Source organism: Rattus norvegicus, chromosome 19, assembly GCF_036323735.1.
Source record: "Rattus norvegicus strain BN/NHsdMcwi chromosome 19, GRCr8, whole genome shotgun sequence".
NCBI lineage: Eukaryota > Metazoa > Chordata > Mammalia > Rodentia > Muridae > Rattus > Rattus norvegicus.
The window spans coordinates 40,113,838-40,250,123 of NC_086037.1; the positions used below are offsets into that span (position 1 = coordinate 40,113,838).

Consider the following 136,286-nt stretch of genomic DNA (forward strand, 5'->3'; position numbering starts at 1 on the left):
TAAAGGGGAAGGCTGGAACAAATCCAGTCAGTCCTTAGGAGTTCCCACCCCAAAGTAGGTAGGGATTTTGAGGCTGAGATGGTCCTCTGAGATTTGGGGCTTGCCTTTCTGAGTTCATAAACTAGTCTCATAGGTGAGATGATCAACGCGTCTCTCCTAGGGGTACCCAGAGGCTGATCCTTCTGAGCCTCCTCGGAGGTTAGCTCCTGCGTCTACTCCAGAATTTAGATTAAATTAAATATGAGCCCAGTCTTTTGTCCAACTCTAGGCTCCCTTAATGCACCATTTCTAAGATCAAGAGCACAGAGAGATGACCGATCAGTAGAGCTGGGGGGAAAAGATGAGACTCAGACGGTAGGAAGGACATCCCAGGAGGCTGGCGGCTGCTGAAGCAGCCTGGTTAGAAAGCTAACTTGCTCTCAAACACAGTCTCGGAGCCTAGGCTTCTCGACGTCTTCCTCGCGGTGCCTCCTGCTCCCGGGGCAGGAAAGGAGTATGAGTCTTGAGTACGGGAGGGAGCTGCGGCAAAGCTAAAGTACTACAGCGGCTAAGCGGGTCCATCCGCTGTCCGTGAAAACGCTGGTACTGGGCGGGGCCTGCACGGGGTGTGTCCTGGTCCTTGGAACCGGCGCCGAATCCCATTGGCTCAACGCCACGCGGGACTTTGTCTCTGACGCAAGACTCCGCCCCCAACCCCTCAGATTACCGCTCACCCACTTAGCTCAGGAGGTGCTACAGAGATAGGGAATCCCTGCTCTCCCGAATATGACTGCCTGTGCCTTCTGAGCTAACTAACCGCTTTGACAATGCCTGGGTCCACTCACGGGTATCGGTTCCACCACTAAGCAAAAGTCCTACTGTCCCTCAGCGCCAGAGAATCTCTCATGTGCAGTTAGGATCTCAAATAAGAAGAGCTGCTTGTTCGAATGTCCTGCCACAGCACCCTATGGGGAGAAGCAGAGTTGTTCTGCAGCTGGGGGAAGAGGTGGCGTTTGTCTGACTTGACTCCAAGGATCTGAATTTCTCCTTTCTTTTTAGCTTTTAATGTTTTTGAGATAGCGTCTCACTGGGTAGCCCTGGCTGGCCTGGAACTAGCTATGTAGACCAGGCTGGCCTCGAATTCACAAATATTTTCCTGACTCTCACTCCGGAATACAGGAAGGATCTAAATTTGTCCCTTTTCTCCACTTTGGAGTGCTTATGGGGAGATTGCAGATGAGGCCCATTCCCAGGACTTCTTCCCACGGTATTTAAATATTGCGTATGGCTGTCTCCCATGTTCAGAGACAAAAGTCTGGAGCCCTTGGCTTCATGGCTGAAAACTCCAGGTCTTGGCTTTGCTACGTCTATAAAGGTTGCTTAACTTGGTAAGCAGAGACCAACTCACTCTAAACCTGCCATTACAAGAGAGAAAATCTGGTCTGGATTTCTGGTCACCTTGACTCCCTAGGGCAAGGCTCCAAACCTGGCCTGTCTGTGCACTACATGTGGCCAGAGTCCATGGAGACCAGAAGAGGGCACCAGACCCCTACAACTGGAAATGCTGTGAGCGGACATGTGGGGATTGAGAATTGAATCTGGGTCCTCTGCAATAACCACTGAGCCATCTTCCCAATCCCCCCCGGGGGGGGGCAGACAGGAGTCTGTCTGTCTGTCTGTCTGTCTGTCTGTCTGTCTGTCTGTCTGCCTGCCTGCCTGCCTGCCTGCATGTGCCTTTGCCCATGAGTGGAGGTTGGAGGACAATTTTTTTTTCTATTCTTTTTTTCGGAGCTGGGGACCGAACCCAGGGCCTTGCGCTTGCTAGGCAAGCGCTCTACCACTGAGCCAAATCCCCAACCCCTAGAGGACAACTTTTAAGAGTAGATTCTTTGCTTTTACTCTTTGGGTCCTGGACCTCGAACTCCAGTGATCAGGCTTGTTGGAAAATATCATTAGCACCGAGCTACTTCTTCTGCCCTGGACTTCACTACTTGTTGAGGACAAACCAGGCACCAACCTAAAATGTTAAAAATTTGCATCACCTCAGAGTCTTCCAGGAGGCAGGAGCACTTGGGAAGGTCATTTGTCAAGATCAAAAAAAGGCAAAATTGGAATTTTAAAGCTGGACTTTCTTCTCTGAGAGGCCACAGAAAGGATTAGGATATACATCTTTTTGTTGTTTTTGTACATATATGTATGTGGTGAGCATGAATGTGTATTTGTATCTTCATGTGTGTGTGGAGGCCAGAGAATGATACCAGCTCTCTTCCTCCATCTCGCTCTTCTGTACTGATTCAGGATCGCCAGCGAGCCCAGATCTTGCTAACTTGGGCTAGTCTAGTTAGTCAGCCTGCCCTGGAAATTCCTTTTCTCCACCCAAACCCAGCACTAGGATTTCCCGTGTTCATCTAGCATTTGGGTGGGTGCTGTGGGTTCTTTTTTTTTTTTTTTTCCTTTTTCTTTTTTTTTCGGAGCTGGGGACCGAACCCAGGGCCTTGCGTTTGCTAGGCAAGCGCTCTACCACTGAGCTAAATCCCCAACCCCGGTGCTGTGGGTTCTTAAAGGTGCCCATTAAGTTCTTTATCCACTGGCATGTCTTAGCAGCATCAAACACGATCCCCTCCTCCTTCAGAAGTCCTGTTGAAGTGAGGCAGGTTAGTGCCGATCCATAATCTCAGCACCTGGGAAGAGGAAACAAGAGTTCAAGGACCTCATTTCCAAACAAAACCAACTTTTTGAAACCTTCATTGTTACTGAACTTACTTTGCTTCAGCCCGAGAAACATTGTTGGCAAGACTACTGTTACTACCCCTTGCTCTCTTCTGAAGAGGGTTTGAGACAAAGTAACAACTTCTTCATCCTCTCCACCCCTCCCCCCTTTTTTTAGATTTTTTTTTTCAGGCAGTACTGGACCACTCAAATTTTAATCCCAGCACTCAGGAGACAGAGTCAGGCAGATCTCTCTGAGTTCCAGAACAGTGAAGGCTACACAGAAACCATGTCTCAACAAAACATAACAAGTATATTATATATATTTTTGTTATGTTATATATATGTTATATATAATATAATGACATATATGCATATATGTATTTGCACCACATTTGTGCCTGGTACCCATGGAGATTAGAAGACAGCATCAGATTCTTTGGAACTGGAATTACACGTGGTTATGAATCACCATGTGGGTGTGGATGCCAGGAACCAAACTGATGACCTCTACAAAAGCAGTAAGAGCTTTGGCAGACCCGTTTTTGTTTTTGTTTTTGTTTTTAAATTTGTTTAGCTTTCAGACAGTGTCTCACTATGTAGTCTTAACTGACTAGAGATAGCTATGTAGACCAGGCTAGCTTCAAATTCGTGGAGCTCCTGAGCTCCAGGACTAAAGACCATGCCTAGACTTCTTTTCTTTTTAAAACAAATTAACATTAGAAAATACTTACAACTTGTCACCGGAGAGACTTCATCCAGTAACTGATGGGATCCGATGCAGAGGCCTACAGCCAAACATTAGGTGGAATTCCAGAAGCCTTTGAAAGGGTGGGAGGGATTGTAGAAGTGAAAGGGGTTGAGGATACCACAAGAACATGGCCCAAAGTGTCAACTAGCCAGGCCTGGTAGGGGCTCATAGAGAATGAACCAACCATCAGGGGAGCCTGCATGGTCTGCTATAGGTCCTCTGCATGTTATGGTTGTGTAGCTTGGTGTTCTTGTAGGACTCCTAACAGTGGGACTGGGGCTGTCTCTCTCTCTCTCTCTTTTAAAGATTTATTCATTTATTATATATAAGTACACTATAGTTGTCTTCAGATACACCAGAAGAGGGCATTGGATCTCTTTACAGATGGTTGTGAGCCACCATGTGGTTGTTGGGAATTGAACTCAGGACCTCTGGAAGAGTAGTCGGGTGCTCTTAACTGCTGAGCCATCTCTCCAGCCCGGGCTGTCTCTTTTAACTGCTTCGTGGAACCCTTTTCCAGAACCAGATTGCCCAATCTTTTTTTTTTAAGATTTGTTTATTTATTTATTTATTATATATAAGTACACCGTAACCGTCTTTAGACACACCAGAAGATGGCATCAGATCTCATTACAGATGGTTGTGAGCCACCATGTAGTTGCTGAGAGTTAAGCTCAGGTCCTCTGGAAGAGCAGTCAGTGCTCTTAACCACTGAGCCATCTCTCCAGCCCGGTTGTGCCCAGTCTTACTGTAGCTTGTTATGTCTTGTTTGGTTTCCATCCCTGGGAGATCTGCTTTTTTTTTCTGAAAGGAAAAGGAGGAGCAGTTTATCTGGGAGAGAGGGGAGGTGGGAGAAAGGAGGGAAACTTGTGGTTGGGATGTAATATATGAGAGAAGAATAAATATAAAAAAGAAAAAGAAAGTGTCTACAACTATCTTGTTTTGTTTTGTTTTATTTTTTCTTTTGCTATATATATATATATTCCAGGCTGGCCCTGAAAACAACTTTTCAGTCCCGCTTCAAAGTCAAAGGGATCTTCTTGGTTCAGGCTGCCTCCTGCTGAGGTTACAAGTATATACTATGTCTGACTTTTCCCCCCTTTGAGACAGAATTACATCATATTGCTAGCCCAGGAGATCCTCCTGCCTCAGCTCCCTGAGCACTAGGATTACAGACTTTCAACACCCTTTCCAACAAACAAGATCTTCCTCAGGTGTGGATGCATAAAGTCAGTAGGGATTATTACCATTGTTGCTATTAAGAAGGACTACTTCCGGGTTAAGTGGGTAAGGGTATTTGCAACCAGTCCTGACCACTTGAATCTAATGCCGGAGATGGACAGAACAGGAGAGAACCATTCCCACATTCCCACAAGCTGCATTTTGATCTCCACACGCACATTATGGTGCACACACATTAATAAATAAATAAATGCAGTATTTTTGGGGTTTTTGGTGGTTGTTGTTTTTGTTTTTGTTTGTTTGTTTTTTCTTTTCTTTTCTTTTTTTTTTTTTTTTCTCGGAGCTGGGGACCGAACCCAGGGCCTTGCGCTTGCTAGGCAAGCACTCTACACTGAGCTAAATCCCCAACCCCTTTGTTTTTTGTTTTGTTTTGTTTTTTGTTTGTTTGTTTTTAAAGTAAGACAGGGTTTCTCTATATAGCTCTGGCTATCCTGGCACTCTCTTTGTAGTCCAGGTTGGCCTATCCTAGAACCTAGAGATCCACTTGCTTCTGCTTCCAGAGTGCTGAGATCAAAGGCATATGCCATCACGTTCAGCCACAATTTTTTTTTTTTTTTTTGGTTCTTTTTTTCGGAGCTGGGGACCAAACCCAGGGCCTTGCACTTCCTAGGCAAGCACTCTACCACTGAGCTAAATCCCCAACCCCCACAATTTTTTTTTTAATTAAAAAAAAAACTTTTGGTGAGGCTGGAGAGATAGCTTAGTGGTTAAGGGCACTGCCTGCTCTTTGAGAAGACCTGCGTTCAATTCCCAGCAACCACATGGTGGTTCACGGCTGTCTGTGACTATGGTTCCAGGGGATCTGACACCCTCCATGTAGACATGAATACAGAAAAAACACCAATGCACACAAAATAAATTTTAAAAAAATTTTAAAACTTTTGGGTGCTCTCCAAGTCCCATTTCCTATGCTACCCCAACTCTATGAGCAGACCTTGAGCAGCACAAGGCTGATGGGACGTAAGAAGTCATTTCTTCATCCAGATGATGAGATGATAAGTTCCATCTACACTCATCTATCCTTGTAGCCCACACGTTCTCTCCACAGATCCTCCGGTGGCTGCCCCTTCCTGTTGTTTAAAGATTTATTTATTCTGTATAAGTACACTGTAGCTGTCTTCAGACACACCAGAAGAGGGCATCAGATCCCATCACAGATGGTCTTGAGCCACCATGTGGTTGCTGGGAATTGAACTCAGGACCTCTGGAAGAGCAGTCAGTGCTCTTAACCACTGAGCCATCTTCCCACCCTCTGTTTTTTTTTTTTAAAGATTGTTTATTCATGTCTTTTATGTATATGAGCACTGTCTTCATGCACACCAGGGGTCAGATGGTTGTGCGCTGTGATGAACTGGGAATTGAACACAGGACCCATGTAAGAGCAGTTAGTGGGGGCTGGGGATTTAGCTCAGTGGTAGAGCGCTTACCTAGGAAGCGCAAGGCCCTGGGTTCGGTTCCCAGCTCCGGAAAAAAAAGAACCAAAAAAAAAAAAAAAAAGAGCAGTTAGTGATCTTAACTGCTGAGCTATGTCTCCAACCCTGCTTCTTCCTTTCTTTTAAAATCTCTCCCCCAGCCCCGTGTGTGTGTGTGTGTGTGTGTGTGTGTGTGTGTACCCGCGCGCGCATGTGTGTGTATAGCATGTACGTGTGTGCCAGTGTGAGTGTGGAAGTAAGTAGCTTTCTTATGGAGTGGGTTCTTGCCTTACACAATGTGGGTCCTAGGAATGACCTCAAGTCATCAAGCTTCTTGGTCACTGGATCCTCAAGAAACATTTTTTTATGGCTGAGGATATAGCTCAGTTGGAAGAGTGCACAAAAGCTTGGGTTTGACACTCAGCACCATAGAAACAGGGTGTGGCGGAGCATGTCAGTGCAGAGGACCTGTAGTGGCAGAAGCAGAAGAGCAAGGGTATCCCTCAGCCACACAGTAAGTTCAAAGCCAGCTTGGAGTACGAGAGACCCTGTCCAGAACAAAGAACAATGTTTTTTTTTTTTGGTTTTTGTTTTGTTTTGTTTTTCTTTTTTTCGGAGCTGGGGACCGAACTCAGGGCCTTGCGCATGCTAGGCAAGTGCTCTACCACTGAGCTAAATCCCCAACCCCGGAACAATGTTTTACAAACATTGTCCTGGTGGCTCACAATCCGAACACTTGGAAGGTGAGGCGGCAGCATCTCAGTTGGAGAGCAGCCCGTGTGATGTAATGAGCTCCAAGCCATCCTGAGAGAGATGAGATTCTGTCTTGTCAAAAAAGCAAATAAAACGTTATTTCATGGACATGCTTTTAGACGCCCAGTTGGGTCTATTTCTTGTGTACTTGACCCTGTTTTGATTACTGGGAATCAGGAAGGTGACATGGCGATGCGGATGACTCTTGCTCCATAGGTGAACAGAGCTGCATTGTGGGCAGTGGCCACTGTTCACGCTGACCTTCATCCTTTTCACCCCTTTTTCTTCCAGAAGGATTTACCCCTGCCCCGGAAAAGCAGCAGGTGAGCCTTGGGGGAGAGGTGCACTGGGATGAGGCCCCCAGGTAGGGGCACCAGGCATGCACACGGGCGGGGCCTCGCGCGGCGACACCCCGCAGCGCCCCCTCGCGACTGGCCGCAGTAGCAGGGCCCTCCCCTCCCCCGCCCTCCCCTGGCCGCTGCTGCGGCTCCAGCCTCCGCCCAGCACACTCGCTCCCCGCGCTGCCGCTGCCGCTGCTGCTTCTGCTGCCGCTGGCGCACCTGCCACCATGTCGCCGCCGCCGGGTCATGTCTGACTCTCTCTGGACCGCGCTTTCCAATTTCTCGATGCCCTCCTTCCCCGGCGGCAGCATGTTTCGCCGCACCAAGAGGTAGACCCCCAACCCCTGGACCCTGTCGGGGACCTCCGGGTGAAGACACCCTGCCGGCTGCTGCGGCAGGGCGGGGCCGGGATGCTGCTAGCTGTCCAGCTGCGCCAGAGGTGTCCGCGCTGTGCCCTCCCGCAGGGGATGGGTTTGACCGCGGACAGTGCGGGTCGTCCTACCGGGGGGATGGGTGGGGGGCACTGAAAAGGCCTGAGCTGGGGAAAGGGGTCGTGCTTGCGGGGGTTTGCGGCGCCTTTGTTTGCGGACGCTGTGGGCTCAGGCGGCCCGGTGAGGGTAGGGGAACGCGGGGAGGGGGGTCTTGGCACCTTCAGAACAATAGCCGCAGCCTGGTCTCCCCCCGCCCCCATCTACGTGCTCTTGGACAAGCTAATATGCTCAGTCACTGCGGCGGAGAGCAAGGGGGCTAGAGCGACTAGGGGCTTCTCTTATCCAGCTGCTAGGCAGAGGAAAAGGGCGGGGGTCTTTATCCCTGCAGGAAGCCTCCCAACTCAAGCACGTCCTCACACGGCGTCACACAGAACATGACCACACACATACAACCCTAGTGGCTCCACATATATTCAGCCACAGGTCAAAGCCATGCACAAATAGGGTCACCTCCTGTGTCACACACACACACACACACACACACACACACACACACACACACAGCGTTCTCCTAGTAAAATGCCACATGCATGACTACCCACCAAAAGAACGTTCCCATCCAAGATACACAGATCCATTTTCAGAATGACACAACCTTACACCTAATAACATCACAACATTTGTGTCACATTGACACCGGGATAAACAGACATGGGGACTCCTGCAATGGCAGGGATAAATAGTCACATAGCAGATTCCCTTGTGGTACATAGTCGCATGCTTGGATGCACCCAGTGTCACAGGGTGTTAAATCCACATACAGTAGACGGGAAGACAGTGTTGAACACACACACACACACACACACACACACACACACACACACACACACACACAGAGCCAGCGTCTCTCATGCTAATAACCCCAACTGACAAGAGCACACCTGCAGTGTTCTGCCTTCATGCACCATGCAGGATTTGCATGCTCAGTCATGAACACGCTGTGTTTCCTACGGCATCACCCACACAGAAGGACGTGCCATCACACAGATAGCATACGTGACACACCAGTGTTATTCAGTGTGGCTCTCGTTCGGTGGATGCCGCATGTGAATGTTATGGGCAGACTCAAGGACATTCAGGATTACCAATGGTATCACCGTGACTATCAGGCTGTAGCTGACACAGACCTCCCAGAGCTGCACACGAGTCACACTCTACCCTGGATGTGTGTTTGGAAGAGAAGTGAGAGCCTAAAATGGAAAGTGGCCCCATAGGCTCACACTCAAAGGTCTGGGTCTCTGTTGATACCCGCTCTTCTTCCCTGGCAGCTGCCGTACCAGTAACCGGAAAAGCCTCATCCTGACAAGCACTTCTCCGACGCTACCGCGACCCCACTCCCCGCTGCCGGGTCACTTAGGTGAGATAAGGATGCAGCCTGGGTCCGTGTGGATGTAGACCATGGGAGGCGGGGCCACAGCTGGGGCGTGGCCATTTCTGTATGGGCATGGCCACCCTGGATTGATTGTGGGTGTGCAACCAGTTTCTAGAGGATGCTGGATTGGACAAGGGTAGAGGCAGAAAGGAGAAACCATAGCTGAAAGGCGGAGCCGTCTTTTTTTTTTTTTTGGTTCTTTTTTTCGGAGCTGGGGACCGAACCCAGGGCCTTGTGCTTCCTAGGTAAGCGCTCTACCACTGAGCTAAATCCCCAGCCCCGGGCGGAGCCGTCTTAAAGGAGGCTAAATAGGCACCAAGGTGAGTTCAGTGACTCGAGACCCTCCTCAAAAAATAAACGTTTAGAGAGGCAGGGCCACTGCAAAAGGGGCGTAGCTTACTATACGTGCACGACGGGCCTACATTAGAATGGTGAGCTGTCCCTAGTAACCTATTTTGGTGATCAGAAGACCCTAAAACCCTCATTTCTCCTACAGGTAGCAGTCCCCTGGACAGCCCCCGCAACTTCTCTCCCAACACCCCTGCCCATTTCTCGTTTGCTTCTTCCCGAAGGTGAGTCCCTCCCCTGAGGGCCCCAGAACTCGGTGCGATCCTCCCCATCCACCGTCTGGGCCACCATCTGTTCTTGTCCTAATTGCACCCGAGTAGCCTCTGGGGACCAGTGGAAAGGCCTCAATGTCCTAGCTCGAAAAGCTACTAGAATTCAAGGTGGAGCCTATAAAAAGGTGGAGCCAATCACTGGTGTAGAATGGAGAAGAGCTTTAAGTGGAGGGAAACTGCTGGGCTCTGGGGCCCCAGGGTCGGCCTCCTCCTAGCCTCCTGCGCTTGGCCGAGCGTTTCCATAGCAACAAAACAGGGCCGTCAAGATGAGGTGAGGAAGGCACACTGCACGGAGCCCATCAAGGGCTTCAGTCCCTCCATCGGGGAAGGGTGGCTAGGACATTTTCTCAACCTTTCCAAAGGCAAGGTGGTGTTGCATTTGCCTCCAAAGTTCTTGGTGGATTTAAATGAATCTTCTTGGGGAACATAATGAAAAGTGGAGAGGGCTGTTTTTTGTGGAGAAACTTTTAAAGAGTCACTGAGATCTTTGGACCAGGAGTGGGAGTTGGCGACACTTTTTCTCCAACTGTATTCATGGCTAAGGACCCTCTAGGAACTAGACATATGGGATAAAGGACACCTCATTTCTGTCCTTAGAATGGTGAGGGCAAGGTGAGGCAGTAAAAAAAACGAGGCCAGGGGTCATTGCAAAGATTGATGAAGGCTGTAGGAGGAGATGGGAAGGAAATAGCTTCCTGGAGGGGAAGGGGAACCCCTTTCAGCAGTAGTAGAACTTTGCTGAAGGAAGTGTGCAGCCAAGAGCCACTCTGTGTCTGTCCTGTGTAGAAAGAGGCCAGAGCCCACCCTATCAGATGGTGTGTCTATGAGGCTGGTCATCTGAATGCCAGTGTGGGTGTGCTCAAGTGTAGTGACATGCATGTGCATTGGATTGTGAATCTGTGTGTATTGTGGGTTTGTAAGTTAGAGGACACCCCCACCTCTGTATCTCTGAGGCACGTGCAGCCTGTGTGGGAGTGGGAACGTGTGTGTGTGTGTGTGTGTGTGTGTGTGTGTGAGGGAGTTTGTGCCTGTGCACATTAATGAATGGGTGTCAGTGTTACTGGATGAGTTTGTGGCCCTGTGTGAGTAGGAATGTATGTAAGTGTGTGTCTGTGACATAATATATGTGAAGGAGTTCTGGCCTGTGTGCATCAATGGGTGTGGGCATCAGGATGAGTGTGTAGCTGTGTGGGAGTTTGACTGTCAGACAGTGAATGAGAGTCTCGGATGTGTAGCTGCATGAAGACAAAACCAGAGTCATGAGTCAGTGCGCCACTGTGTGTGTGTGTGTGTGTGTGTGTCTGTGTGTGTGTGTGTGTCTGTGTGAGTCTTAGCTCTTGCGTGTCTTTATGTCAGTGTGTGTCTGCTTTGCCATGTGATTATGCATTGGTGTGTGAGAGAATATTGTTCCAGTTCATGTACGGGACTACAGATACCCACAACTGCTTTTAGTGAAGAGTCGTGAGTGTGGGACTGGGAAGTGGAATTTTCTTTCTTTCATTCTTTTCTTTGTTCTTTCTGTCTTTCTTCTTCTTTCTTTTCTAAGACAGGGTTTCTCTATGTAGCCCTGGCTGTCCTGGAATTCACTCAGTAGTCCAGACTGGCCTTAAGAGAGTTGGAAATTTTAAAAGACTTTTACAGTTAATTTTATTTTATGTGTATATGTCCTGAGTGGTTTGCTTATATGTGTGCACACCACTTGAGTGCCTGGTGCCCTCTGAGGTCAGAAGAGGGCATAGGCTCTCCCGGAACTGGTGTTATAGGTGGTCGTGAGCCATCTATGTGGGTGCTGGGAACTGAACCTGGGTCTTCTGCAAGAGCAACAAGTACTCCTAACCACTGGCCTACCTACCCATCTCCAACAGACGAATTTCTGAGTTGTTTTGTGTCATTTGGGACAGGGTCACATGTAGCTCAGGGTAGCCTACAGCTTGCTGTGTAACCAAGAAGGAGTTTGAACTCTTCTTCTACTACTAAGATGTTCCCTCTGCTTCTCAAGGAGCTGTTCTTGCAGCTGTTCACCCCATCACAAATGGCTGTGCAGAGCAGGCTAGCCTGGAACTCGCAGAGAACCCCTTACCTCTGCCACCCAAGTACTGAGATTAAAAGTGAACACCAGACACGACCAGCCATGACCAGAGAACTGGATCCCATTATAGATGGCTGTGAGTCACCATGTGGTTTCTGGGAATTGAACTCAGGACCTCTGGAAGAGCAGTCAGTGCTCTATTTTTTTCTTCTTTTTTTTGGAGCTGGGGACCGGACCCAGGGCCTTGCGCTTGCTAGGCAAGCGCTCTACCACTGAGCTAAATCCCCAGCCCCGCAGTCAGTGATCTTAACCACTGAGCTGTCTCTTCAACCCCCGTACTTCTTTGTTTCCATGTGTCACACGCTCACGTGTGTGTGACCATGTGGTGATACTCATGCCGAGGACAGAGAACAACTGTCAGGAGTCAGTTCACCCCACCTACCTACTGTAGGTTTCAGGAATCGAATTCAAGCCATCAGGCTTTCCAGACAAGCTCCTTTCCCTGCTGAACCATCTCATTGGCCCTTGTTTTGTTTTTATTTTTTCTAGATTTATATATTGTTTATATGACCATTTTGCCTGTACCTATGTGCACCATGTGCGTGCCTGGTGCCTGCAGAATTCAGAAGAGGGGTTCAGTTCCAGATCTTGGAGTTAGAGCTGCAAATGGTTATGAGCCACCATGTGTGCGCTGGGCACTGAACCAGGGTCCTCTGCAAGATTAACCAGTGCTTTTGTTTTGCACCAGGGTTTCCTCTGTATAGCCCTGGCTATCCTGGAACTCTGTAGACTAGGTTGGCCTTGAATTTAGAGATCTACCTGCCTCTATCTTCTGTGTGAAGGGATTAAAGGTGTGCATCATCATGCTTGGCGTGTGTGTGTGTGTGTGTGTGTGTGTGTGTGTGTGTGTGTGTGTGTGTGTTTATTTATTTTGAGAAAAGATCTTTCTGTGTACCCTGTCTTGGTACTTGCTCTGTAAACCAGGGAAATCCCCAACTCCCAGAAATCTTCCAGCCTCTGCCTTTTTTATGGTGAGATTAAAGGTGTGTGCTACCAGGCCTAGATGCCCTGACACACTTGCTCTTAACTGTTGAGGGCTGGAGAGGTGGCTCAGTGGTTAAGAGCACTGGCTGCTCCTCCAGAGGTCCTGAGTTCAATTCCCAGCAACCACATGGTGGCTCCCAACCATCTGTAATGAGATCTGATGCCCTCTTCTGGTGTGTCACATAAATAAAATAAATATTAAAAAAAAAAAAACTGTTGAGCATCTCTCCTGTCCCCTCTGACTGTTTTTCAGTCAAGACAGCACTCTGTAGCCCAGACTGACCTTGAGCCTTAGATCCTCCTGCCTCCACCTCTGAGTATCAGGATTAGAGCCCTCTGCCAGTCCACCAGACTCGGTCTGAACTCAGCCAAGCTAGGTACATGAACATCAATGGTTGCAGCTATCCTGTGAGAGCTACTGTGCCCAAGAGTGTGAAGACCCAACTCAGGGTGGCACTGGGTCCGTCAGAGGATGTGTTCTCTTTTAAATTTAGTATTTATCTTTATGTTACACACATTAGTGTATTCCCTGCGTGTATGTGTGTGTGTGTGAGGGTGTCAGATCCCCTGGAACAGGAGTTATAGGCAGTTGCGAGCTGCCATGTGGTTGCTGGGAATTGAACTTGGGTCCTCTGGAAGAGCAGCCAGTGCTCTTAACCGGCTGAACCACATCTCTAGCTCAAGGATAGGCTATTTTTGTGTAGTAGATGCCTAGGGGTCTTCTCTGGGAGATTTCTCGTGGAGGCTCTCTGGAGTTGGGTTCTGTGGTCCCCAGGGATGATTTATTTGTGCTAGCTTCTTTTTTTATTGTATTACTATGACTCGTGATACTGGAGATTGGACCCAAGGCTTTGCACATGCTCTGAAAGCTCACGACTGCTGAGCCACACTCCTGGCTTCCTTTGGCTGGGCTTCTCCAATCCTCCTGTGTCTACCCTGTGTGTGTGTGTGTGTGTGTGTGTGCATGTGTGCGCGCGCGTGTGTGTGTGTTTGTGTGTGTTTATGTGTGTATGTGTGTGTGTTTATGTGTGTGTGTTTGTGTGTGTTTATGTGTGTATGTGTGTATGTGTGTGTGTTTATGTGTGTGTATGTGTGTGTGTTTATGTGTGTGTATGTTTGTGTGTGAGTGTTTGTGTGTGTATGTGTGTGTATGTGTGTGTGTTTGTGTGTGTTTATGTGTGTGTATGTGTGTATATTTGTGTGTGTGTGTGTGTGTGTGTGTGTGTGTGTGTGGCTTTTTTGGTATGGTGATAATACCAAAGAAGTCCCAAAGAAATGGGATTCTCCCTTCAAGATCCTGGCATCTGACTAGAAGATGCCATCTTTCTTTTTTTACTCTGAAAGTCTCAGATATCTGAGCATCCCCATCCCCCACACCCATGCTGGCCATGGCAAGTGGTTTCTCTCACTCGAAGAGTGAGGGTCCCTTGGCAGACTCTGAGCAGCTTCACTGGGTTGCAGGGCGGATGGACGCCGGTGGTCCCTTGCTTCCCTTCCTTCCTCTGGATATGGCACCAACACCCCAAGCTCAACCGTCTCAGTGAGTATGTGGAGGCAGATTGATGGGTGGGCAGGGACCCAAGTGACTTGTCCATCCATTAGAGGTGACAGGTCTTCTGCAGAGACCCATCTCTGCCTTCGCAGCATTCCCTGAGAACTCATTTTTCATTGTCTGTGATGACTCAGTCTTGGAGACTAGGGCACGAGCCCAAGGATCGTTAGCAAGCCAAATCCTGCATAGCTCGTACCTAGAGCCCAACTGTCTACACACTGCACACTTCAAACATCCCTGTCCTTCAATGCCCCTTTCAGGCATACTTCTAGCTTTCTTAGCCATTCATCACCACGATGATTACAAGATCATGTGACCTGGCTGGGGGTGGGGGGAGAAAGCAAGGCTTCCTAGAGGAAATGCTTGAAGCAAGAGAGAGGATCATTTGGGAGTTGGGGGTGGCATGTTCAGAAGGTCAGCAGAGTGGTCAATGCAATGCCTAAGGCGTCAGAAAACGGGATACACAAGTAACTGTGTTATACAGCTGGTTCCTGCGGCAGACCCTGTAATCTCCCCACCCCACCCCAGACTCTAAAATTGGAACATTTGGGGTCTAAGTCCAGCCTAAGCAACATGAGACCTTATGTCCATCCCTCACCACCACTTGCAAGGCAGCAGGGTAAGAAAGGAAGAAGAAGGGGAAAGGTAAAGGAAAGTCTGGGCAGTGTTGGCACACACCTTTGACCCCAGCTCTTGAGAAGCAGAGGCAGAGAGATCTCTGAGTTCAAGGCCAGCCTAGTCTACAGAGTGAGTTGCAGGACAGCCAGGGCTACACTGAGAAAGCCTGTGTCAGAAAAACCAAATCAACCAACCAACCAAATAGCCAAAAACAGAACAAAAAAGGAAAGAAAGGAAGAGCTGGGGAAATTGCTATATTGGCAGAGTGCTTGCCTTTCATTCCTGATGCCCTGGGTTTGATCTTCAGTACCACAAAAGAAAGAAGGAGGGAAGGAGGGAAAGAAAGAAAAAGAACGAAAACTAGCTATCCAGCCAAGAGTTGGAACAGAGCAAGTGACCCACAGGGGGACTGATCCAAGCATAAAAAATAGCTAATGCCAAGGCTCTAGGGCAGAACCGGATCTGGCATGTTCGAAGATCTGCTGAGCAGTAAGGGTGGAATAGAGCGGGCAAAGGATGGTACGAGTAGGAGGAATACGCGTACGGCAAGGAGGTAAGGCCAGGAGGTCTAGTGGATGGCCTTGAGAGTACACTGTAAGGTAGGAGCTAATAGCATAGCAATATTCCCTAACCCTTTAGTGGTTTGAGATAGGATCTCAGTGTAACTGGGGCTGGGCTCAAACCCTCCGTCCTCTTTTTTTTTTTTTTTTTTTTTTTTTTTTCGGAGCTGGGGACCGAACCCAGGGCCTTGCGCTTCCTAGGCAAGCGCTCTACTACTGAGCTAAATCCCCAACCCCACCCTCCGTCGTCTTAAGTGCTGGGATCACATGAGGGAACCCCAGGCCAGGGTCTAGTGCTGTGCTGCCCCTGCGGTGGCTCTGACACACCGCCCTCCCCGTAGTCCTCCTGCTCCTCCCAGGAGCGCCTGCATCAACTACCCTACCAGCCCACCGTGGACGAGTTGCACTTTCTGTCCAAACACTTCGGCAGCACCGAGAGCATCACCGACGAAGATGGTGGCCGCCGCTCCCCCGCCGTGCGTCCTCGCTCTCGGAGCCTCAGGTGCGCTGGCACCGAATGTCCCTTCTGGACAGATGGGGTTTGGTGCATGATCAACGAACCTTCGGCCCTGGGAAAAATGCAGTGGAGTGCGAGCGGGGGCGGGGGTCGGAGGAAAGCGGGATGGGGATGTGGTGGGGGGAAGAGGCGGGGGCAGCATTAAGTCAGGGGGCTGGACAGGATGGACTTCTTCTCCTGCAGCCCCGGACGCTCCCCCTCCTCCTACGACAACGAAATCGTGATGATGAACCATGTGTACAAGGAGCGGTTCCCGAAGGTGAGACAAGCCCCCCACCCCCACCCCTCATCACACCACAACTTCTCTTCGCTCGCTCGGGCACCTGGGCTCTGCGCGCCCCCTAGCGGTCAGCTCGCGTGGCGCAGACTCCGGTGACCACAACTTCCCAGAGCTTTGCATCCCTGTACCGCTGTCCAGGCCACCGCGCAGATGGAAGAGAAGCTGCGGGACTTCGCCCGCGCCTACGAACCTGACAGCGTGCTGCCGCTGGCCGACGGCGTGCTCAGCTTCATCCACCACCAGATCATTGAACTGGCCCGAGACTGCCTTACCAAGTCCCGCGATGGGCTCATCACCACGGTCTATTTCTATGAACTGCAGGAAAACCTAGAAAAGCTGCTGCAGGACGTGAGTGCCAATTACCTCAGGCCCCGCCCATGAGTCGGGCAGACCCCGTCGGGTTCCTACACCGGCCAAGAGCGGTATTCCGGGCTGGCAGGTGGAAAACGAGGATACTGTGGCTCCCACTCTAGGTCCAATGAAGGAGCTACAATTTATCTCCACACAGGCCCTTCAGTTATTTAAGCAACGGTCGCCCTTTCTGGTAGCTCCTAGACCCTCCCCCTTACCCCTCATTGGGAATTGATCCCTGTGAACCAGTGGCCTAGGACATTTGAGGCAAGTGCTCTACCACTGAACTACATTTCCAGCTCCCCTTCTTTCCGTTCTTCCTTCTTTCCTTGTTTCCTTCTTTGTGTTCAAAACATGGTATACAGTAGTACAGCCTGGTCCCCAATTTGTTCTGTAGTTGAGAACCTTCAGTTTCCACCTATTGAATGCTGGGATTAGAGTCTTGTGCCACAACCTTGGATTTATGAGAAGCTGGGATTGGAACCTAGGACCTCTGCATGCCAGGAGAGTAGCACTCTACTAACTAAACTACATTCCTACTTCACACTAAGTTGTCCACTCACTGGCCTTCCGATCACTGCATAACCCATGCAGGCCTTGGGTTTGACATCTCCCTGTGTCTCAGCGTCCTGAGTAGCTGGGGCCACGGGCCTGCAGCGCCACACACAGGCTGTGTGTGATTTCAAACCCCGAGGCCATACACCATTCTACATATTTTTATTTATCTTCTTTCTTAGTTTCTGTACTCCAGAGTCAGCTCTATGACTGGGCACGGGAGTTGTTCTGCTCAGTACAGAGCCCCTGGTGTCTGGCTTGGTGCCCAGCTCAACAAATATTGCTAACATGTCTCTGGGGGCATGGCTCATTGGCAGAGGGTTTGCCCTCTGTGTAGCCCCAGGTTCCATCCCTAGCAACACACACACACACACACACATACACAGCACACATGCACACGCGTGTGCACACACACATACACATACGCATGCACGCACGCACGCACACACACCAGTACTTAAACAATGGGTGAGCCTGCTGTGGCAGCATACACCTGTCATCCAGCACTAGGGAAACTTAAGCAAGAGCATCCCAAGTTCTAGGGCAGCCTGGGCTACACAGCAGACCTTGCTTATTAATTAATTAATTAAGAGGGTATACAACTAACTGCAAACAGGATAATACCCCATCCATGTCAAGGATGGTGGAGAGCGCTTACTGAGCACTGGCCCTGGCAGCACAGAAGACGAGTGTCTCTGCCCCTGGGGAGCAAATGCTAGTTCAGGAGTCACCGGGAAACAGATCAGGGATTATGATGCCAGCTGACTTTAGGGCTAGGAAGCAAACAATACAGTAAGTGGGTACCTTATCAAGAGTCCCCAGAAGGGCTCTCTGGGGATGTGACAGAAACTGGGGCAAGAGTGAGTAGATGGCATCTGTGGGGGGAGGCAGGAGGATTCCCTGAGCAGAGGAAACGGTGGGTTTGGTGGTAGCTCTGTTTCTCTTCTTTCTTTTTAAAGGTTTATTTGCTTATTTCATGTATGTGAATACACTGCAGCTGTCTCCAGACACCCCAGAAGAGGGCATCTGATCCCATTTCAGATACTTGTGAGCCACCATGTGGTTGATAGGAATTGAACTCAGGGCTGCATGTCAGTGCTCTAACCACTGGGCCATCTTTCCAGCCCCATTAGTTCTGCAGCCTTATCAATGCCTAGAAAAAGTATAAAAGGGTGATTTACTCACTCTTTCCTTTTTTCATTTTCTTTAACATTATTTATTTTGTTTTTAAAGAGTCATCTTTTATTTCGTATGCGGGTGTTTTGCTGTATGTCTGTTTGTGCGTTGATTGCCCTTGGAAGTCAGAAAACCCTGGAACTGGAATTATAGAAAGTTGAATTCCAATCCTCTGCAGGAGTACCACTGCTCTTAATCGCTGAACTGTCTCCAGCCTTTCATTTCTTTTTTTTTTTTCTTTTTTTTTTTTTTTTTTTCCGGAGCTGGGGACCGAACCCAGGGCCTTGCGCTTGCTAGGCAAGTGCTCTACCACCGAGCTAAATCCCCAACCCCCATTTCTTTTTTTAAGATTTATTTATCACTTTATTTAGACACACCAGAAGAGGGGATCAGATCCTGTTACAGATGGTCGTGAACCACCATGTGGTTGCTGGGAATTGAACTCAGGACCTCTGGAAGAGCAGTCAGTGCTCTTAACCACTGAGCCATCTCTCTACCATAAGGGTAGCTTTTGAAAGTCACATCTCTCTTTCCACCGGGGGTTCTGGGATCAAACTCAGGTTATCAAATTCCACAGCAAGTGTTCTTACCTGCTGAGCCGTCTCTCTGCCCACCCCAACCCGCCCCCTCTGGGAGGGAGTGTGTGTGTGTGTGTGTGTGTGTGTGTGTGTGTGTGTGTGTGTAGGATAAAGCCCAGGTTAGCAGGCCCTCATCACCCACTGAGCCACATCTATGGCTCCAAGTCGTGTGCCTCATTTACTTTAATAAATGTCACCTTGGGGGTTGGGGATTTAGCTCAGTGGTAGAGCGCTTGCCTAGCAAGCGCAAGGCCCTGGGTTCGGTCCCCAGCTCCGGAAAAAAAAAAAAAAAGAAGAAAAAAAATATATAAATGTCACCTTGGAAGAACGATAATGATGGCAACCCCCTTACAGTAGGAAACAACGTACTCTCAAAAGTCGTCCTCTGGCTTCCGCATGTGCACCCTGACACACACATTCCTGCACTCATGCACATCATACACACACAGAAATAACAATAATAACCATGGTTTTGGACAGGGACTTACTTGCTCACTCTCTGTCACCCACAGTCCTCTTCTGTAAATGAAGCGGCAGGAGCTCTGTGTGTCCCCAGGGATCGAGAATCCGGTCTGGGAAAGAGACCTGGGTGAGCAGTTGACCTGTGAGCCCCATTTTCTCACTTACCCCCCTCTAGGCCTACGAACGCTCGGAGAGCCTGGAGGTGGCCTTCGTCACTCAGCTGGTGAAGAAACTGCTCATCATCATCTCTCGCCCTGCAAGGCTTCTGGAGTGCCTGGTGAGGGGTGGTTTGAGCAGTGTGGGGCATGGGGTGGCCCTCACTGGGCACACCAACCAAGCCGAGCCCATCCCTGCCCTAGGAATTCAACCCAGAAGAATTCTACCACCTGCTGGAGGCAGCGGAAGGCCACGCCAAGGAGGGCCACCTGGTCAAAACTGACATCCCCCGATACATCATCCGGCAGCTGGGCCTCACTCGGGACCCCTTTCCAGGTGTGCGAGGGGCCTGAGGGGGTGGGCTGAGCAGCAGGACAGTCACTCACACCCACCTCATTGTAGATGTGGTGCGCCTGGAGGAGCAGGACAGCGGGGGCTCCAACACGCCTGAACAAGATGACACGTCTGAGGTAATGTGTGGCCAAGGGCTGGTGCTCAGGCCAGCCAGGGGCTGTCTGCCTCGGTCTCACACGCTGATTCTCAGTTTCACATCTGTACACTAGTTCTTTCTCCCTGAGCTGCACGCGTGCGTGCGTGCGTGCGTGTGCGTGCAGGTGGAAATCAGAGATGGTATCTTCTGTCTTCCTCAGTTGCTCTCTGTCCTGTTTTATGAAATAAGGTGTCTCGCTGGGCCTGAAGCTCACCAATCATCTAGGCTGGCTCTCCAGGGAGTCCCACCCATCTGTTTGTCTCCAGCCTACCCAGTGCTGGGGTTAGACAGGGCCATCATTTCCAACTTTTTTTTTTTTTTTTTGGTTCTTTTTTTTTTGGAGCTGGGGACCGAACCCAGGGCCTTGCGCTTCCTAGGCAAGTGCTCTACCACTGAGCCAAATCCCCAACCCCTCATTTCCAACTTTTATGCACTTGCCAGGCATATGAACTCAAGGCCGCATACCTGCATGGCAGGCACTTGACAGACTTGAGCTATCTCCCCGGACCCAAGACCTCAAATTTTAAAAAGAAGATCTTAGGATGTAGCCCAGGCTGGCCTAGAACTTGTGACCACCCTCCCAGGCTCTGGAATGTGCCACCTTTTTTCCCTGTGTGTTGTTGTTGTTGTTTTGTGTGTTTTTACTTTTTTTGTTTTCCTTGGGGGGGGAGGTCAAGACAAATTTTTACTGTGTAGCCCTTGTCGTCCTGGAACTCATTCTGTAGACCAGGCTGGCCTCATAGAGATCTGTCTGCCTCTGCCTCCTAAGTGCTAGGATCAAAGGCACGTGCCATCAATGCCCGGCTCAGGTAACCCTTTAACCAAATTGAATCTAGGCAAAGACACTTATTCCAGTGCTTGGGAACTAGAGGGAGGGGGATTCTGGAAATTAGAGGCTGCCCTGGTCCATATAGTGGACAGTTAGGGCTATGTAGAGATGGATACCTTATTTCAAACAAGCAGACAAATTAAAAAACTCCCCATATTAATAGTAAACAAATAAATAAAATGATTTTTATGTAGAGAGTAGAGAGAAATCAAGGGTGAGACAGACTACTGCTCTCGCAGAGAACTGAGTTCAATTCCCAACACACACATGGGATGCCTCAAAACCACCTGGACTCACATCTAAAAAGAAATCTTTACAATATTGAAATAGAGCTGTGTGGTGGCTCCACCCTTAATCCCAGCACTCTCGAGACAAAGGCAGTGTGATCTCTGTGAGTTCGAGGTCAGCCTGGTCTACAGAGTGAGTTTTCAGAACAGCCAGGGACTACACAGAGGAAACCTGTCTCAAAAAAAAAAAAAAAAAAAAAAAAAAACCAAAACAGACATTGAGATGAACACTTGCTATGTTACCTAGGCTGACCTCAAACTTCTGGGCTCAAGTGAGGCTTCTGCCTTGGTTTCCCAGCATCTGGGACTACTGGTGTCTGCAAAGTAGCAGAAGCCATCATCCAAAGCACCTGATTTATTTTTGTTGTTGATTTTAGTTGTGCTAGAGATCAGTCTACCCCCCAGCCCTGCTGTAAAACATCGTAGAGTCAATAATCTGGCACACTTAGCACTTACACTGCTGCCTGGTGGTGACTCTAACTAGTTTATGTCCCCTGCATGGCCAAAGAGTACCTTGCCCCGGCTGAGTGATAAGCAGTTCACTCCTCTGATCCGGGCGGCGGCACGGATTTAGATCCATCTCTGGGTTAGTTCATCCCCCTCCCCTCCTCTATTGTTTGAGACAAAGTCCCCCGTGTAGCTCAGGGTGACTTGAAAATCATTGTGTGCCCTCATTGTCTCTTCTTCCTGTCTCAGCAGGGATCACAGGCGTGTGCCACCATGTCTAGCAGCCCCTCTGTCCCTTTTAAACATTTCTTCGTATTTCTTTATTTATGGGGAGGGGTATAACACAGCATGCATGTGGCAGTCAGAGAACAACTTCTGGGAGTTGGTTTTCTTTTTCTCTCATGGACCCCCCTGAGGCCTGAGCTCAGGTTGTCAGGCTTGGTAGCAAGCACCCAGCCTCTTCTCTGACAATTCTACTTCACTTTGCCCATTTTTCCTTTTCTCTCTTTTTTGTTTTTGTTTGTTTTGTTTTGCTTTGCTTCAAAACAGGGTTTCTCTGTGTAGCCCTGGCTTTCCTGGAATTAGCTCTGTAGACCAGGCTGGCCTCAAGCTCACAGAGATCAGCCTGCTTCTGCCTCCTGAGTGCTCTAATTAATGGCTTGTGCCACCACCACCCAGCCATGTCTTTCCTTTTCAATCTATAGGCTTTGTTATTGACTTCTGGGAATTTCTGATTTAACATTTATTATCACCTTTGTTAAATTTGCTTGTGTACATGTATGTGTTGTGTGTGTCTTACACTTATATGTGTGTGTTGCGTGCATGTGTGTGGAGATCAGAAGACAACTTGCAGAAGTCAGCTTTCTCCATCTACTGCGTCTACCCTGGAGACTGAACTCAGGTTGTCAGACTCGGTGGCAAGCAACCCACTCAGCCATCCTGCCAGTTCCCAACCTCTAGGAACATTTCATACACGTTGTGTGATGACCCATTTTGTGGGTTTTCTATCTTCCCTAGAGTAGAAGTTGGAAATATGACAGCAGAGAATACTTGGGTTCAAGTGGCCTCTTTGGTGCCTTCTCACCGTGCAGACTCGATAAAGAAAATTTTCGGGGCTGGGGATTTAGCTCAGTGGTAGAGCGCTTACCTAGGAAGCGCAAGGCCCTGGGTTCGGTCCCCAGCTCCGGAAAAAAAAAAAAAAAGAACCAAAGAAAATTTTCGTCCCTTTGTTCCTCAGTTTCCCCAAATGTAATGCTGGTGGTGATGGTGGTGGTCTTGCACTTTCCCCTGCAGGGTCGCAGCAGCACCTCCAAGGCCAAGAAACCTCCGGGTGAAAGTGACTTTGACACTATCAAGCTCATAAGCAATGGTGCCTACGGGTGAGCCACCCGGGGCTCTGGCGGGGGAGGGCGGCGGAGGCCGGGTGTCTCGGAGGTGATGGCCGGTCCTCGCTCTCTTCCCCCGCAGGGCTGTCTACCTGGTGCGGCACCGGGACACACGGCAGCGCTTTGCCATGAAGAAGATCAACAAACAGAACTTGATCCTTCGCAACCAGATCCAGCAGGCGTTCGTGGAGCGTGACATCCTCACGTTTGCCGAGAACCCGTTTGTGGTCGGCATGTTCTGCTCCTTTGAGACCCGGCGCCATCTTTGCATGGTCATGGAGTATGTGGAAGGTGGGGCCACCTGTGGGGCACCTCTGTGCGGGTCAATGCTGCTGGGCCACGCACTTGACCTGGGGTCACCCTATGCGATCACATGTTTCCCCAACTGTTTGCACGCCTGTCCTTGATATGTCTGTTCACTCTGACCATCGTTTATTTGGAATAATTTTTGTTTTGAGACAGGGTCTTAGTACGTAGCTCAGGTTGGCCTCAAACCCTGGTCCTCCTTCTTCGTCCTCCTGCGTGCTGGGGTTCGTGAGAATTATTTGTTTGGCTATGGGTTTTTCTGGTGGGACGGGCTTACTTTGTATAATTAATATTTAATTAAGTTATAATTCCTGGGGCTGGGGATTTAGCTCAGTGGTAGAGCGCTTACCTAGGAAGCACAAGGCCCTGGGTTTGGTCCCCAGCTCCGAAAAAAAGAACCAAAAAAAAAAAAAAGTTATAATTCCTACTAATATGTAAGCACCCCACTGTGCATTCTATATGCACCTCTCCATCAATCCGTTTATTTATCTCTTTATTGTTGTGCTTTTCCTTCTCTGCTCGTCTACTTACTGTCCATCAAATTCTCCTCCTTCCCCCGCCCCTCTCTCTGAAATAGTCCGTCTCCGTCCTCAATCTCCAGGTAGTTGGGACTGCAGGTGTGTGACTTCACCCAATTCTTCCTTCCACTTTCTATCTGTTTGTTCCTCCATATTTACTTTTTGTGGGCTGCTGGGGATAGAACCCATACCCTTAGTGCCTCACTGGGGGATTCTAGGCAGTGGCTCTCCTTCTGAATCACAGGCAGAGCTAGTCCCAGGCCAGCTTCCGTTATAATTTAGTGAACAGTAAATAGTATCATAAATAAAATACTATAGATAAAATTAATTAAGTGATTGCAATATCAACTGAAGCTCATAACTTACATTATCGCTCACACTTTACACTTTACATCTCTCTTTTTTTAAGTTTTATTATTATATATAAGTACACTGTCCCTGTCTTCAGACACACCAGAGGAGGGCATCGGATCCCATTACAGATGGTTGTGAGCTACCATGTGGTTGCTGGGATTTGAACTCAGGACCTCTGGAAGAGCAGCCAGTGCTCTTAACCGCTGAGCCATCTCTCCAGCCCCCTTATTTCCATCTTAATATATTTCTGAGCAGTGTTGGAGTTCAAACCCAGGGCCTTGTGTGTGCTTGGCTTCAGCTCCAGCCATTTCATTGATCTTTTTTTTATGTCTTGTAGCAAGGAAACATGAGCTTATATGCTAGAACAGTCTATGCCGCCTTTAGGAATGGCGGTATCTAGGTGCTCTTACCAAGCCACTGGCAGTCACATAGCACTGCTTCCTCACATGCACGTTCCCTCCTGAGGCACCATAGTGTAGCAAGGCTGCTATCCAGCAGAGCGTATGCTATGCCGGATGCTCATGTAAAAGAACATAAACCTGTTGCATATTGACCTAGGGGCCTTGCTTTGAGTGACATCTGTAAGGAAATGGAAGCGTGGTATCAGGCAAACTAAAATACGAAGGTGGGAGCAGTGCCATGGTTCATCAGCAAAGCACCTGTCTAGAATCCATCGGGTGGGGGGCTGGGCATGACTCCACAGTGGGGTTATTACTGAGCATGCCCAAACCCCTGGCTTCCCATCTGCAGCGTTGCTAAGTAACATGTGGACCACGCTCCTCCTGGCTGGAAGGAGCCCACATTTAAAAGCCCTTGACCCTCAAGGTTCAGTTGTCAAGAGGCCAAGAGTCATGCTTCCTTCCACTCTAAACAAAATTCACAATCACCAACTTCCTGTGTGACCAGACCTCTCTCTGAGGCTGAGTCCTTGTGAAGAAAGTCCGCTGGGTGTGCCAATTTCAAAGGGTAATTAAAAACATGAGGTAAGTCTAGGAGAGTGCAGCTCTTTCTGAGACTTGGGAAGAGCTCCCATTCTAGGTCTTAGTTTTCCCCTTCTGCAAAATGGGTACAATAGAAGTAGAGGAACAGTGAAAGTCATGTGCTTGGCTTTGGGTGCAAGGTAACTCCCTCCTCATCTGAATCTCTTCCCTGCCTCTCAGGTGGTGACTGTGCCACTCTCCTGAAGAACATTGGGGCACTGCCTGTGGAGATGGCTCGAATGTATTTTGCAGAAACGGTTCTAGCTCTTGAATACTTACACAATTATGGCATTGTGCACCGTGACCTCAAGCCAGACAAGTGAGCTTTGACCTTCTTTATTCTTCCCCATCCCCATGGTTCCCTTGGAAAACCCAGGGGTAAAGGGGAAGGACCTCACCTTTGAAACCTGCATATGTCCTTGTCCCTGAAGCCTCCTCATCACTTCCATGGGCCACATCAAACTCACGGATTTTGGCCTCTCCAAGATGGGACTCATGAGCCTCACCACCAACTTATATGAAGGTCACATTGAGAAAGACGCCCGGGAGTTCCTGGACAAACAGGTGTGTGGTGGGCATGGGGGTCACCAAGGGTGGAGTGACCTGGAAGGACCTCAGGGGCCCAGGGCCTGGTGGGGGACACAGCTCTCCCTTGAGGCCCCTTCTGTGGCCAGGGCACAGGCTGACCACCTGCCCCCAGGTGTGTGGGACCCCGGAGTACATCGCACCCGAGGTCATCCTGCGCCAGGGCTACGGCAAGCCGGTGGACTGGTGGGCTATGGGCATCATTCTCTACGAGTTCCTGGTGGGCTGTGTGCCTTTCTTCGGGGATACCCCAGAAGAGCTCTTTGGACAGGTCATCAGTGGTACGTGACTCCTGTGTGGGAGGTGGGACTGTGGAAAGATGGGCAGCCTGGGGCGACCTCTCAGCTTCACTTTGCTTTGCAGACGACATATTGTGGCCTGAAGGGGATGAGGCCCTGCCCACAGACGCACAGCTTCTAATATCTAGCCTCTTGCAGACCAACCCCCTGGTCCGGCTTGGGGCAGGTAAGAGGCCTTCTGCACAGACAGCCGAGGGAGGGGAGCAGGGTGCTACCCCAGCCTGAGCGGAGGCCTGGGGTGGAAAATGGGCTGAAGGGCTGGTCTGCGGGGTAGGCTGTCAGGAATCTCTCTCATCTTCTGCCCACAGGCGGTGCTTTTGAAGTAAAGCAGCATAGCTTCTTCCGAGACCTAGACTGGACGGGGCTACTGAGGCAGAAGGCAGAGTTCATCCCCCACCTAGAGTCAGAAGATGACACCAGCTACTTTGACAGTGAGTTGGGGGTAGGGAGAGACACAGTGCCAGGTCTGAGTGGAGAATGGGATCCAGAGTGAGGTCTGGGATGGAGCCTGGCTGAGGGATTAAAAAGGCTGATGCTGGTCAGGCCGGGTGGCACAGGCCCGATGCCTCTGCTACTAGGAAGGCAAGGCTTTCTGTGCTACACAGAGAATTCAAGGCCAGCCTGAACAACTTAGTGAGACCCCGTTTTAAAATAAAAACTGAGTCTGGATATTGTGGCAGATGTCTATTATCCCAGCACTTGGGAAGAGCAAAGGTCAGTCTCAAGTACCCGACAAGTTCACGACTACCTTGACTATAGGCAGGTGTTTTAAAGTTGGGCATGGTGGTTCATGTCTTTAATCCCAGCACTTGGGAAGCAGATGCAGGCAGATCTATGTGAGCTCCAGGGTAGCCAGCCATGGCTACATACTGAGACTCTGTCAAAATGGGTGTTGGTACTGGAGATATGGCTGCTCTTTCTGGAAGACCTGGGTTCCTAGCATTCACATTCTCAGTCACAAACACGTGTAAGTCCAGTTCTAGGGGACCCAGCACCCACTTCTGACCATCACACACTTCAGGATAAGAGTGGTACCGAGACACACAGGCAGGCAGAGCATACACACGCTTTAAAAGAAAGCAAAAATAGCAAAGGCTGTAAAGAAGGTTCCATTCCAGAGCCCTTGCTGCTCCTGTGGAGAACAAAGATTCTATTCATACCCAGCACCATGCCAGCGGGTGGAGGTTAGAGGTGGGCAGGGGGCATTAAAGACATTGACTGCAGATCCAGAGGATACAATGCCTCTAGGCTCCCTAGGCAAACACACACACACACACACACACACACACACACACACACACACAGAGAGAGAGAGAGATACACACATTTATACAAAGAAAAGAAAAGAAAAGAAAGGAAAAGAAAAAGTGGGAAGATGGCTAGGGATATAGTCCAGGCTTGCTGTTTGCTTAGTATGGGAGAGAACCTGGGTTCAAGTTCCAGAAAGGTTTAAAAAGAGAGAGAAGACCCAAACTGCCTTTAGGGTGTGGCCTCATGGGATTTGGCGCTATCCACTTTGGGAACAATGATGTTTGTGTTAAGAACCAGATAAGGATGAAGTTGGCCTGTTGGTACAGCCCTCTAATCCCAGCACTCTGGAGGCAGAAGCAGCCAGCATGGTCTACATAGTAAGTTCCAGGACAGCCAGGGCTACATAGAGAAACCCTGTCTCAAAAAATCAACCAAACCACAACAGCAAACAAAAACACTAGGCAAGGGCTTCCGTAGGGGACAGGGTGGAGGCTCAGCGTGGGAGAGCTGTGGTAGAGTTGTCCTGTTGGACTTGTGTTAGATGATACGGCAAGGACCAAGACGCGGGTAGGGGTGGGGGTTAGGTGGAGCCAAGGTACAGAGCGCTGTAAACTCATCTGGTAATGTAGCCAATCTCAAGCTCCGTGGGGAGGGGTGGAGGTGAGGGGGAGGGTTAGGGAAGAAACTCAGAGGAAATTGGAGGGGGCGTGGTGAGGACATAGTTTGGCTGGGCTCTGAGGAGGCTGCGGTTCTCCAGCCCGCTCCGACAGGTATCACCATGTGAACTCTTATGATGAGGACGACACCACTGAGGAGGAGCCCGTGGAGATCCGCCAATTCTCCTCCTGCTCGCCGCGCTTCAGCAAGGTGCGCCGAGCGGGGATTGGACCTGGAAGGTCTTTGGGCAGCCATGTTCCAGGCACACAAGGTCTCAGTTTGGAAAGTTAAAGTAGAGTTAGGAACTAGGGAGTTGAGAGGTCTAGTTTGGGGGGCGGGCTGGGGTTAGCATTGGGTTAGTCAAAGCTGTGCAGTCTTAGCAGTACCGAGCAACTGGAAGGATGCTTGCCCTACCTGGACATATAGGTAGAAATTAGGGAAGGCCTACAAGGCCGGGTTAAGTAAAGAGCTGGACCAAATGAGCCTAGAGCAAGGCAGGTTTAGCTTTGCATGAGGTCTCTTGAAGGTACTGGGAATTGTAGGCTTGAGCAGGCGGTGCCTGGGGAGAGCAGAGCTCGGTTGCAGAAAACTGATTGGCTCGGGCTCGAAGGCGTACTCAGCACCTCCCACTCTGCCCTTAGGTGTACAGCAGTATGGAGCAGCTGTCTCAGCACGAGCCCAAGACTCCCGTCTCAGCATCTGGGGCTAGCAAGCGGGACCCAAATGCTAAGGGCCCGGAGGAGAAGGTGGCCGGAAAGAGGGAGGGACTGGGTGGCCTGACTCTGCGTGAGAAGACCTGGAGAGGGGGCTCTCCAGAGATGTAAGCGGAATTATAGAGGGGCTCGAGGGCGGGGCCAAATGGGAGTGTTTCTTCTGATCTGGTCTTCTCGGTGCAGTAAACGCTTCTCAGCATCTGAAGCCAGTTTTCTGGAGGGAGAGGCCAGTCCCCCGCTGGGAGCGCGCAGACGGTTCTCAGCGCTACTGGAGCCCAGCCGCTTCACTGCCCCTCAGGAGGATGAAGATGAGGCCCGACTCCGCAGACCTCCTCGGCCCAGCTCTGATCCCCCTAGCTCACTGGACACACGCGTCCCCAAAGAAGCAGCACAAGGAGAGGGCACATCCACCCCGGGAGAACCCGAGGCCAGTGAGTGCCTTCTCTAGCCTTCCCCAGTTTCCCATGGGCGATGTATTGAGCATCCATTTAATGTACATGACACAGTTTATGCGAGACCTCACGCACTATTCATGTACCTGTCTGTGGGTATTACCACCGAGAACTCCTGCCAGGTGAAGTTCAGCGGCAGAGCCCCCGCCTAGAATCTTCCAGCGGAAGACTTGGGAGCCGTGGCTTAACCCCCTCCCCACCTCCCACTCCCACTCCCACTCCCATCCCGTGTCTCTCTCTCTCTCTCTCTCTCTCTCTCTCTCTCTCTCTCTCTCTCTCTCTCACACACACACACACACACACACACACACACACACACACACACACACACACACCCAGGGTTTGGAGAGATAGCTCAGTGGTTAAAAGCACTTGCTGCTCTTTCAGAGAACCCAGCTCGGTTCCCAGAACCTACAGGGTAGCTTCCACCATTCATAGCTCCAGTCCCAGGGAATCTGAGACCCTCTTCTGACTTGGCAGGCACTGAACACACGGTGAGCATACATACACGCAGGCAAAACACTCACTCATAAAGTAAAAATAAATATAAAAGAGCACTAAACCAGGAATGGTGGCACCCGCTGTAGCCCCAGCACTTGGAAGGCAGAGGCAGGTGATCTCTATGAGTTCGAGGCCAGCCTGGCCTACACAGTGAGTTCCAGAATAGTCAGGACTACATCCTAAGACCCTGTCTCAAAACAAACAAACAAACAAACAAACAAACAAAAGAACATTCCTATTCTAGGTTGGCATTCAGCCAAACTGACGGGCAGTGGTGCTTTCCCTGTGCCAGAGGTTGTGCCACGGGTATTTGTGACCTGCTCTATGAAGTCCGAGGAATAAGGACAGCAAGTGGAAAGTCCCTGACCTGATAGCTTTTGTCCCTTGCAGCTGAGCGCTCACATCCAGGTGACTTCTGCCCACCCTCCAAGGATGGAGACCCGTCAGGTCCTAGGGCCACCAATGATCTGGTTTTGCGAAGGGCGAGGCACCAGCAGCTGTCTGGGGATCTCTCGGTGGAGAAGCGACCGTCTCGAACCGGGGGCAAAGTTATCAAGTCGGCGTCAGCTACAGCCTTGTCGGTCATGATTCCTGCAGGTGAAGCCGGGCCCACACACCAGGGAAGGGGCTCCCTGTAACTGTAGCAAGAAGGTTGCTTGGCCTCAGGTGGAGTAATGAGGAAGCTACTCTGGGACTTGAGTTGTGAGGAACAGATCCTGGGATAGCAATGTGAGGGAGGTTTGCCCTGGTCTCTGACCATCAAGGTATTGTGTCTGCAGTGGACCCACACGGAGGCTCACCCCTGGCTAGTCCCATGTCCCCTCGATCTCTCTCCTCCAATCCATCCTCTCGGGACTCTTCGCCTAGCCGAGACTACTCACCAGCTGTCAGTGGACTCCGCTCCCCCATCACCATCCAACGCTCCGGCAAGAAATATGGCTTCACACTACGAGCCATCCGTGTCTACATGGGCGACTCAGATGTCTACAGTGTCCACCACATTGTTTGGGTGAGTCTCATGGGCTGGGGAATGAGTGGGAAAAGGAGTCTTGCGGTGAACAGCGCAGATTTCTCTTTTCACTTCGTTCTCCAACCCCGGCCTATTCATCTATGTAATAGGGAGAATGACTATTTCGTAAAAAGTCAACGCAAAAAATGTGGAGCTGTCTTTCTTTTCAATCCCTCAATTATGCCTGTTGGTTTACAGCACGTGGAGGAAGGAGGTCCAGCCCAAGAGGCAGGGCTCTGTGCTGGAGACCTCATCACTCACGTGAACGGTGAGCCTGTGCACGGTATGGTGCACCCTGAGGTGGTGGAGCTGATTCTAAAGGTGAGTATAGGGGGCCCTTGAATGGAGTGAGGACCAGGACCCAGCATCCTCTAACAAACGAGTTACCCTCCCTTCTCCCAGAGTGGCAACAAAGTAGCTGTGACCACCACACCCTTTGAAAACACTTCCATCCGGATTGGGCCGGCCAGGCGCAGCAGCTACAAAGCCAAAATGGCCCGCAGGAACAAGAGGCCTTCAGCTAAAGATGGCCAAGAGAGGTGGGTGGGGCCATAAGTAGTTTATCCTTCTACCAGTGGGCGGTGTTAAGGTGGGAGGTGCCAGACAAGTACCTTAGGGGAAAGGGCAGTAGGGGAGGGGGGAGAGTGGGGAGCGGAAGGCTGGGAAAGTGGGAGGAGCCAGGAAAGGAAACTATTAAAAGCATTTTGGCTGAGCCCTTGAGCAGGTTAGACTTGTTACAAGAAGACTGAGAAGATTAGGGGTTGGGGATTTAGCTCAGCGGTAGAGCGCTTGCCTAGCGAGCACAAGGCCCTAGAAGATTACTACCAGACTGGGCAAGATGGTACATGCCTTTAGTTCCAGCAGACCCCACTCCTCAAGGTTTGACCATATCCTGGTCTACACAGCTAGACACTCTAAAAACAAACAAACAGGGGTTGGGGATTTAGCTCAGTGGTAGAGCGCTTGCCTAGCAATCGCAAGGCCCTGGGTTCGATCCCAGCTCCGAAAAATAGAAAAAGGAAAAAAAAAAGAAAAACAAAAAAACAAAAAAACAAATAATGGTGAGGTGGCAGAGTCAGGCAGATCTCAGAGTTTCAAGGCTAGCCTAGTCTATAAAGTGAGTTTGAAGCCAGGCTAATGTAGGGATAAGCTGTCTCAAAGAACCAAGTAAGATTGAGCTACACGAGATAGGGTTAAGCGGACGAACTGGGGTACTCCTGTAATTCCAGGGAGGTTGAGGCAAGAGGATTTTGTTAAAAGTCAGTGTGGGGGGTTGGGGATTTAGCTCAGTGGTAGGGCGCTTGCCTAGCAAACCCAAGGCCCTGGGTTCGGTCCCCAGCTCTGAAAAAGAAAAAAAAAAAAAAAAAAAAAAAAGAAAGAAAAAAGCCGGGGTGGGGGGGAGGCTGGAGAGATGGCTCCGCGGTTAAGAGCACTGACTACTCTTCCAGAGGTCATGAATTCAAATCCCAGCAACCACATGGTGGCTCACAACCATCTGTAACAAGATCCAATACACTCTTCTGGTGTGTCTGAAGACAGTGACAGTGTACTCATCATATATAAAATGAATAAATAAAATCTTAAAAAAAAAAGACAGTGTGGACCTACGTAGTAAGGGGAAAAAAGAAAAGAAACACACCCAGGCTTATTTAATGATGTAAGTGTGTTACTATAAATGCATCCTTACTTCCTGGATTTTTCTATTCGTGAGTTTACACAACTCACCTGTGAGGTCTCTAGGCCTTATAACCGTATGAGAGTTGCATGGTGTGGGTACTTGGAAACGGTTATCCATGGGGTATGACTTTCTTCTCTCATAGATTGGAAGAGTTAAGGGAGAGTGTGGGGATAAGAGTGGTGTGTGTGTGTGTGTGTGTGTGTGTGTGTGTGTGTGTGTGTGTGTGTACCCAGGCCTTCATACCACCGAACCACCTCTCCAGATGCAAGAGAAAAGGTTTATTTATTTTACTTTTTAAAATATTTATTTTAATTATGCATAGGTTTGTGTCTGTTTGTGGCTGAGTGCAGTTGCCTCTGAAGGCCAGAAGAGGGTATTGGTTGGATTGTCCAGATGCTACTAGAGTTACAGGCATTGTGAGTTAGCTGTGTAACAGAGGTGCTCAAGACCAATATACCCCCTTAACCAACCACCCATGGCTCTAGCCCCCGGAGAACAACTTTGTTTTAGTTTTGTTGTTTTAAATTTATATTCGTGTTTTGATCGTTTCTGTTTCTGTGTACCCCATGTGTATTGCAGAGGCCAGAAGAGGGCGTCAGATTCTTTGTCAGATTCTAGACAGAGTTACAGGTGGTTGTCAGATGCCTACTAGGTGCTGGAAATCCAATTCTGGTCCTCTGGAAGAGCAGCCACTGTCCTTAACTGCTGAGTCAAAGAGAACAGTTTTGACAATTGGCCATAGGGGCGCATGCCTTTAATCCCCTGCAGAAGTAGGTAGATCTCTGAGTTCAGAGCCAGTCCGGTCTACATAAGAGTTCTAGAATAGCCAGAAGTACATAGTGACCCTGTCTGTGAGAGAGACAGAGAACAGTGATAGTGACAGAGAAGATAGAGAACACACACACACACACACACACACACAGAGAGAGAGAGAGAGAGAGAGAGAGAGAGAGAGAGAGAGAGAGAAAGAGAGAGAGAGAGAGAGGAGAGAGAGAGAGAGGAGAGAGAGAGTGTGTTAGTGTTTTGATGAATGAGTTCGGCCAGGACTTGAGTGCAGATTCGATTAAAGAAGCGAACTGACTAACCTGTAAACTGAGCCTGCACGGGAAAGGAGGGTGACTAGATGTATGGGAGGGGCCACAAGAGGCCAAGTCTGTTTGGATGGGCTTTCTTGCCTTGTACCCTGGCGCCAAGCAGAACTGAGCTTAGACTTCTGCTTTGATAGACGGGTTGTAGGGAAAGGGGAAATGGTAGAAGGGGTAGACTGGGCTGTCTAGAAGCGGGGAAAACCCAGAGCTCCGGAGTTAAGGAGAGATGTGACCTCTTGGTATTTGTCCCCCAGCAAGAAGCGGAGCTCCCTCTTCCGGAAGATCACAAAACAGTCAAACCTGTTGCACACTAGCCGATCGCTGTCCTCTCTGAACCGGTCTTTGTCGTCCAGCGACAGTCTTCCTGGTTCGCCCACGCACGGACTACCCGCACGCTCGCCCACGCATAGCTATCGCTCCACACCTGACTCCGCCTACCTAGGTAGGTTCTGTGCCTGGGCGGGGTAGGGGACTGGGGCACCGAGGTGCTCAGAATGTTTGCACCTTCTCTGGTCTGCAGGTGCCTCGTCACAGAGTAGCTCTCCAGCTTCCAGCACACCTAATTCCCCCGCCTCATCCGCCTCGCACCACATCAGGCCCAGCACTCTGCACGGGCTGTCACCGAAACTACACCGCCAGTATCGTTCAGCGCGCTGTAAATCGGCTGGCAACATCCCGCTGTCACCTCTGGCGCACACTCCGTCCCCGACGCAGGCGTCGCCGCCGCCGCTGCCAGGCCACACGGTGGGCAGCTCCCATACCACGCAGAGCTTCCCTGCCAAACTGCACTCATCGCCGCCTATCGTGCGTCCGCGCCCCAAAAGTGCAGAGCCACCACGCTCGCCGTTGCTCAAGCGCGTGCAGTCAGCGGAAAAGCTAGGGGCTTCGCTGGGAGCAGACAAGAAGGGAGCATTGCGCAAACACAGTCTGGAAGTGGGTCACCCTGATTTCCGAAAGGACTTCCACGGTGAGCTGGCGCTGCATAGCCTCGCTGAGTCCGATGGTGAGACGCCTCCTATTGAGGGTCCTGGGGCGACCCGGCAGGTCGCCATGAGACGCCTGGGCCGCCAGGAATCTCCCCTAAGCTTGGGCGCGGACCCGTTGCTACCCGATGGTGTCCAGAGACCTATGGCGTCAGGCAAGGAGGATTCCGCGGGAGGTACAGAGGCTTGTACTCCACCTCGCGCGACTACCCCTGGGAGCCGGACCCTGGAGCGTGACTTGGGCTGCACAAGGCACCAGAGCGTGCAGACTGAGGATGGCCCAGGTGGGGTGGCCAGAGCCCTGGCCAAGGCAGCGCTAAGCCCGGTGCAGGAACATGAGACAGGCCGGCGCAGTAGCTCCGGTGAGGCAGGAACACCCCCGGTGCCCATTGTTGTAGAGCCTGCCCGGCCAGGGGTCAAGACCCAGACACCCCAGCCTCTGGGCACAGACTCCAAGGGATTGAAGGAACCTGTAGCCCAGATCCCTCTGGTGCCTGATGCCCCAAGGGTCCGGGAGCGCTGGGTGCTAGAGGAGGTGGAAGAGCGGACCACGTTAAGCGGACCTCGCTCTAAGCCCGCCTCCCCCAAACTCTCTCCTGACCCCCAGACTCCAACCGTAGCCCCAACAAAGAATGTACCCCGCAGTGCAGCTCCTCCAGTCCCACCTGCTTCCCTAATGGTCCCAGGTACGAAGCCCGAAGCAGGGTCGAACTCCCGGTGTCCTGCTGAAGGTGTGGCTTCAGCAGGCCTAACCAAAACGGGGGCACCCAGTCCTGCATCTTTAGGTCCATAGCGGAGCAGGCTTCCGGTCCTGTGCTGTACAGATGCCTCTGTACATATGTACACATATAAATAAAGTGCCCGTGCTGCCTGAGATTCCTGGGGCGAGCATTTCCTCTCGACAGGGACGGTGGCCCTTGGCTTCTCAGAAAGTAAGAAGGTGGCTTTCAGTTGGGCCTTCCCATGTTCCATCCACTGCCGATTCCACACATCGTAACAGCTTTGAGCAGACCTTGTGAGGAAGAGGTGTCCCCCCACTGGTCTGTGTGTCAGAAGAAAAAGGTTAACAGTGTCACATACAGAGTCTGTTGACTAACAACCTCTAGAGACACATCCTGATGCCCATTTTGCGGTAGACAGCCAGAGAGGTGAAGGCACTGTTAAGGTCTCCAGTTAGGAAGGGGCTGAGCTGGTATTCAGATTCATAGCCAGGGCAGGGGGTGTGGTTCAGCAGCAGGGTGCTTGTGTCCCACGTGGCAGGCCCTGGGTTTAACCCACCAACAAGCAGACACACAAAGTCAAAACTCGTCTCTGAGTTTTTCTTTCTTTTTATTTTATTTTTATTTCTATTATCCTTTTTCCCCTTGAGACAGTGTTTCTGTGTTGCCCTGGCTCTTCTGAAACTCTCTGTAGACCAGGCTGGCCCGGAACTCAGAGATCTGCCTGCCTCTGCCTCCCAAGTGCTGGGATAAAGGCTAGTCCTGTCCCCACCAAGCCAGTCCCTGAGTTCTTTGTTCTGTTGGGCTTCCAGTCAGCTCCCCTTTTAACAGGGCTTACAGGCTTTCACCAAGGACCGGAAGGCCTTCCAGAGGGCAGGCACTTGGGTGCACAGTGTGCCCCCACCGCGGTGTGTCTCTCTTTTGTTCCGATTCATGTCACCCACACAGACCCAGGGCCCTTCGGGGGCCACACACCATTTGGAGTGATCCTCTGTGGCGTTGAAAGTCGGTCCAGATGGGCCAGGGAATCCTGTCTCAGTCACATCCAGAATTTTATGGGTCCCAGAGCAGTTGGAAGGCAGGATGCCTGGAGAATTTGGCCAGAACTGGACCTGTAGGTTGGTGCCAAGGGCTGCTGCCAGCCAGCCGGAGTACAGGTCTGCAGAGGAAGGAAGATTGAGTTGAGGGGCACTGGTAGATTCCTCAGGCCGGCTTCCTTCTAGGTGCTCGAATGTCTGCTTTTGGAATGACATAAACTTAAACAGCTCCTACCAACAGGTCAGGTTAATCTGCAGGTTACACCTGCCGTCCTACCACTCGGAAGCTGGAACAAGAGGATCTCAGGTGGAGTCGAGCCTGGAATGTACAGTGAGATCATATACAAAAACATAGGCTGGGCATGGAGCCTCGAGCCTTTAAAATCAGAACTCAGGCTCTGTGTGTTCCAGACCAGCCAGGGATACTTGAAAGATACTTGTGTGATACTTGAGGGATACTTGTTTGAGAGCCTCCCCCGCACCCCAAAAAGGTAGTCCTTACCAAACAATTTATGTGGTATTTCACAACCCACTAAGGTGAGCATCAAATATCTTAACTTTTCAGATGAGCAAACAGGCTCATCTGAACCTATACTGCACATCCAGAAACCAATATTTGAGCCGAGGTCTGTGGCCTCCGTTTCGGCCTCCACGGTGCGGGGTTGCAGATGATGTACCACCTGCCCAACCCGTCTGTTGGCTGCTCACTGCTCATGGTTATCACTGTAATATGACTCCCCATGACATCTGGGCTCTAAATGTGCTTGCCCTCAGGCCTGGGGATACCAGGGACATCCTTCCACAAAGACAGTGCTCTCCCCCACCCCCCCAACATCAAGGCTTACCATCTCCAAATTTTCCAAATTTGGCAAAGCTCTGGAAGGTGGTCCCAGCTCGAGAAGTGAGAATTACACTACTATTCCAGGGCTCACGGAGGACATGGTGGCCCTTGGTCACCTCTTCTAGGTCAGGTAATTTTTGAGCAAAGATACCTTCCAGCTTGTGGTCATAGACTAGGGGGTAGGTATAGGTTAGTTGCTTGCCTGGAAGACAAGGTGAGGGAGAAGTGTGAGACCAGCTACTCAGAGGAGTTTGAGACTTAGCTCACCTCATTGAGTCTACTCACCAATCCCTGGAAACTGACTGAAGGGAAGGGACACACAGAGTAGGGTCTGGCCGTAGGTCCGAGCGTTCGGAGGCCAGCTGTATGCACCAGAGGATGCAGGGGATGGGAAGCGAGGCACACTGTGGACCAGCCAGAAGCCCCCTTCTTGGTCCAGGAGCAGGACACCTGAACCAGAAGGAAGACGTCAGAGAAGTTGATAAAAGTAGGCCCCGGCAACCAGGTACACAGTCTCAGAGGGCTGGGGTCTTAGAGCAGGAATGGAGGCCAAGGTTCGACAGGGCAAATGCCCACCCTTCATGCAAGCCAAAGGTTAGTTTGGGTAGAATTTACAAGAAATTCAGGGTGGCTCCACAACCACCAGTCCAAGCCTCTCTCACCCTTCGTATGCCCACGGCTGGAAGAGTCCTGAGCTGAGCTGGATTTGGGAGGTTGGTCGTTGTAGAGTAGAAAGGCCAGCTAGGAGAATGCATAGAGGCTATGTAACTACCCTCCCTTCGTGGGACCCACCACAGTGTGTGGGCTGGGGCCCAGTTTCCCACAGCACTCAAGTTACCTGACTGGAGTTCTTTTGGTACAACGGCTGCAGGGTGAGGCCCACGGCTCCGTCCTTGCTGTCGATGTGCCCTACACCGTCTTGCCAACCCTCGGAGTTCTGGTCCATGTATTTATACATCAGACCCTTCCATGGCTTATCCCCAGACCCGCTGTTAGCCGGCAGCTTGTATACCACGAACCTGGAGGTCCGGGAAGAGAGGGGGTCGGGGGAGAGAAGAGATCTGAGGTTTTGCGGAAAAGCACTTCAATCCCAGTGCCCGCGCCGATGCCCACGGATGCCCACGCAGTCTGCGAGGGACATTCTTGCAACCACTTGCTCACCAATCCACAGGCCGCCCCGAGTCCCCATAGCAGCTCAGGGCTTCGGCAGGAACCCACAGCAGCGCAGCCAACAGCAGCGAGCTCGGTGCTGCCATGAAGCGACAGTAATGAACTCTGAAAGACCCGGGACAGCCGGGTCACGAGCTTCAGACCAACTTCCCCTAAAGACTTCAGGGACCTGGGTCTGGGCTTCACGAGGGTGGAGACCGAGCCCGCCAGGCCCGGGGCGGAGGCGGGGCTTCCTCTGAAGTTGTCCCAGCAGCGAACCCCGCCCCCTCCAGTGTCCGCCCCGCCCCGAGCTCCTGCTTTTGGCGAGCTCAGCTCCGGATAGGCTTCACCCACGGACGCGCCCCTCCCTTGGGCATTGGTTGTCACGTGACTTCTAAGGCGCTCCAACTTGTGGAGGTTTTTTGGTTTTGTTTTTTGTTTTTCTTATTCACGTTCTGAGTCAGGAACAAATCTGTCTTTGTATTTCTTTTCCATCACTGCTGTACAACTTGGGCACCTTTTTTTTTATTATTTTAATTTTTGGGTGGCCTTGCCCACATGTGTGTTTGTGCATCACTTATGTGCCTGGGCAGGTCCAATTCTTTCCTTCCGTTTTTTTTTTTTTTTTTTTTCTTTCGTTTTCTGAGACAGGATATTACCTTGTAGTCCTGACTGGCTTAGAACTCACCAGAGATCTGCCTGCCCCTGCCTCTGCCTCTGGAAGGCTTTTTGAAAGCATGCAGCTGTTATCCCTGGTAGCTTTTTGTTTGTTTGTTTTTCTGACAAGTTTCCTGCATTCTCTGACCTCTCAACACTGTGGCTGATCCTTGGACTCCTGAGCTTCCTGCCACCCAAGCACCCAAATCACAGAGGTGCTCAAGCACATCGTACATACGTGCGAATCCATGAGCGCATGGCACAGTGTGCAAGTGGAGAATGGGACACGGTGTGGGAGCTTCTTCCACCATATGGATTTGGAGATCAAACCCAGGGCCCCAAGTTTGACAGCTGGCACCTCCACAGGCTCAGTCATCTTCTCCGCCTTCTCCTTTTTAGGGTCTCACTGTAGCTCGGGCTAGCCCGGAACTCTCGACTTTTAAATGAGTGCTGGGATTATACATATGAGCTCTCCTCCATCCTTTAAAAAATGTTTACGTGCACCTGTGTGTGCACCTTTGAGAGTTAGGGTGTATCAGGTTCAGGCTGTGCAGACACCCATACATGTTAGATCCCTGGAATGGGAGTTACAAGTAGTTATAAGCACGGTATGGGTGCTGGGACCTAAACTCAGGGCCTCTGCAAGAGCAGTGGATGCTTATAACCACTGAACCATCTCTCCAGCCACCACTACCCCTGCCCTCCAGCTTTTGTCTTTTTGGCAAGCTCTTACTCTGTGGCCCCGGCTAACCTATAACTTACTATCCTCTGGGCTCAGCCTCACAAGTGCTGGGATTCCAACTGGGTCAACCTTGCAGACCTAATCACAATGTTTTCTGCACCCTCTCTCTGTCCAATCTGCAAGTTTTCTAGCCCTGCTCATGATGCTGGCCAGGGAGTCGCTCAGGTTATGAAAAGGCAGGAATGCAACATCTGCTGAGCACTGTACCACAGATTTGACTATGTGACTGGGGTTTTGACACCTGATCGTCCTGCTTCTACCTCCCAAATTTTAGAATTACAGTCCTGAACCACCATAGCTCTGGCTGGTTTTAATGCTACGTAGACCAGGCTGGTCTCCAGCTGAAGAAATCCACTTGCCTCCCAAATACTGGGAGTAAAGACCTGCACCACCATGATGTTGGTGTTATTGTTGTTGTCTTTAAAGATAGGGTCTCATTGGGGATTTAGCTCAGTGGTAGAGCGCTTGCCTAGGAAGCGCAAGGCCCTGGGTTTGGTCCCCAGCTCCGAAAAAAAAAAAAGAAAAAAAAAAAAAAGAACTAAAGACAGGGTCTCTCTATGTAGCCCTGGCACCTGGCAGTCCTGGAACTATTCTGTAGACCAGGCTAGCCTCGAACTCAAAGATCAGCCTGCCTCTGCCTCAGGAGTGCTGGAATTAAAGAATTAAAGGTCCATGCCACCACCCATCTACATTTTTAAAAGACAAAGTCTCTAGATTACATAGCTCTAGCCGGCCTCAAATTCAGAGATTCGCCCAGCTCTGCCTTCCAAGTGCCGGGATGAAGGGATGCACCACCTCACACAGCAGCTTTTTTTTTGTTGTTGTTCTTGTTAACTTTTGAAGAAAACAACATGAAGAAACAAACAATAAACATAAAGGAAACTGAAGCAGGTAGATCTCTGAGTTCAGTACCAGCCTGGTCTACACAGTGAGTTCCCAGACATTCAAAGTTACACAGAGAAACCCTTTCTTGGAGAAAGACACACACACACACACACACACACACACACACAGACACACACACACACACACACAGAGGGCGAGAGACAGACACAGAGAGAGAGATAGACACAGACAGACAGAGAAAGAGAGACAGACAGACACAGACAGAGACAGACAGAGACAGAGAGACAGACACATACAGAGAGAGAGAGAGAGAGAGAGAGAGAGAGAGAGAGAGAGAGAGAGAAAGAGAGAGAGATGAAGAAACTGACTAAATTTCCCAGGATGACCTTGAGCTTGTTCTGTATTGCAGGCATGTCTTAAACTTGCAATCCTCCTGCCTCAACCTCCTAAACAGCTGGGATTACAGCCTAAGCTACCTCTGTGACTATGACCCACTTTGTCTGAGGAAGTAGACATGCTAGGCATGGTCATCCATGCCTTTAAAATCAACACTTTGGGGGCTGGAGAGATGGCTCAGAGGTTAAGAGCACTGACTGCTCTTCCAAAGATCCTGAGTTCAGGTCCTAGCAGCCACATGGTGGCTCACAACCATCTGTAATGGGATCCGATGCCCTCTTCTGGTGTCTCTGAGGATAGCTACAGTGTACTTATATATAATAAATAAATAAGTAAAATCAGCACTTAGGAGGCAGAGGCAGTTTGATAGGGTAATCTCTATGTGTTTGATGCCAGCCTGGTCTACATAGTTCCAGGCTAACTAGAGGCTACAGAGTAAGATCCTGTCTTTGGAAAAAAAAAAAAAAAAGGAGCGGGCACAGATAATAGACGTGAATATCATCACATCACTGGCTTGACACCAGGTAACAGAATTGGAAGGCTGATCTTAATGGAGGAGAAGGGATAAAGGGTTGCCCTGCTGGGGTGGGGGTGGGGTGTAGGTGAAGGAGGTGTTGGGGGATTGGGTGCGGTGGGGATGGGGGAGGGGTGAGGTGGGGTGGGGATAGGGGAGATGTTGGGGGATGGGGGAGGGGTGGGGTGGGGGTAGGGGAGATGTTGGGGGATGAGGGAGGGTGGGGTGGAGGAGGGGTGAGGGTGGGGGAGTGCCAGCAGAAGTGAATGAATTTTAGAAAGTTTACAATGTGTATGTACAGGCAAACGTGTCACCTGCTGGGGGACTCAATGCTCCCCGTAATTCCTAGCTCCATAGTACAGTAAGGCAGACACTGGTTTTATGTGGGAAATTTTTATAGTAACCAGGACAATCCCAGCTATGGGCACAGTGTGAAGCTCGCTTCTAGATTCTGGAAAATCTCATCCCATTCCATCCACCTCCAGGACTCAGGGTCCCTCCTGTGCTGGTCTAGGGATCCATATGAGTTGATTTACTTGGCGGCCTGTATCTCTGGGTCTGTGGGGCCATGTGTGTGGCTCCCTGAGGATGTAAGGTTTCTGTTGAAGGCTTCTTTGTATGGCCTTCCGGTCAGCTCTTGATCTGAGTGGGACCATCCTTTGGGAAACAGTCCTTGGATCCACTCTCATTTCATCCCCAGCCCTTGTGCAGGCTCTCTCAGAGGTGACGCTTCATGTGAAGAGCTAGGTGGTCGGAGCGTGAGAAAGCACGTGGGCAGAGGCCACAGCAGAAGGGGCGATGTCCAGTGTGCTTCCGGTAGTGGCGCGTCAGTTCGTCAGAGCGAGCGAACCTCCAGTTGCAGCCATCCCAGGAGCAGGCATAAGGCTTCTCTCCTGAAGGACAGGGAGCTGTAAGTAACACCCTCCAAGTTTGCGCACTTGATGAAGTGGAGCCAAGTCTTAGGTGACATCTCACAGTTTAAAGGGCACACAGTCCTGCCTTCTGTGACATGATCCGTTTCTGTATCTACAGCTGCTGTCCTTTAGTTTTCTCATTTCTGGTCTTCTATCCCATTTCCTATGTACTAGTTCCCTGCCTGAGACCGTATGTAGATGCATCATCATTCAGTTTTCTTTTTCCAGCTATTTCTTGCACTGACAGGGTCTGCCGATGATATCCAATCATGTTCCTGAACTTGATCCAAGCCCTGAAATCCACCCCAGGGTCTAAGGCCCTATTTCTAGTGAATCCCTCTCTTCTGGTTTTATACCTGATGCAAGTCTTGCCATGCTTGGGAGACCTGTAACTGTCGTCCAATCCTGGGATGACCCCGTTTCTCTTTCTAGGCTCTGTCTCCCAGCATTTCCTTCTTTTCTTGTGGCCTGCCTTATCTCTGGTACCTCCATCAGTTGCCCCTGAAACTGATTCTACTTAAATGTCTCAACCTCCTGATCCCATACAGTTCCAGCTCGAGCATGACTAGCTATATCCTGAGCTCTGACATTCTAAGCTTGTACCCTCCAGGGTTTACCCCTCTAGTTTCTCCTTATGTGCCATTCATTTTCCATTCTGCTCTTCTCCCATCTCTAACCTAGGCCTTACACATCCGCTTGTAACACTGAAGCCTCCAAAATGTTCCCCAGGCCTTCTGTCTACATCTACTTATTTATGAGACAGGATCTCACTAAGTAGCTCAGGCTGCTGAAACTCGCTATAATAGCCCAAATGGGCTGGAAGTCACTGATCTCCACCTGCTTCTGCCTCCTGCGTGCTGGGATTCTCCCATTTGGGTCTGGAATGGCCCCTTGTAGACTTGACCCAGTGTCTGGGGGAGGGGAGGTGTGCGGTCTTCACGACCCCTAGCGCCGGGGCCTCCTTTAGCCACGCCTCTGGCCACCCTCCGGCCCCTCCCTTTGCTCCGTTTCCGGTTCCAGATCCCGCCCCCTCCGGCCCAGCCCTGTCCTTACCGGTGTGCGTGCGCAGGTGCGCCTTCAGGTGCGAGCTCTTGGTGTAGCTCTTCCCGCATCCTTCGTGCCCGCAGGTGTGTGCCGCCTGCCTCTTTTGTGCCAGAGTTCGCCGGCTGCGTTTGGGCGGCGCAGCTCCTGGGGACAAGCCTGCGTCTCCGGCGATCGCAGTGGCCCCGAGTTCTGTGCCCACCGCACCAGGTCCCAGACAATTCAAAAAGGAAGGGGGCGCAGTGGGACCAGCAGAAGGCGCCGCGAGCCCACGAAAGAGCTGGAAATGGCCTTGGTACTGAGGCGCCGGGTAGAGCGCGGGGTATCCCGACAGCAGCCCATAGGGGGCGCTTGGAGCTGCGGGCACCGCAAGCCCCGCTCGCGGGAAGAAACCTCCGGCCGAGACCGCTCGCGATTCGGAGAATGCGGGCTGCGCCTTGGGAGCGAGTCCCGGGGCCAGGACAGGGGCCACGAAGGGCTCAGGGGTTGGGGGTCTCGGAGTCGGGTGCGCCCAGCCTGCGTGCTCCTCGGAGCCCAAAGGCCCGGTCACCAACCCTGGGCCACCCGCATAAGCGCTCAGAGACTCGGGCGGCGCGAACTGTGCCACTGGGCCCCCGCTGGGTGCCAGGGCACAGGTCCGGGGAGTGCTGGGCGGCTCGGGACCTGAAAAGTTTGTAAGGAAAAGATCCGGATCCCACGCACAGGTCACGTCCCTCTCATCGTCCTCTCCGGGAGGGTCCTCTGATTTCAGACTCACGTGAAAGGACGGTTCCGTGGGATTCGGGGGTCCCGGGCCCAAATCCTGTGTCTCCTCAGACCGCCACCACTGCGGGAGGGAGCGCACTGCTTGAATGGTAGGCACTGGGTACCTGGCCCTGAAGCAACCCCGGCTGGAAACATCGTTGGGGCAGGTTGGTTGAGGGTTTGCGTGCCTATCATTTACCCACACTGTTCCCCTAACCCCCTTCTCAGCTCCCGGCAACTCCATGAGGTCTTGCTAGAGACAGATAAGACACTTACCAAGAACAGCATTCAGGATGGGAGAAGGGGTTCTAGAGTTCTGAGTCAAAGGAATCAGTTTTGACTCCTCCGTTTTCCCTAGCCTTTCCCTATCTTCACGTGGCCCAACAAAAATAAATCTCAAAGCCTAGAAATCCCAGGACACTTTTATCTGGGCCTTTGTCTCTTTGAGCCTAGACTCTTAAGATACAGAACTCAGAATTCCCCTTCCTATTCGAGAAATAGGCCTCACCTTGATATCAGATCCCTGCAACACCTCTCCCAAGCCAGGCTCAGACTCCCCCACCTCCCCCAAAAAACCCTGCAGAGGATAATAAAGTAAGATATAAGCCCCACCCCCAAGCACTGCCTCAGCAAGACCACCTGTGCCCCCTCCCCCACTGGCCCCACCTTGAGGAAGTCCTCCTGGGTGTCCAGGAACTGTCCCAGGGTGGTGAGTGTACTGATGGAGGGTAAGACAGTCTCAGCTGAGGCCATGACTGGCTGCTGTCCACCCTGGGCCTCAGGCCTCCTCTCTCTCTTCTGCCTCATGGGCTATGAGGCTAGGAAGGTTCCTTGGAGGGCTCCTGTCTGCCCACATCTGATTGGCTGTCTTCTCTGATAAGACTCTGGCAAGGCAAAAGGCGAAGGAGGGTGTGTGTGATATGAGTGTGCCGTGTGTCTTTTTTTTTTAAAAAAAGGTTTTTTGAAACAGGGTTCCTCTGTGTAATGGAGCCCAGGCTGTCCTGGACTGACTTATGTAGGCCAGACTGGCCTCGAATTCACCAAGATCTACCTGCCTTTGTTTCCTGAGTGCTGGGATTAAAGTTGTGGCTTGTCACTTTCAAGGAGCAGACCTCACCTTGGCCTGTTTGGGAACTGGTCCCTGAAAACCAACCCTGTGTATAAAACAAGTCAGATGTCAAAGAATAGGGGCTTCAAAGTCTTGGGGTTCAGATGAAGGGTAAAGAAAAGTCCTGGTCCCCTACTCCCACCCCCAGAGGACTGAGAGGACTCTGATCTGGTCTCAAGTCTCTCTCCTTGGAGAAGGAGTAGACCAGGAAGGATAGATTTCTTGGGAAAGTTCTTTGGGACCCTTTGATCCCCATCAGGGCCACTGCAGCCCTTTCCCTCTCAGACAAACAGCAGCAACAGTGCTAATGGCGGGCCTTGGCACCAGCTCTCTTTTGGGCATTATCAGACACACCAGATGTTTCAGGCTGCTATCAGGTAGGGGGCCCAGAACAACATAGCCCTGTTCCTCCTTCAGCGGAAGAGCTGGGGGTTGGTGCCACAAATTATCTTGGCTTTGAAGTGCCTGCGTTGTGTTGGGGGTCTGAGCTGTTTAGCAAAAGGAGACCTCCCAAATCAGTCCACCCTTGGACACTGAGGACCCTTGGTGGCTACTACAGGGGAACTGAAGGGGAGGGCTACGAATCCTACAGTGTGGTGGGATAGGACCCATAGATGGAGCCATAGTAGGTATGCCCCTCAGGAGAGCTCAACCCTGACTACCTAACTACTTGTTGTTTGTGGCCCCCATGGAAGGTAGTCCGCTATTTCCATACTTCTATTCTGGTGCCACGTGAGTCAGGGTAGGGAAACAGAGGGTCATGTGTACCGTAATGTGATCGCACATACACCATCGTTCCTCAGTGTCCATAGGGGACGTCGGATCCATTATAGGAAATGGTACCTAGTCAGGCGTGGTAGTAAATGCCTTCAATCCCAGCACTTGGCAGGCAGAGACTGGTAGATCTCTGTGAATTTGAGAGACCTGTCTAGTCTACATAAGTTCCAGGACAGCCAGAGCTACATGGTCTCTGTCTCAAAAGACAACAAGAGTAAACGGTTCTGGGGCTGGAGAGATGACTCAGTGGTTAAGAGCACTGACTGTTCTTCCAGAGGACCTGCGTTCAATTCCCAGCAACCACATGGTGGTTCACAACCATCTTTAATGAGATCTCACGCCCTCTTCTGGTGTGTCTGAAGACAGCTACAATGTACTTATATATAAATAAATAAATCTTAAAAAAAAAAAGAGTAAATGGTTCTGTGGACTTAGCTTTATAGTTGGTGTGCTGAGTAGTGGTTTAAAGAGCAAAGCATAGGGTTGGGGATTTAGCTCAGTGGTAGAGCGCTTGCCTAGGAAGCGCAAGGCCCTGGGTTCGGTCCCCAGCTCTGAAAAAAAAGAACCAAAAAAAAAAAAAAAAAAAAAACAAAAACAAAAAACAAAAATAAAGAGCAAAGCATAAGGTCCTAGGTTCAGATCCCCAGCACCCGCACAAAAGCGGAAGTCAGTGTGCATGTCTAAGACCAGTGTTTCCAGATGGAAACAGGAGGATACCTGGTGCTCACTGGATAGCCAGCCTAGCCAATCAGCTCCAGGGTCAGACCCAGCCTAGGAGATAAGGTTAAAAAAAAAAAACAAGGGGTTGGGGATTTAGCTCAGTGGTAAGCACAAGGCCCTGGGTTCGGTCCCCAGCTCCGATAAAAAGAAAAACAAAACAAAACAAAACAAAAAACAAGGAAGAGACCATCATCAACCTTGGCCCCTGGGCTGCATGCAAGCTCAGGCACACATGACACATACCCAACAATCATTGTTCTAAGATGAGTAACCTGAGGAAAACACGGGCTAATGGAGGCGGTATGGCAACCATGGAAGGTTACATATTGCATTATTTTGTTGATACAATAGCTGGGCAGGACCAGCAGTGAGTTAGTGCTTCCCAGAAGCTGGGGCAGGAGTGCCGCTAGGAGACAGTCTCATTTGGGAGGATAGAAATATTCTGAAAGCCAGTAGAAGTGTTTGTCACAGGACACTGTGAAGCTACTTAGCCCACTAAATCCACACTGATTGATTGATTGATCGATTGATTGATTGACTGACTGATTGTATATGAGTGCTCTGTTGCTATCCTCAGACACATTAGGACATGATATCCCATTCACAGATGGTTGTGAGCTACAAACAGAAGGCATTTTATTGGAGCTTGGGTACATTTTCATAGCTTTAGTCCATTATCACGGAGGGGAGCGTGGTGCACGCCATTGGGAGCTGGCACAGTAGCTGAGAGCTGCATCCCAATCCCTAGGCAAGTAAGAGAGACTTAGAAACCACAAAGCCAACCTCCAGCAACACACTTCCTAGTCTTTACAATCCTTTCATTTCTTCTTTTTTTTTTTTTTTTCTTTTTTTTCGGAGCTGGGGACCGAACCCAGGGCCTTGCGCTTGCTAGGCAAGCACTCTACCACTGAGCTAAATCCCCAACCCCTTACAATCCTTTCAAAGAGTGCCACTCCCTCCCTTGTAACTAGGGATTCAATATGTGAGCCTTTGGGGGGCCATTCTGGTTTTTGTTTGTTTGTTTTGTTTTGTTTGTTTTTTGTTTTGTCAAGACAAAGTCTCTGTGAAGCCTGGAACTTGCTCAGAAGATCAGACTGGCCTCAAACTCCCTCTGCCTCTGGAATGCTAGGATTAAAGGTGTGTGCCACCACCATCCAGCTATGGGGACTATTTATTTATTTATTTTCTGTATGAGCACACTGTCACTGTCTTCAGACACACCAGAAGAGGGCATCAGATCCCATTACAGATGGTTGTGAGCCACCATGTGGTTGTTGGGAATTGAACTCAGGACCTCTGGAAGAGCAGCCAATGGTCTTAACCCCTAAGCCATCTTTCCAGTCCCCTATTGTGACCATTCATAATCAAACTCCACAGAACCTTTTTTTTTTTTTAAAAAGATTTGTTTATTATATATAAGTATACTGTCGCTGTCTTCAGGCACACCAGAAGAGGGCTTCAGATCCCATGACAGATGGTTGTGAGCCACCATGTGGTTGCTGAGATTTGAACTCAGGACCTCTGGAAGAGCAGTCAGTGCTCCTAACCACTGAGCCATCTCTTCAGCCCTCCACAGAACCTTTGGTAGGAAAATTTTTTCTTACCTAGCCACACCTGCACTGGGCAGAGTCAGATTCACAGAAATTAGGGGGTAGACAAGGCCAAGAGCTTCGGGGTAAGGGAGGTGACCGAGTGGAGAACTACATAGTGTCCGGAAGCCCAGGGTAATGGTGAAGTCTCTATTGTATAAGGGGGAGGATCAGAAGTTTTTGTTTTACTATTAAGGGTGAGAGCCTGTGTGCTCTAAACAAGACCAGTAAGAGAAAGGGGAGAACCCAAAGGAACAATAATTACCCAAGCCAGTCTGTTTAGCCACCCAGGCCTAGTGCTTCTCCTACCCAAGTGATAAAGTTGCTTTTGCTCTCTCTGTAGCTCAGTTTTCTTTCTTTCCCAGACTTTCCATGTTTGGTTGGCCAGGAAGACACCTCAGGATCCCCTAGACAAGCAGCAGCAGCGGTTAGGACAGGATCCAGTCAGATAATCAGAAAGGGTGTCGTTCAGTGGCAGAGATGAGCTTAGCCGGCACCAGGTCTCAGGTTTGATGCTGGGGTTTGAATTAGGGTGAATTATGTGAAGAGATAATGACGTCAAGAAAGGGGCAAGGGAACATCCGCTGTTGATATTTTTCAAGAAGGCTTTGTGTTACAACAGAACATGAAGAGAACATGTTGTATGTGTACGTTTCAACTCTCAGTGGACTGGGATTACACCTTGTACTTTTAAATGAGTTGCAATTTGGAATGCCAATAGACTTGGGAAGGAACACAGAAGTGCCTAAGACTTTCTTTCCTCAGATCTCTAGAGCGCTGTCAGGGTAATTGATGTTCCCACACCTCAGATGTTTTTCTGAAGACAGATAACATTGTTGTGCCTTATATAACCTTGAACCTGCTGGCTGTGGACAGCCTTCTCTTACCAAAGGAGCTCTAATAATAAAAATGAGCCTTGTCCTGTAAATTGGGCTTAGATGCTTGGCTGCCTTGACCACTGTGATTCCCTGTTCAGTTTTTCTAGCATTAATAAGAAAGGCTTTAGCTTGGGGTTGGGGATTTAGCTCAGTGGTAGAGTGCTTGCCTAGCAAGCACAAGGCTCTGAGTTCAGTCCTCAGCTCCGAAAAAAAGAAAAAAAAGAAAAAAGAAAGGCTTTAGCTAACCTCTCATAAAATAATGATATAATAAAACCAAACAACTACAATAACAGAAAAATTAAAACAAAAATTTCCAAAGATCTAAATAGAAAACCACCAACTAGAGCTCAGTGCTGCCTAGATACACAGTAACTAGCAGAGAATACAAACTTACAATTAACTATGTAGACAAGAAACCATCAAGAGAGCCAGGTGTGGTGGCACAGGCCTTTAATCCCAGCTCTCTCGAAGCAGAGGCAGACAGTTCTGCAAGTGGCCAGCCTGGTCTACAGAGTGAGTTCCAGGACAGCCAGGACTACACAGAAAGATCCTGGAGGAGGCAGGCTGGAGGCTAGAGGACTGAGCCTTTGCAGAGGATCCGCATGGTGTCTCAAAGGATCTGTAACCCTAGTTCCAGGGATCCAGTCTTCTGATTTCAGTAGGCACACACATGGTGCAAATACATACGTGCAGGCAAAACATACATATATGTGTATATATATATATATGTATATTCATACATACGTATGTATGTATGTATGTATGTATGTGTGTATGTATGTATGTATGGGACAGGGCTTCTTTGTTTAACAGTCCTGGCTGTCCTGGAACTCATTTAGTAGACCAGGCTGGCCTTGAACTCACAGAAATCTGCCTGCCTCTGCCACCACAACCAGCTATCAATAAATTTTTTTTTTAAGATTTTGTTTATTTCATGTATATGAATACACTGTAGCTGTCTTCAGACACACCAGAAGAGGGCGTCAGATCCCATTACAGATGGTTGTGAGCCACCATGTGGTTGCTGGGATTTGAACTCAGGACCTCTGGAAGAGCAGTCAGTGCTCTTAACCGCTGAGCCATCTCCCCAGCCCAATAAATTTTTTAAAACAAATATTTTAGGGTTGGGGATTTAGCTCAGTGGTAGAGCGCTTGCCTAGAAAGCACAAGGCCCTGGGTTCGGTCCCCAGCTCCGAAAAAAAGAAAAAAAAACATATTTTAAACCCCATGACACTGAGCTGGGGTTGCAGTTCATTAGAGTGCCTGCTTATCCTGAGCAAGGTGCAAAGTTTGATTCCACAGGATGAAAGGGAGGGAGGAGGGAGGCAAGGAGTCATCAACACTTTCAGTCATATGAACAGTCAGAGTTTCCATCTTCACTCAGCCACCCGCAGTCGAGCACTGTGGCTTGTTGTGAGGTGCTCACCAGAGAAGACAGACATTCAAGCCAATAGAAGGTCTTTATTAGCCAGCTGACAGCAACCCTGAGTGTTCAGGGTCCTGGTGTAGCCCTGAGCCTTTCTCAGGGTGAGCTTTTAAGCATAAAAACCACGTTCTGGGTTGACAGACTTCAGTTAACAAGAACAGTTAGCCAGAAGCAGAACTACGGAAGCCCCAAAGCATGGTTAGTACATTTAGAGGCTTTTCCAGAATGGCACAGACCTTGCTGGGTTAGGCCTTCGGCAGATGTTTCTGTCTGCGTACTGAGTCTTACAGAGTTCCCTCACTTCCGTCATGGAGTCAGTTGTGCTAAGCTCTGGAGGCCTGTTACAAGTTGAGACTGTAAATCAATGCTGAAGGGCTTGCTTAGTGCTTGTGAAGCCCAGGGTTTAATCCACAGTAGTCGTAAAAGGAGAGCCACAGAAGGTAAAGGTATTTCCCACTAGGCCTGACAATATCCGTTCATCCTTGGGACTTATATAGTGGTAGAAGTGAGCTGACGTCCACAGGAGTGACTTGGTATGCAAAAGTGTGTGTATGCACATACACAGTAAACAAATACAACCATGGAGGGGCTGGAGAATTAGCCCTAGTGGTGAAGAGCAATTGCTAGAGCCCAGGAGGGCTGGCATACACCCAGCACTTGTAAGCAGGATCTTTAAGTTCAAGGCCAGCCTGGTCTACAGAGTGAATTCCTGGACAGCCAGGTGAAGTGGAAACTTCTAGTTTCTCTGGAGGGTCAGTTGTGTCAAATGATGTTTTGCTGGGGCACACAGGTGAAAGGATGTCTTGTTAAAGCAGACACGTGAAGAAGTGTTTTCCTGGGGTGGACACAGGCGAAAGGATGTTTTGCTATGGCAAAGGACACATCTGAAGGAGTATAAATATGACCCCACAGACAGTGGGAGCAAGAGCTTGGGCATTGGTTTGCTTTGCTCCACCCCACTCTCCTTCACTAATGGCATGCATGGATTGGCTCACCATATGTAATGTGGTTGAGCTCCGCGTGTGATGGCAAGGCCATTGAGGGGAACTCACCCAAGACCTGCTCAAGAGGTTCCTGTGACAGCTTGCTGCTTTAGCAGTCTCGGCCAGTTGGTGAGCCTTTCAGCCTCTCAGGATTGGACTACAGCTGCTGGTTTATGCGAGGTGTCTGCCTGCCGGGAGGACTCAACTGCAGCTGCTGATTCCTGTTTGGTGTTTGCTACGGGACTGCACTGCTGCCAAAGAAGATCAAGCTCACCCGCAGAGAACTATTGTTGAACAGGCCTCTTCCTCCGTATCCTGACAACTTTACTTTTCCACTACCTCTGATAAGGTGCTGGGCAAGGGGAGAGGTTGAACACTTATTTAAAACAGTCTGTAAAAAAATTATGCCTACAGTCAGGGATACACAGAGAGACCTTGTCTTGGAAAGCAAACTTAGATCGACTGATCGTGGCTGTTCTAGCAATATAGAAAGTCATAAGTATAGTTTCTACTCCTGGTTTTTTTTTTTTTTTTTTTTTTTTTGGTTCTTTTTTTTTTGGAGCTGGGGACCGAACCCAGGGCCTTGCGTCTACTCCTGTTTTTATAATCAAACTCCCTTACTCTGCTCAAAAGATGACCAGGGGAACTGTAAGACATATATGTCAAAACCACACCCTTCAGGATGCATCCAGTATTGTGGAGTGTGACTTTATAAGCCTTGCATAGGTCTGGCTGGGGGTATATCTTGGGAGTGCTCACAGATGCAGGCAGTCCCGGTCCCACATTGGAAGCCATTACCTAACTAAGCCTCTTCTTACTAAAATGTATTTATGGTTACGGTGAAATTCTAAGCAACCCCAGACTTGTAACTGAGGCCTGTGTCAAAATGAAAAGGGATTCTGCCTAAGAGATTGTCCAGCAGGTAAAGGCACTTGTCACCAAGCCGAAAGACGAGTTTGATCCTTAGAACACACATGGTGGAAGGAGAAATGGCTCTTGAAAGTTGTCTTTTATCCTTCTCCACATACATTGTGCGCTCTCTCTCTCTCTCTCTCCCTCCCTCTCTCTCTCTCTCTCTCTCTCTCTCTCTCTCTCTCTCTCTCTCTCGCATGCACGTACAATATGGTTTAGTTCAGTGATGCAGTGCTTACTGAGCTCGAGTAGAACCCTAGGTTGATGGTTGATTCCCAGCACGTCACACACACACACACACACCACTTGTAAAGATGATTCCTGTCACAGTAGCTCTCACCCACAGACAGCTAAAAGAGACATAGCTGGTTATAAGAAATACAGCCCCATAAACTGTGTTACAGGGAGGTTCCAAGGACAGGTTGCTGCCCTCAGACTTTGACAACTGAGAAGAGGATCAGAAGAATTTATTATGCATGCACCCAGGGGAGAAAACCACTCAGGTCTGAGCAACTGCACATGGGTTCTACAACATTTATAGTTATAACATTATTGCTAAGTCAGTCATCTTTATTGGTGGCTTAAACTAAACCCAAAAAGTCTATAAGGGGAAGTCTCTCTGTGTGGTTGGTCAGTGAAGCACTTTTGAGAATTAGACACTGGAGCTACAGTTAAAGCCTTCTCCTTTCAAAGGACAATTGTTAGATGGCTGCTCTGTCAGGATGACCAAGCCAGCTCAGTCAGTCAACAGGTTCTCTAGGGCAGGAGCGAGGTAAAACAAGAAAAAAGGCAATTAGATGACCCCATCGCACGACCCCAGCCAGTGCTGAGGCTGAGGCAGAGGCAGGTTTATCTTTCCCAGTCTGCTTTTACATCATTTTAAGTACATGCAAGTAATAAGGTCAGTTCTAGGTTAAGGAAGGAGCAAGGCAATAAACAAAGTCCTGTCATCACTGCTTCTAGGCGCTCATCAGGATGGCCAAGATATCTGAGCCTCCTTCCCTGTCCTGGCCTTGAAGCCCACTTCTTTGTCCTAGCCCAAAATCAGATTCCTGTCTGCACTTATGTCCCTGTCCTGGCCCAATATCAAATTCCCGCCAAGTTTCTATAGAAGAGGCCCCAAAAGCTCTCCACACTATTTCTCAGAGGTTTTGGTTTGTTTGTTTGTTTGTTTGTTTGTTTGTTTTAAGATTATTTATTATATATAAGTACTGTAGCTGTCCTCAGACACACCAGAAGAGGGCATCAGATCCCATTACAGATGGTTGTGAGCTACCATGTGGTTGCTGGGATTTGAACTCAGCAGTCAGTGCTCTTAACCACTGAGCCATCTCTCCAGCCCTTCTCAGAGTTTTTACAGTTTCATTTCCCCTTTTTTCTATTTTTGTCTTAATTTTCTCTTCAAAACAGTGCATATTTCAATAGAAATTCTAATATCCAAGACATCCAGTTACAACATATTCTAGATTATTCTACACAAACACCCAGAAAATAGAACCACACAGGTACGCAGAAATGTAGTTACTGTGCCACAGAAGATCACACCCATCCCCAGAGTACACCCAAAGCAACAAGTTCGGATAGACAGGCAGGCCGGCTGGGCTGGGCTCACAGGGGCTCGTCACTAGCAGTTAACCTTTCTCTCCACATTTGCGGATTTCTCAATGCCTGGCCTCCTTATTTTCTTATTGAACCTGGGATCCCGCCTCTCAGGCTCTGGCAACTAGCTAACCAGGAGTGGGTAGGACAGAAGTACAGTTGGCCAATCGGGTTTGCAAACTTGTTTTCCGCCCCTTCCTGGTTCCGCTGCTTAAAGGAGAAACCTGCCCGAGCGCGGAAGAACCCGCCTGTAAAGTCAGGCTGCTTGCCTTGGCTCTTTTAAAAGGCAGAGCCACAGAGAAGGCGGTGCTCTGGGAGGAACCAAGGAGAAACCAATGAGCAGCCCCTATTAGGCCTAGGTCAAGTGTGCTGGTCCAGAACGCAGCCTGCAAGCACCAGGTATGAAGGGTCTGGGGTGGGAGAAGGCTGGTCCCCGCTGACGCCCAGCCCTTCCAGGTTATGGTCCCTGCGATGCTCACCGGCTACATGTCCCTGAGAGGAGTCTCTGCGTGGTTGCTGAGCCGCAAGCTCGGCCTGCGCTTCTCGCGCGTTCCACGTACGTGGAGCTCGGCGGCCGCGCACACGGGTCAGTGCAGGGCTCCGGATGGGTGGGCAGGGAGACACAGGAAACTTTCTAAGTGTGACTTTCTCATCCTTTGTTTGCAGAGAAGACACAGATCCGATCGGTCAAATGTAAGGATCACCTACCCACCTACTCCCGGTCCAGCTGTTTCTTTGACCCATAGTAGTCTGTGAATGCAAGGACTTCTGGGAAGGGAGGCTGGGCTGTGCTCAGGGTCAGAAGTCTAAAGTAGTGGGTGTTTGTTTCTACTGGACTGGAGAGGAGTTGCGTTTGTTAGACTGTTTTGAAGCCAGAATCCGCCTGGAGCGAGATGGGGGGAATTGGGTGCAGCTTAGAAATGTTGAAGAGGAGGCAGGGATCTGGCTGACTTGACCCTCATACCCTACCAGCCTCTCGTCCTGTGTTTGACTGGAAGGACCCACTGGTCCTGGAGGAGCAGTTGACTGCCGATGAGAAACTCATCAGGGACACCTTCCGTAACTACTGCCAGGAACGACTTATGTCTCGAATTCTGCTGGCCAATCGAAATGAAGGTGCCTTGATGGAAGGGTGGGCACTCTGAGTTCCACAACCATACATGATTTGCACTCGCTGCAGTCCCTGGAGTCAGGGACTCTATCAAAGGGCATAATTCTGACACCCATCTCTGCAGTTTTTCACAGGGACATTGTATATGAGATGGGGGAGCTGGGTGTGCTGGGACCCACCATTAAAGGTAAGGACAGTCTCTGTACTATGTAGCCTGTACCCACCTGCAACATCTTGAAGAGCCATCCCTTTTTTTTTTTTTTTTTTTTTTTCGGAGCTGGGGACCGAACCCAGGGCCTTGCAGTTGCTAGGCAAGTGCTCTACCACTGAGCCAAATCCCCAACCCCGCCATCCCTTTTCTTATCTGTAAAATGGGTAGTGGTTATCCCTCCTGAAAGCAGCTGTGGGTATAAGATGAACAAAGTCCCAGCCAGGGCAGCCCCCTGCCCACTTCCAGAAGAGCCCCATTACAGCCCTACTCAGCCCCTGGGCTGATCTTCGGTCTACCTGCTCCTCTTCTGTACCAGGGTATGGCTGTGCTGGAGTGTCATCGGTGGCCTATGGGCTCCTGACTCGAGAGCTAGAGAGGGTGGACAGCGGCTACAGGTCGATGATGAGTGTTCAGTCCTCCCTTGTCATGCACCCCATCTATACCTATGGGAGTGAGGAGCAGCGACAGAAGTATCTGCCCCGACTGGGTAAGCAGCTGCTGCAGAGGGGAGGAAAGGCAGACGAAGGTCTGGAATGTAGATCCCGGTGTCCCCACATCCTGCCTTCATTCCTACAGACCACCTGTGTCCATGCCGGGCCCTAGGGCTCAGTTGTCAACCTTGATCTCCTGCCAGCTCTGTTAGTCATCCCCTCCCCCATCCCCTTCTACTTTACCTCTGGCCACCATCATCTCCCCTTGGATTTGTTTTCTGGGCTTCTCATCCCAGTCCAAAGTTTAAAGTCTTAACTGCTAACCAGGTCCATGAGCAGAACCCTGGGACCTTTCCTCTACTTCTTTGGCTACTCAGATCGCATTTGTGATATGGTCTCGCTGCGTAGCCCTGTTTGGCTGGGAGCTTTGTAGACCAGTGGCATCAAACTCAAAGGTCTAGCTGCCTCGGCCTCCTGAGGAGGACAGCTAGGATTAAAGGCACGCACTACCATGCTTGTCCTTCTGGCCACCATTCTGATTGCTCAGATACTAGGGATTCTCCAGTCACCTCGGTGATGACTCTTCCTCATGTCCTCCTTCAAGCTAGATGTGGTGGCATACCTCTCTGATCCCAGCACTCTAGAACCAGCCTGGTCTCCATAGTGAATTATAGGACAGCCAGGGCTACATTGTGAGACCACCTCAAAAACAAACAAGCTGGGGGGGCTGGGGATTTAGCTCAGTGGTAGAGCGCTTACCTAGGAAGCGCAAGGCCCTCAGTTCGGTCCCCAGCTCCGAAAAAAAGAAAAAAAACAAAACAAAAACAAAAAAAACAAACAAAAAAAAAAACAAACAAGCTGGGTACCGGTTGCCACCACACCTTTAATCCCAGCACTTGGGAGGCAGAGGCAGGCAGATCTGTGTGAGTACAAGGCCAGCCTGGTCTACAGAGTGAGTTCCAGGACAGCTAGAGCTAAGAAACCCTATCTCAGAAACCAAACCAAACCAAAGTAACAAGACGGAAAAAAAGCCCTCAAACTTTATACTCTCCTTCAGCTAAACCTCTTAGTGCCCATCAAGATACTCTTGCTAACCCTTCTTTCTGGCATCCTTCACATTGTGACACTGTGGTTACGGCCTAGACCATTTTGTCAGCAGCTCACTGAGTGCCATGATGCTGGGTGTGTCTACCTTGATTCAGGTCTGGCTCAGTGAAGAAGATAACTTACAGGAGATGAAATGAAGCCCTCTCTTGTGCTTGCAGCCAAGGGTGAACTTCTGGGCTGCTTCGGACTTACAGAGCCCAACCATGGGAGTGATCCAGGCAGCATGGAGACCAGAGCTCGCCACAATCCATCAAACAAGAGCTACACTCTCAGTGGAACCAAGACCTGGTGAGAGGCCCAGGTAGACTGGTGGGTGATAAGGTGTGCACAAGGGAGCAGCAGCCAGATCCCTCCATAACTTTCTGGCCCCCAGGATCACCAACTCCCCTGTGGCTGACCTATTCGTAGTGTGGGCTCGGTGTGAGGATAACTGTATCCGGGGCTTCCTGCTGGAGAAGGGGATGCGGGGCCTCTCAGCCCCTAGGATTGAAGGAAAGTTCTCCTTGCGGGCCTCAGCTACTGGTATGATCATCATGGACAGCGTGGAAGTGCCCGAGGAGAATGTGCTGCCTAATGTGTCAAGCCTGGCGGTATGTGGCAGACACCTTGGGATCTAGTGAAGGGACACCTTTCTCACTTTCTCACTTTTTCAAGTGGAGAGCAAACACACAGTCCCTGAGCTGCAAACACACAGTCCCTGAGCTTATGGAACACCGTGGAGTTTGTGATCCTCCCTGTCCGCAAATCTTATTATCTCTGCCCAAAGTGAATCTGGGCCTTGGACCACTTTCTACTCCATATGCATGAGTAGCTTCCTGTCTCTGCCAGCCTTAGATGTGAGCACTGAGGTCAGGCTCCATGCTATGTAGGGCTGCTTGCACATCCAGAGTGGAAAGCCACTGAACAAGGCTTGATGCACCCAAGTTTTAGGGATCACACTCTGTGTGGTTTAAATGACTGCAGATCCCTTTGTCTGGGACATTTGGGAGATGGATTTTCCTTCTTCACAGTTGGTTCTTCCCAGGTCCTCAGTTGGCTGAGACCTCTTGTCGATCTTACAGGGCCCTTTTGGCTGCCTTAACACTGCCCGATATGGCATCACATGGGGTGTGTTGGGAGCTGCTGAGTTCTGTTTGCACACAGCTCGGCAGTATGCTCTGGACAGGTATGTGGGCTGCTAGAACCTGGGGGGTATGGAGGGTTTTGGTTCCCCAGCACCCACCAAGTTAAGTTCTCTGCTCTATGAGACGGCCCAGGATATTGTGAGCAGTTAAAATGTTGAGGTGACAGCAGGGCCAGCATGAACTAGGAAGTCTCTTGAACTATGGGTCCTCACTTGACTGTGCCTGTTCTAGGATCCAGTTTGGAGTCCCCTTGGCCAGGAACCAGCTGGTTCAGAAGAAGTTGGCAGACATGCTCACTGAGATCACACTGGGCCTCCATGCATGTTTACAACTTGGCCGTCTAAAGGATCAGGACAAGTATGGACTACACTATGGCTGAATCCTAGGCCCTTTCTGAGACCCTTCCCAATGGTGGCCCCAGGGACACAAGCTTCTCCCTATTTCCCCCCTTTTCTTGGATTTTCAAGAGAGGATACCTCTACAGTGCCTTGGCTGTTCTGGAACTCACTCTATAGACCAGGCTGAGATCTGCCTGCCTCTTCCTCCTGAGTATTGGGGTTGAAGGCGTATGCTACCACTGCTCAGTGTCCCCCTTGGTTTTGATGGGCTGGATCAGACAGCCTTGCATGTGCTCCATTCTCTGGGTGTGGTCAGTACGTGAGACCCAGTGTTTATAACATGTGTCATTCCCAGGGCTACTCCAGAAATGGTCTCCCTGTTGAAGAGAAACAACTGTGGGAAAGCCCTGGACATCGCCCGCCAGGCACGAGACATCCTGGGAGGAAATGGGATTTCTGATGAGTACCATGTGATCCGGCATGCTATGAATTTAGAGGCAGTGAACACTTACGAAGGTCAGGGCTGGGCTCAGGGAGGAGGGTGTCATGGGGAGACAGCAGTAAGGAGGCACACCACCAGCTGTCACCAAGTGGCTTCAAGCCCTACCCCTGTCCTTAAGAGTTATTTGTTCAGAGCTTGTAAGAGAGACTACATGACCCTGTGAGATGCTCCTGACCCTTGTTCTCATCATGGGATGGGACATGAAGAAGAACACAGTCCCAAGAGCAAGGTGCCAAGAGAGGTACAGTGCAGGGGGGTGTGAGGAAGAAAACAGCACACACTTTGTATCACTACTTTATGTTCAGAGAAAAAGCTGTTTGTAAATTACAAAACTCACAAGGGCATGGACCCATGGCTTAGGACAAACTTGGAAAAAGACATGAAAAACTGGAGGGCCAAAGTGTAAAGGCGGGCTGTGGGGATAGCTCAATGAGCCAACAGTTGCTGAAAAGTCAGAGAACCCGAGTTTAAGTCCCCACAGCTTTTGTGAGGCCAGCACAGTCACATGTGTCTGTAATCCAGTGTTCTAGGTAAAATGGGAAACTCAGGCAGGAATCCTTAGGTGCTCTCAGATCAGCTAGCTGAGTACACACTAGTCAACAAGAACAACAAAGGACCAAGACCTGAGGCTGCCCCCTGGCCTCCACATGTGCACCTAAACTTACACATCTTTGACCAATATTAAGAAGGGGAGCAATACAATCCCATATGATCCATGCAAAGTGGGGACACCAGCTTCACGGGTAGAGAAACTTCTAGACAGAAAAAGCAGAATATATGGGATACCTTCCCTTCCTGCCCTAACAAATGAGGATTTGAACCAGGGGAAAATCCCACAGCCTTCAGTATTTATCTTAGGCTATGGGATGAAACATTCCAGAAATAGTGAGGGAGGAGTGAGGTGAGATCCTACAATGTGAGCACAATTTGAGATGGGTCAGATTTAGGCTTGTGGAAATAAATGGTATTATTTGACCTCCAAAAAAGGAAGCCATGGTTTCTGCCGCTGTCCCTGAAGTGGGAAAGAGCAAAGGACCAACCATGCTTTTGCATAGACCATCATCAGTCTTTCCAATTCTGGAATAAAGTATGACCAGGGTGAAATCAAAACATTTAATCAACTATAGACGTGGGTTGGGAGAATTTGCTAAGGCTAGGCCTATGGCAGGGTCTAACCTTATCACACTTTGGTAATTAGCACACACATAATTGGTGGCTTTGTGTTGGGTTACAGAACTGTAAGACATATCAGCATGGCTTAAACAGCCTCTGTGCCTTCTCTTGGTGACAAGGCATTAAGATGGAAGCCTCTTAGCAGGAGTCAGCATTCACCATCCTTGTAATTCTGTTCTTCGGAAGTGGGAACCTAGGACGACACGTGGGGTGGCTGTAAAGGTAAGTTACAGGCTGAGGAGTCCAAACCAACTTTGACATTCATCTCACACAGGTACACATGACATCCATGCTCTGATCCTGGGGAGAGCAATTACTGGGATTCAGGCATTCACGGTTGAAAAATGAACCCACTTCAACAGAGAAATACTTTGCTCAAGAAGTAATGGATGGACCCAGCTTTTATGGTTGAAAGTGAGACACTGATTTGAGACTTAGGAAATGTCTTTCTTCATTCAGATATGCTCTATAGAAAGAAGAAGAAATTAATTCTCAGTGTGGCTCTTGGCCCTCAGTGCTTTTTAACTGTGGATGAAATCAAACTCCATCTACCCTGTTTTAAGTTTTTTGGAACTGGAAGAGACAAAGGGGAGTGACACAGAAGCCACTGAGACGGAGCAGACCTTGTGTGAGAAGGTGTAGTGGACTTTACAGTGAGCCTTCCTGCCTCTATCCCAGGAGCAGTACCTTCTGTGTTCAACACTAAGCAGATAAAAGAGGAAAATAAAGAGCCTGTGCCTTACTCCTTGGGACTGGACTAGGTTTACTGGTAACCATTGAGAGGTAATTTGGGGGATTTCTCGGAGGAGGGATAAGTATGCCTAGGGTTGTGCCACTCTGGAATAGCACACAGAGTTTGAGCTAGACATTCTGACTGGCGGGGGACACTTTGTTGACAGCTAACTACACAATAACATGGACAATAGTTTGGCTTCCAGTCCAGCCAGGTGACTACAAACTCCCAACAAGGTAGCAGATCAAAGGCTTTTACAGAGACTGTAACCCTGCGGGCGGGGACTGGCAGTGTAGCAATTAGTAAAAGTCCTGTTTACTACCTAGATTTGGGGTGGGTACCAGTGACAGTACTTGTCTGGCATGTGCAAATCATGTGCCCTGGATTTGATTCCCTACACTTCAGGGGAGGGGAAAGAAGTCAAGTTCCCATTCATGTTTTACTTTCCGGTCTCCTTTCTCACAGGATACACCCCCAAATTCTTACCTCAGACTGGACACATAGGTCCTTGTACATAGTTTCCACAGTTTGGCAAACTTGTTTGAGCTCCATTTCCAGATGACTGATCTTTGCCATCTTCTGGGTAAATTCTTGTAGTCTTTCCTGAATGATTTTGCTGTGGTGGCTGTATACCTGGTACATCCTTTCCTCCAACTTTTCTGTCAGATCTGAGACCTTACAAAAAGTAATCAAGAACTACACTGACTACAGACAAAATTTTGTTATTTTTTTTTAAAGACGTGGTTCTGCTCAAGCTAGTCTTGAATTCATCAACCTTCCAGTGACAGCCTCCTTAGTGTTGGGATTATATGCACACTACCATCCCAGTTCTTGTGTTTTAGATGGTCAGTCTCATGTAGTTGGGACTGGCCTTGAACTTGCTATGTAGTTGAGGCTGGTTTTGAACTCCTGACCCTAGTGCTCTCTCCTAAGTCCTGGGAATTATAGGGATGTGCCACAATGCCCGACTTCTTTATTAAAACAAGATAACATTGTATATGTTCAGTTGGTCTGTACTAAATCTGTAATTCTAGCACTTGGTAGTTGAGGCAGGAGAAAGAGTCTCCTCGACTACACATTGAGTTTCAGGCAAGCTCCTGCTTCAAAAACCCAAAAAAAAAAAAAAATAATAAAATGTACAAAATTTGTTGGTTCTATGCAAATGCTACTTCGTTTGATATGACAGCACTGAGTACCACCTCTGAAAACTGGCATCTATAAGGTTCTGAAACTAATCCTCTTATTGGATACCAAAGAAAGATAGTACGTATAATTAGAAGAGAAAAGGTCTAACTGAAGGCCCAAGACCAGTGCAGTTCATGGCTCTGCTGGCTGCATTTTCAAGCAGCACCGGGCATAGCCACACTCAGGCAATGCCCAGAGGCTGCATTCCAACACGCACACCATCAGGCTTTGTGAGCCCCGAGCCCCATGTGTGCTGTAGGACCAGCTGTCTCATCCCAGACCACAGCTCCTTTTTGAGGACACATGAGAAAGGTAAGGCAAGCCACAGAGAAGCCTGTTGGATAGGCCTATAATCCTAGGTAGTCAGAAAGCTAAGGCAGGAACATTACAAGTTCAAGGCCAAGTGGGTACATGAGATCCTGTTTCTAAATAAAAATAAGTCTGGGGTATAAATATAGCCCAGTATTAAAGAGTACTTATCTAGCATGCTTAAGACTCTTAAACTGGATAGATCCCAGTTTCTGAGCCTGGCTCCCTCGTATCATTTACCACTTTTTAAAAAAATAGATATAGGTGTTTTGCCTACTTGTCTATATGTAACGTAACATGCATGCCTACTGACCATGGAGGTCAGAAGAGGGCACCTGATCTACAGGAGCTGGTGTTACATGTAAGTTACCTAACATGGGTGTTTGGAGTCAAACCCAGTCCGCTGGAAGAGCAGTGCTCTTCACTGCTGAGCCATCAGGCCCCATTCTTTTTTTTTTTTTTTTCTTGAGACAGACTCTCACTAGCTTGCAACTCACTATGTATATATACTAGGCTGGCCTTGAACTCAGAGATTTGCCTGCCTCTACTTCCAAAGTGTTGAGATTAAAGGTGGAGTTACCATATCTGGTTTACCACTTAAAAAAGTGTGTATGTGTGTATGTATAAATGGGTATCAAACCAGTATCAGTTTTCAGGTTAGGCAAATGCTCTATTAAGCAGCACTTTCATCCAAAATCACTCACTTCTGAGCTTTAGTTTTCTCACTTATAATATGGGCCAATCTACTGACTCTTCTAGAGTCAAATGAGAGCTTGTGCAAAGTGCCTGCCTAGCAAGGTGCCTAGAACCTAACAGATATCATAGGTCCTTCCTTCCTTCCTTCTTATAGCTTCCCTTCCCTCTGAGGGATTCATCACCTTCATCTTGAGGCTGTCCCTGAAGTTGGTCATAAGTGCATGGTCTTTCTGCCTGCTTTCATTGATGTTTTCAATCAGTTCCTGGGCTTTCTTCTTCAGGGTTTCAATGCTAGAGTCCAGAGAGGAGAAGGGTCCTGGTAGTTGGCAGCTGGCACTAAGGTAGGAGATACAAGGATACAACTCTGACTTCTGAAAGTACTGAAATAATCATGTTCTCCAAAAAAAAAAAAAAAAAAATACTCATGATCTGAGGTGGAGCTCAGTGGGAGAATATATGCTTACCACAAGAGCATAGTATACACACACACTCACACAGGGCAGAGAAAATGTGATGTAAATAAGCCAAGGGTTTGAGTGAGGAAGGTGTTAGGTAGATCGCTGCCTTTGTGGGTGACACAAAATAATTTTCCTATTTCATTCATACCTTGAGACACAGGCCTTCCAACCCTTGTATTATAACCTAGAGCTGGACCAGTGTGTAAGTCTAACATGCCTGCAGTTCCAGGACAAGATCTATGTAGCCCAAAGCCACTGTTTTATATATAATATGTAAAGCATATTATTTATTTATATATAAAACATATATATTTGTACACACACATATATAATACAAACACATACCATTATACACACACACACATACACATCCACTGGCTTCTCTGAAATGAGCACTAAGGTTGTTTGAGTAAGAACCCCACTCCTCCACGGGGCTCAATATACCCCAGGTCTAAGTTCTTAGAACAAAGGAGATTTATTTGCCCCAGAGGGCAGGGATAAAGGACAAAGGCAGGAGATAGACAATGATGAGGGAGAAGGGGATGGAAACAAGGGAAAGGGAAGAAAGCTGTTTTTCCTAAAGTGGGACAAAGAACTGCTTCTGGATAGAGAGAAGACAGCGCTGGACCAGGAAAATGGTGGTTTATAAAAGCAAAGTGGGAAATCCCATGTAGGATGAGGTATTTAATTTTGATTGAGCATGTTAATTATTAATTAAGTGAGTCAAAGGGGGGCTTTTGATTGCTGGGCTTCAATACTCATAGCCAGTAGTCAGCCTCAGGAGGAAGAAGTGGCCAAATAAGGGAATAGGCCTTGGTGGCTTGTTTAGGAATAGAATCTAAGGGTTTTAGCAAGACAGAGAGAACTAGGGAGAAAAGCAAAGCCTGCTAAAACCATGTTTGTGAGCTGGCTAGAGTTCCTTCAGGTATGGCCTTGTTGGAGGAGGTATGCCAATAGGGTTTTGAGGTTTCAAAAGACTGGCACCATCCTCTCTGCATCCTGTTTGTAGATCGAGATGTGAACACTTAGATGCTGCTGAGAACAACATGCCCACCTGCCCGCCTGCCACCATGCATAACCCCTGTGGATACAACCGTGTGCTTGTCACGTATGATCAGAAGCCTCAAAGTATGTCCTAATGGCCTCTGTACTCCAGCATGAGAATGTCCCTAGCCCATTTCGTTGTTGTTGGTTTTAAACAGTACCTCATTCTTTAGCCCAGGCTGGTTTTAAACTTAAGGCAATACTCCTGCCTCAACCTTTCAAGTGCTAGGATTACAAAGAAGAGCCACTATGCATTAGCTCCCCTGTCAGTTGAATAAATGAAGAATACAATGCTGATCTGTTATCTCATACAGCTGCATACAGAGTCAAGTTCATTTTCCTCCAATGCATTTACCATAGGACTACTCTAGAAAGGCAGAAACTACAGTGAGGCTAGCTCCAGAAAGCATGAGAACTAGGAGGTCAACCCCTGAGCATTTCTTTAAAATGGCTTTTGGGGTGGAACAGACTTACAAAGGATCTTTGACGTCTGAGACTGGTCAGTCATCTTTCCAAGTCTGACTGAGGTAGAGCTTTACTCAGATGCTATGTGGTTTGGGTGCTTTAGGACAGCCATGCTCTCCTTGCATGTGCTTAGAGCTGGGAACAGGCTCAAGATGCCTGGTCTTGGCTCCCCAGCTATGCTTCAAACTGGGACACTGCTTTCAAAGCTTGCTGGTAGCCACGGTTCCTTTCCATGCCCTGCCCTCTTACAGAAATCACTCTGCCTTTCCACAGCCAAATGTGTTCTCCTTTTCCATTAGTTTTTGGTTCTTTGTCAACTTGACACAGGCTAGGGTTGTCTAAGAAGAGGGAACCTCAACTGAGAAAATGCCTCCATTAAATTGGCCTGTAAGCAAGTCTATGTGGGCCTTTTCTTGATTAATGATTGATGTGGGATGACTAAGGCCACTGTAGGTGGTGCCACCCCTGATTTGGTCCATCCTGGGTTGAATAAGAAAATAGGCTGAGCAAACCATGAAGAACAAGCCAGTGAGCAGTGTTCCCCCATGGCCTCTGCTTCAGTTCCTGCCTCCAGGTTCCTGTCCTGCTTGAATTCTTAGCTTTCCTTCCCAATTTGCTTTTGGTCATGTGTTTGATCATAGCAATAGAGAACAAACTAGGACTGGCAAGAATGGAACTGGGAACACTATGCTTAGCTTACCTTCTCATATTTCCCACCAACCACCCTAGAACATCAGAATTCTCCTTATATGTGCATATAGGAAACTCACAAGCCAGCAGTGGTGGCACATACCTTTAATTCCAGCACTTGGGGAGCAGAGGCAGGCAGATCTCTGTGAGTTCCAGGCTAGCCTGGTCTCTAGAGCAAGTTCTAGGAGAGGCAGGGCTACACAGAGAAACCTGTCTCAAAACAAAACAAAATAAAGAACAAAGAAAACACCAAAAATATTTAAAACAAAACAACAAAAAGTCTACCACCAACAAAAACCTTTACTAAGTCACTAAGTAGGCCAGATGAGATGTCCTGCCTGTTGACCTTTCAGTCTCCCCTCTTCCATTCCCAGAATTAGAAATTGAACCCAGGGACTCACACATGCTGGGCGGATATTTTGAGACAGGGTCTTCACTTAGGCAGGCAGCCTTTGTACTGTGGTTCTTTCCTGGCTTAGCCTCCAGGGAAACGGAGATTAAGGTCTGTACCACCAGGCCTGGCTCCTTTTCTGTGTATCTTTTATTTTTTTGGTTCTTTTTTTTTCGGAGCTGGGGACCGAACCCAGGGCCTTGCGCTTCCTAGGTAAGCGCTCTACCACTGAGCTAAATCCCCAACCCCTGTGTATCTTTTAAAACAATTATAATTTCCCCCTTCTTACTGAAAATGGATTTTTTCTCATATAATATACAGTGTGGCAGGACATTTGATCACATTGTAAACCCCAAGATCATGAACTGGAGAAACCTTGCTGTGATGTGGCTCAGCCCTAGCACGCACCTTTAAGAGCTCAATAAAGTCAACTCTAGGTCAAGAGGCAGAGCAAGCAATACAAGGAAGTGAACCTGGATAAGTAGAAAGGAGGGTCTTTGAGTTAAAGGGTATTTAAGCCAGCACAGAGAAGAAGGATTTTTTTTTTCCTTCTGGGACTTTGGTGGAACAGAAGGTCAGCTGGATGCTTTCTCTGCCTCTCTGAGCTAGCAGGCTTTCACCCCAGCATCTGGTTCCTGAGTCTTCATTGGTAAAATGGAATGGCTGGGATTTTTGTTTTTTAAAACAATATCTTAATTACAGTTCCCTTCCCTCTACTCTCCTCCTGTTTTCCTCCCACCTCCCCTACCATCCAGATCCACTCCCATTCTATTTCTCATTAGATGAGAATAGGCTTCTAAGAGAAAACAACACAACAAAATAAAGTATAATAAGATTAAAAAAAAACCCATCACATTAAAGTTGGACAAGGGAAACCAAGAGAAGAAAAAGAGCCCAAGAGAAGGCACAAGAATCAGAAATCCACTTATTCACACAGTCAGGAGTCCTGTAAAAACACTAAACTGAATGCCATAATCTATGCACAGAGGACCTGAGGGCTGAAGCAGCCTACAGAATGGGAAAAGATATTTACCAACTCCACATCTGATAGAGGACTAATATTTAAAATACATAAAGAATTCAAGAAACTAGATATCAAGAAAGAAAATAATCCAATTTACAAACAGGGAACAGATCTAAACAGAATCTCAGTAGAGGAAACTCAAATGGCAGAGAAACAAAGAAATGTTTAACATTCTTAGCCATCAGGAAAATGTAAATCAAAACTCTGAGACTTCATTTACACCTGTCAGAATGGTTACGATCAGTAACATATGTAGCAGATCATGCCAGTGAGAATGTGGAATAGGAGAAACACTTTTCATTGCTGTTGGGAGTGCAAACCTGTATAGTCACTATGGAAATCAGTGTGGCTGATTCCCTCAGAAAGATGAAACTCGACCTATCTCAAGATCCAGCTTATCACTCCTAGGCATATACCCAAATGCTCACCTTACCCCAAGGACACATGTTTAACCAACCATGTTTACTGCTGTTCTATTCACAATAGCCAGAAATTGGAAAAAATCTAGATGTCCTTCAACAGAATGAATACTTTATTTTATATGAATGGGTATTTTGCCTGCATGTATGTGTGTGGATGGTGCCCACAGAAGACAGAAGAGGGGGGCTGTGGATTTAGCTCAGTGGTAGAGCGCTTACCTAGGAAGCGCAAGGCCCTGGGTTCGGTCCCCAGCTCCGAAAAAAAGAACAAAAAAAAAAAAAAAAAAAAAAAGAAGACAGAAGAGGGCATCGGATCCCTTGGAACTGGAATTATAGAATTGTAAACTGACATGTGGATGATGAGAATGAACTCTAGGTCCTCTGGAAGAAAAACAAAGGCTCTTAACTGCTGACCAATCTCTCCAGCCCCTCCTCTTTAGCCTGTTTCTTTGGGTTGGTTTCTCTTTTTCCTTAGCATATACTACTTCGAGCCTCTTCCAACTGTAACTGTCTCCTTTTGTATATCTCCTACTCCACCCTAGGCTACCCGCCTCCCGCTAGCCTGTAGAAGGAGCTACCTATACTGCTAATATGTATTTCCCCACTTTCCACTCACTCTCCAGCACACTACAATGAAGTTGCTGCCCCAATTTTCAAATAAAACAGCTCCTGGCAAAGTATCCAGTGAGAAGGCACTGCAGCTAGACCCTAGCACTTCCATACTGTAATTCCCTTGGCAATTGCTGTTACTGTGTCAGTATGTGGACCCACATCACCACAAACATCTGGAGGTCAGAGGACAATTTGCAAGAGTCTGGTCTCTATCTAGTTCTACCATGTGGATCCTAGGGATCACTCTCAGGTCACCAAACTCAAGAGACAAGCACCTTGCCCTCATGAGCATATCACTGACTCTGCTGTCTAACTCCTACTGTCCCACCTATACCTTCAGGCTCTTCCACAGCTCTGGCTACCTTTTTCCAAGGGCATCCTTGTAGTGTGGGGTGCCAGAGTAGTGTCTTTCCTACCTAAGTTCCTCTAGAACATCATTTCTCAACCTGTGGGTTGCCATACCTTTGGAGGTTGAACAACCCTTTCCAGGTGTTGCCTAAGGCCATCACAAAACACAGATATTTATGCTACAAATCATAACAGTAGCAAAGCTACAGTTATGAAGTAGCAACAAAAATAATTTTATAGTTGGGGGGCTCACAACACGGGGAACTATATTAAAGGGTCACAGTGTTAGAAACGTTGAGACCTACTCTAGAAAGTACTTCTGGCTGGCCTTAGTACACACATCAATTATAGTGTTACGTCTTTGTCTACGCCCTAGCCAAGCTTTGTAGAAGTCATCTTCCCTATCTGTGTGGGAAAAACAATAAATATGAAGCCAATAAATTAATGATTCTTTTTTTCCTCTGTTTGTTTGGGACAGGGATTCACTGTGTAGCCATTGCTGTCCTGGATCTCACAGAGATCTGCCTGCCTCCGACTCCTAAGTGCTAGGATCAAAGGTATTCACCACCACTGCCTGGATAATTAGTGACTCTTAATTAAACCAGATGTGATGGAAATTTAATCCCACATTTGGGAGAAAGGTAGGAAAATCTCTCCTACTTTAAGGATAGGTTGTTCTATGTAAAGATTCTGCTTCAAAACAAACACAAAATTAATTGATTCTTGAGGGTTTTCATTACCACTCATACTTTGATTGCCCCAAAATTTATTCCCAGTACATGACTGTCTTCTTCTTTTTTTGGTTCTTTTTTTCGGAGCTGGGGACCGAAGCCAGGGCCTTGCACTTCCTAGGCAAGCGCTCTACCACTGAGCTAAATCCCCAAGCCCCATGACTGTCTTCAAATCTCTCAACAAGGTGTCTTTTTCTAGACCTCTCAGCAAGGCTGTTCCAAAAGCATTTAAGCTCCATTTTTGTGTACCAATTAGCACCTCCCTTCCTCTGCCTACATAAGACCCCATCCTCCCTCCTCTTAGTAAATGATACATAAAGCTGCCTGATCCCCACACTAGAAAACTTAGCAGTTGGCTTAGAATTGGGCTTCTCTGGCCCTCTATATCCTGGCTGGAATTTTGAGTTTTACCCCCACAATCTGTTATTCTTTGCAGCTACATGTCTCTTATTTCACACCTGGACACTTGTGACCACCCAACCCCAAACCTGATCTCCTAATAGATGATCTCTTAATATGATGGCCTAAAAAAGACACCCCCAACCCCTGCCAGAAAAGAACAAACAAAAAACCAAAAAAACAAGACAAGACATGGTTTATAGGATCAAATCTAAATTCCTTGTACAGCAGACAAGACTTTCCAGGGCCTGGCCTGCACCCTTTCTAGCCTGCAGGGGTGGGCCCCAGGCTCTGTACAAACAAGGTAAATGCTCTACTAATGAGCCATCCCTTCTGCACCAGCAATATGGTCCTTCAACAAAAAATTTCTCCAAACCCATCAGCCTTTGCCCAGAACCACTTTCCCTTTCTGCCTCTCCTCTTCTTGGTCATGACTCTGCCTTACTTTATGCTTTTACACATGTGCTCAAGGTGAAGACGGCAATTCTCTTCTGTACTTTCCAGCATCTCAAAGGCTTCCCTCTGTGCTGTCTCTGTTCTGCTGACAAGCTACTCTAAGATCCCTGCTCTCATGCTTTTTAAAGATTTTTAAAATTTATTTTATGAGTACACTGTAGCTGTCTTCATGCACATCAGAAGAGGGCATCGGATCCCATTACAGATGGTTATGAGCCACCATGTGGTTGCTGGGAATTGAACCCAGGACCTCTGGAAGAGCAGTCAGTGCTCTTAACTGCTGAGGCATCTCTCCAGTCTGTCTCATGCCTTCTTTTGCACCCAGCTTGCCTTGTCTCAACTCTCTCGGACCAACTCAAGTTTAGGACTTTGAAATTAGACTCAATCTTCCAGGTATTCCTTTTTGTGTAATTCTCTGCAACCTGACTGAATTTCTAATGGCTCCTTCAGGGCTCAAGAGATGAGAGGACAGATTTTTAATGGCAACTAAAGAAATAGTGAAAAAAATCACTTGAATTCAGCTAATTCAAATTTGTGGCAGGACAAAGGCCGGCATCAGATGTCTACTGAGAGCTTCTTTATTTTTCCAAATCTATCTTTTGTGGATTTCAGCTTTTCCATTTCATTTTTCTTAATACTCAGCAGCTGTATATTAATCAAGATGCTAATGAATCATCGGCTTCCCTGGTTCTGCACTCACCAATTAGGTGTTAATAAACAAAATGTGTGGTGTCCTCTCTGCAGGCTTCTTCAGTTCTTGGGCTGACTTCTGTGGCAGAACCCTGGACTGAGGCCAGGTAATGGAAGAGTGCACATTACAGTTGCCTGGTGTACTTGGCCTGAGTGGGGCTTGGGATGTGGGGTCTGTAAGCATATCAATGCACTCATCTATTATGTCTGTCCTTCTAAGAAGCCCCTAATCAGTTCCAAGAATCAGAAGAGTTCCCAAGCAGGGCCTAAGTTGGCAGGGGGCCCAGGAAACGGGTCTAAGGGAAGAGACCATCTGTTCACTCCAGGTAACGCTATGATTGGCAGATGTATGGGCCAGAGCTACTCACTGATGGGGCCTTCACTCTGTGGCCACTCACAGATAACACAAGTAAATAAGCTACCAGCCACTTATGACCATCTCAGGGGACAGGTCCAGGAGAGGGACCCACAGAATCTGGCACTCAGGCAAAGTGATGGTTTGCTGAAGTTATGCCAGAAAAGGGGAAGGTTTGACTGGAAGCTGATGAGCTAGTTCCTCACCCACCTCCCCTTCAGAAATGTGTTAATATTTCAATCATGTTGCCGAGTGTTGGCTGCTGGATTTGCTAACTGGTCCCTGTGATGATTTCCATCCATCTGGTGTTTGGCTCTGGCAGAAGTCTTTCAAGTCTGTAAATGCTTTCTTTGCCTGTGACTCTTCAGCACAGAGATCCTGGTCTAAGCATGCTAACATCTGCAGGACACTTATCAAACGAATGGTTCATTCGTATCTGCCTATTTTCTTGTCTCTGACAAACAGCACAGGTCTAGAAAGCCCCGTAGTCTGCTTTCCTACTAAGAAATGGGAGAGAAAAGAGCAATCTAGCTTCGTCTGGAGCCTCTTACTCTGGCTTCAAGTAAGCTCATTCAGTCCACAACTGTCATCACAACAGTCATCCTCATAGCAACCTAATAGTTCCTTGTACCATACCACTTTAAGTTGTAGCTCTGAAATCCTGCTGTGATTTCTCACCTTGGCTGTACATATCATGCAAATATCCCAATATCCAACACATCTCAAAAAAAGAAGAAAAAAAAAAAGGAAGGTGGTAAGGGCATTGTAAAGTGGAACTTAAACTCTTCCCTGTGAGAAGCCATAACAAACAGAAAGCAGAGGTGTCCTGGTAAGCACTGAGCTACTTATTCCCAGGTCTCTGAGGGATGGGCAAAGTCCTGATTTGCAGTTTATGAAATGCCACTGTGCAAATATTCCCATTATAGCAATATCAAGCTTCTAACATAAACTTGTCAACTTGGGAAGGGATATATAGAATCAGCTCTTGAGCCACGCAGTGGTGACACACACCTTTAACCACAACATTGAGTTTAAGGCTAGCCTGGTCTACAGAATGAGTTTCAGACCTGGTAGGGATACACAGAGAAACCCTGTCTCAAAGAACAAAACAAAACAAATAAAAGAATCAGCTCTTGCAAACCAGCAGGAGCCAGCTCCAGTATACCATGGATGGGGACAATTTCCTTCTTCCTGTCACTTCCCCAAAGGGCCTTTTCCCAATCTGTTTTAGTAAATGGCACTCCAACTTAATCCATCTCTCTTTACACTCCCTTCAAAATGTTCTCTACATAGTAACCAGAGCCTTTGCTTCCTTTTTATTGCTTTTTTTTAAAAGACAGTCTAGAACTCACTATGTCAACCAACCTTGAACTCAGAGGTCTGCCTGCCTCTTTGTCTCAAGTGCTGAGATTAAAGCTGTGCACCACATCTAGCCAGCATCCTTTTTTTTTCTTTTTTCTTTTTTTCAGAGCTGGGGACCGAACCCAGGGCCTTGCACTTGCTAGGCAAGCGCTCTACCACTGAGCTAAATCCCCAACTCCTCCAGCATCCTTTTTTATAACAGGAACCTAAGTATGTCACATCTCTGGCCCAGCAGTTCCCACTAAGTATAATCTCCTTTCTTCTAGAGCCTATTAAGATATCTAAATCTGTGGATACTCATCATATATACTCCTTCTGTAGACTTTTGTCATATCTGAATGACTTATAATGCCTGATGCAAGCCTGGAGTGGTGGTGCACACCTGCAATCCCAGAACCCAGGAGGTGCAAGCAGCAGCATTAATTTAGGACAATTTCAGCTATGTATCAAGTTCAAGGCTAGCCTGGACTACATGAGGGACTATTTTAAAAGATTTATTTGTTTACTTATTTATTTAATGTATGAGTGCTCCGAGGGACTATTTTAAAAGAACAAAAACAAAGCCCAACAATGGGCCAGCAAGATGGCCCTACAGGTAAAAGCTACTCCTATGCAAGCCTGGATACCTAAATTCAATCCCAGGAACCCAGATAAAGATAGAAGAACCATGCTAAATGTCATGTGGAACTGGCAATCTTAATATATAGGAGACTGACTACATATGCTACATTCCCACAAAAACTTGCATACAGATGTTCACAGCACTGTTACATATAATAGTCAAATGTCAATTTGTCTATTGATAACAAATGAAATATGATATTCATAATATGGAATTTTAGCTAGAAGAAAGACTTATGTTCTGACAAAGGCTATGATATAAATGACATGCCAAGTGAAGAAAGTTAGACACAAAGAAGCACATGGCATGACTCCATGCACATGAAATATCCAGAATAGGCAAGTGTATGGAGACAGAAGGCAGATTAATGGATACAGGGGTTGGGGAAGAGGCAGGGACTGGAACTTATTGCTAGGAGGAATGAGATCTCTTTTTGGAATGAGAAAAGACTTTGAGGTTGACTAGTGATGTTTGTATGGTTCACAGACTAAAAGCTATGAACTCACACACTTCTACAGGTGAGTTGCATGGCATGACACAGAATGAGCATCCTTAATTCTAAATTCAAAAATCCATGCCAGGAATGGTGGTACACACCTTTAATCCCAGCACTGAGGAGGAAGAGGCAGGCTCATCTCTGAGTTCAAGACCAACCTGGTCTGCACAGTGAGTTCTAGGACACCAGGCTTACATGATGAGGCTCTGCCGATTAAATAAATAAGCCCCCCAAATCTAAAACATGATGCTCAGGAAGTTTCTGATAAGCAGCATAGCACATGCCTTTCTATAATCCTAGCACTTGGGAGGCTGATGCAGAAGGACCTTGAGTTCTAGGAGTCTGAACTGACACAACAGGACTCTGCTGAAATAAGTCCTGAGTGATTGTGCCGTGTTGATATGAATGTAATCATATTAAGAACGTCATTGCTTCAGTTTCCTGGGAAGAGCAAAGCCTTCCCCTAGTATGTGTTCAGATGATGACAGTGTGTGTAGAAAGTTTGGATCACTTCTTTTCCTCCTGAATATTTACTGTCTGAGACTGCTTCCCTATAAGATTTCCTACTAAAATTAGCTAAACCTGCTTCCTCATTCAATTGTATGTAATAAGGCTGCTACCTCAACTGGTTAAAAAACATTATAAATGCACCACCAAGTTGCAGGGTTGCTGCTGGTGTGCCTCCATCATGGCACATGGCCCACTCAATCCCAGCTTTTTTGTATATGTGCCTGTCCTTTATTCCTTTGTCAGACCAGTCGAGGTCAAATCCAAATACATGCAGGTTTCAGCAATTGGGAATGTATGTTCAGTGACAGGGTTACTCATCTACCATGCACAAGACACTGAGTTCTATCCTCAAGACAGCAAAAGCAAGAAGGAAAACAAAGGAAAAAACTCAGAATGGATCACATATTTAAACAGTAAATGCAAAATCACAAAATTAGAATGTAGGAGAAAATCTAAGTGACTTTGATTTTGGTGTCTTTTGAGTGTCTCACTATAAAGACCATGCAGGGAATCAAAGGCTTATGCCACTAAGCCTGGCTGTTGATGTCTTAACTTTTTGTGTTTTGTTTTTTCAAGAGAGTGTTTCTCTTTGTAGCCCTGGCTGCCTGGCAGCCTTTGAACTTGCTTTGTAGACCAGGCTGGCCTTGAGCTCAGAGCTCTGCCTTCCTCTCAGCCTCTAGAGTGTTGGAATAAAAGGCATGTGCAACTATATCCAGCTTTTCCACCCCTTTTCTGTTGATATCTTAAATAACACACACATAAATCCACAAAAGAGAGAACTGAGAAACTAGATTTCATTGAAATTAATAACTTAAAGCCAGGTATAGCTTAGAGCTGTTTTATTCATAATTGCTAAAACTTAAAAGCAATCAAGATGTCCTTCAGTAGTGAAATGGATATATTCTAAGGCATATCCATAAGAAGGATATTATGAAGTACTAAAAACCAGTGAGTTGCGATGCCACCAAAAGACAGAGCTATCACAGATCCATATTGCTAAGCACCAAGAAACCAAAAGCGCTTGCATTCCTATCACCTAGACCCTCAATAAATATCTGATGAATGAATAAATAAATGTGCAAGGGGAAACAACTTTAAGTTATCCTTGACACCTTCTTTCTTTTACCCCAGAATCAAATCTATTATCAACTTGTCAGATGTACCTTCCAACACCTGACATATCTCACCATGTCCATACCTCCATGGACCAAACTATACTCATCCTGTATGAGACTGGTTTGTATATGCTTGGCCTAGGGAGTAGTACTATTTGGAGGTGTGGCCTTGTTGGAGTAGGTGTGTCACTGTCGGTGTAGGTGAAGCTAGGACCTTCATCCTAGCTGCCTGGAAGGCAGTATTCTGCTAGCGGCCTTCAGATGAAGCTGTAGAACTCTTGGCTCCTCCTTCACCATGCCTGCTTGGATGCTGCCATGTTCCCACCTTGATGATAATGGACTGAACCTCTGAACCTGTAAGCCGGCCCCAATTAAATGTTGTCTTTATAAAAGTTGCCTTGGTCATGATGTCTCTTCACAGCAGTAAAACACTAACTAAGACATACTTGGCTAATCCCCATGGCCTCCGCATTCTCATCCTCCTTCCTGTTACAGCAACCAGGGGGAGCCCTTTACTACTTTCTTCCAAAGGGAACAAACTTCTTCTATTAGGGAGAGACAGTAATTTTTTTTTTTTTTTTGAGACAGATCTCAGAGGCATCTAAAGTCTTAGCTGCTAAGCTAGGGATGTAGCTCAGTTGTTGAAGTGATTCTTTAGCATGTACAAAGCCCAGCATTCAATACCAAGCACTGGTATAAACCAGGTATACACACTATAATCCTAGTAGTTGCGAGGTGGGGCAGCAAGTTCAGAAATTCAATTCCAGGTCATCCTAGCTGCCAGTTTGAGGCTAGCCTGGGATACCTAAGACCCCACTGAAGAAAGAAATGGGACAGGGAAGAGAAAGAAAAGGAAACCAGACAAGGTTTCTCTGTGTAGCCCTGGCTATCCTGTCCAGCTCTGTAGACCAGGCTGTCCTCAAACTCACTGCCTCTGCCTCCCGAGTGCTGGAAATAAAGGCATGTGCCACCGCTGCCCAGCCTAACTGTATCTTTTCCTACCTCCCTTTAACCGGCGCTGTTCAGTAATCCCTGCATGCCTCTGTCTGAAGCAGGGGCTTCCTTACCAAGTGCTGTACTCTTCACCTTCTCCAGGAAATCTGCTATGACCTTGAATGGAAATCAAGTCACCATTACTGTCTCCTCAGTTTTTCCTCAGATCATGCTACCCAGTATGTTCTCCACATCCATATCTGAATCATCCATGGATTCAAATCACAAGTCAAACTTAGAAGAGGTGCTGGGGATATGGTGGTTGCTTTTATTTTGAAAAAAGATTTTGATTTTTATCAAGAATAGTATTCATAACCAGTGTGTGGTGAGGCATGCCTCTAGTCCCAGCACTTGGAAGGCAGATGCAAGCAGATTTCTGTGAGTTCCGCGTCAGCCAAACCTTCACACTGAGATTGGACCTTGAAAGAGAGCTGGAGAAACCTCAGCAGGTAAGAGCACTTGTCAGTAACAGAGTTCACATGGTGGCTCTCAATCACTCAGAACTTCAGTTTCAGAGGATCTCAATCCTCTTCTGACCTCCATAAGCACTAGGCATGCACATGGTACACAAACATACATTCAGGCAATACACTTACATGAACATGAGTCTGATTGTGAGGATGCTATGCAATGTTACAGATGGGACCTGACTAGATCTAGCTTCTACTTTCAGGGAGGGGACCCTGAAATTAAACCTTGTGGATTTCAATAGGAGGACGCCTGTACCCAGAACCATTGTGGGCACCTGTTGTTAGCATTTCCTCTAAGCTCCGCCCAGCAGTTACCTAGCAACAGCCAGGTAGGAGCCTGGTTCACATATAAAGACTATTTGACTGGGGCTTAAGCCTTCGAGTGGTTTGTTCTCTTGTTCTCTCCCCCCCCCCCTGTCCATCTTCCCTCTTTCTCCCACTCTTTTCTCTCTTTTTTTTTTTTTCTTTTTTTTTTTCGGAGCTGGGGACCGAACCCAGGGCCTTGCGTTTACTAGGCAAGCGCTCTACCGCAGAGCTAAATCCCCCAACCCTCTTTTCTCTTTTCATCTCTCCATTTTCTCCCTCTTTCGCTCTCTCTCTCTCTCTTTACCCCCCTTTCTCTTCCCCAACCTTTCCCTTCTCACTAGCAAACTTTCTTTATATTAGGTCTGTCTCGTGGCTGATTCCTCACGGGGACACCTAGGCCGGGCCTGCCAAGATGCACTGCTTCACTGCTGCCGTTTCATAAAACACTACGCCTGGAAGGTGTTAAAATCGCCGGTGGAACAAAACCAAGGGCAGACCTCGTGGAATAAACCACGTGAAAAAAGCGGGGCCCCGGAGTCCAGGAAAAGCAGTTAGGCCTGTCACTCCTCACCTCGGCGCCACTGAGCTAGGTGTCTCCTCGTGGTTCTCATTCTGCTGATGCTCTCCGCTCTCCACAATCGCTGGCGGTTCCTGGTCCTTTAACTCCACGGGAGGCACGGCCACCTGCGAGCACAGCCAGCTCTGGAGAGGCGGTGTGGGAAGGCGCCTCTACCTGCGTGTTGGGTAACCTCAAAAGGGACGCGGCGGTGGCTGGGAAGTAAGGGCTCGAGGCCCCAGGGTCGGGGCCCTAAGGTTCGCAATGGAGGGCGCGCTAAGACCTTCCCGCCGATTGTAATTTAAAATAGGCCGAGTGCGGCACACGCCTCGAATCCCTCCCCAGCCTCGGGAGGCTGAGGCAGGCGACCGCTTCGAGTTCGAGGCCCGGCCGGGTCTACACAGTGAGTTGTCTTCGCCCGGCTCCTGTGGCGCACCGCGCCCCCTCGCAGCCTCGTCCACCAGGCCCCAGCGCTTCGTTAGTCAGGAAACCTCGCCTCTCCCGGCAAGAGGCGGCGCTAACCCTGAGGAACAGTCCCCGGGTTCGAGCATGTGTGGGAAGTCTCGTATCCCGGTGGCCCTAAGCCCCGCCCGCCTCCCGCACACGGGAAACCAGCGCCTCACGTACTCCTTGGCGCTCCATTCCGTCTTTCCCGCCTCCGCGTTCCCGCCCTCTGCGCACGCCACGCCCCGAGCACGTGCTGAATGAACCGCGCTCTGGCCCCGCCCCCAAAAGGCGGCGAACTTGTAGGCCCTTGGAACAGGCCCTGTGGTTTGGGCTATGCTGGAGTTGCCTATTGGGGTCTGCAGTGGCAAACTTATTTGTGTTGTTTAGACGGGTGGGCGTCTGAGCTCATAGCGCGTATGTGCCGGACTCGGGGTCACCTGTGGCCCTCAGAATTCAGCGTTTGAGGAATGCACTATACATCAGTGTTCCACCCCTTCAATCTACAATTGGGGTGGGTGGATTGTCTTTTCCAAGACATCGTTTCTCTGTGTATCTCTGGCTCTCCTGGAACTAGCTTTGTAGATCAGGCTCGCAGAGATCCTCCTGCCTCTGCATCTAGAATGCTAAGATTAATGGTATGTGCCACTACTGCACGGCTCAAATTCTTTCGGAACAGGGTCCCACTATGTCCTGGTCTAGGACTCTTTAAACTGAGATCGGCCTGCCTCTGCCTTGGAATTGAAGGCAGGCACCACTGAGACTACTGACAACCTTCATTTTTTTTTTAATGTTTATATTTTCTTTTATTTACATGTTGCATATAATTTAAACTACTTTGGGGCATCTGCCAGTGAAGGCCAGGAGAGGGCATCAGATCCCTTCGTTATAAGCCTCCTGACATGGGTGCTGAGAACTGAATTCCTGTTCTGTGATGGTTTTATTTTGTTTTACACTTGACCTATTTTGTGCAAGCACATGTGCCATCCACTCTGGGTGTGGAAACCAGAAGACAGCTTCGAGGGGTCCACTCTCACTTTCCACCTTGTGGGTCACAGAGATGGAACTAGGTTCTCAGACTAGGCAAGTACCTGAACCCACTAAGCCATTGAGAGGGATCTCATCTTTAAAGTTTTATATACTTTTTATGGGTATGAGTGTTTTGACTGCATATAATTCTGTACCACAGTGCCCATAGTGCTTAGTGCTCATGGTGACCAGAAAAGAGGCTCAGAAATCCTGAGGCTGGAATTACAATTGTAAGCCACCATATGGGTGCTTAAATTAGACTTGGCCCTCTGTAGGATCAACCAGTGCTTAACCTCTGAGCCATCTTTCCAACCCTTTATTTTATTTATTTATTTTTTTATTTTCTTCTTTTCAGAGCTGGGGATCAAACCCAGGGCCTTGCGCTTGCTAGGCAAGCGCTCTACTGCTGAGCTAAATCCCCAACCCCCTTTTCTTTATTTTTTATTTTTATTTTATTTTATTTTATTTTTTTTTTTTTTTGCTGCTAACATCCCTAGCAGCTTGGGTCCTGGAATGGTGGCTATGTGAGGGAATGAAGAAAGGACATACACACCGTGAAACTGGGATCAGGTGAGGTTCTCTAATGCTCTGGCTACAACCTGGGACCTCAGCTGATTTACAGCACAGCTAATCCTGGTAGGAGGAATTGTGGGTGAGCAATCCTGGCTTTAAAACTTCAGGAGAGGGGGCTGGGGATTTAGCTCAGTGGTAGAGCGCTTACCTAGGAAGCGCAAGGCCCTCGGTTCGGTCCCCAGCTCCGAAAAAAAGAACCAAAAAAAAAAGAAAAAAAGAAAAAAAAAAAAACTTCAGGAGAGGAAGCCAGATTTGCTAGTCTTTGCACACTGATTAATTATCCGTAAACAATCATTCTGGAACTCTGGGGAAAAGCTTTGCCATTGCTCTTGAGCCTGGTTCATATAGGTGTTACGTAGACAGGTTTCCCATGGGCCAATTGGTCTTGGACTCCTGTGCCCACATCAAAATACACATTCAGGCTGGACTCTACTTATTCAGGGCTCCCTCTGCTTACTGTCTGTCTTGTCTCTCTCGCCAGAGTTTCTCTGTAGCCCTGCCTCTATAGACCAGGCTAGCCTCAAATTCAGATATCAGCCTGCCTCTGCCCACCAAACGCTAACTCAAGGCAGGTACCACCAAAGCCAGCTGGAAAACTGGCACTCTCAAAATAATTCCCCCTTATTACTGCAGTGATTTAAAAACTGAAACAGTTATAAAAATTAACAACTGGCATACCATAAATTTATTGACAAGAGGCAACAAACTAAGGGTTGCTGGGTGGTGGTGGTGCACAGTTTTAAATACATCGCTCAGGAGGCCCATCTGAGGCCAGCCTGGTCTACAGAGTAAGTTCTAGGACAGCCAGGACTACACAGAGAAACCCCATGTGGGAAAAAAAAAGAAACAAACAAACAAACAAACAAACAAAAAAACAACAAAAACCTTGTGTAGTGACATAAACCTATATAATCCCAGTACTTGGGAGATAGTGATACCCTATCTTGGGGGTGGGAGTCATTAGTATCTTTTTCAATTTTATTTACTTTTTTTTTTTAAAGATTTATTTATTTATTACATATCAGTACACTGTAGCTGTCTTCAGATACACCAGAAGAGGGCATCAGATCTCTTTACAGATGGTTGTGAGCCACCATGTGGTTGCTGGGAATTGAACTCATGATCTCTGGAAGAGCAGTCGGGTGCTCTTAACCGCTGAGCCATCTCTCCAGCCCAAGCTTTTTTTTTTTTTAATGTATGAGTGCTGTCTGCATGTACACCTGCATGTCAGAAGAGGGCATCAGATCCCTTTAAAGATGGTTGCCAGCCACTATGTGTGGTTTCTAGAAATTGAATTCGGAACCTTGGGAGGAGCCAGTGTTGTTAACTGTTGAGCCATCTCACCAGCCCTGACATTCGTGTATATGTATATATGCATATGAGCACACTGTCCCTGTCTTCAGACACACCAGAAGAGGGCATCAGATCTCATTACAGATGGCTGTGAGCCACCATGTGGTTGCTGGCGATTGAACTCAGGACCTCTGGAGGAGCAGCCAGTGCTCTTAACCACTGAGCCATCTCTCCAGGCCTGACATTAATTTTGGGGGGGCTAAAGAAATGGCTCAGCAGTTGCAGGCACACGCTGCTTTCCCAGGGGACCTAGGCTTGGTTCCTAGCACCCACATGTTGACTCATATCAGTCCATAGCTCCAGTTCTAGGAGATCCAATGCCCTCTCCTAGCAACAGAGCCTCATGTGTACAAAGACACACACAGGGCTGGAGAGTTAGCTCAGTGGTTAAGAACACTTGTTCTTTAAAGAAAAATTATAGAGATAGATAGATAGATAGATAGATAGATAGATAGATAGATAGATAGACAGACAGACAGACAGACAGTATTTTTTTTTTTAAAGCACTTGTTCTTGTAAAGGGCCAAGGTTTAATTCCCAGCGCCCACAAGGAAGGAAGCTCAGCACCTCTATGGGCACCAGGCATGTGGATATACAAAATACTCATACATAAAAAACAGAGTAAGGGGTTGGGGATTTAGCTCACTGGTAGAGCGCTTGCCTAGCAAGCGAATGCCCCTGGGTTCGGTCCCCAGCTCCGAAAAAAAGGAAAGAAAAAAAAAAGTTTAAATGTAAAAAAAAATAAGAAAAAAGACATGCAGACAAAATAACTATACACATAAACATAAATTAAAAAGTAAAACACAACAATCCAAAAAACCACCTAAATGCTCATCTGAGCCCCCAGCAAAGCAAGTCAGGTGTGGATACACAAAGCTTTACGAACTTACTCCCCAGAGCTCATGTGATTACTTACTTACTTACTTATTTATGACAAAGTCGAAGTATCTGGCCCAGGGTGGCTTCAAACTCATGATTGCCCCTGCCTCAGCTGCTGGGAGATTTGATTTTTAGGAGGAAAATTAAGAGCAGCTTCTCACCCACAGTCCCTTGTTCCCATCGACCTTGGGAATCCTGGATTTTAGGCTATCACCTACTAAGTGCTGTTTTTGCCAAGAGGACTTTTCTGTTCCTAGCCTTAAAAGAGGGCTTGGCTCCAGTTAGTGGTTAGTGCGTGACTGAGCTGTGGGTGGCTTGTCAGCAAAGTGCTTGCGGCATGAGTTCAATCCACACTATGGACAAGGGATGTGCATTTACAATCTGAGGCAGAGACAGGAAGGTCCCTGGAGCTTACTTGTGAGGTACCCTGGCCTAACGGGTGTGAGCCCCAGCCAATGAGAGTCCCTGTCTCAGAGGACATGGAGTGCTCCTAAAGATGGCACTCGAGATTGTCTCCCATAAGTACCTCAACAGACACACACACACACCATCACACCATTAACAGTAAGTGCTCAGTGGAGCACGGAGCTGGCTCGGACTGACTGGGACCTCTTAGGAGCAGACCATGGAGGATCTAAGCCCGACTCCCGAACTGCGCACCAGGAACCATCCCCAGCTTTCTCTCCACCAAGCACTGAATGGAACCGGGAGTGAGGCCACACCCACGAGTCACCTATTGAAATGAACGACAAGAGTCCTAACAAAAGGCACCACCCAAGGGAACGTGCCCACTTTATTAAACAGCTAACCTGTAGGGCCCAAACCCATCCTCACAAGCAAACTACACAGACCACTAAAAGCCACCACAAGGAACCTGCTCCCATAGTTGGAACCCTACCCTTGGGGTGTGTGAGGCAGAGGAAGACAGCTGGCCTCACGGAGGCCTCATAAATACTAGGTCACTGCTGCGGGATGCACAGGGACTAGACAGGGATCGCTGGGGCAGCCTGTTATCATGCAGCCTCCTGTGTCTTTGAGGACCTGGGCTCAATGTCCAGTCGGCACACGGGGCTGTCGTATACCATCTGCAGGTTCACCTTGTGGCCCACCAGCTCTCGGATGTTATTGATACCATATTTGATCATTGTTGGGCTGACAGGGGAAGGAACAGAGTTTAACACTAAGTCAGATTAACTTCTGCTTCTCAGAGGCTCCCATCTTTCTCAGAATGAATGCCAAAGTCTCCCCCACGGTGAACATGTTGTACCACTGGCCCAGTCCTACCTCCCATTCTCCCCTTGTTCATGCTTAGTCTAGCCTCAGAGCCCAAGTACTGGCTGTTCCTTATCCAAGCCTTGCTCTGTCCTCTCTATAGCACTTTCTGTACATTAACGCTCTGGCCTTCTGAGTCTCCTGATTAGCCATGCTAACCGCCCTTCCGTTCCCACTAGGATCCAGGTTGCAAGTATTAGAGAAACGTGCCCCAGTGCTCACAGCTCAGGGCCAGGCACAGAACACGGCATTCCTACCAGCACTGCTGGAGGAGTGAACAAGTGAATGAGTCGATGGAACCATCCTAGGAGGGTACTCACCGCTCCAGAGAGAGACCCCAAGCAATGACAGACACATTCTCAGGGAGCCCCATAGGCAGGAGCATCTCAGGGCGGAAGACTCCAGAGTTGCCAACTTCAACCCACTTCTTTAGACCTGTGGGGACAAAGGGAAAGCTAGAGTGTGCATCTGGGCGATACTGCACAAAGAACAGGAAGATGCAGTAGGAGACTGGCAAAGAGGGTGACCCAGGCCCAGTGTGAGGTCCCTCAGACCTCCCTCTGCGCCGTCTCCCATCCCTGACCTTGGTGGTAGCTGAACACTTCCATGCTGGGCTCTGTGTAGGGGTTGTAGGCCGGCTTGAAGCGCAGCTGTGTGATTCCTGTAGGGGTTGGCCAAGACAGGCTGATGACCTCAGAGTCACTCTCCCAGCCCCCCAAACACTGCCTGCCTGTATTGGCTTGACTGCTCACCCAGCTTGGTGAAGAACTCCCTCAGTACACCCATGAGGTGGCCCAGGGTGAGACCATGGTCAGCTATCACACCCTCAATCTGGTGGAACTCGGCCAGGTGTGTGGCGTCCAGCGTCTCATTCCGAAACACACGATCAATAGAGAAGTACTTGGCTGGTGTAAATGGCTTCTGGGGAGGAGGAGTGATAGCCAGGTCAGGCCTGGCCCTGGCCTGGGTCAGAAGGTCTATAGGACAGTACCAACCACCCACCTGCCCAGGACAAGCTGCACCTTCTGGGCTAAACGGTAGAGGGCTCGGGCGCTGGCTGCTGTGGTATGTGTGCGAAGCAGGTTTTTCCGGGCCTCTTCCAGCTTCCAGGTATACTTGTAGCTTCAGGAGAAAAAGCAGGATGTCTGCCCTGAGGTCCTGGAACTCCAGCATCCCGTCCCTCCCCTCTCAAGAGTCCTGCTTCTGCCTCACCCTTGTGAGCCGTAGCCACCCTGGGAGTGGGTCCGTTTCACCCGCTGGACATAGTCCATTGGGAGCTGCAGGGCCTCGGCTGGATCTAGGCAAGACAGAGTCATGTGGTCAGCCAGTGAGCACCTCTCAGAAGCCACTGCATGTCAGGCACTGCTCCACGGAGGGTCCTGTGCCATAGCACTCAGTGGTACCTGCTGGCACTCCTCAGTTGATGACCTTCCCCTCTTCCAGAAGCCACTTCCCCTTCTTCCCTTTTACTGTGTGAAAGCCCAAGTTTCCCTCTGGTTTTGACACATTACCTCCTGCTCTGGTCTCCTCTCATTCCTACGTGACCATGACCTGCAGTCACAGGGCCACCAACTGACATTTCAGCCTCAGGACCTTTGTCCTGACCTCTGTCTCTCTCCCTTACTTCCTTGTCTTTGCTTTGAGACTTGATCTGACTGGCCCTGAACTCAGAGATCCATCTGCCTCTGCCTCCCAAATGCTGCCACTAAAGGTGTGTGCACCACATCCAGCCTTGCTAAAGACTCAAGCAGCACGAGCTTCCAGCCTTCCCTAGTTCTATAGGCACAACATTGCTATCTCCAGTGATTTTTAACCCCTTGTCCCACTCACAGATTCCTCAGAACTATCTAGTCAGGAAGTGGATCTCCCTGGGGTGAAGGACTTCTGTGCTACTCAGGCTATGACTCAGCTGACTCTTAGCATTCAGGAGGACTTTCAGGGAGACGTTGCTCAAGAAGTATGTGACTTCCCCCAGTGCTTCCTGAAACCCAGGTCCTTCCTCAGGTTTGGCAAGTGTTCATCCACTAACATGCACTTCCAGAAGCAAATGAGCAAAACATTTTTTCTTTAACAACTTAGATTTAGTTCCTGAGTAAGTCTTTTGCATGTAACAGCTGTGTAGCCTTAGGCAAATGATGTTCCCTCTGTGCCTCGGTTTCCTCAACTGTAAATGAGGGGCAAACAGTATCACTTTCTGTAGCTGGAAGGTTTGGAACAGCGGAGCAGATGAGTTTTGGGTACCACGACAATGGGCACTTAGGGAGCTTGCCTGTCACTTCAGAGGGGAGACGACAGACAGTTTGAGAAGTCACTCGTTTCAGAGGGACTAAGGACAGTGAAACAGGGGCTGGCCTGTGACAAGGGACAGAGAACTTGGAGACAGAAAACTTGCCAGCATGCAGGAGATCCCACCCCTAGCAACAGCAGCATGCGCCCATGCACGCATGTGTGCACACGCACGTACAACAAATAACTAGTCATGGGGGCTCACATGTGTGATCCCATCATTCTGAAGGCTGAAGCAGGAGAACAGAAGACACTTAGATCAATCATGGCTACATAGTGACTTGTAGGTCAACTTAGGCTATAGAGTGGGACCCTGTCTTAAACAACCAAAATAATAAGGGAAAATGTCTTAGCACTTCAAAAGCTGAGACAGGGGGCTGGGGATTTAGCTCAGTGGTAGAGCGCTTACCTAGGAAGCGCAAGGCCCTGGGTTCGGTCCCCAGCTCCGAAAAAAAGAACCAAAAAAAAAAAAGCTGAGACAGGAGGATATGAGTTCAAGGCCAGCTTGGGCTATAGTGAGGGACTCTAGTTGAAAAAACAAAAAAGAACAAAAGAAGTTAAAAGTGGAAGTGATGGGCATGTCCAGAATTAAGGACAACACGCTTCTTATTTAATGGCTTGCTTTTATTTTTCAATCGTGTGTATATCTGTCTGTGTGGCTGTGTGCACATGAGCTTGTTGTGTGCCTGAGGAGCCCGGATGGCATCAGATTCCTTGGAACTGGAGTTAAAAGGCTGTTGTGAGCATCAAATACAGGTGCTGGGAACTAAACTAGGGTCCTCTGCAAAAGCAGCAAGTGCTCTTAACTGCAAAGCCTTTTCTCCAGCCCACATATATACTTCAGTTTAGTGAAAAGGATTCTGGCCCCAAATAAACCTTAGAGAATTTACATGATAGTGAGAGGAGAGGGGACAGAACCAGGGTGGAATTTGATTATTTACTTCTTTATTTATGCTACGGACAGATAGAATACAGGTTCCAATATGCCACACTACAGTCCTTAGGTGGCATTAAAAATCTTAGACATGAGGTCAGGCAGTGATGACACATGCCTTTGATCCCAGCACTCAAGAGGCAGAGGCAGGTGAACCTCTGATTTCCAGGCCAGCCTTGTCTACAAAGAAACCCTGTCTTCAGGGAAAAAACAAAACAAAACAAACCTGGGACACTTCAGGCATAGTGGCACATGCCTTTAGTACAAACACTAGGGAGGCAGAAAAAGCTGGGTACATTTTTGTGAGTTTGAGGCCAGCCTGGTCTACATAATGAGTTTCAGGACAGCCAATAGAATTCTGAATAAAATGAAATAAAATGGGTTGGAGAGATGGCTCAATGGATAAGAGCACTGACTGCTCTTCCAAAGGTCCTGAGTTCAATTCCCAGCAACCACATGATGGCTCACAGCTGTCTGTAATGAGATCTGATGCCCTCTTCTGGTATGGACAGCTAGACTGTACTCATATGCAAAATAAATAAATATTTTAAAAATGAAATAAAATGCATACCTTTGTGTGCATTGTGGCTACACCTTTAAGCCTAGCCTTAGCAAGGCTGGGAAATCCTTGTGAGTCCAAGGCCAGCCTGGTCTACATGAGCTCTGGACTAGTCAAGGCCACAGAGTGAAATCCTTTTTCTCTATAAACAAAGAACTCTGGGTGGCTGCCTTAAGCTGACAAAGTCCCACGGCAGGTCCGGCAAGTTTGGAAGCAGAGACTAGGCACAAGGAAGAGGGATGGCAGTGGAGGATGGGACCAGCTGCCAGGGCCTGGCTGGCCACAGTGACTCTGGACCTCATTTTATGAAATGCAATATCCCTTCCGTAAAGCTTGACTTTATCCAGACTTGAGGCTTCTGCTACTGCACTGGCCAGGCTCGCCGGCTACCCACCTCGCAGGAAGAAAGTATCATGTTGGTCACGCGCTGGGTGCTGCTGAGGCTGGAAGAGTGCATCAAAGTTCCAGAAGGAGCTCTCGATGAAATTGTCCGTAGGCATCTCTGTGAACCTGCAGGAGACATGACTGACTGCTCTGCAGGCCTGTGTCCAGTAGCTTCCAAACCCCACCCCAGGCCGTGTGCTCACCCCATCTCCAAGAAGATTTGTCGGAACTGGGAGCGGACCTTGAGTAAGGGGTGCAGGTGGCCACTGTCTGGGAGCACACCACGGGCAGAGAAGTTGTAGGGTTTGAAGGGTCGGTCCCTCCAGGAGCCACTGTGGGGAGATACAGGGTGCAGAGACATGAGGAGAGCTGCCCAACCCTCCCCAACATCCTCTCCCCTCTCCTCGCCCTACCTGGAGATCATCTCTGGGCTCAGCTCGGCCTCCTGCTTAGACACACTTGTGCTGAAGCCCTTGCCCTTGCTCACCCAGTAGGTTTTCAGGATCCTGTGAACAGAGGAAGAAAAGAGACACTGCTATCATCTCGAGAGCCATTGGATGCTAATCCCAGAACCAACTATAAAGTAACTCTGGTTTTAAGTTGTTGATGTTTTAAAAGATTTCACAGATCCCACACTGACCTGGAATTTGCTATACAGTCAATCATGACCTAGAACTGGCTCTCCTAATTCTGCTTTCTATATGCTGGAAATACAGGCCTATGTCATACCAGGATTATGTGGTGCTAAGGATCAAACTCAGGACTTAGTAGTGCATAGTAATCAATTAAGCTCCATCTCAGAACCTGCCTTACTGGTTTTTTGTTTGGTTTGGGTTTTTTTTTTTTTTTTTTTTTTTTTTTGGTTTTCTCTGGAGGGGGTCAGGTTACATAGTAAACGCTGATGATGGTGGAGGTTTTAGGCATTACATGGCAAAGTGCCTTTATCTGCACTTTTTTTTTTTTTTTTTTTTTTTGACACAGGGTCATCATGGAGCCCTAGATGACTTGCAAGTCCTTTGGAGACCAGGCTAGCCTTAAACTCACAGATCCACCTGTCTCTGCTTGCTCTCTGTGGTGGGAGAGTGGTGTAAGACACTCTGCAAGTATCTTACAAAACTGAGCCATCCCACTAGTTTTGTCTTTACTTATGTGTATTATATATGTCTGTATGTTTGTGTGAATATATAACACATGTGTGGGTGCCTATGGGAGCTAGAAGAAGCTATCAGATCTCCTGGAGCTTTTCCTCACACAGACCTTGGAGCTAAAGTGGCAGACAGTTGTGTGCTGTCAACATGGGCAACAGGAACCTAAAACAGGACCTCTGGAAGAGCAGCAAGGGCTCTTAACCACTGAGCCATCTCTCCAGCTTTTAAAATATTTTAAAAACTATCATCACATTCACTTATCTGTGTGTGTGTGCAGCTCTCACATGTGGAGGTCAGAAAACCAGTTCGAGAATCAGTTCTTTGCTTCTACCATGTGGATCCCAGGGATGGAATTCAAGCTATTAGGCTGCGACATACTGAACTGAGCCACTGAACTACTTTTCTAGCCTTCATCTCTCTCTCTCTCTCTCTCTCTCTCTCTCTCTCTCTCTCTCTCTCTCTCTCTCTGGGTTTAGATGTTTTATGTAGCCCAGGGTGGGCTTGAGTTCTGCATTATTTATTGTTTTCTTGATACTGTCATTTGAAATTTTCTTATTGGGCCACTTTCCTTCTACCTATTCATACATTTATTTGTTCTATAAATAGTGATAATATAATTTATACCAAAGTCCGTCCAAGTAGTGATGCATATGCATACAGACGGACATGATATCAAGAAAGTATTGAGAGTTTATTTTGGGTGAGGATCCGTTATTCCACAACCCCGTAAGAAGTAAAGAAGCTTAGCTGGAAAAGGCCAGGTGAGTTGGCCAAGTCTGCATAGCTAGCAAGTCACAGAGCCTAGACTTCCATCCGGCAGCTCTACGTCCCATGGCCTCAAATAGTTTTGTTTTTTTTTTTTTTTCCGGAGCTGGGGACCGAACCCAGGGCCTTGCGCTTGCTAGGCAAGCGCCCTACCACTGAGCTAAATCCCCAACCCCTCAAATAGTTTTTAATAGGTTTCACTCTGGAGTCCTGGATGGCCTGGAAGTCACGATCACCATCCTAGCTGCACCTAGTCTGCCTCAGTATGGCTTCACTTGAGTGACACATGAGCAGGAATTTAATTGGCTGACTTCCTGGAAGGCATAGAGAAAGCAGCAGGTGCGACAAGAACCAAGACTGAAGGGCTTCGGGAGCCTAGCACACGCACTCAAAACCCTGCATGAGGCTGGGTGTAGTGGTGCAAGTCTCTAATCCCAGCACAAGGGAGGCAGAGGCACGAAGATCTTTGCAAATTTGAGGATAGCCTGAACTACATATCAAGTATTAGGCTAGCTAGAACCACAAAGGAAAACCCTGTCTCAAAACCAAGGACCCAAGCAACAACCACAATAACAAATCCTGGGCAAACGGGGTGTGGTGAAGACTGACAACAGCAGCAACTGGGTATGGGCGAGGCGGCTCTCTCTCTTTATCCTCACAGCACCACACAGATAAAAGGGCCTAGCTGTGGCAGCCACTCACACTTCGGTCAGCAGCTTCCTCTTCCGGAGCTCATTCCTTTCCTTTTCAGCCAGCTTCTCAGCCTGGCCTGCCTGGACCTGCTGCAGCCGCCTCTGTACTTCATCCTCTATACTGTCCACCTGCCGCAGGACACGGGAATGAGGGCTGGTGTCTGCTCCACTCGACCTCTGCCTCCCGCCTGCCTGGCCATTTCCCTACAGGACTCACCACGCGGAACACCCGGGGCCCATCGGCTGCACTCTTGTCCACTCGGATCCACTTGTTGGACATGGCCTTGCTGAAGCCCACCTTGCCGCTGGGCAGTTGCTAGGGAAGTGGGATTGTGATGAGTGCTGTATCTCAGGCCATTTGCATCCCATCCCCTCCCTAGACCCCAGCCCTGGGCCCTACCATGAGCTCACTTTGCACCAGGCCCTCGAGAGGGATGCTTCTAAACACACGGGCCTCATGGCTGCCCTCCCGGGCAATCTCCTCACCCTCAGTAGTCAGCTCCCAGCACTTGGTAGAACGAAGCTCGGCTTCAATGACCTGCGGGGAAATGAGTGGCACGTGGGTCTGTGTTGTTCAAAACCACCACTACCCTACAACATTGGGCCAGAGATTCAAAGACAGCCTCAGAGCTGAAGACCTGCCTTAGCAGTCAAGACATGCATTGCTCTCCACATAGGGTGGCCCACAGCCACTGCTAACCAATTCCAGGGCATCTAACTTCTCCAGCTTCCTGGAGCATTTGCACTCACCTGGTACATATGCATGCACATGTGTGCATGCAACACACACACACACACACACACACACACACACACACACACACACACACACAAATAAACCAGAACCTTTTGTGATAGACCACACCTTTAATCTTAGTAGTAGGGAGGCAGAGGCAGAGGCAGAGGCAGAGGCAGAGGCAGAGGCAGGTGGATCTCTGAGTTCAAAACCAGTCTCCTCGGGCTGGAGATGGTTCAGTGGATAAGAGCACTGACTGCTCTTTCAGAGGTCCTGAGTTCAAATCCCAGCAACCACATGGTGGCTCACAACCATCTGTGATGAGATCTGGTGCCCTCTTCTGGTGTGTTTGAAGACTGCTACAGTGTAGTTATGTATAATAAATAAATAAATCTTAAAACATAAATAATAATAAAAAAACAGTCTGGTATACTTATCAGGTACCAGGCCAGTCAGGGATACAAAAATGAGACCCTACCTAAAAAAATAAATTAAATTCAGAGGCCAGTCACAAAGTTATGTTACATCTCAACTTTACATCATCCCATAGGGTGGGGGAGGAGAGAGGGCAGAGAATGGAAGAGGGAGAGAGTGAGGGAGGACAAGAGAGGATAGGTAGCTCCATTTTCATTCAAGACCTTGCTTTGCTATATCCCAAGAGGGTTTTGAACCCCTGGATCCCTATCTTCCTGCCTCGTTTCCTCCAATTTTGAAACTATCAGTTGCATACCAAAGTCCTTAGCTGAAATAACTCTTTTTTTTTTCAGATTTATTTATTCTTTTTTTTTTTTTTTTTTTTTTGGTTCTTTTTTTCGGAGCTGGGGACCGAACCCAGGGCCTTGCGCTTCCTAGGTAAGCGCTCTACCACTGAGCTAAATCCCCAGCCCCCAGATTTATTTATTCTTTTAAATTTACATGCATGTGTGTGTGCCTGCATGAGTTTGTAAACACTACCTGCACTTAAGTGCCTAGAGAGGCCAGCGGGCTTCAGATCCCCTGGAGCTGTGATTAAAGGTGTCTTTGAATTACCTGTGAGTGCTAGGACCCAAACCCAGGACCTCTAGAAGAGCAGTCAGTGCTCTTAACCACCGAGCCATATTTCCAGCCCTGTAGACAAACTTATTTTGTTTTTGGAGACCGGGTTTCTCTGTGTAGCCCTGGCTATCCTGAAACTTGCTCTGTAATTAGACTGGCCTCGAACTCAAAGATCCACCTGCTTCTTCCTCCCAAATGCTGGGATGGATGGCATGTACCACCATCAACCGGGCCCAGACCAATTCTTTTTAAATGCAATAATGGGCTACAGCTATAAAAGCGAGGTCGGCCAGCAGCACGCGCCATACTCACTTCACCCAGAGCCTGGAGGCTCTTCACAGCGCCCACCACTGCCTGGTGCTCCACGCCCAGCTGCGTAGCCAACTCCGCGCTGTCCAGGCCGCCATCAGCTACCTCCAGCCTCCGCAGCAACTGCTCCAAGACGGGATTATCCGCCATGGCTATCCCTAGCGCATTTAACGTGTGTAGGCCGCCGGACGGACTAGGGAAACCGGAACCGGAACCGGAAGTCGCGGTGGAGCATGCGTCGCCATTTTTAATGTGGCATAAGTACGGGCGATTTGGGAGCTGGCCGTCGCCATCTTAAGTGTGGCAACTGCGCCTCAAATGTACCTCAGGATGCTGTATGTAGTTTGACCAAAGTGACCTGTAGTTAACTAGTGAGATAAATTTGATGACTTGAAGGGCGAAAGTAGTTTTCTTTTGGGTTTTTTGTTTTATATCTTGACAGTTCTTATTTAGCCGAGGCTAGCCTTGAACTCATCTCCTGCCTACTTCTCCCAAATGCAAGAATTACAAACACTATAAGACCTGACTGAAGGGTTGGAGATTTAGCTCAGTGGTAGAGCGCTTGCCTAGCAAGCACAAGGCCCTGGGTTTGGTCCTCAGCTCCGAAAAAAAGAAAAGAAAAGAAAAAAAAGACTTGACTGAAATGAATTCAATCAGTGTCCCCTCCCCTCCGGCTAATTTTTATGCAGCCTCTAGTAGCAGGCTCAGATCACTGCCATCCTGGCTTTAGGCATGGCCATTCTGTTGATGTTCTGTTGTTGTTGTTTTGGATTTATTCACTTTGTTTTATGTGTGAGGTTTTTGTCTGTTTGTGTGCATGGTGGCCTCAGAAGATAGCCATCAGATCACATGGAACTGATGTTATGGATGTTGTGAACCACCATGTGGATTCTGGGACTTGAACCATGGTCCTATGCAAGAGGACTTATAACAACTGCTCTTAAGAGCTAAGGAATCTTTCCAGTGCCCCACTCTGCACATATTAACTTCTTTTACCTGTTCAAAAAGAATCTGGGTAAAGACCATACATGTTTAGGGGAGAGGGATTCACTTAAGACAGTTGCAGAGCCTGCTGACCTGCATGGAGTACTTCAGGTTTTTGGTTTTTTGTTTTGTTTGTTTTTGTTTTTGTTTTTTTCTTTTTTTCTTTTTTTTTTTTTTGGAGCTGGGAACCGAACCCAGGGCCTTGCGCTTGCTAGGCAAGCGCTCTACCACTGAGCTAAATCCCCAACCCCGTACTTCAGGTTTTTTAAGTTCTCCCTAGAATTCGTGATGTAGATACTATACAAAAATCTTCTACTTCTACAAGAGAACAGATGAGGCTCAAAGGCAAAAATGTCAACCTACAGGAAGTTGACAAAAAATTATAAACCCTCCGGCTTCTCTGTGCTCTCAGGAGGTCAATGCAATATTACATTGATGCTTCTGACAAACTGTGAGTCACAGCTGGGGCCTGGGAGTGGGGTGAGGGAGGGAGCGAGGCAGGTGGGTGAGAGGTATCCCAGCACTCATGTGACAGAGGCAGGCAGATCTCCAAGTTTAAGCCCATCCGGATCTACAGAACAAGTTTCAGGATAGCCAGAGCTACACAGAAACACCATGTCTCAAGAAACCAAAAAACAACCAAACAGAAACCAAAACAAACCTCGGGTCTCATCCGTACGTGGTCCTGTAACTCAGTGTGGGAGTTAAAAAAACAACTGGCAGGGCTGGAGAGATGGCTCAGCAGTTAAGAGCACTGACTGCTGTTCCAGAGATCCTGAGTTCAAATCCCAGCAACCACATGGTGGCTCACAACCTTCTGTCACAGGGATCCGATGCCCTCTTCTGGTGTTTCTGAAGACAGCTACAGTGTGCTCATATATAATTAATAAATAAATTAGGGGTTGGGGATTTAGCTCAGTGGTAGAGCGCTTGCCTAGCAAACGCAAGGCCCTGGGTTCGGCCCCCAGCTCCGAAAAAAAGAAAAAAGAAAAAAAATAAATTAAAAAAAACTGGCAATAGTAAAAGCCTTCTTAATATTCAGTGACCAAATTAATTCAAAATCAAATGCAGTGAGTTCAAGGTGTCTCTGGCAGCTCTTGGCCATGTTGGGCTAGGCAACCACGGCAGCCTCTTGATTGATTGGTTGGTTGGTTGGTTGGTTTTGCTTTTGTGTTTTGGAATGGTTTCATTATACATGTATGCATGTGTGAATGTACACATGTGGAGATCAGAGGACAACTTTGGGGCCTCAATTATCTCCTTCTACCCTGAGGTATAATTTAGTTCCCTAGGTTTTAGTCAAAAACACTTGTACCCACCAAGCCATCCTACCAGGCCTAGCCTTAGTTCTGAACACAAAACATGCACACTGTGGTGTCACTTCATGTCACTCCGCACAATGCTCAGTAAATACTGCTTGATTTACCAAGACTTTCTCAAGATTGAGACTGTACTGTATGTTGTGTTTCCATTATTTGGACAAAAGTTTTCTGCTCTGGTAGAAACATAATGTCTTGACATGTTAAACAGTGGCCTTTAAAGTATTTTTATATTTCTATTTTTATTATTTTAAATTAACTATAAGTGTGTGTCTGCATTTGCATGAGAGTGCAGTTGCCCAAAGAGGCCAGAGTGTCAGGTCCCAGGAGCTCCAGTTGCCTTTGGTTATGAGTCTCCTAATATGGCTGCTGTAACTAGAACACAAGTCCTCTGAAAGAGAGGCAAGTGCTCTTAACCACTGAGCCTTCTCTCCAGCCCTGGCTTAGTTCTTTACTTAAAGAAGATAGGCTGGCCTGGAACTCACAGAGATCCACCTTCCTCTACCAAGTGCTAATAATAAAGTCATGTGCTACTCTCTCTCTCTCTCTCTCTCTCTCTCTCTCTCTCTGTGTGTGTGTGTGTGTGTGTGTGTGTGTGTGTAGATTGTGCACATGAAAGCAGATGCCTGCCAAGGTCAGAGGCTCTGGATCCCTGGAGCTGGAGACAGTTGGTTATGAGCATCTCAGTGTGGATGCTAGACTCTGAACTTGAGTCTTCTTTTTTTTCCCCCCCGGAGCTGAGGACCGAACCCAGGGCCTTGCGCTTGCTAGGCAAGCACTCTATCACTGAGCTAAATCCCCAGCCCCGAACTTGGGTCTTCTGCAAGAACAACAAACTCCCCCACCCCCATCCTCTCTGTTTTATTTATCTTTCATACATATGCAAATGCAAATGACAAGAGGGTATCAGATCTTCTGGTATTACAGTTGTTAGCCACTGTGTGGGTACTGAGAAACAAACCTAGGTCCTTTGCAAAAGCAAGAAGCACTTTTTTAAAAGCAATTTTTAAAAATTTCATGTATGTGAGTACACTGTCCCTGTCTTCATGCACACTAGAAGAGGGCATCAGACACTATCACAAATGCTTGTGAGCCACTATGTGGTTGCTGGGATTTGAACTCAGGACCTCTGGAAGAGCAGTCAGGGCTCTTAACCACTGAACCATCTCTCCAGCTCACAAAAAGCTGGTCTACAGAGTAAGGTCTAGGACAGGCAGGGCTATACAGAGGAACCCTATCTTGAAAAACAAAATAAATAAAATGAAAAATAAACAGATTGCTCTTTGGAGTCTGGGCTGGAGATATGGTTGAAAGACCACTGGGTGACCTTCCAGAGGGCCCAGTCTCATTTTCCAGCACCTACATGGTGGCTCTCGATGATCCTTAACTCCAGTTTCTGGGGATCCAGTGCCGTCGGAAGTCAGAGGAAGGTACTGGGTCCTATATAGCCAGGCTATATGCTCAGAGGTTGAAGGTACTTACTGCTTTGGAACAGCTGTGGGAACCGCCACCGTCATGATTACCTAGCATATATTATCCACAAAGCCGTCAAACCCATTGTTTCATGTTTGCACCAAACCATCATGGAGGCCCTTTGCGCTGAGCACAAAATCAACCTAATTGAAGCTGATGAGAAGAAACTAGGTGAAGGGGTAGGCAAGCGTCTGTAAAATTCATGGGGGGGAGGGGCTGTAAATTTGGTTGGCTGCAGTTGTGTAGTCAACGATTATGGTAAAGAGTTTCAGTCCAAAGATGTTATCAAAGAGCACTTCAGTGGGAGGGATGAATGAAGGAAACACCGGAGTCGCTGTGGCATGGAGCAAAGGTACTTGTTACCAACACCAACAGCTTGTATTCTATCCCAGAGACCTACAAGGTCCAAGGAAAGAACTGAATCTTGCAGAATTTCCCTGACCTCCACACGCATGTGATACACACACACACACACACACACACACACACACACACCCCTATCCCAGAGACCTACAAGGTCCAAGGAAAGAACTGAATCTTGCAGAATTTCCCTGACCTCCACACGCATGTGATACACACACACACACACACTAAAATGTAAAAAAAAAAACTCGAAAATTTAGGTTTTTTAAAAAACACGCTTGGGGCTGGAAAAACGCATCAGTGGGTTAAGAGAACTTGTTGCTCCTTCAGAGGACCCAGGTTTGCTTCTCAGCGCCCACGAGGCAGATCACAACCACCAGTAACCTGTACCAGGGGATCTGATGTCCTCTTCTGGTTTTGTGGGCCCCAGGCATGGGTGAGGTATGTATACATATGTTCAGGCAAGCATATATGTAAAAAATAACAATAAATATTTAAAAAGAAAGCAAGAAGAAGAAAAGAAGTTGAATTTAATGGTATACATCTTTAATCCCAGCAGAAGCAGGCAGATCTCAGTAAGTTCCAGGCCAGCCTGGTCTACATATATATCAAAGACGAAGACGCTGTCTCAAAGTAGGTGGATGGCTAAGGAGCAGTAGAGTATTAGCTTAACGTTTAGAAAAAAAAACAAACAAAACCCAACCAGAGTAACTCTTGAAAGGGCAAGACATGAATCCGTGAGCTCAAAGCCAGTCTGGCAACTTAGTAAGACCCACGTCATCACAAAAATATAAAAACAACAATTTTTATGTGCATTGGTCCTTTGCCTGCACGTGTGAGGGTGTCAGATCGTCTGGAAATAGTGTTACAGACAGTACCATGTGGGTGCTGGAAATTGAACACGGGTCTTCTGAAAGAGCAGCCAGTGCTCTTAACTACTGAGCCATCCCTCCAGCCTCGTTTATGTCACTCTTAGCTTATTAAATTGGTTAAATATTAAAAAAACTACTTAATATTCCTGTCCCTCAGTTATCTTAACTGGTGTAAAGGAACCCAGTTTATTGTGAGAAGCAATAGTCAACACACGCGTGGGCACCCGTGCGCGCGCGCGCGCGCACGCGCACACACACACACACACACACACACACACACACACACACACAGTTATTTGGTAACAACAATCTAAAAGTGGACCATGCTTCAGACTTTTTTTTTCCAGTATAGGGATGGAACGCAGACCTTAGGTTTTGCTAGGCAAGGGCTCCATCACAGAGGTACACATCCCCAGTCCTGAGACACTCTCAGAAACTCATTAATTGGGCTGGAGAGATGGCTCAGTGGTTAAGAGCAGCGACTGTTCTTCCAGAGGTCCCGAGTTCAATTCCCAGCAACCACATGGTGGTTCACAGTCATCTGTAGTGGGATTCGATGTCCCTTTCTGGTGTGTGTTAAGAGAGAAACTCATTATTTAAGCCCGTTACACATCATTTCTAGTACTTCCTGATTCCAATCCGGTTATAGACAAATCATGTATTCAGGTTTCATCAGTTTAGACCCCTTTCTCCTCAGCTTCAAAACACCTTATTTTCTTCTTTTGTGACAGGATCTCACTATGTAACTCTGACTGACCTAGACTGCACTAAGTGACACCAGGCTGACCTGGAACTCATTGGCCCTCCCAATGCTGGGGCTGAATGTGTGCTTGGGTCAGAGGACTTCAGCTCTCACCTTCCACCTTATCTGACACCGAGTCTCTTGTTCTTTTTTTCCTTCTGGGTTACAAGCTAGCAGGTCAAGAGCTCCTGGGTGACTCCCATGTTCCTGCCTGCGATCCTGCTGAAGTTGACAGCTGTGCTTTGCCACATTTGGTTTCTTTTTTAGTTTTTAAATTTCATTTTATTCGTATAGGTGTTTCGCCTGCACGTATTTCTCTCTACCATTTGATGTCTGGTGCCCACAGAAGAGGGTTTCAGACCCTTTGAAACTGGAGTTACAGGTCATTTTGATGCTTCACGAGGGGGCTGGGAATAGAACTGGGGTAGTTCGAAAGAGCAGCCAAAACAAATCTCTCCAGTCCATTATTTCATTGTGCTGAAGCAGGGTCTCATGTAGCCCAGGCTGGCCTCAAACTCACTACATCATAGCTGAGAATTACATTGAACTTTTGATCCCTGCTTCATTCAACTTCTTAAGTACTAGGACAAAGCAGAAGGCATATGTGTCAGTCACAGGACTGGAGACAGGGCCAGTCACAGGTCTGTTGGACTTGGGTGTCCTCCAGAGGGACCTACACCAGCAATGCTTAGTTCTGGACACTGCCTGGGGAACAGAGTGGACCCCCAACTTCTTGACCTTAAGTGTCATTACTGCTTGAGTTCCTCTCACTGAGAAGGAAGCACTCCATTTTTGTAAGGATTCCTTCTGTGCAGTTCCTTGTCTGTTCCAGTGTTCCCAATTCCTCAGTTTGGAAACACCTCCCATCCCCCAACCCCTACAGGTACTGTCCTTCCTCCTCCTAGCAGCAAGCAGGGTGCTGGCCACAGTCACATGATTTGAGTCAGAGGCCTCCAGATCCAAGGGTCCTGCTTATCTCCTTAGAACTCTATCACCACAGCCATCTGTGTCCTTTTTCCTTCTCAAACGGCACCCCTTGCTGTCTGCTCATAGCCGTTTAATTGCAAAAGCCAAGTCGTTTGTGGGAGACCACAAGAAGTGACTCTTTCCATTTTCCAGCGTAAGAGTAAAAAATGATAGAGGTAGGGTTACTACCTCTCACCCAAGGACACACACTTACATTCACACCGATGAGACCACTATGTTTCCTGCTCTCAAACCGTGGATAGCCCTGAAAGGTTTAAGAGCATTTCTGTCAGATAGCTCAGGGTCACCCCTGTTGGCTTCTGAGATTTCAGGGAGGCGAAGTGACTTGTATCATGTCACACAGTAGTCTGACAGGCTGTCAGGGAACTACGGGACAAGAGGAGAAAGCTGGTACATTCTCTACTGGCCTGAACAACTGGGAACCAGAATGCAGCGAAACCCCAGGATCCTGGCCCTTGACCTTATCCTGAATAGGAAAAGCTTGCCATCGGTGGGCGTTCCCTAAGTGCAGTATAGATGGAACATCAAAGTTGCAAAGAATCCTTGCTTCTTCCCTCTGACCAGAAAGGATGGAAAAAGGCCGAGACGAGACGGAGGCCCAGTCTCGGTCCCGCACGGTTAACACCCGGTACTGCTCGCGCGGATTCTTTAAACGACTTCATGGCGAGCAAGGGACTCTCACCAGCAAGGGCGGGGTTGGGCTGAGGCTCAGTCACGTGACCGCGCCTGAGTGGGCTCGCGGCCCCCACCCCAACAGGGGGCGTCCCCTACAACGCGTGGTCGACCCTGATTGGCCCAGGGTGCGGCCAATAGAAATCAGCCATCTGGGATCCCAGCGTTCCGAGCCACAGCCTAACTTGCTGAGGCGACTAGGACGCAATGAGAAGGGACAGCTGTAGGTCTAAACCAGTCAGAAGGACCGAGGGGCGGGCTCAGCGGTCGTGTCAGGTTGGGATGAGAGGTAGGTGGATATAAATTGGAGCAGCGGCGGCCGCGTCCGTCAATACCGCAGAGCCGCTGCTTGAAGATCGTTTTAAAGGGCCAGTGTGCCGCCGCCCCCTCGGCCCGCCATGCTCCTTTCGGTGCCGCTCCTGCTTGGCCTCCTCGGCCTGGCTGCCGCAGACCCTGCCATCTATTTCAAAGAGCAGTTCTTGGACGGAGGTAAGGTCTGGGCCCGCCTCGAGGCCGCCTCAGCGACTGCTGGGCCCCGAGCCCTCGGCTGCCTCGTCGTGTGTAAAGTAATTACCGTTCAGAGGGCCAACACTGTGGCCCCGGGGGGACTAGAGCCGCGGGCGGTTCCATTTGTGCGTCCTTGGGGGACCAGGAAGGCGCAGCGGTTTCCCGCGCCCGGAGTTAAGGTTCGTTCAAGGACCTGAAGCCGATCGAGGTGTCAAGTTCGAGGTTGGGATGGGAATCCCCTTCCCCACCCCCACTTGCTTGTAGCTCCTGACAGACGTTGGTTATGGGGGCGGGGGTCGGACGGTCCCGCTGATCTGACTCCTAAGCCTTTCTCTTTCAGATGCCTGGACCAACCGCTGGGTCGAATCCAAACATAAGTCTGATTTTGGCAAATTCGTCCTCAGTTCTGGCAAATTCTACGGGGACCAGGAGAAGGATAAAGGTACGAGGGAGTGGGTGCTTGGATTCAAGACAACTTCCTGGAGGAAGCTCTTGTCAGTGCACACAGCTTGTTGGAGCTTTTCCCAGGAATGAGGGAGCCAATGACAGGTGGAGGAAGGAAGGGGCGGTCAACTGTGCCCCTCAAGGTCTAGGGTATTTGGGGTCCACCTAACGACAATCCCATTTCATCACAGGGTTGCAGACAAGCCAAGATGCCCGATTTTACGCGCTGTCCGCCAGATTCGAACCCTTCAGCAACAAGGGCCAGACACTGGTGGTACAGTTCACCGTGAAGCATGAGCAGAATATCGACTGTGGGGGCGGCTACGTGAAGCTGTTTCCGGGTGGCTTGGACCAGAAGGACATGCATGGAGACTCAGAATATAACATCATGTTTGGTGAGGGGCCCCCAGCCAATGCTGACCTCTGCCGGTTGGACAGTGGGTGCGAACTGAAACCCTTTATAACTAGAATGCTGATCTTCATATCATGGAAAGCACTTGAATGATTTTTGTCCTGAGGGGACAACTAAAGGGTTTACTTTATTAGTTGGTGGACTCTATTAGTTGTAGATTTATATTGTTCATTTTTATGGTATTTTCTACATGTTTCTTAATTTTAGAAATGATGCTAATGACAGGGTCAAAGAAATCACTGGAAAAAGTGCAAATTTTTTATGTACCTGTGTATGTACTAGTGTGAAGGTCAGAGGGCAACTTTGGAAATCTCTTCTGTCATCTGAGTTCCAGGATCAAATTTGCATTATCAGGCTTAGTGGCAAGCACCTAATTTACCCCTGAGCCCTTTGCTGGCCCAGAATGGTACTCTTTTCAGATTTGTAGTCTTTGATGCCTTTAATAGGTATATTGAAATCAGGTGCCTCTCCATGATTCCTGAACAGCTAGGACTTCGTAGAGATCCTGTCTCAGGGGAAAAAAAAGACAAGATCAGGTCTTTATTTCTAGATAGCCATGGTACATTCCAGCATTCACACTACTGAGGTAGGTGAGTACTTTAAAGGCAGCTTCAGTTAAAGGTAACAGTATCCTCTGTCAAAAACAAAATAGGAGCTGGAGTGGATGCAATGGTTTCAAAGAACTGAAGTTCAGTTCTCAGCACTCAAACAGTAGCTCTCCAACTCCAGTGCCCTCTGCAGGCTCCTGTATATGCATGGTACACACACACACACACGTACGTACATACGTACGTACATACGTACGTACGCATAAATACATAAGGTTAGGTCTTTCTTCCCCAAGGGTAGAGCCTGCCATCAGCCTGCATATGCTTCCTACATAGGTCCGGACATCTGCGGTCCTGGCACCAAGAAGGTTCATGTCATCTTTAACTACAAGGGCAAGAACGTGCTGATCAACAAGGATATCCGGTGTAAGGTGTGTCTGGGGTAGTCATTTAAGTGGCTGTCACGGGAGGTCCAGGCAGCCTGGTGGGAGGGACTGCTCACCTCCTTCCTTCTTCAGGATGATGAATTCACACATCTATACACGCTGATTGTGCGGCCAGACAACACCTACGAGGTGAAAATTGACAACAGCCAGGTGGAGTCGGGCTCCTTGGAGGATGATTGGGACTTTCTGCCGCCCAAGAAGATTAAGGATCCTGACGCTGCCAAGCCAGAAGACTGGGATGAACGAGCCAAGATTGATGACCCCACAGATTCCAAGCCTGAGGTTAGTGTTGGGACAACAGCTCCACCTCCATCCTAGGGGGAGGACCCTGGGTCCCCCTGACCTCCCTGTATATTCCTAGGACTGGGACAAGCCAGAGCACATCCCTGACCCTGATGCTAAGAAGCCTGAGGACTGGGACGAAGAGATGGATGGAGAGTGGGAACCACCAGTGATTCAAAATCCTGAATACAAGGTAGGCTTGGGTGTTGAGGTGCTGCTCACTAGTAGGGTGCTTCCTTTGGTGCTATGATTGATGTCGCACCACAGGAAAAAGACAAGATATGCCTTGGGGTTCTAAGCAGGGTGGTTGGTTGTACTGTGGGATGTGTCCACCTCTGTTCATCTGGTTCTCTTCTACAGGGCGAATGGAAGCCACGTCAAATTGACAACCCAGATTACAAGGGTACCTGGATACACCCAGAGATTGACAATCCTGAATACTCCCCCGATGCGAATATCTATGCCTATGATAGTTTTGCTGTACTGGGCTTAGACCTCTGGCAGGTGAGACATAGGAAAGACAAGGGTTCCTGGCAGACCTCAAGTAGTCAGGATTGTACTGGTTGATCTGGAGGGAAGAACAGGCAGAGGCACCAACCTCAAGGTGTTTAAATTCTGAAATGTCCACTTATTGAGACATTTCCTGTTTTATCTCCTTTTTTTTTACTAACACAAAAGAAAGCTGATTTGTTATTGAAACGTTTTTATGTGTGTCGGTATACATAGAGGAAAAAAATTGTTGGAGAAGTTGGTTCTCTTCACCATGTGAGTCTTAGGAATCAACTCTGGTCGTTAAAAAAAAGCTTGGCAACCAAGTACCTTTATTTGCTGAGCTGTCTCTGGCCCCACTGAGCACCTTTCTGTAGGGCTACTTGGCATGTGCTAAGTAAGTCCTTTGCTAAAGTGCCCCTGCAAAATCAGCTCAGATCACCCACTTACAGCTCTGCTCACTGCCCACCCTGGCTACATAACAAAATAAGATTTGAAAAAAACATTAGTACTGAGTTTTTGTCATTGGTATGTTTTCAGTTCTCCCCAGAATGCCTGTTTTACAGAGGGAGGAGTAGTGCAAAAAGTGAAGTCAGTATTCCTGGTCATTAGGGTTTGAGTTCTGGAAGCATGGCTTCTGAACTACAATGTCCCTAGCATCACAGCCCATGCCACCCTTTCAACCCCCGCTCCACCTTTTTTTTTTTTTTTTTTTTTAAGATTTTTGAGATGGGGTTGGGGATTTAGCTCAGTGGTAGAGCGCTTGCCTAGGAAGCGCAAGGCCCTGGGTTCAATCCCCAGCTCCGAAAAAAAGAACCAAAAAAAAAAAAAAAAGATTTTTGAGGCAAGGTAGTCTTAGTGTATGTACTGGCTGGCCTGAAATTCCTCACTCCCTCCTCCCTTCTCAGCATACCAACATGCTTACATATACCTACATACTTTTAGACACGATCTCACTATAATCCTATATTGCCTTGGAACTCCACAAGAAGTCTGGCCTCTGCCTTCTCTGTGCTGGGATGGATCTGAGGCATGTCATAACCACACCCTGCTGCCCCACACCCCTTTTGGTGGGTTCAAAGGTTAGGAAAGGTGGCAATAGAGGCCTGTGCAGGGCCAGGGCTGCCAGCCATCACTGCTGACCACCTGTCCTTCCATTCCTTCTCAGGTCAAGTCTGGCACAATTTTTGACAACTTCCTCATCACCAATGATGAGGCCTATGCAGAGGAGTTTGGCAATGAGACCTGGGGTGTCACCAAGGTGGGTCACTTTCCTTTGTTTACTCTAGGGGTCAGCTGGGAGGACTGGCAGGCGGGGGAGACCAGGTATTGAGAGATGGTGTCTTCCTCACAGGCTGCAGAGAAGCAGATGAAGGACAAGCAGGATGAGGAGCAGAGGCTTAAGGAAGAAGAAGAAGACAAGAAGCGTAAAGAGGAAGAGGAGGCCGAGGATAAAGAGGATGAGGATGACAGAGATGAAGATGAAGATGAAGAGGATGAGAAGGAAGAAGATGAGGAGGATGCCACTGGCCAAGCCAAGGATGAGCTGTAGAGGCCACACCACCTGCCTCCAGGGCTGGACTGAGGCCTGAACACCCCGCCACAGAGCTGGCTGCTCCCAATAATGTCTCTATGAGACTCAAGAACTTTTCATTTTTTTTCCAGGCAGGTTCAGGTCTGGGGTGGATTCTGATTTTTGTTCCCCTGCCTCCCCATCCTCCCCACCCCCCTTTTTTTTTTACTGGTGTTTGTCTTTAATTCTTCAGCCCTCACCTCCTGGCCTCTCATTTTTGAATCAACATTTTTTCTTTCTGTCCCTTTCTCCATCTCTTGGTCACTATCCTCCAACTCTAGGAACAGGTATGGAGGAAAAGCCCTAGGCTTGAGATTTCATCTGCTCTCCTTTCTGAATCTCAGAGGAGGGTAGGAGAAGGGGGTGGTATCTTCCCTCCCCCCAGCACTGAGGAAGAATGGGGCTCTTCCCCTTTCTCCCTTGCCCCCAGGACTGGGCCATTTGTGGGGCAGCCAGTTCTAGCACAGCTCACACTGAGAGTGTAAGAACTACAAACAAAATTTCTATTAAATTAAGTTTTGTGTCTTCCCTATTGTGTCTCCTTCTCTGGGAGGACGTACATCAGGGAGTCGAGTAACCCTTTTCAGGTGCTGGTGTTGGAGTTTGCTGAGTCCCACAGAATGACATGGGAATATTTATATGTATCCAATAGTATCAAACTAAATGGGAGAGTAGCCATCAGGTCTTGATCCTAAATTCTATAGACATGTAAATTTTGATTCTAGCACAGCCCTCAGTGACAGACTGACTAGAACGTAGTAACTGTTGAAGCAGTTTGAACCCAAATCGAAGACCTCTTTGGTTAAAAGTGGGATGGATCTCTTGGCCTGATTTCTAAGACTATGTAGGATAGCTTGAGCAAATTGAAACTTCACATTAATGAGGTGAATGTTGACAGGTCATTTTGTAGTCACAGGGACTAAGTTCAGAGATAGTGGCCCACGTTCCCAGGACGGGGTTCTGTGTGTGTAGTGTGTAGAGACTTACCTAGCCTTACCTATTGTGCCCTGGGTTCCAGCCCCACCATAAGAAAAAACTGGATTCCCCACTCTAGGGTCTCATGGCTGCCATTTAGGATGGGCCTGTGTTCTTAAAAGGAAGTTGTGATCTAGCCCTTGCCAATTCTGAAGGAGTCAAGGCTCATGTGAGAGGAGGGAGGCAGCCTTGGGTAATTGCCTGATCAGTGGTGTGGATAAGAGCATTGAGGGCAAAACCAAGAGGATGGTGTTTGTCATGTTGTGTTTACTGTGCTCAGCATCACACCATCCCCTTAAAGCACCCTTTAGGGTGGTCTAAGTCCTCATGAAAAAAAACCCTTACCTCCCCCAAAAATGTAGGGACCTTAAGGGTAAGTAAACGAAATTTATGGAGGGAAAAATTACATTGTTTTAAAAGAACCTTGAAAATGTTTGGATGAACTGGTTGGTCATTGGAGGATTACAAAGACATGGGGGATTTATGAACTCGAAGTGTAAATTTATTCTAGAAATTAAGATGGTCCTTGAAAAATGGTGTCACATAATTGCTCTGTTATGTTTAAGATTGATGGTAACTTCACTTCTAGGCAGTTCCCTGCTGAATTCCTTTTAGTTTGGCCAGATCCGATTTGGGTCAACAGGCAGACTATATGAAAATAACTTAGGAGCAGAAATCTACAACGAAGTTTTTTAAAACTTAAATGGAAGTAGGCCTTAGAAACCATTTTGTGGCATGACATCACTGCCAGTATGCATGACGTCACCAAGAGGATGTGATGCTGGTCCCCACAGCAAAAGCTCACAAAGCTACGTTTGCGCATGTCTAATGTAAAGGTGTAGCCGCGCATGCTCTAGAGGTCGAGGAGGGTGTCACGGTCGCTGACGATCCGCGGGCGCAGCACACTTGCCCCGGAAGTGCTTGGCGCGCGGCGCGGCTGGGCGCTAAGATGGCGGCGGCGTGAGTTGCATGTTGTGCGAGGATCCCGGGGCTGCCGCATTGCTCCGGCCCCGCCATGGCCGTCACCATCACACTTAAAACGTTGCAGCAGCAGACCTTCAAGATCCGCATGGAACCTGATGAGACGGTGCGGGCGGGAGCGACCGGGTGCCGGGGTGGGTGGGGGCAGGGAGGCCGGGATCCAACGGGAGGGGCGGAGGGGACGGCGCGCCGCCGAGCCCTGCCCTCCCCCAGCAGCCCGACCTCCTCGGATCCCCCCGATCGGCCCTGCCCTGCCCCGGCGGCTCGGGCGCTGTTCCCGGGCCAGTTCCAGGGAGTTCCCAGGCCCGGCTCCGGTGTCAGCTGCGGGCTCCGCGTTCCCAGCCTGCAAGCTGCTCAGGTGGCACAGTTTGTCGTCAGTGCCCAAGAGGTGCCGACTACAGTGATGATGATGATAATAAATGGTCTTAATCTTAATAGTTTTGGTGGTCCGTGTTTGTTGGCCGTTTATTCTTTACCAGTCTATGAGCATTTTTAGTGTCATCTTGCGGAATCTGCAAAACAGTGTTGTCGTTTGGGGACTTCTGACTTTCCCCTTTTGACAACCACGGAGTTAAGGAACTCTGCCATGGTCACAGCAAATAATGGCAGTGACAGGATTTTTCTGATTTTTCTTTTCTTTCTTTTTTTTTTTTTTTTTTTTTTTGCGTTTCACTTAGCAACAGCCTAGACGTGCTGTATGAACTTTTGTTTGGTTTTCCTTTTTGAGAGTGGGGTCTTGTTAATCCAGTGAACTTCTGGGCTCATGTCATCCTTCTTTCCTTAACCTCCAAGTAACTGATACTGCTGTCTTGGGCCAGCTTCCCTGAAACTTCTCAAAACAAAGGCCACTCAGTGAAGTCCAGGCACAGTAGTTATGACCGTAGTCGCCGAACAGGGAGATTACCTTGAGTTCTAGGCCAGCCTGGAGTGCAAAATAAAATCCTGTTCCAAACACGGAGGGAAGAAAGATGTCCTGAGTCAGTATAAAGAGGCTACTGTTTGAAGTCACTGAAGGTTGTGCCTTTTCATTTCCTTCTTACTCTGCCTTCCCAACCACAGGCCATCTGAAAGACAAGCTTGCTGTTCTCACATCAGGGTCTTCTCCATGAGAACAGTGACAGATTTCTGTTTTGTTCTTTTCCATAGACCTCTGTCTCTCTCTTTTTTTTTTTTTTTTTTTTTTTTTTCTCTTTTTTTTTCAGAGCTGGGGGCCGAACCCAGGGCCTTGTGCTTGCTAGGCAAGCGCTCTACCACTGAGCTAAATCCCAACCCCTTATAGACCTCTGTAAAACAGCTTGGGGATGGAGCTCTTGCAAAGCACTTAGTCTATACAAGGCTCTAGGGGTCCATCCCAAACCACCACTACACCATTAGATACAGTGAACGGCTTCAGTGTCTGTCATGTCACTGCCGTCAGTTCCCTAGGTTAGCTAGAAATCTCATGATTGAGAGCAAAGCCTTTTCTCTGTAAACAAAAGGGAGGAAGGGAGTCTAAGGGTTTGTGATGGTCATTTTATTCTATTTGAAACAGGGTCTCACTCATTATATAGTCCTGGCTAGCCTGGAACTCTTCCAAGTATACAACTATGCCTGGACTTCACTGAGGGTATCTTCCAGTGTTAGTGCTGCTTGTAAACACATACACCACATTATTAAAATTCTGTGTTTAATACCTATGTGTGCTCCTTACCCTAGGTGAAGGTGCTGAAGGAGAAGATAGAAGCTGAGAAGGGCAGAGATGCTTTCCCTGTGGCTGGACAGAAACTCATCTATGCTGGCAAGATCTTGAGTGACGACATTCCCATCAAGGAATACCATATAGATGAGAAGAACTTTGTGGTTGTCATGGTGACCAAGGTGGGGAAATTAGCTGGGATGCTGGCAAAGAGTTTATGCCTAGGAGAGATTAGGCGTAGGCAGGGTGGGGCCGTGATAGGGCAGGGTGTCGAGACTTGATAGGGATGCTGCTGCCTGATCCCTTTCTCTTGTTGTCACAGGCCAAGGCTGGTCAGGGTACCCCAGCACCCCCAGAGGCCTCACCCACTGCTGCCCCGGAGCCCTCCACACCTTTTCCTCCAGCCCCAGCATCCGGCATGTCTCATCCTCCACCTTCCAACAGAGAGGACAAGAGCTCATCAGAGGAGTCAGCCACCACAACGTCTCCAGAATCCATTTCTGGGTAAGGAAGGGGCTGTGGCTTGTACCCTGTCTTCCTGCACCTTCCAGTTCCCACCTGTGTGGTCCCAGGCACTTGCGGGGAGGGCAAGCCATCAGAAGCCAGGGTCCGATTTCTCTCTCTTGAATTTGCAGCTCTGTTCCCTCTTCAGGTAGCAGCGGGCGAGAGGAAGACGCAGCTTCCACATTAGGTGGGTGGGTGGTCCTCAGGGCAGAGGTGACTGGAAGCCCATCAGCCTTTGATAGCCTTGTGGGTCTGGGAGGGTCTGGGAGCTGCCCTTCTGTGCCTCTGGTGACCCCAGCCCTGCTGCTCCCTTCACAGTGACTGGCTCTGAGTATGAGACGATGCTGACTGAGATCATGTCCATGGGCTACGAGCGGGAGCGGGTTGTGGCCGCATTGAGGGCCAGCTACAACAACCCCCACCGAGCCGTGGAGTACTTGCTCACGGTGAGGCCGCCACTGCCTCTGGGAGTCTCCAGGTCTCCCCGCTTCAACAGGCAGTGGAGGTGGAGCCTACCCCATAGGCTTTTGTGTGTTGAGTGTTGCCATTGAAGTCTTTCCAAAGAGGCTGGACAGAGAATGTGGAAGGCAGGGATGAGACCTTCCCGTCCTGTCAGGCTGCTCACTTGGGAGAGGGGAAGTGGGTCTGTTTGAAAGAACTAAAAAGCAGGATCCCTGACAGGGAATTCCAGGAAGCCCTGAGCCTGAACATGGTTCTGTCCAGGAAAGCCAGGCGCCCGAACAACCGGCCACAGAAGCAGGTGAGCTGGTTGGATGGTGTACTCGTGGGCATCTCCAGTCTGGATTCAGGAGCCCCCGCAGGGGTCTGACCACACTTCTTCCTGCCACTAGCAGGGGAGAACCCCCTAGAGTTCCTGCGGGACCAGCCTCAGTTCCAGAACATGCGGCAAGTGATTCAGCAGAACCCGGCGCTGCTGCCTGCTCTGCTCCAGCAGCTGGGCCAGGAGAACCCTCAGCTCTTGCAGGTGCGGCCCAGGGTGAGGGAACTGAGACAGATGCCTTTCCAGTTCCTCAGGGGAGCGAGTGCCCAGGGACATAGCTTTGCTCTGAGAAAGCAGAACTAGCATAGGCTTTGCTCCTTTTGCTCCCTGATGCCTTCTAAGGTTACGTGTAACTCCCCATGAGGTGTGGATGCTGTAGGCACCCACCTACTGAAGACATCGGAGGCTCAGAGCAGGCTGCCATGTCTGGGCCCTGGACTCTGGCCACAGCATTTTTCTGAGTTCCTGGTCAACCTGAAGCTCTTCTTCTGTTCTCCAGTCCTGGCCTTCTTCCTGATATGACCTTCACCTTGACCCTCTGTGGTGACCTAAACCTGTATATCACACCAGATCCCTTGGGACCCTGGACCTCTTGAGTTTTCAGGCCATTCTGCTCTGATTGCTCGAGCCTCTCACAGCCTCCTGAGGACTATCTCTGCTTCTATCCCAGTGTCAGCCATTTCTCCCACCTGGTGTCCCAGCGTCCTCTTCTCAGGCCTCTTAAGTCTACACAGTGCCTCAATGAACTGTCCACCTAGAGGCTAGATTGCTGAAAAGGCCCTTTTTAATGTGAAAATTGTCAGATGTTTGAAGAAGCAAAGGGCTACATCAGAACCTCCTGATTTCCAAGTAGAGTGTATTTAACCAGAGTGGCTGGTTGTAGTAGTGTACACCATTAGGCCTGCACTTAGGAAGCTGAGGCAGGAGGATCATTGAACTTGAAGCCAGCTCCTTCTAGTAATGAGATCATCTCAAAAAAGAGAAAATAGAATAGGTTGTGTAAATTGAGTGCCTCACTAGCTGACTGCTGCTTTTAGCAGCTAAGGCCAGGTTTCCTTGCAACATGGCAAAACAAAGTGGTCAAGTAACTCCGCTGTTGGCCGCTGTGGCTTCCCACTGCTAGGGGAGAAAGTTCAGCTTTTCTGTGCTGTCTTGCCACAGAGTTCCTCTGAGACTTGCCCAGTAGATCCACCCCAGGGCATTTTATGGGTTGTTCTACCACGGACAGTAGGCCCCTCTTACAAGGCCACAGGGACATAGCTAGCACATTTGCAGTCACTTGGTTTGAACTTTTTTTTTTTTTTGGTTCTTTCTTTCGGAGCTGGGGACCGAACCCAGGGCCTTGCGCTTCTTAGGCAAGCGCTCTACCACTGAGCTAAATCCCCAACCCCTTGGTTTGAACTTTTTGTTTTGTTATTTTTTTCCCTTTAGTCTTACTGTGTAGGTTAGGCTGGCTTAAAGCTCATGTTGATTCTCCTGCTTCAGCCTCCCAAGTGCTGGGATTATAGTTAGGAACCCCCATGCCTAGTTCTGGCACATTGGTTTTGTTTGTTGAGATGTTGTCTCACTATGTAGCCCTGACTGCCTTGAACTCTTCTGTAGATCAAGCTGGCCTTAAACTCAGATCCACCTGCCTCTGCCTCCCCAATGCCGGTATTAAAGACACTGCCACTGTGTGTCTCCCCACCTTGCCACCTCAGCCCTACCTGAACAGCTTATTCCCATGGCTGCATGGCTATTCAGCCAGAGCATGCAGCGTCAGAGTACCTGACACTTTGGTATAATAAGCAAGGGGTGTAAAATGGAACCTGGGCGTAGGTGACAAGGACTGTGAATTGTCACCCTTCTTCTTCTCACAGCAAATTAGCCGTCACCAGGAGCAGTTCATCCAGATGTTGAATGAGCCCCCCGGGGAGCTGGCGGACATCTCTGATGTAGAGGGGGAGGTTGGTGCCCTAGGTGAGGAGGCCCCACAGATGAACTATATCCAGGTGACACCGCAGGAGAAGGAAGCTATAGAAAGGGTAAGAGGCCTGGCTAACGAGCCACTCATGGTGGGCAGCCCAGTACCTCCCCCTTCTTACCCTTGCCATCTCCCCACAGCTGAAGGCACTGGGCTTCCCGGAGAGCCTGGTGATCCAGGCCTACTTCGCGTGTGAGAAAAATGAGAACTTGGCTGCCAACTTCCTCCTGAGTCAGAACTTTGATGATGAGTGATGCTGGGAGGCTAGAAGGCCCCCACCCCACTCCACAAAAGTTTATAAGAGAAAAGTATATATATATATATATATATATATATATATATATATATATATATATATATATATATATATATATATATCTCACATATATATATATTCATGTTTATTTAAGAGGAAGAAAAATCAAAAACCATTAAAAAAAACAAAAAAAACAACCCACCCAGCCCAGCTTCCTACCCTCCTGAAGTGGCCCCTATTCCCATCTGTCTGAGAAGACCTGGGCCACACAGCTGTCCCTATCCTCTCAACAGAGCCCAGCCTGCCCAAAGTTGTTGGCAAGACCAGGAAGCGACAGATGGGCCCCTCTTGGCCTCTGTCCCAGCTCCCTGTAGCCAGATGGAGAGGCGCCTGCCTGTTTCCCCAGCCCCTGAAGCATCCCCAAGGACAACCCTCCTTCCTCTACCATGAGGGGAAGCTGGAGCCCTAAACCTTTATCTCCATTGGAGTGGCCCCGATCTTCCCATCTGGAGTAAGGCTGTTAGAAGCCCAAGGCCTTCTCCCCAGTCTCGCCTTGGCCTCCAGCCTGGAAAAGGGGTAACATCAGTTCTGAAGGCCAAGGCCACCCCTTCCCCAGGACAGAAACACCTCTGATAAAGGTTTTGAAGTGAATAAAGTTTTAAAAAATGAGCCCTAATAATGGTTCATGCCTACTGGAGCTTCTCACACCTGTTTGTGAGTCTGAGCTGGCCGGGGCACAGGTGAAGTGGGCATTCGGAGAAGTGGGGAAGGAGCCTATGAGGGGGGTCTCAGAATCTCTGCCCTCTGGAAAGTTGGGCCCCTGCCCCAGCTCAGCCCTAGAATGGCTGCTGCTCCTTCTATCTGTAGTCTGTTTGGCTGTACTCCCCCTGGTAATTGGCTAATTACTGGAGATTAATGTTGGTAAACAGAAGCCTCCTCTACTGCCATCTGCTCCGTCATTATTTGCCCATCCAGTCTCCTCTCTCCCCAAGCCTCAGTGCATGACATGGCCTAGTGTCCAGGTGTGAACACAGCCTAGCAGAGGGATTCTCCTACTCCAGGTGTTGGGGAATGAGCCAGGGGACCCAGGAAGTCACAACCTGTGGGAGAATGTGTAGAATGTGGGCTGTCAGCAGCTGGCTTTATTGGAAAAGGAGCTCTCAGGAGCTGGGTTTACCAGACGCTGCTGAGTCCTGGGCTTCAGCAGAATCCTGGCCTTCAGCAGAGGCCATGGCAGCAATTCGAGCCTCCTTCTTCTGTCGCTGCCTTTCTTCCTTTAGGCGCTTGCGCTGCTGCTTGTCTAGGTCCTGTAATAGTTCCTGGAATCGGGCACTCCTTGGGTCCACATGATAGCCCAGTTGTTCCTGGGCCTCAGCCTGTAACCGGGCCCTCCGCTCCTTGTCAGCCTGAATTTTCTCCCAGCGTTCTCGCTTCTGCTTTCTCCAGTTCTCAATCATTTGTGGCATCTTGGCCATGCACTCTGCAATATGCTGCTCTCTGTGGAGGAAGCAGGCAGTGAGGGGCAGACCAGAGCAAACCCAAGTTTCACCCGCTCGCTGTCTACTGAACCACTCTCATGCCCTTGTCATGTATGCCCTCTGTGGTTTCACATGCCATGTACGCCAAGTCCAAATTCAGGCACAGGAACAACATTTTTCTAGCCCTGTGAATTTGTAGGTATCCCATAGCAAAACTGAAAGGACAAGTTTTATCACCTAGGATGGGGCAGGAAGGGAAACTAGCTCAATCCTTCCCTGCCAGCCTGGCTCTGAGTATCCGGCCTGACTTCTCAGGCCTCATTTCATCTGTAAAAAGGGTCATCTTTCCTTGCAGATTCCAACAACACATTTCACTGGCCCTGAACCATGCACCAGAAGTGACATCATCCAAATGTCTGTCTGGTTTGCCTCCACCAAATCTGATCACGTGTGCCTCCTTTTCTGACTTCTGCCCCAGCCTTCAGAGTCATCTACTACTCTGGGTTCCCATTCCCTAGGCACAGTGGCCTAGTTCCTTAGGACATACTTGTAGGCTTTTTCTTTTAAAGACGGGCTCTCACTACATAGACTAGGCTAGCTGGCCTCAAAACTCAGTGATCTGTCCTGCCTGTAACCAGAAGGCTAGGATTAAAGGTGTGATCCATCAAGACCAGCTTACTTGTGATAAAAGGTTTCACCCAGTAGGCTGGGCTGTCCTCTAACTCAGAATCGTCATTCCCACTTCTGAACCACCATTGGCTCAACCTCGGGCCTTTGCAACACTTGCTTCCTCTACTGGGAACTCATGCTTTGAGATTTTTCCAGTAAAAATATCTGGTTGTATAGGGATTTGCTTATATGTCACAAGGGCTAGCAAACTGATGTGTCCTCCAGTATGCACTTTTAGTGGTGGTTTGTCTTCCTGAGGATTCCTGGTCATCATCTAAATCTTTTGTCTGTTTTGTTCCCTGTTGTATGGATCCTTAGGTCCTTGCACAGAGTAACTCAGTAAAGATACATAGTTGAGGCTGGGACTGGTACAGGCCTGCAATATCAGATATTTGGAAGGTAAGACAGATGAATTCTAGATTCGAGGCCAGAATTCTGGGTTCTAGCTAATTGAGCCCTTGTTAAGAAGAATAAAAGGAGGCAGGCTACTGATCGATCCAGCAGTGGTTAAGGAAGAGGAAAAGGAAAAACATTAAAACTGCAGTTGAGTGACTACAAGAATTTACCTAGTAGTCTGTTTTGCAGCAAAGTTAACATGTATGTTTAACCCCGCCATAAGGGCTCCGCATGCCTCCAATGGAGGATTCATGGTTTCCGGGCCCTGGGGTACCTGCCTCAGCACACCCACCTGGCTTGACGCCTTGCCTCCGCGGCCTGCTGCTGCACGCGCAGCGACTCTTGCATGGTCGCTAAGCTTGGGTACCATTCTCGCTCCTCGGCCTCCAACTCGCACAGCTGCTCTGAGGAAGGCCACAGGGAGGCGGGGGGCACCCCGGAGATGGCGCCGTGCCGCCCGAACTGCTTGGCCGCATAACGCGGCGTTAGCTGCCATCGCGGGGTCATCAGGTTCTCCCGATCTGGCCAGTGGGGCGCGGGGCGGCGGCGCGGGGGCGGAGGCGCATGGTAGCTGCGGGACCTGGGACCCAGAGTCACAGTGAGCCTCAGGAGGTAGCGGCTCCGCGTCGCGGGTGCCGCCATCTTGGCTGTGGGTCCTCGCGGCAGCGGGGCTGGCTACGGCGCTGCCTGCGTGGCGGAAACCCCGGGGCCCTCAGGCCGGGGAACCAAGGAACTCCACAGCGGTGCATACAGAGTAGGTGGACAGTCATTGCAGGAGGTAGTTGTTAAGATAATACTTGTAAGGCTGGTGGCTCATCTCTTTAATCCTAGCACTCAGGAGGCCGAGGCAGGAGGATCTCTATGAGTTCCAGGACTACATGTATCAAAAAAAAAAAAAAAAAAAAAAAAAAGGAAAGGAGAGAGAAAGAAAAACGGATTTCTACAATTTACTTATTAGGGTAGGGGAGTGTTGAGCTGTTGGTGATCAAGTGGAGGTCAGAAGACAACTTGGGAAAGTCGGTTCTCTTCTTCCACCAAGCGGGTTATGGGAATGGAATTGCAATCATCTTGCCTGGTGGCAAATGCCTTTACCCTGAGTCTTCTTTCCGGCCATCATTTGGGATTTGGAGACAGGATATCATCCTGTAGCCAGGTCAGCCTGGAACTTCTTGGCATAGCTCAGGATGGCATCGATTTCTAAGTCAGTTTTGCCTGTGCTAGGTTGACCGGTTTAAAATGAGCCTGTTTAAAATAAGACTTAAAATCGGCCTGCTTTGGCTGGGCGGTGGTGGTGCATGCCTTTGATATCATCGCTTGGAGGTAGAAACAGGCAGATCTTTGTGAGTTCAAGGCCAGCCTGGTCTACAGAGTGAATTCCAGAACAGCCAGGGTTGTTAAACAGAGAAAAAACAACCACCATGAAAAAAAGAAAAGAAAAAACTGGTATTATTTAAATAACTATTTAACATTTTGATTTTTAATTTTGAAATATTAATCCTTTAAATATATCTGTTTAACTTTATATTTTATTTCCCTTCACATTTGTGCTTTTAAATTTCTCTAATAAAATATTTCTACTTTAATATTTAGGCTTCTGTTGCCGTGTGTGTGTGTGTGTGTGTGTGTGTGTGTGTGTGCACGCGCGCACACCACACATGTCTGAGTGCCATTGGAGTCCAAAGGAGTCCTCTCAAACTAGCGTTATAAGGAATTGTTGAGGGACTTGAATACAAGAAACCAAATTCAAGTCTTCTGGAAGACAGAAAGTATTTTAAACTTTTGAGCCATTTCTCCAGCTCCATGGATTCTAACTTTTTTTGTATCTTTTGAGTCTTGCTATGTAGTGCTGACTGGCCTGGAACTCACTGTGGACTAGGCTGGCCTCCAACTCACAGAGTGCTGCCTGCCTCTGCCTGCCTCCACCTCCCCAGCGCTGAAATTAAAGATCCGAGACCACCATGTCCAGTTTGCCTTATATCTTATAACATTTACGATCCACTTTATGGATTTGATTATGTGACTCAGTTGACAGTCTGCTTGCCTGGTAAGCCCAGAGTCCTGGGTTTTATCCCCCGCACTGCACGAGCTAAACAGAGTAGTGCATACCTATAATCCTGACACTGGAGAGGCGGAGGCAGGGGGACCAGAGACGCATGGGGGCACCTTCAATCCCAGCCATCAGGAGGAAGAGGTAGAGGATCTCTATGAGGTGGAAGCTAACCTGCTCTACACAGCTAGGACAGCCGGTGTGCTACAAGGGAACCCTGTCTCAACCAAAACTAGGTGGGTGGGTGGGTGGGTGGATAGATATCAAGGGAACGTGGATCCCCTGGGCTGCATAGCTCTGTATTTTCCACTTTTCCCTTCCATTTTGCTAAGACAGTCTCTTACGTACTCAGAGCCTAGCATGAGCTCCCCTTCCTGCCTCTGTCTCTCAGTTGCTACTGTTACAGACAGGCTTCACTGCAGTCAGCAAGACCTTCCTGAGGACCCAGGTTCTTTGTTGTGTTGCTTTTTGGATTTTGAGGTAGCCTCATACATCTCAGATTGGTTTCATGTTTGCTCTGTATCCAGGCTGGCCATCCCGCCTTTACCTTACAAGTCTTGGAATAGAACCATGAATACCATGCACGTTTTAGATTTTATTTTTTTACATTTTTAAAAATATTTATTCATTTATTATATATAAGTACACTGTAGATGATTTCAGACACACCAGAAGAAGGCATCAGATCCCATTACAGATGGTTGTGAGCCACCATGTGGTTGCTGGGATTTGAACTCAGGACCTCTGGAAGAGCAATCAGTGCTCTTAACCACTGAGCCATCTCTCCAGCCCTAGATTCTATTTTAAACACTTTGCATGATTTCACTCTTTTAAATTTGGGTCTAGAAATACTTAAGACAATCTGTGTGTTTGTGTGACTGTGTACCGCGTGTTCAGGTATCATCTGAGCCCAAGAAGAGAGTGCCCAGTCTCTCTGGAACTGGAGTCATAGGTGGCTGTGGTCTGCTTGATGGTGCTGGGAGCTGAACTCAGATCTTCTGGAAAAGCCAGGGCACTCTTAACTACTTCTTAAGCTTTGTTGTACGCGTGGGATTGAGTCAGTTGTCACCAGGAAACCTTTTCCAAGTTGTGCTGTCCTTAAATATGCCTGAAATAAACTGTCCAGTGTCAGCCTCTTGAAATTTGAGCCAACATTGGCTGGCGAGTCCTGTTGAACCAAACTTTGTTTTTGCCTCGCCCTGGTGTTTACAGGGATCCTCACATGTATGTGTGAGCCTGTGTGGGTTTGGATGTGTATGAGTGCCCTTAGAGGATAAAAGAGAGCATTGAGTTCCTGAAGCTGGAGTTTCAGGATCACTAGCACCACAGAAACTGAGCATGGTGGCTTGGACCTGGAATCCAAGCAGTCAGGAGGTAGACAGGAAGATAAGTCCAAGTTACGAAGATGGTGGTGATGGTGATGGATGCAGGCTTCTAATCCCAGTCCTCCGGAGGCAGAGGCAGGTGGAGCTCTGTGAGTTTGAGGCCAGCCTGCTCTACAGAGCTAGTTCCCGGATAGCCAAGGCTACCCAAACCCTCTCTCAAGACAGAGGAGAGAGGGGGGAAGGGGAGGGTTGGGGAGGGAGGGAGGGAGGGAAGGAGGGAGGGAGAGAAGGGTGGGAGGGAGGGAGGGAGAGGATCTGTATATGTGGACACTAGTGACACCAGTGTTATCTGTCATTGCCTAGTGCAGCCCCTAATAATGCATCCTAGACAGTAGCTAGAACCAGTCTAACGTACATTGATGGGTCGTTGGCAGACGCAGCAGCATCCAGAGTATTAACAGTAGGGCTTACTTGTGTCAGAGTTTTGATTTCTTGATTTGGGGAGTGGGCTTGTGTGCACAGGGTCAGAAGAGGGTGTCAGATTCCCTGGGACTGCTGTGAGCCATCGTGTGGGTGCTGGGAAGAGAACTCCATTCCTCTGGAAGAGCAGCCAGTGCTCCTAACCGTCTATACGTCTATACGGCCCCAATCCGTTAGTGCTACATTTAAAAAGAAGCTTATTGGTGCACACCTTTAATCCCAGCACTAGGGAGGCAGAGGCAAGCAGATCTATTTTTAAGTTTGAAGCCAGCCAAAGCTATGTAGTGAAAGCCTGTGTCATCAAAACAACAACAAAAATAGGGTTTCATGTAGCCCATGCTGACCAAGAAAGCCAAAATTGACCTTGAATGTCTGGTCCTTCTGCCTCCAACTCCCAAATGCTCTGATTTTTTTTTTTTTTGGTTCTTTTTTTTTTCGGAGCTGGGGACCGAACCCAGGGCCTTGCACTTCCTAGGCAAGCACTCTACCACTGAGCTAAATCCCCAACCCCTGATTTTTGCCCCCAAACTCAGTTCTCCTGTTTTCTTTATTTCTGGGTCAGGATGGAAGGCAGGGCCTTAAACATGCTAGGTACATATTCTACCACTGGGGGGCTGGAGAGATGGCTCAGTGGTTAAGAGCACTGTCTGCTCTTCCAGAGGTCCTGAGTTCAAATCCCAGCAACCATATGGTGGTTCACAACCATCTATAATGAGATCCGATGCCCTATTCTGGTGTGTCTGAAGACAGCTACAGTGTACTTATATATAATAAATAAATAAATAAATTAAAAAAATTCTACCACTGATCTAGACTGTCAAACCTTCTCTCTCTCTCTCTCTCTCTCTCTCTCTCTCTCTCTCTGTATTGATTGGATTTGTCTGTATGCATATATGTTCATACCTGAGCATAAGGAGCTCAGAGGTCAACTTTGGGTGTCATTCCTCAGGCACCATCCACATCATTTTTTGGAGATGGGGGTCTTTAATTGACCTGGAGCTCATTAAGTCAGCTCGGCTGGCAGGTGAGCCCCAGGAGCCTTCTGTCTCAGCCTCCCCAGTTTTAGGGTTACAAGCATGAACTCTGTAATAGAAGCCAAGTGCCCTTAACCTCTAAGTCAGCTCTCCAGTCTTTTGTTTATGTATGTGCAGTTGTTTGTGGGGTTATATGTGTTCATGTATGTGGAGACCATGCATCAGTCTTTTTGTGTAAGTGTCCCTATGGGCCAGATCTTTTAAAATAACAACAACAATAATAAGTATAATAATAATAATGACATTAGTATTATTAGTATTATTTTATTATTTCAGGGTGTTTTGAGACAGGTTTCTCTGTGTAGCCCTAGCTGTCCTAGAACTCATTATGTAGACAAAGCTGGCCTTGAACTTTGAGATCTACCTGTGTTTCCAGAGGCTTGGGACTAAAGGCATTCACTACTACTGCCTGGCTTAGATTATTATTTTTTTAGACTTACTTTATATGTACAAGTGCTTTGCCTGTATGTGTGTATATATGGTATATATGTGGCCCATGTTTGTGCCTGAGAAGGCTGTGGGACACCTTGGGTGGAGCTAGGGATGGTTCAGAGCCACCATGTGGGTGCTGGAGACTGAACCCTGGTTCTCTGCAAGACCAGCCAGTGCTCTTCTGTGTCATAGCTCTAGCTCCCTTCGTCTTATTTTGTTTGTGTTTTGGGGGTAGGGGTGTCTCTCTGTAGTTTGGGTGTCCTGGAACTGGATATGTAGCCCAGGCTGCCTGCCTCTGTCCCGAGCACTGGAATTTAAGGCACGCACTACTACACTGTCTTCCCCCATCTTAGCTCTGAGTGGGTGTCTCGCCAAACCCAGAGCTCCCAGATTTGTCTACACTGGCGGGCAGGAACTCCAGACTCATAACACAAGTGCTTTACTGACTGAGTTACCTCCTCAGCCTTCGTTCGTGTGTGTGTGTGTGTGTGTGTGTCTGTGTCTGTGTGTCTGTGCCTGTATGTGTGTGTGTCTGTGTGTGTGTGCCTGTGTGTGTCTGTGCCTGTATGTGTGTGTGTCTGTGTGTGTGTGTGTCTGTGTGTGTGTCTGTGTGTGTCTCTGCCTGTGTGTGCCTGTGTGCGTGTGCCTGTGTGTGTGTGTCTGTGTGTGTGTGTGTGTCTGTGTGTGTGTCTGTGTGTCTGTGCCTGTATGTGTGTGTGTGTCTGTGTGTGTGTGCCTGTGTGTGTGTCTGTGCCTGTATGTGTGTGTTTGTGTCTGTGTGTGTCTCTGCCTGTGTGTATGTGTCTGTGTGTGTGTCAGTGCCTGTATATGTGTGTGTGCCTGTGTGTGTGTCTGTGCCTGTATGTGTGTGTGTGTATGTGTGTCTGTGTCTGTATGTGTGTGTGCCTGTGTGTGTGTCTGTGTCTGTATGTGTGTCTGTATGTGTGTCTGTGTGTCTGTGTGTGTGTGTGCCTGTGTGTGTGTCTGTATGTGTGTGTGTCTGTGTGTGTGTCTGTGTGTGTGTGTCTGTGCCTGTATGTGTGTGTGTGTCTGTGCCTGTATGTGTGTGTGTGTCTGTGCCTGTGTGTGTGTGTCTGTGTGTGTGTCTGTGCCTGTGTGTGTGTCTGTGTGTGTGTGTGTGTGTGTCTGTGTGTGGGTAGACACAATCTTGAGAATTGTAGCACATGCTAACTTGTAGTCTTCCTGCCTCAACTGCTAGAATGTTTCAATTACAGTCCTGCACCACAGTATCTAGTAAAAAAAATCTTTTTTCCTTCCTTCCTTTCTCTCTCTCTCTCTCTCTCTCTCTCTCTCTCTCTCTTTCTTTCTTTCTTTCTTTCTTTTTTTATTTCTTTCTATCTTTTTGGGGACCAGGAGCAGAATCTTACTATGTAGCTCTGGCTGCCATAGAACTGGATATATAGACCAGGTTTGCCTCAAACCCACAGAGATCCATCAGCCGGTGCCTCTGAGCGCTGGGATTAAAGGTGTCTGCAGCCATGCTCAGCAAATACATGATTTTTAAATGGAAAAGAAAAAGTTTCCTTTGAATTCTTTCTGCAGTCATATGCCAGGAAATAAACTAATAGTAATTCTGCCAGGGTGACACAGGACAAAAATAAAGATGGGCTGCAGACATAGCTCACTGGTTAAGAATATGTGGTGTTCTTCCGAGTTCAGTCCCCAGCACCCATGCAGAAAGTCTTATTACCACATGTAACTTCAGCTCTGGGGGCACAATGACCTTTTCTGACCTTCTGAGGGTACCTGCATACATGTGGTGGAAACATGCAAATTAATAAAATAAATCCTTAAGGATTGTTTTACAACTTGAATCTCAGGCTTTCATTGTTGTCGGAGGCCTGTACCTGAGCAGTACCTGGGCATATTCAGGGATGTTTATGTTAAATGTCAGCTGTATACCACAGAACCCTGAGAACTTCAAATGCATGTCTATAAACCTGCTCTTCTATAAGATTCAAATATTTTTTATTTTATTCTTTTTTTTTTTGTTTTGTTTTTGAGACAAGGAAGCCCTGGCTTCCCTGGAACCAGACTGGCCTCGAACTCAAGAGATCTGCCTGCCTCTGCCTCTCAATTACTGCTCAGCTTGTAAAAGTCAAATATAAGAGCTATGCCTATGAATGTAGGTTGATTATCGCATTTTTGTCTTAACATCCTGTAAAATGTGAGTGTACACTTTTTAAAAAGAGCTGTGGCCATTTTGAAATAGCTTGACCTTTGACACCAGCAATGGGGAAACGATGAAGTCACCACCTGAGCCAGAATAAAACTGAGTGTACGGGGTTGGGGATTTAGCTCAGTGGTAGAGCACTTGCCTAGCAAGCACAAGGCCCTGGGTTCGGTCCCCAGCTCCGAAAAATAGAAAAAAAAATAACTGAATGTACTTCATGTCTCTGTGTGTTTGCTCTTCTGGTGCATCGTCCTGATCAGGAGTAAATTTTCTTTTGTCCAGACACTTCAAAAGAAAAAAAAAAGGGTTTGACCTTGGAGGAACGAATTAGAGGTGGTTGTACATACCTGTAACCTCAGGACTAGGGAGTCAGAGGTCTTGAGGCTAACCTGGTCCATACAGTGAGTTCTGTGCCAGACAGAGCTACAAAGTTAGACCACCTCAAAATGAATAAATCAATTAAAATTAAAATGGAAAATATGCATTGTATGAAGTAAAAATGCCTGTCTTTTTTGTTTTTTGGGTTTTTTTTAAAAGATTAATTCATTTATTATATATAAGTACACTGTAGCTGTCTTCAGACACACCAGAAGAGGGCACCAGATTTCTTTACAGATGGTTGTGAGCCACCATGTGGTTGCTAGGAATTGAACTCAGGAACTCTGGAAGAGCAGTCGGGACTCTTAACCACTGAGCCATCTCTCCAGCCCCTGTTTTGTTTTGTTTTGTTTTGTTTTGTTTTGTTTTGTTTTGTTTTGTTTTGTTTTGTTTTTGAGGGAGGGTTTATCTGTGTAACAGCCCTGACTGTCCTGGGATTCCCTCTGTAGAACAGGCTGGCATCTAACTCACAGAGATCCACCCTGCCTCTGCTTCCTAAGTGCTGGGCTAAAGGGGTGTGCCACCACCACCTTAAAAATATTTACTTCTTGTGTGTGTCCACAAACATGCATGTGTACATGTTCCAACCAAAGAGAACGTGGCAATTCTGTCCCTCTTCTCACGGTGTGTGAACTGGGCACTGACCTCAGGTTGTCAGGCTTAATGGCATCTCTGATCCCCCTGAGCCATCAATGGGGCATTCCCCAGGGTGACAGTGTGTTAGGGTTGTTTCCACCCTTTTGTCTTCACTTAGTTGAGTGCCCGCTCACAGGAAAATCAAGGGGTGGGACCAGCCAAGCCCGACGACTGGAGTTTGATCTGCAGAATCCACATGGCGGCGGAAGGAGAGAACGGACTCCCTCAAGCTGACCTCTGAGGATCCATAACTCTCGTTCCAGGGAATCACATGACTCTGCCTCCTGGAGATCCAGGCACACACATGGTGCACACCATAAGGCAGAGGAAAACACCCACACATACAGTGATATGTGTGTGCATTACCACACACACCTGGAAGTCAGAGGACTGCTTTGTGGTCGGTACAGTCCTTGTGTTTTCACAAAGGTTCCAAGGATGTAACAGGTTTCCAGGGTTACATGGCAAGGACAGCATCCATTGAGACATCTCCTTGGCCTGAGATTACTAGTATTTGTTCTTTTTTTTTTTAAGATTTATTCATTTATTATATATAAGTACGCTGTAGCTGTCTTCAGATACACCAGAAGAGGGCATCAGATCTCATTACAGATGGTCGTGAGCCACCATGTGGGTGCTGGGAATTGAACTCAGGACCTCTGGAAGAGTAGTCGGGTGCTCTTAACCGATGAGCCATCTCTCCAGCCCTGTAGCAAGAGTTCTTAATTGGCCAGACATTGCTAGTACCCTCAGTCTTACTCCCGTCCTCTTGTACCTCTCTGAAGGGGATGGGTTCCCGGTGCTTTGTGGATTCCAAAGCCCTAGGTCAGTGATTCTCAACCATCCCAATTCCGCGACCCTTTAGACACTTAATACATTGCTGCATGTTGTCTCACCACCCCCAACCATGAAGTTATTTCGCTGCTGTTTCATACTTCATAAATTCGCTAATTATGAATTGTAATGTAAATATTTGCTCTTCAGGATGCCTGGTATGTGATTCCCTGAAGGGATTGTGACACACAGGTTGAAAACAGCTGCCCTGGGTGCACAAGCCACTTCCATAAAGTGGCTTAGTGTAGTCGGGAGTAGAAGTGCCCACCTTTCATCCTAGTACTCAGGAGGCAGAAGTAGGAGGATCTCTGTGGGTTCAAAGTCAGCTGGTCTACATAGTGAGTTCCAGGACAGCCAGGGCTACATAAAGAGGCCCTGTCTCAAAAAAAACTAAAAACTAAAAAAACAAACAAGCAAACAAACAAAAAAACAAAAAAAGAAACAAAACTGTAGAAGGCAGAAAACCTAATGTACCTGGTGTTGTGTTTAAACACTTGTATTTGATAGCCTTACCTGATTACAAAGTCCTCAGACTGGGGTGGCTTGAATCCTTGAAATCACTTATCTGTGGGTACAGAAGGCCAGCTGGGTAGCCGCAAGGTATTGCGGAACTCTGCCTGAGAAGCTTGGAAACTTTGGTGAAACTCTGGCTAGAGTGAGAAAAGAGGGTGGGGAAGTGGGGGAGAGAATGGGTAGGCGAGGTTGAAAAGATCATGGAGGTCCCCGTACAGGATTGGGTGGGACTTGGAAAGGTCTTTAGACTGCTCCAGAAGGGAGATGGGAACCTTGGAGGGGAGTAAGCAAAGGGCCTTGACCTGACAGAAGTGCTGTAGTGAGGAGCAAAGGAGAAAATGGGAGGTGAGGTGAGTGCGCTCATCCAGAAAGAAGAAGTGAGGTGGGAGTGAGAAGTGGGGTTTCTGGCAGAGAAAGGGTCAAGGCCACTGCAATGTTTGGGGTAAGCAGCAGCTTTTGGTAGGTTGCCTGGAGGACATCAGAAAGGATGATTGGGGAGCAGCAGAGAAAGCTGGTGTCCAGGGTGCAGCGGCCACGCAGTCCCGGGAGCGGCCGCCAGATGGCGAGCGCGCCGCGGGAAAGACACAGGTCGTAGCTTCTCACGCTCCTGCCGCTGGGCCTTGCTCCTCACCTGGGTGTGAGATGCACCGACAAGGGCTGGATCAGACCCCCCAGGCGCCTCGAGGGCCCAAAGCCTGGGATGCAATCTCAAGTCCTTTGTGTACTTCCCACCGCTCTGTTCCCATCGCCTGTATCAGCATCTCAGGTCTTTGTAAAAGTGTCACCTTCTGGGGGGGAGAGGGGTCTTCCCTGACTGCCCAGGTATCAGAAACCCATACCTTGACCTTCTAAAATTTATTTCATTTTACTATTTTTTTCCTTTGAAACAAGATCACTCTTTAGCCAGGCTGCCTTTAAACTCCTGATCCTCCTGCCTCAGCTTGTTATGTGTTGGGATGACAGATCTGGGAGTTGTGGCCCACACCTGTAATCTCTGATCTCAGGAGACAGAGGTGGACGAAGCTCAAGATAACGGTCTGTCTGAGCTACATAAGCAGGAGGTCTTGTCTCGGCCCCACCCAGTAAGACAGTAGGAGTCCAGTTAATTCACTATTTTTTGGGTACAGGGCTCCTGCTTATAATTCATAGAAGCTCCCTCCTCAGAAAAATGTATGGGTTCACGAGACATGTGCATCGGCATGTGTTTTCAGGTCTCTCTGAGTCCCCAGTACAACCTCTGAGGTTGTATCCCATGCTGTTGCTAGCATCCTATTACAGAAGAGGAGGATGAAGCCCAGGGTGGTTAATGGGCCTTTCATGAAGGTGCACAGCCAAGAAACTGCAGGGCAGCACCGAAGGGTGCAATGTCACTAAGTGGATGAATGGGGTTCGAGGATTCAAAGGACCCTTAGCTGCTGTCCTGGACCTGACTTCCTTGACTCTCATGGTCCCCACGGAGCAGGCTCAGCGCCCCCAACCCCGACCCCCTCCTAGGGACTCTCAGCAGGCTGGGAGGAGCTGTGGGATGGCCAGGTCAGCTTCCCTCCCTTCCCTGCTGAGAGCTCCCAGAAACACCTCTCAGGCTCCTCAGGAGGGGACAGAGGTAAAAAGCAGGTCTGGGAGAGCCCAGACTTCACACACTAGACAGCAGGGTCCACTGCGCAGGACCCTGAGCCCATTCCAAGACAGAAAGGACAGACAGACGACTGCACGGCCAAGTGATGCTCCGTGGCCAATTAACCACGCTGCTGGGTCTGCTCAGTGGGGCCTGGCTGCCCACAGGCTCAGGGATACCTAGGGCCCCAGCTACCCCTGCTCAGTCCTGGGCCGCTACCAATCAGAGCCGGACTCTGGATCCCCTGGTGCCCATCTCTGCCCTAGGTAGCTGGAAGGCCTTCCTGGGCCTGCAAAACAAACAGCAGGGGACAGGTGAGCCGCAGGGAGGGCAGAGTGTGGCTGCTGGTGTGCCTTTGCCCTTGGCGCCACAGGAACTGCTTCAGGAGACTTGTAAGGCTCTGCCCTTTGTTCAGGTGAGTCTGTGGTGGTGGTGGTGGTGGTGGTATCTTTGGTGACGCTGAGGTCTGTGGTGGTGGTAGCAGTAGGGGCGGGGAGGGGACTCCCAGCAGAGCACAGGTCATATGGCCAGGCAGATTTGCAATCAAGTCCTGAATCTTCCATCTAAATGCCTAGGAACTTTTGGTTTCTTCCTTATCAAATGGGGCAAATGGTTTTCCACTTGTGCGGTTGGTTTCCTCTCTCCTCTCTCCTCTCCTCTCCTCTCCTCTCCCCCCTCCCCCTCCCCCTCCCCTCCTCTTCTCTCTCTCTTTCTCTCTCTCTCTCTCTCTCTCTCTCTCTCTCTCTCTCTCTCTCTCTCTCTCTCTCTCTTAGATACTCTTAGACATGGGTTCCTATAGCACAGGTTGACTTCTCTTAGGGTAAGGCTGAACTTATGTAGGGTAGGCTGAAACTATGTAACTAAAGATTCCATTCTCCCAGCCTGGTCTACAGAGTTCCAGGTCAGCCAGGGTGGCACAGAGACTCTTTGGCTCAAAATCCAAAAACAAACAAAAGAAAACAACAACAACAAAATATTCCACTTCGGACCTCGCCTCGTATGTGCAGTCAACCTGGTTCAAGGAACCTAGGGCTTCATGCTTGTGAGGCAAACGCTACCCACTGAGCAACATGTCCAGCTGCTGATTCTGTTTTCCTATTTGGCAGCCCGGAAGAAAGGAAGAAGCTATTGACAGGTCCATGTCCCTGGCTCCCCTCCAAACACCCATGACTCTAACCTTCCTCTAAACAAAAGTCCTTGTTCCCAGAGCCCACAAGGGTCCGCATTCTTTGACTTCCCTAATTTGGTCTCCTCCCACTCATCCCTTCACTCCTGGCACACTGCGTGCTTTCTTGTGTGTGTGGTGTGTGTATGTTTAGACAGGGGGTTTGCTAATTTGTACCGGACTGTGGACTGTGGACCACAGACTGCCCTCTAACTCGATAGTCCTTCTGTTGGGATCATAGGTGTGAGTCACCACACCTATCTTGGAGCAGAGGTGTCTGTCTGTCTATAGTTGTTATGTTTCAGCTAAAGTCTTATGCAACTTGAGCTGGTTTAATAAACTTCTGATCTTCCTGCCCTTACTTCCGGAATGCTGGAATTACAGGTATGAACCAGCAGCCCAGTTTTGGTGGTGTTAGAGTTGGAACCCAGGATCTCAAGTATCCTAGACAAGTGCTCTTCATCCTGAGTTACGCTCCCATTTCAGGGGAGAGGTTGTCTGATTTTTTTCCCTTCTAATGTTCCTGTCCCCAAGACCTACAACAGGGACAGCCACACAGTGGACATGTTGAATGAATGAACGAATGAACGAACAAACGAATGAATGACTAGTAGCACACGCTTCTCGTGGGCTGTAGGGCAGCCCAAACAAGAAACAATTTCATATCTGCAATCAGTGTTTCAAAAGGGCTTTGGGAATTCTTGTTCTGTGCTGAGTTCAAATCCTGATTTATTGTTGGTGTCTATAGCTTGCCTTCGCTAACCCTTTCCTTAGCTTTAAAACGTAGATATCACGGCTTCACACAGAGTGCTTCTAGCCATGCTCAGTAGGGCATCAGTTCCCCCAAATCCCTGGCTTGCTATTTGCCTATCAAACCCGGGAATTTAGGAGACCAGGATTGACCAATTTGGCCCCAAATCTATTTTTTTTTCCTTTCAAGATAAGTCTCACCAAATAGCTCAGGCTGGCCTGGAACTTGTGATCCCCAGCTTCTGAATCCCGGGGTTACACACATCTCCATACCCACCCCACGTTCCAGTTCTGCCACCCGCCAATGGCTGACCTAGCAGGATGAAACTTGGCTTGGACTCTAGCTCACTGCTGAGCCCAGAGCTGCACCGGCCCCGGATGGCACAAGACACTGTAGCCTGGCAGCCTCCCTGCAGCTCTGTAATCTCAGGCAGCCCCAAGCCTCTGTTTCCTCGTTTGGAAACAGGGACACATTAGTACTGGCCTCATCACCACGGGGAAGACAGAATGAATCTGGGTTTATCAGGGACAGCATGGTGGGGGCAGGGCCGGCCTCCTTTTTAATTCCAGAGCTGGGAGTGGAACCCAGAGCTGTGGGAATGAATAGAGTACCACGTTGTGGACTGAGGCTAAAGAATAAGGAATTCAAGGCCAATTTCTGCTAAAGAATGAGTTTGGGGCCTGCCTGGGCTACATGAAACTTCTTACAAGGAACAAAAACCTTTGAAAGTTTCAGGTGGTTTCTTCTTTTCCCTTTTAATTTTTTCTTTATTATTCTTAGCATGGTGATGTATACCTCTAGTCCCAACACTTGAGAAGCAGAAGATATTTCTCTGGGAGTTCCAAGCCAGCCTGGTCTACACAGCAAATTCTATCTAGCTAGGGCTACATAGTAAGACCCTGTCTCAAAAAAATGTAACTATACTTACATTTTAATTAATTTATTGGGTGTTTGAGACAGAGTTTCTTTGTGTAACAGCCCTGGCAATGCTGGAAACCACTTTGTAGTCAAAGAGATCTTCCTGCCTCTGACTCTGAAGAGCTGGGATTAGAGGCATGTACCACCGTGCCTGGCCCAAATGTATTTATATTTTATGTACATTGTTGTTCTGACTGCCTGTCTGATTGTGTGAAGGTATTGGATCCTGGAATTAAAGTTGTGAGCTGCCATGTAGGTGCTGGGAATTGAACCTGGGTCCTCTGAAAGAACAGTTAGCATTCTTAACTGGGTGCTCTTAACATGTGTGCATGCATGCATTTGCCAAGCCATCTCTCTTGTCCTTTTATTATTTTTGGTTTTTCTTTCTTTCTTTTTTTTTTTTTTTTTTTTTCGGAGCTGGGGACCGAACCCAGGGCCTTGCACTTGCTAGGCAAGCGCTCTACCACTGAGCTAAATCCCCAACCCCATTTTTGGTTTTTCAAGACAAGGTTTCTCTGCAACCTGGAACTCACTCTGTAGTTCAGGCTGGCCTCTAACCCAGAGATGTGCCAGCCTCTTGGATTAAAAGTGTGTGCCACTATCGCCAGGTAATTTCACTTACCTATGAGTATGAGTGTGTGTGTGTGTGTGTGTGTGTGTGTGTGTGTCCCATGGTCCAAGTGTGAAGGGCACAAGATAGCTTGTGACAATTTTTCCTTCACTGTCAGACTTGGCAGTAAGTGCCTTTGCCTACTGAGCTATTTTGCTGACCTGAGTGTGTGCGAGGTGTGTGTGTGTGTGTGTGTGTGTGTGTGTGTGTGTGTGTGTGTGTGTGTGTGTGTTTAGAAAGCATTTCAGAGGGTGGAGAAATGGTTCAGTGGCTAAAGAAACTTGTCAGCAAGCTTGACAATGAGTTTGATTCCCGGGACTCACAGAGTGGAAGGAGAGAGCTGACTCCCACAGTTTGTCTCTTGGCTTCTACATGGGAACCTTGACATACAACCCCCCCCACCTGTGACAAATTAATTTAAAACAATAAAAACATAGCGTTTCACACTATAGCCCACGTTGCATAGAGATGACTGTGCTGCCAAGGTTGGTCTCAAACTCAATTCTCCTGCTTTAGTCTCCCAAATGTTTAGACCACAGGTATGAATAACCATCCCAGACTTTAAAAAATTAAAATATTTTTAGAAGACCGATTTAGTGCTCTTAACCTCTGAGCCATCTCTCTAGCCCCCAAAGTGAAAATATCTTCATGTGTATGTTTTGTCTACTGCATGTATACCTGGTGTGTGCCTAATATGAAGCCAGAAGAGGGTGTCAGGTCCCTGGAGCTGGAGTTCTGGACAGTTATGAGCCACCATGTGGGAACAGAATCCAAGTCTTCTGTAACAGCAAGCGCAGCTCTTAACTGATGAGCCAGCTCTAGCCCTCCACCCCCAATATGATTTTTATTATTTTCTTGTAGTGCTGGGAACGGAACCTGGGCCTCAGACATGCTAGGCAAGTGCTCTATGCCTGAGCTATGCCCTCAGCTCGATTTTTCTATTTATTTTGTTTGACCCAGGGTCTCAGTGAGTTTCCTGCGTGGGTCTTGAACTTGAGATCCCCTTATCTTGGCCTCTGGACTGGCTGCGATGTCTGCATCACCAGACCCAGCCTTCTAGTTTAATTTTGGATGGTTTTGTTTGGGAGTATGTGTATAGGCTCACGTGTGTGTCAAGGACAGCAGTTGGCTTCAGTGTCCCCAACTGCTCTTTTAACTTCTTAAAAGAGTTAAATTGTCAGGCAATTCAAAGGTGGCCCGTGCCTTTAATCCCAGCACTTGGGAGGCAGATCTCTGAGTTCAGGGCTGTCTGGTCTATAGAGTGAGTTCCAGGACAGCCACGGCTACACAGAGAAACCCTGTGTTGAAATAAACAATAAACAAGTAAATAAAATCAAATCTATGGGCATTTTGCATGCATGCATGTATGTCTGCGTTCTACACACATGCTTGGTGCCCAAAAGAAGGTGCCAGATCCTCTGAAATGGAGAAGTTGTGAGTTGCCAAGTGGGTGCTGGGAATTGAACCCAGCAGCTCACTGAACCCAGAGCTTACCAATTCAGCTAGGTTGAACCCAACAGCCAGCAGCCCCCAGGGGGCCTCCCATCTTCACCTTCCCAGGGGTCCCATTTTACGTGACCACTGGGGTCTCCATGCTTGCACCACATCACCTCATGAAGCTCACCAGCCTTGCGTTTAGAAGATTTTATGCAAGCAAGAGTGTGGAAAGGTGGAGTAAGCTGCTGCAGGCCACACAAACTAGGAGGGGGAATCAGAATTGACCCCCAGGCCATTGGCCTTCAGCACCCTGGTATCTTTCTGTCCGAGTAGAAGTGGTTGAAATTATTCTCATCCCTCTACCCTAGACTCCACAGTGCTGACTGTCCTCCTGTCTCTGTTTGCAGGTGATCTCCAGGCCTGGTTGCACGAGTGCCCGGGTCCTTAACCATCTCTGTTTTGGCCACTGTTCCTCCTTCTACATTCCCAGCTCAGATCCCAGTCCTGTAGTCCTCTGCAACAGCTGTGTGCCATCTCGAAGGCGCTGGACATCGGTGGCACTGTGGTGTGGAGCTGGCCAATCAGCCTCCCCTCGGCGGGTGAGGATTTCCACTGTATTGGTCCAGAAGTGTCAGTGCCACCCGAGGCTGTGAGCTGAGCATCCTAGAGGAATGTGCAGGACACAAACCTTGGAAAGAAGCAGGAGACTCAGTAGAAAGACGTGACCTGAGTGACGAATATCAGGTCGAGAGAGCAGGGCTGGAAGGTCCAGAAGGTCCCAGAATGCTAGACATGGTCCCCTAGTCATGGGTTTAGACCACTAATAGTCATAGAATGTGGGGCTGGAGTGTAACTCAGCGGGAGAGGGCTTGCCTACCATGCATGAAGCCCTGGGTTCTATTCTTATATGATATGTGGAGAAAAAAAGGTGAAAATGAACTGTAGTGTCTGATTAGCCCTGTGTAGGAGGGAGCGTTCATGCCACAATCACTAACTCATGTCATCCTCAGGAATCAAACCTCAGCAGTCTCACAAGGTAGAATTTCACCACGAGTCATTTTACAGATGAGGAAACCGAAGCTGTTGAAGCACTGTCACTTTTCGGGAGAGGGGAATAAAGGAAGGGCTTGAGACACAGCCCTGACGCACGCACGCGCAGCACACCTCCCTGCTGAGCTCCTCCTCCCTCAGCCCGGGGTTCCACTCTCAGCCACTAGGTGGCACCGCGTCTCAGTGTCCAAGACAGACACTCCCAACTGCTACGACGACAGCACCACCCAAACCCGGACACTCAGCAAAGATGACCCTGTTCTAGGGACACCAGAACAGCAGCAGCAGCAGCAGCAACAACAACAAAAAACTGTGGCAGGCAAGCGGGAAGCAGCTGCTGGGAAAACCTGGCCCCAACCAGAGGCGACCCCGCGTGTGCGCAGCTGCCTCTCATTGACAGACAGTAGCTGGGGTTTCCCTTATTGCCCCACCCCAGTCCCCGCAGCAGCCTCATGCCCAGCCTGGCATTCCATGGGAACCATAAAGGTTGGCCAAGTCCAGCTGTGCGTGCTTCTTTCTGACTAGGATTTCCTGGGTAGGGGGTCTCCCTTTTCAGCTGGGGGGCAGGGTGTGCGGCAGCCAGGCAGCCTAGCTCTGGGCGGCTGGAAACAGGGCTCTGGCAGATGGGCCCGTCTGGCAGAGACTCAGAGACATGTGGCAGCGTCGCCTCCAAATGCCCCCCCAGTGCCGGGTGGAGGGAGCTGGTCAAGCGCCCCCCCTCCCTGGCCCTCTTCCTGCCTCAGGAAGGAAGGCTCCAGGTGAGGGGGAACAGGAGGGCCCCCCCACAAGGAAACAGATGGGACAGCACGGCGTGGGAGCTTCGACCCCTGACCTTACAGGCCTGAACAGAGGGGTGGGAACCTGCCTGACTGCCAGCTCCCAAGACTGACCTAGAGGGAGGGTCATGGAGCCCTGGGGGGCCGGGGGAAGCGCCCTCCTGCCTGTCCCTAGAGCTTGGTGGCAAACCTCATGCAGTGTCTGAGCTGGCAGCTCAACCCAGGCACCCCTTTTCTGGCGGGCACAAGATGCCCGCATCTCTCCACCTCAGCTGTGCCCACCTCCTGCCAGCCTGAAGAGCCAGCTGGGAACCTTGGTGCCAGGGGGGGCAGAGTCACTGCGCCCTCCCAGGCAGTGCCAGTCGGCCCCCACTGCTGCCCCCCCAGGCCCAGTAATGGGTGGGTAATGAGTGCTGGGGGAGTAGGGGGAAGGGCGGGGAGGCAGGTGCCACAGGCTCTGGCACCGGGGGCTGCTAATCAGGTTTGCCAACGCCATCTGTCATCGTGCGAGCATCTGGGGCTCAAGGTGACCCTGTCACCCTCAGTTACAATTATGAGTTTGGCATCTGTATTAAAGCTCGCCAGCCGGCCAGGCAGGGGAGGGCTGGGGTGGATAAGGGGGTGCACGGTGAGCCCCATCCCTGGGGTCTGGTTCCCAGGGGCTGTGTAGCTGCCAAGGCATGAAGCTCTTCTGCAGTGTGTGTGTGTGTGTGTGTGTGTGTGTGTGTGTACACGTGCTCATACATTATGAGTATACACACACTCATCCTAGACTCCTTTGCTGTTCTTCCCTAATGTGTCCGGACACAGCATTGGGGATCTCAGGGTTTGTTTCTGAGTGGTGGCTGTGTGTCTGAGGTTTGGTGGGGTGGAAAGAAGGAAATGGCTATGACAATGTATGGGTACCCAGGTAAGCATGTCTATTGGTATGCTAAGAGAGGAATGGTGCACAGTGGGCTCCATCCCTGGGGTCTGCTTTCCAGGGGCTGTGTAGCTGCCAAGGCTTCTCTGCAGTCTCTTCACTTGTCTTAGGATGATGGTGTGAGTTCTTGTAGTGTGCATGATTGTGTGTGTGCATCAGAAGGTATCAGTGCCGTAGTTCTTATAGACTGCGTGTGTGGTGGAGGTATGAATCTGTCTGTCTGTCTGTCTGTCTGTCTCTCTCTCTCTCTCTCTCTCTCTCTCTCTCTCTCTCTCTGTGTGTGTGTGTGTGTGTGTGTAGTCAGCAGCTGGCAGAGGCTGTAAATATTCACCCCAGATTCTCTCCTGTCCCTTCCGCCTGTGCCTGCTCTTAACAGCCCAGCTCCAATCCAGAGAGCTCTAACAAAGACCCAGGACTCCCGGATATTGAGGCCTGTTTTGGGTTTCTCTGTTTTTAGAGCTATATTCTCGGTTCGAGATTCCAATTTCGAACAATGGGATCTCGTCTTTTTGGATTCTGGAAAGTGAACCTGGGTTTTAGATTCTGGGTCCTGCATTCTTGGACCTAATGTTTCTATCTCAGGATTTTTGGAGTTTAAAGTCCTTTTTTTTTTCTTTTCTTTTTTTCGGAGCTGGGGACTGAACCCAGAGCCTTGCGCCTAGCAAGCGCTCTACCACTGAGCTAAATCCCCAACCCCTTTAGAGTCTTCTGATGCTGGAGATCGAACCTGTATATACTAGATAAAAGCTCTCTATCGTACTAGATAAAAGAATCTTGCTAGGATTCTAAGCAGTTGCCATACTGCTCAGACTGACCATGACCCCCTGAACTTATACTGTGATTATGAGTTTAAGGACATGAATTACATAGACTGAGTTCTAGGTCTGGGTTCTTACTTCTGGGCTCTTAGCTTTGTGCTACTCCTGGACCTGTCGCTCTGCCCCCTAAAGATAGGTGTAGAGACAACATTTAACCACCAGAGGCCGCCATTGGTCTAGATTTCGGCTGGATTGACCTAGCTGTGGGTCTACAAAGTACTTGCATGACCCAACTTTTAGAGGGGGACTGACTGGGAGTAACTTTCTGGTGCTTCTCTTCCATCCCAAATCTCACCTAAGGACTGATGCCTCTCAGCTCTCACAACTCAAATCTGGATAGTGGGCCTCCCTCCACAGTCCTACAAAAGGGATTCTTGGACAGACAGGGTGTAAGATGTTGAACATTTGAGGAGGCTGTGTCTGGCCTCTTGTGACACAGTTCCTGTAACCTCTAAAGGTTTTGTTGTGGTTGTTTCGTTGGGTTTCTGATAGAGTCTCTATGTAGCCCTGGGTACTCACTCTATTAGACCAATCTTGCCCTGAACTCAGAGATCTCCCTGCTCCTGCCTTCAGAGTGCTGGGGTTGCAGATGTCACCACCATCCTTGGCTACAAGGTGTGTGATTTTATCTGACCCTTGGATGATGCCAAGGTCCAATGTGCTCTCTAGGACTGTGTCTGGGAGGCATTACTGTGACATGGGGTAGGAGTCCTTGCACTATGTCATGTGTTTATAATTGCCATGGTTATGCCCGTAAGCGCTCTAAGGGCTATGGTGTGTGCCCCTGGAGGAAGGCATTCTGGAGTGTCAGGAGCAGTATATGGAAAGCTGTGTCTCTGTACGAATGACACTTTCTTAGCAGGACAAGGGGGACATTCTGGGAGTATCAAGTCGAGTCAGTGGATCAAGGACAGGGTGGTGGGGACTAGAGACTTGGAGTAGGAATCAGCACTGAATCTCTAAGCCTCTCTTGGGACACTCCTCATGTCTGCATACATCTGGCCCCACATCTGTCAACCCATGAATAGACCCACCAGCTCTCTCTGAACCTGGCTTCATCTAACCTAGGGTCTTGTCCCCACCTCACCCGATTGCCAGGCACATCCAGGAGCAGTGAAGCCCCCCTGAGTCTTGGCACTTTACTGTTCAAACCCTGTTCTCTTTCCTCTCCCTTATTGTCTCTGTCTGCTTGGTCTTCTCCCTCTACCCTTCCTCCTGGAAGCCCCTCTCATCTCTCCATCCCTTCCTCTTGGATTCTAAACATTGCTTTCTCCATCCATGGCTGTCACTCCCGCTTGCCCCCTTCTCTAGTATACACATGTATGTGCTTCTGTGTGTGCATGCACACGTGTGTGGAGGCCAGAGATTGATCTCAGTTGTCTTCCTCAACTGTTCCGTTTCTTCCCTTCTCAGGCTGGGTGGAGCTTGGTAGCCTTCTGTGACCTGAAACTCACCGTGTTGACCCAGTTAGCCTGTGATTTACAATGCTCTCGATGCCTGTATTGGGACTGAAGATGCTCACCCCCATGCCCAACTTGCCTTCCACTTTTTTTTTTTTTTTTTGTAGGCAGAGTCTATTACTGAGCCTGGAAGGCATCCCCCAGAGCCTGTGTTCCATGCCTGTCAAGTTTTGTACATGGGTACTGGGGAGTCAAACTCAGGTCCACATGTCTCTCTACACTTGGCCGACTGAGCTGCCCACCTCAGCTACTTCCCACTGACCCCTCCTCGCTTTTTTAAGAGACAGGGTCCTGACATGTAACTGACACTGGCCTCACACTCACGAGCCTCAGCTGCTCCTGCAGGATTTACACGCGTCACCGAGTTGGTCTGTCCCCTTTCCCTTACTACTCCACCTTCTCTTGTCGGTGACTCCCATCCCTAAATCTTTCTTGTACATCTCTCTGTCCACCTCTTCCTATCTTTAACTCTGTATTTCTCTCTTTACCACTGTCTCTCCATATTCGTTTCACTGCATCCCTGCTGCCTTTCCTTCTCTCCAGGCCAGCCCGGGTGGGTCCGGGTGGGTCCCGGACAGCCCAGCCGGGGCGCCGCTGTGAACAATGCGGCATTCAGGAGGCCGGCCAGCACCATGGCAACGCGCCCGCCCCGCCTTCCCCGCGCGCGGGCCGCGCGTGCCAAGAGGGTGCCATGGTTACATCAGGCGCGTGCCCACCCCGAGCGCGCCGCCGCGGCCCCACACCATCTTATAGGGCTGGGCCAGAAGGGGGCGCCCGGCCTTAGCCTCTCCCGGGAGTCAGGAGGGGCTGCCATCTTCAGCAAGTCCCTCCAGTCCTCAGTGCCTTGGTTTTCCGATCTATAAAGTTCAGGGTGGGGGAGGGGAGAAACGTGGGAGAGGAAGGGGGAGTTGGGGAGAAAGAGGGAGGGAGGGACGGGGAGAATGTAGGGCTTTGGGGGATAGTTCTATATTTGTGCTTCCGTATTTGTTAGTTAGTGGGACTGTATGTATACATGCAAATGTATGTCCCAGTGCTTGGACACTTGTATGCTTTACAAGAAGCTGTGGGGAGGGTACATGTTGGAAGGAGAACCTATTTTCTGTAAGTTGTCCTCTGATCTCCACAGGCTTGTCACCCCAAACAGATGACTAGACACGGGTATGGAGAAAATAAATAAATGTAATAAAATATAAGAAAGAGGGTGGCTAGGGGTTGGAGCTTTCTTAGTGCGCTGGAGACTTTGGGTTTGATCTTAGCACCACACACAAAACGCTGTTGACTGTTACTTTCAGGTCTCTCTCTTTATGAATTTGGAAAT

At 48.7% G+C, this 136,286-nt stretch overlaps 10 protein-coding genes, 1 long non-coding RNA gene and 1 other non-coding gene across 24 annotated transcripts; 6 read left to right on the top strand and 6 right to left on the bottom strand.

Moving 5' to 3' along the window:
- Positions 1-7,433: 7,433 nt before the first annotated feature.
- MAST1 (microtubule associated serine/threonine kinase 1) lies at positions 7,434-35,236 on the top strand. Its single transcript, NM_181089.2, has 26 exons — positions 7,434-7,516; positions 8,947-9,035; positions 9,547-9,622; positions 14,205-14,283; positions 15,815-15,975; positions 16,174-16,249; positions 16,409-16,618; positions 19,568-19,669; positions 19,752-19,884; positions 19,951-20,018; positions 22,895-22,980; positions 23,069-23,277; positions 25,325-25,463; positions 25,576-25,708; positions 25,845-26,010; positions 26,093-26,194; positions 26,337-26,459; positions 28,037-28,146; positions 28,578-28,756; positions 28,833-29,080; positions 29,993-30,199; positions 30,382-30,611; positions 30,810-30,932; positions 31,014-31,150; positions 33,632-33,819; positions 33,898-35,236. Exons 1-26 carry the CDS (start codon positions 7,434-7,436, stop codon positions 35,151-35,153), a joined length of 4,713 nt encoding a protein of 1,570 aa, NP_851603.1. The 3' UTR covers positions 35,154-35,236.
- Positions 19,655-19,768, top strand: Mir3550 (microRNA 3550). The gene has a single exon (NR_037326.1). It is a non-coding gene; the product is annotated as a microRNA 3550 (primary transcript).
- Positions 35,237-35,667: 431 nt separating the features above from the next.
- Dnase2 (deoxyribonuclease 2, lysosomal) lies at positions 35,668-38,388 on the bottom strand. The gene is made up of 6 exons (NM_138539.3): positions 38,119-38,388; positions 37,796-37,976; positions 37,620-37,698; positions 37,243-37,407; positions 36,962-37,159; positions 35,668-36,238 (listed from the first exon to the last, which is right to left on the bottom strand). Exons 1-6 carry the CDS (start codon positions 38,211-38,213, stop codon positions 35,904-35,906), a joined length of 1,053 nt encoding a protein of 350 aa, NP_612548.1. The 5' UTR covers positions 38,214-38,388; the 3' UTR covers positions 35,668-35,903.
- A 3,250-nt stretch (positions 38,389-41,638) lies between these two features.
- Klf1 (KLF transcription factor 1) lies at positions 41,639-44,814 on the bottom strand. Of its 2 annotated transcripts, none has more exons than XM_006255254.5 (3): positions 44,627-44,796; positions 43,229-44,042; positions 41,639-42,169 (listed from the first exon to the last, which is right to left on the bottom strand). In XM_006255254.5, the coding sequence occupies exons 1-3, from the start codon at positions 44,765-44,767 to the stop codon at positions 41,979-41,981; spliced, it is 1,146 nt and encodes a 381-aa protein (XP_006255316.1). In that variant the 5' UTR covers positions 44,768-44,796; the 3' UTR covers positions 41,639-41,978. The 2 variants fall into 2 exon arrangements, with proteins under 2 accessions (XP_006255316.1, NP_001100634.1); NM_001107164.1 differs by having other exon boundaries at positions 41,643-42,154; positions 44,627-44,814.
- Positions 44,815-54,200: 9,386 nt separating this feature from the next.
- Gcdh (glutaryl-CoA dehydrogenase) lies at positions 54,201-60,699 on the top strand. Of its 5 annotated transcripts, none has more exons than XM_063278173.1 (12): positions 54,202-54,351; positions 54,409-54,538; positions 54,619-54,645; positions 54,925-55,068; positions 55,188-55,250; positions 55,591-55,761; positions 56,971-57,100; positions 57,186-57,402; positions 57,874-57,977; positions 58,168-58,293; positions 58,630-58,790; positions 60,011-60,170. In XM_063278173.1, the coding sequence occupies exons 2-12, from the start codon at positions 54,412-54,414 to the stop codon at positions 60,016-60,018; spliced, it is 1,278 nt and encodes a 425-aa protein (XP_063134243.1). In that variant the 5' UTR covers positions 54,202-54,351; positions 54,409-54,411; the 3' UTR covers positions 60,019-60,170. The 5 variants fall into 5 exon arrangements, with proteins under 5 accessions (XP_063134240.1, XP_063134241.1, XP_063134243.1 ...); NM_001108896.1 differs by lacking the exon at positions 60,011-60,170 and adding an exon at positions 60,224-60,699 and having other exon boundaries at positions 54,226-54,351; XM_063278170.1 differs by having other exon boundaries at positions 54,201-54,351; positions 58,630-60,691.
- Syce2 (synaptonemal complex central element protein 2) lies at positions 59,876-82,122 on the bottom strand. Of its 2 annotated transcripts, none has more exons than XM_006255291.5 (5): positions 78,012-82,122; positions 77,400-77,512; positions 63,055-63,208; positions 61,169-61,357; positions 59,876-60,142 (listed from the first exon to the last, which is right to left on the bottom strand). In XM_006255291.5, the coding sequence occupies exons 1-5, from the start codon at positions 78,024-78,026 to the stop codon at positions 60,098-60,100; spliced, it is 516 nt and encodes a 171-aa protein (XP_006255353.1). In that variant the 5' UTR covers positions 78,027-82,122; the 3' UTR covers positions 59,876-60,097. The 2 variants fall into 2 exon arrangements, with proteins under 2 accessions (XP_006255353.1, NP_001178486.1); NM_001191557.1 differs by having other exon boundaries at positions 59,879-60,142; positions 77,400-77,530; positions 78,012-78,026.
- Positions 82,123-82,417: 295 nt separating this feature from the next.
- Farsa (phenylalanyl-tRNA synthetase subunit alpha) lies at positions 82,418-91,993 on the bottom strand. 2 transcript variants are annotated; one of them, NM_001024237.2, is made up of 13 exons: positions 91,786-91,986; positions 90,103-90,240; positions 89,920-90,018; positions 89,713-89,831; positions 87,511-87,603; positions 87,301-87,429; positions 87,108-87,223; positions 84,147-84,231; positions 83,957-84,056; positions 83,687-83,855; positions 83,518-83,595; positions 83,255-83,369; positions 82,418-82,814 (listed from the first exon to the last, which is right to left on the bottom strand). In NM_001024237.2, the coding sequence occupies exons 1-13, from the start codon at positions 91,930-91,932 to the stop codon at positions 82,676-82,678; spliced, it is 1,527 nt and encodes a 508-aa protein (NP_001019408.1). In that variant the 5' UTR covers positions 91,933-91,986; the 3' UTR covers positions 82,418-82,675. The 2 variants fall into 2 exon arrangements, 1 of the variants encoding a protein (NP_001019408.1); XR_005496619.2 differs by lacking the exons at positions 82,418-82,814; positions 83,255-83,369 and having other exon boundaries at positions 83,937-84,056; positions 91,786-91,993.
- Positions 91,994-99,529: 7,536 nt separating this feature from the next.
- Calr (calreticulin) lies at positions 99,530-104,425 on the top strand. Its single transcript, NM_022399.2, has 9 exons — positions 99,530-99,683; positions 100,042-100,143; positions 100,337-100,540; positions 101,442-101,536; positions 101,624-101,833; positions 101,913-102,026; positions 102,194-102,337; positions 103,491-103,583; positions 103,677-104,425. The coding sequence occupies exons 1-9, from the start codon at positions 99,593-99,595 to the stop codon at positions 103,872-103,874; spliced, it is 1,251 nt and encodes a 416-aa protein (NP_071794.1). The 5' UTR covers positions 99,530-99,592; the 3' UTR covers positions 103,875-104,425.
- A 972-nt stretch (positions 104,426-105,397) lies between these two features.
- Positions 105,398-111,706, top strand: Rad23a (RAD23 homolog A, nucleotide excision repair protein). Of its 5 annotated transcripts, XR_010060012.1 has the most exons (10): positions 105,398-105,957; positions 107,547-107,708; positions 107,849-108,030; positions 108,162-108,217; positions 108,349-108,476; positions 108,712-108,790; positions 108,882-109,015; positions 110,671-110,835; positions 110,915-111,083; positions 111,122-111,478. XR_010060012.1 is itself a non-coding variant. In XM_008772411.4 (9 exons), exons 1-9 carry the CDS (start codon positions 105,886-105,888, stop codon positions 110,968-110,970), a joined length of 969 nt encoding a protein of 322 aa, XP_008770633.1. In that variant the 5' UTR covers positions 105,398-105,885; the 3' UTR covers positions 110,971-110,976. The 5 variants fall into 5 exon arrangements, 4 of the variants coding, with proteins under 4 accessions (XP_008770633.1, NP_001386030.1, NP_001386031.1 ...); XM_008772411.4 differs by lacking the exon at positions 111,122-111,478 and having other exon boundaries at positions 110,671-110,770; positions 110,915-110,976; NM_001399101.1 differs by having other exon boundaries at positions 105,799-105,957; positions 110,915-111,706.
- Positions 111,666-114,215, bottom strand: Gadd45gip1 (GADD45G interacting protein 1). The gene is made up of 2 exons (NM_001100504.1): positions 113,866-114,215; positions 111,666-112,527 (listed from the first exon to the last, which is right to left on the bottom strand). The coding sequence occupies exons 1-2, from the start codon at positions 114,213-114,215 to the stop codon at positions 112,191-112,193; spliced, it is 687 nt and encodes a 228-aa protein (NP_001093974.1). The 3' UTR covers positions 111,666-112,190.
- Positions 114,216-117,223: 3,008 nt separating this feature from the next.
- On the top strand, positions 117,224-131,492 carry Dand5 (DAN domain BMP antagonist family member 5). The gene is made up of 2 exons (XM_001064979.6): positions 117,224-125,476; positions 130,350-131,492. Exons 1-2 carry the CDS (start codon positions 125,168-125,170, stop codon positions 130,593-130,595), a joined length of 555 nt encoding a protein of 184 aa, XP_001064979.1. The 5' UTR covers positions 117,224-125,167; the 3' UTR covers positions 130,596-131,492.
- On the bottom strand, positions 130,135-135,648 carry LOC134483324 (uncharacterized). 2 transcript variants are annotated; one of them, XR_010060160.1, is made up of 2 exons: positions 135,457-135,648; positions 130,135-130,605 (listed from the first exon to the last, which is right to left on the bottom strand). It is a non-coding gene; the product is annotated as an uncharacterized LOC134483324 (long non-coding RNA). The 2 variants fall into 2 exon arrangements; XR_010060159.1 differs by having other exon boundaries at positions 130,135-130,630.
- Between the last annotated feature and the right edge of the window lie 638 nt (positions 135,649-136,286).

Coding starts and splice junctions, on each gene's coding strand:
- Farsa (NM_001024237.2), bottom strand. CDS start 91,932: ATGGCGGATAATCCCGTCTTGGAGCAGTTGCTGCGGAGGCTGGAGGTA. Junction 84,057..84,146: donor GGTGGCTACGGCTCACAAGG/GTGAGGCAGAAG, acceptor TTTCTCCTGAAG/CTACAAGTATACCTGGAAGC. Junction 83,596..83,686: donor GGAGTTCTTCACCAAGCTGG/GTGAGCAGTCAA, acceptor CAACCCCTACAG/GAATCACACAGCTGCGCTTC.
- Klf1 (XM_006255254.5), bottom strand. CDS start 44,767: ATGAGGCAGAAGAGAGAGAGGAGGCCTGAGGCCCAGGGTGGACAGCAG. Junction 44,043..44,626: donor CCCAGGAGGACTTCCTCAAG/GTGGGGCCAGTG, acceptor TCCCTCCCGCAG/TGGTGGCGGTCTGAGGAGAC. Junction 42,170..43,228: donor GCACCTGCGCACGCACACCG/GTAAGGACAGGG, acceptor TGTTACTTACAG/CTCCCTGTCCTTCAGGAGAG.
- Dand5 (XM_001064979.6), top strand. CDS start 125,168: ATGCTCCGTGGCCAATTAACCACGCTGCTGGGTCTGCTCAGTGGGGCC. Junction 125,477..130,349: donor AGGCTCTGCCCTTTGTTCAG/GTGAGTCTGTGG, acceptor CTCTGTTTGCAG/GTGATCTCCAGGCCTGGTTG.
- Gadd45gip1 (NM_001100504.1), bottom strand. CDS start 114,215: ATGGCGGCACCCGCGACGCGGAGCCGCTACCTCCTGAGGCTCACTGTG. Junction 112,528..113,865: donor GAGGCAAGGCGTCAAGCCAG/GTGGGTGTGCTG, acceptor CTTCCTCCACAG/AGAGCAGCATATTGCAGAGT.
- Rad23a (NM_001399101.1), top strand. CDS start 105,886: ATGGCCGTCACCATCACACTTAAAACGTTGCAGCAGCAGACCTTCAAG. Junction 108,477..108,711: donor CCGTGGAGTACTTGCTCACG/GTGAGGCCGCCA, acceptor GATCCCTGACAG/GGAATTCCAGGAAGCCCTGA. Junction 108,791..108,881: donor ACAACCGGCCACAGAAGCAG/GTGAGCTGGTTG, acceptor TCCTGCCACTAG/CAGGGGAGAACCCCCTAGAG.
- Dnase2 (NM_138539.3), bottom strand. CDS start 38,213: ATGGCAGCACCGAGCTCGCTGCTGTTGGCTGCGCTGCTGTGGGTTCCT. Junction 37,408..37,619: donor CAGCCGTGGGCATACGAAGG/GTGAGAGAGGCT, acceptor CTTCTGGTTCAG/GTGTCCTGCTCCTGGACCAA. Junction 36,239..36,961: donor ATTTGGAAAATTTGGAGATG/GTAAGCCTTGAT, acceptor CTTCCTCTGCAG/ACCTGTACTCCGGCTGGCTG.
- Gcdh (XM_063278170.1), top strand. CDS start 54,412: ATGGTCCCTGCGATGCTCACCGGCTACATGTCCCTGAGAGGAGTCTCT. Junction 55,069..55,187: donor GCTGGCCAATCGAAATGAAG/GTGCCTTGATGG, acceptor CCATCTCTGCAG/TTTTTCACAGGGACATTGTA. Junction 58,294..58,629: donor CGTCTAAAGGATCAGGACAA/GTATGGACTACA, acceptor TGTCATTCCCAG/GGCTACTCCAGAAATGGTCT.
- Calr (NM_022399.2), top strand. CDS start 99,593: ATGCTCCTTTCGGTGCCGCTCCTGCTTGGCCTCCTCGGCCTGGCTGCC. Junction 99,684..100,041: donor AGAGCAGTTCTTGGACGGAG/GTAAGGTCTGGG, acceptor TTTCTCTTTCAG/ATGCCTGGACCAACCGCTGG. Junction 102,027..102,193: donor TTCAAAATCCTGAATACAAG/GTAGGCTTGGGT, acceptor TCTCTTCTACAG/GGCGAATGGAAGCCACGTCA.
- MAST1 (NM_181089.2), top strand. CDS start 7,434: ATGTCTGACTCTCTCTGGACCGCGCTTTCCAATTTCTCGATGCCCTCC. Junction 14,284..15,814: donor CCCCAAGCTCAACCGTCTCA/GTGAGTATGTGG, acceptor CCCTCCCCGTAG/TCCTCCTGCTCCTCCCAGGA. Junction 26,195..26,336: donor CCTGGTCCGGCTTGGGGCAG/GTAAGAGGCCTT, acceptor TTCTGCCCACAG/GCGGTGCTTTTGAAGTAAAG.
- Syce2 (NM_001191557.1), bottom strand. Junction 63,209..77,399: donor CCTAGCTCAGTGGCGCCGAG/GTGAGGAGTGAC, acceptor CTCCTACCTTAG/TGCCAGCTGCCAACTACCAG. Junction 60,143..61,168: donor ACCTATGTGTCCAGTCTGAG/GTAAGAATTTGG, acceptor GTGTCGTCCTAG/GTTCCCACTTCCGAAGAACA.